At 54.2% G+C, this 133,023-nt stretch overlaps 7 protein-coding genes and 1 long non-coding RNA gene across 19 annotated transcripts; 5 read left to right on the top strand and 3 right to left on the bottom strand.

The window, feature by feature from the left end:
* The first annotated feature begins 3,291 nt into the window (after window positions 1-3,291).
* Window positions 3,292-5,808, top strand: MSRB1 (methionine sulfoxide reductase B1). The gene is made up of 4 exons (XM_053991545.1): window positions 3,292-3,379; window positions 3,758-3,900; window positions 4,009-4,123; window positions 4,651-5,808. Exons 1-4 carry the CDS (start codon window positions 3,325-3,327, stop codon window positions 4,674-4,676), a joined length of 339 nt encoding a protein of 112 aa, XP_053847520.1. The 5' UTR covers window positions 3,292-3,324; the 3' UTR covers window positions 4,677-5,808.
* An 18,304-nt stretch (window positions 5,809-24,112) lies between these two features.
* Window positions 24,113-59,846, top strand: HS3ST6 (heparan sulfate-glucosamine 3-sulfotransferase 6). Its single transcript, XM_053991541.1, has 2 exons — window positions 24,113-24,465; window positions 58,544-59,846. Exons 1-2 carry the CDS (start codon window positions 24,113-24,115, stop codon window positions 59,160-59,162), a joined length of 972 nt encoding a protein of 323 aa, XP_053847516.1. The 3' UTR covers window positions 59,163-59,846.
* A 13,080-nt stretch (window positions 59,847-72,926) lies between these two features.
* Window positions 72,927-76,568, bottom strand: LOC128815501 (uncharacterized). 3 transcript variants are annotated; one of them, XR_008439660.1, is made up of 4 exons: window positions 76,482-76,565; window positions 75,673-75,805; window positions 75,450-75,598; window positions 72,927-74,822 (listed from the first exon to the last, which is right to left on the bottom strand). It is a non-coding gene; the product is annotated as an uncharacterized LOC128815501 (long non-coding RNA). The 3 variants fall into 3 exon arrangements; XR_008439661.1 differs by having other exon boundaries at window positions 75,673-75,779; window positions 76,482-76,562; XR_008439659.1 differs by lacking the exon at window positions 75,673-75,805 and having other exon boundaries at window positions 76,482-76,568.
* Window positions 76,569-76,572: 4 nt separating this feature from the next.
* Window positions 76,573-90,341, top strand: MEIOB (meiosis specific with OB-fold). Of its 5 annotated transcripts, none has more exons than XM_053992288.1 (15): window positions 76,573-76,643; window positions 77,539-77,591; window positions 78,728-78,809; window positions 82,060-82,117; window positions 83,301-83,432; window positions 83,967-84,039; window positions 84,418-84,613; window positions 85,670-85,770; window positions 87,239-87,291; window positions 87,376-87,471; window positions 87,853-87,954; window positions 88,417-88,570; window positions 88,896-89,079; window positions 89,527-89,613; window positions 89,878-90,341. In XM_053992288.1, exons 3-15 carry the CDS (start codon window positions 78,741-78,743, stop codon window positions 89,989-89,991), a joined length of 1,419 nt encoding a protein of 472 aa, XP_053848263.1. In that variant the 5' UTR covers window positions 76,573-76,643; window positions 77,539-77,591; window positions 78,728-78,740; the 3' UTR covers window positions 89,992-90,341. The 5 variants fall into 5 exon arrangements, with proteins under 5 accessions (XP_053848263.1, XP_053848259.1, XP_053848262.1 ...); XM_053992284.1 differs by having other exon boundaries at window positions 77,539-77,616; XM_053992287.1 differs by having other exon boundaries at window positions 77,539-77,651.
* Window positions 90,342-91,704: 1,363 nt separating this feature from the next.
* FAHD1 (fumarylacetoacetate hydrolase domain containing 1) lies at window positions 91,705-93,055 on the bottom strand. Its single transcript, XM_053992290.1, has one exon. It carries the CDS (start codon window positions 92,985-92,987, stop codon window positions 92,301-92,303), a length of 687 nt encoding a protein of 228 aa, XP_053848265.1. The 5' UTR covers window positions 92,988-93,055; the 3' UTR covers window positions 91,705-92,300.
* A 45-nt stretch (window positions 93,056-93,100) lies between these two features.
* LOC128815457 (hydroxyacylglutathione hydrolase, mitochondrial) lies at window positions 93,101-102,791 on the top strand. 5 transcript variants are annotated; one of them, XM_053992211.1, is made up of 9 exons: window positions 93,101-93,179; window positions 96,290-96,471; window positions 96,849-96,913; window positions 97,674-97,791; window positions 99,463-99,571; window positions 100,397-100,500; window positions 100,912-101,013; window positions 101,255-101,334; window positions 101,700-102,791. In XM_053992211.1, the coding sequence occupies exons 2-9, from the start codon at window positions 96,367-96,369 to the stop codon at window positions 101,797-101,799; spliced, it is 783 nt and encodes a 260-aa protein (XP_053848186.1). In that variant the 5' UTR covers window positions 93,101-93,179; window positions 96,290-96,366; the 3' UTR covers window positions 101,800-102,791. The 5 variants fall into 5 exon arrangements, with proteins under 5 accessions (XP_053848186.1, XP_053848184.1, XP_053848185.1 ...); XM_053992209.1 differs by lacking the exon at window positions 93,101-93,179 and adding an exon at window positions 93,210-93,280; XM_053992210.1 differs by lacking the exon at window positions 93,101-93,179 and adding an exon at window positions 93,308-93,480.
* A 1,104-nt stretch (window positions 102,792-103,895) lies between these two features.
* On the top strand, window positions 103,896-109,778 carry LOC128815236 (hydroxyacylglutathione hydrolase-like protein). The gene is made up of 8 exons (XM_053991770.1): window positions 103,896-104,073; window positions 105,208-105,272; window positions 105,410-105,527; window positions 106,660-106,768; window positions 106,918-107,021; window positions 107,139-107,240; window positions 107,618-107,697; window positions 107,884-109,778. The coding sequence occupies exons 1-8, from the start codon at window positions 103,969-103,971 to the stop codon at window positions 108,047-108,049; spliced, it is 849 nt and encodes a 282-aa protein (XP_053847745.1). The 5' UTR covers window positions 103,896-103,968; the 3' UTR covers window positions 108,050-109,778.
* CIAO3 (cytosolic iron-sulfur assembly component 3) lies at window positions 109,740-121,841 on the bottom strand. 2 transcript variants are annotated; one of them, XM_053991768.1, is made up of 11 exons: window positions 121,735-121,841; window positions 118,495-118,590; window positions 117,298-117,441; window positions 116,959-117,091; window positions 116,228-116,362; window positions 115,841-115,959; window positions 114,429-114,558; window positions 114,123-114,195; window positions 112,701-112,835; window positions 111,546-111,703; window positions 109,740-110,792 (listed from the first exon to the last, which is right to left on the bottom strand). In XM_053991768.1, exons 1-11 carry the CDS (start codon window positions 121,798-121,800, stop codon window positions 110,554-110,556), a joined length of 1,428 nt encoding a protein of 475 aa, XP_053847743.1. In that variant the 5' UTR covers window positions 121,801-121,841; the 3' UTR covers window positions 109,740-110,553. The 2 variants fall into 2 exon arrangements, with proteins under 2 accessions (XP_053847743.1, XP_053847744.1); XM_053991769.1 differs by lacking the exon at window positions 117,298-117,441.
* Between the last annotated feature and the right edge of the window lie 11,182 nt (window positions 121,842-133,023).

Below are 133,023 nucleotides of genomic sequence, written 5' to 3'. Positions count from 1 at the left end.
GGCTTCAGAGAGCCAGCACTGAGTGTGGAGGTGCTCCAGCACTGAGCCCCTCCCAGCCTGCAGCTCGTCCCCAGGCTGTGGCCCTGCAGGATCAGGGGCAGCTTTTTGCTCTTTGCAGGATAAATCACACATGAAGGTCCTTGAAAGTGTTGTCATGGGGGCAGCTGGGTGGGCTCGGTGGGGTCACGGGGTGATGGTGGCTTTGGAGGTGCCAGCAAACAGCTCTCAGGGGTGATCCCACCTCTTCCAGGGCATCCCTGAGAAGGACTGGGGCTGAGTGGGATCACTGCTGGGGAGCAGTGCTTGGGACACCCAGCCCAGCTCGGTCACATCTGTGCAGGGCAGGGACACAAGACCCCTAATGACAGTGTCCCCCCTCGCTGTGTGTGGACACACCAAAGCCACGACCATCAGTGAGCCTCTCCCTGGATGCCAGCTCCAAAATTCCACTCCTTGCTCCCAGCTTTGGTTCAAATTCAGGGCTTGACATGACCTGACAGAGACAAGCTGTGACCCAGCTCGGGCTGGTGTCCTGGAGTGTCTTCCCCTAAAACACTCCTTCACGTGGCCAAGGCAGCAGAGGTGGCCTGGCACAGCCTGGCACGGTGGCAGCTCCCGGGCGGGCACCGCCTGCCCGGTGTTTGCTTTGGTTGTAGGATCAGGGAGTTAATTGAAATATCAACTTCATTAACTTCCCTCAGCCCTCTGTGGTTAATTAGGGTGGCAGTGGCGCTGCTGGCGGGGACGTGGCACCACAGCAGCGCTTTCCTCACCCAGCCAAAGGAGCTGGAAATCCCTCTCTAATTATCTGCACAAAACACCGTGACAGAGCCCGGCTGTGACGCTGTCCCTGGAGCATTCCTCATTATCCCGGGATCAGGGAGCCCTGGGGCGGCTTTGAGGGAATTCTGCAAGCTCAGATGTAACTTTGGCCAGTGGGCTGGGCCGTGTGGGATCCCAGCTCCATCCTCTGCTCCCAGTTCCACATCACATCGCCGCACCTCAGGGGTTTTACTGGTGGATACTGGAGTGGGGTTTGTGCTGCTGGAGGAGCAAGGAGCCAGGTGGGCTTTGGAATGCCGGAGAGCCAGCCAGCCCCAGGAGCCATTCCCAAAGCCTCTCCAGCACCCTGTGCATCCCAGGGCTGGAGCCTAGCCCTGCCTCTCTCCGGGCTCTGCTTCACTCCCGTGTCTCAGCCGTTCCCAACCTCCGCTCGTCTCCTGAGCTGCATGGCCCCTGCAGCCCACAGGGGCTCTGAGCCATGGGGAAGGATCCAGCCACTTCCCACATCCATCCCGTTGCCGCCGGCACAGCCTCACGGCAGGAATCGCAGGGAGCAGCAGTTATCCGATGGATGATGCTGCCGAGAGCTTCTGGCAGCTGCAGCTCCTTCCACCGCCTGCAAATCCACACCCCTAAGGTGTGCGGGGCCCTGGAGTCTATTTGGAGCTTTCGCTGACATCCCGCTCCTCTGATCTCGGTGGATCTTACGGGAGGCGCTTTCAAAGCAGCGCATCCCCCTCCCTCCCTCCCTCCTCCCGTGCGGTGCCGGTGCCGCGGTGCGGAGCCCCTTCCTCCCGCTGCCCGGGCTCCTGCCACGAGCCATCAACCCCCGGGGCTGCAGCGGGAGCTCAGCTCGCCCGGGATGCAGCCTGACCTAATTCAAAGCGGCAGCAGCCGGAGGGCAGCGGCACCGCCGGCCCCACGCCGGGGTCCCGCAGCCCCGGGGGGAGCTCCGGGCCGCCGGGCGCGTCCCTTGGCATTTGGGAGCGGGCACCCACCCAAGCGTGGCCGCGGCCGCAGGGCCAGAGGCCGGCTTTTGTCCGAAGGGCACCAAGATCTTTCCCTCTTGCACCAGGGAAGGTGCCGCTTCCAGCAGAGCCTAAGCCCGGGGACTCATCCGGGCGAGAGGTTTTGGATAAACTACACGAGAAGGGATTTGCGGTGCTGATCTCTGGAAGGAGAAGGAAGCTGCAGCAGCTCAGCCCCTTTGGAACCCGCCCAGGTTCACCTTCAAAGCCCTCACCTCGCCACATGCCGGGCTGTCACCTCCTCCTCCCCGGGACTCCCCGCGCCCACGACGGGCCCCGGTCAGACCCCGCATCCCCCCGGGTGACCCCGGTTCTGCGCTCCCGGGACAGGGTGGTCCCTGCTGTGCCATCCCCAGAGCCCTGAGGGACCCCCGGTCCCAACCGCCCCCAACCCTGCTGGGGAAACCGGGGCTGCCCGGCCCCGCCGCCCGCCCCGGGGCCCCGCAGCGCCGGTACCTGCGGCAGGCGGGGGGGCCCGGGGAGCCGGGAAGGGTCGGTCGGTCCCGGTGGTGGAAGAAGGACGAGCAATGCCGGGGAATCGGAGTGGTCCCAGTGCCGGGGGAGGATAACGGGGGGGGTCAGTCCCGGTGCCGGGGGCACCGGGCCTTGTGCCGGGGAAGAAGAGCCGGTGCCGGTCCCGGTGCCGGTTCCGGTGTCAGTGAGGCCGGTCGGTCCTGGTGCCGGGATCCAAGGACTGACGCCGGTGCCGGGATAGCAGTGCCGGAGCGGTGCCGGTTCCGGTGGCGGTACGGGCGGTGAAGAGCCGGTAGCGGCGGCTCCGTCGCGGTCCCGCTGCCGGTTCCAGGTGCCCAGAGCCGGGCTGGCGCCCGCCCCGCTCGCACCGGCGGTGCCGGAGCATCCGCAGCCCCGAGCCGGCTCCGCGCTCCGCCCCGCGCCCCCCCGCCCGCCCCGCCGGGGCCGCCCTCGCTCCGCCGCCGCCCCGGGGAGGCCGCGCGGGGGCTGCGGGCCGGGACGGCGGTCCCGGGGGATGAAGGGGGGGTTCGGAGCGGGGTCCCCCCCGGTACCGGGACCGCCCCGGTACCGCCGGGTCCGCAGCGGCCTCTGCGGGAGGCGGGGCGGGGCCGCTGGGGCGGGACCGGAGGAGGGACCAGGGAGGGACACGGGGGTGGCCCGGTGGATGGGCGGGACACGGGGGTGGCCCGGAGAGGGGCGGGACACGGGGGTGGCCCGGTGGATGGGCGGGACACGGGGATGGCCCGGTGGATGGGCGGGACACGGGGGTGACCCGGTGGATGGGCGGGACACGGGGGTGGCCCGGAGAGGGGCGGGACACGGGGGTGGCCCGGAGAGGGGCGGGACACGGGGGTGGCCCGGTGGATGGGCGGGACACGGGGGTGGCCCGGAGAGGGGCGGGACACGGGGGTGGCCCGGTGGATGGGCGGGACACGGGGGTGGCCCGGTGGATGGGCGTGGCGGGGGGCGCGGCCGGGCCAGCGGAACGGAACGGAACGGAACGGAACGGAACGGAACGGGCCGGGCGGCGGGCGCAGCCATGTCCTTCTGCTCCTTCCTGGGGGGAGAGGTGTTCAAGGACCACTTCCAGCCGGGTGAGGGGGGGCTCCCCGCGGGTTCCGGGGGTGCGGCCGGGAGGGGTCCCCAGCGGGGCGGGCAGGGGGTGTCACCCGGCAAGGCGGAACCCGCCGGGTGAGCGGCTGAGCGGGGTTTTAAGGGGGTTTCTTTCCGCGGAGCATCCTCCAGCCGTGGGTCCGGGCGGGGGGGGGGGGGTCCCGATGGGGACTCGGGGGTTCTATTCCTGTATGAGCCCCTTGTGGGGATCCTGCCCTGTGGGGGGGGGTAGGGGGAGTGGGGGTCCTGCCTCTCCACCCCCTGCTTGCCCTGCTTGCCCTGGGGTCCGGGTGCCGCGGCTGTGCCGTGTCCCCGCGCTGACGCGTCCCCGCGTGTCCCCTCCGCTGTCCCCTCCGCAGGTATTTACGTGTGTGCCAAGTGCGGCCATGAGCTGTTCTCCAGCCGGGCCAAGTACGAGCACTCGTCGCCGTGGCCAGCGTTCACCGAGACGCTGCGCGGGGACAGCGTGGCCAAGCGCGAGGAGCGCCCCGGGGCGTTAAAGGTGCGGATCCCCGAACCCTCGGGCTGTAACAAAAAACACCCCCGGGCTGGTTCGCCAGGAGCCCGTGCGAAGCCAGACTGCTGCCAACCCCTCCCTTTGCTTCTCCAGGTGACGTGTGGCAAGTGTGGCAACGGGCTGGGCCACGAGTTCCTCAACGATGGGCCCAAGAGGGGCCAGTCCCGCTTCTGAATATTCAGCAGCTCGCTGAAGTTCCTCCCGAAAGGTACCGGCTGTGGCTTGGCAGCTGTCCCAGCCCGGGGAGTTATTTCTGGGCACGCTGCGAGTGCTGCGCTGCTCTCAGCAGGGCGGCCCTGGCCGTGCTGATAACGCCAGGGATAAATCTGGCTCAGCCTGCTCAGCTCCAGGCTCCCCGAGCTCAGCTGGGGCTCCTGCCTGTGACCAGCACCCAGGGTCTCCTGTGACCAGCACCCAGGGTCTCCGTGCGTTTGAGGGGTGGCTGTGTTTTGGGGGGGTTTCTCTGGGGGTGCAGAGCGAGGGCAGGGAGCCTCTGTGCTGGCACTGAGGGGCTGGGGGCGTTTGCTGGCCACTCCCTGGGGAAGTTGTTGAAGAAAAGTTGTCAAGGAAAGGCCTCAGGAGGCCAAATTCCAGGCAGCAGCACGGCCATGAGCTGCTGTCCTGCTGGCCAGGCTGTGATGGTGATGATGTTCTGTAGCAAAACCCCCAAATAAAAAGGGCTGGTGGTTCTGGAGGAAGAAACACGAGCCCTGATTGCTCCTCCCCTGTTTTTAGGTCAAGCTGACCTGAAGGAGAAGTAAGTGAGCTGCTGCACCTGGCACTGCCCTGGGCTAATCCTGCCTTCACTCCTTGGGATGCACTGTCCTGCCAAGAGGACAGGAGCAGGAGCAACCCCAAGGAAGCTCCTGGTCCGAGTTTTCCCCTGATTTCCTGGTCACGGTTTCCCCTTGATTTCCCTGTCAAGGTTTTATTCCCTGATTTCCCTGCCAGGGTTCCCCTGTTTTCCCTGTAGCAGTTCCCCTCAATTTCTCTGTCACATTTCCCCCCGGTTTCCCTATCCCAATTCTCTCTTGGTTCCCCTGTCCCGGTTCTCTCCTGGTTCCCATGGTCCAGTTCCTCCCTGGGGCTGTTCCAGCTCCATCCAAGGAGCTCCTGTGCCCGTGCTGAGCTCTGGGGAGGGTTTGCTGCTGACAGTGTCCAGACCCCAGGCAGGCACTGATGCAATCCAGGGAGGCTCTGCTGGCACTTGCAGGGAGTAACACGGGATTAGCCCAGGTCAGGGCCAGGCTTAATCCCTGGAGCTATTCTGGGCTGGGATCATGGTATGAACTGCCCTATATAAACCCCAGGGTGCTGGGGCAAGGATGTTTTATGGTCCCACATGTTTTCTGGGCAGCATCCAGGTGCTTCCCCCCTCTGCCCACCTTCCACACTGCAGAGACGGTTCCACACCAGGGTCCTCAACTCTGCCCTGGCCTTACACCTGATTCAGCACTGTGCAATAAATTCCAGGGGCACTCAGGTTCCTCCTGGCTCTGCCCTGCTGGGGGGGAGGCTGAAATTGGGCCCAGGAGCTGCGCTTGGCCCCGCTCAGGCTCCGGAATCGTGGCTCCCAAGGGCTGCCACACTGATTCTCCTGAACTCAGTGCCTCATTCCTGGCCTTCCCTCCCTGGCCCAGGAGCCAAATCCCCCTCTGGAATGGATACACGAGGATCTTTAAAGAGGGAAAAGGCTGTTGCTGACCCGTGGGGTTTAGAGGGGCTGTGCTGCTGGTGCAGCTGCACTCGGGGACACCTTGGGGGCTTTTCTCTCCACGTGTTTTCCCCCAATCCCACGGATCCAAGGGCACCAGGGGAGGTTTGCCAACCCCAGCTCACTCCCTGGGGCTCACTGCAGGTCTCCATGCTGAAATAAAGCACTGATTCACTGTGTTGGAGTGTTGAACAGGCTGGAATGGCATCCCAGCGCCGTGGGCTCCTCCTCTGCTCCCTGGCTGCAGGGCTGGGGAGGCTGGGGGGGTGGGGGGTGTGTGCTTTTACCTGGAATCTCTTCCCATTTCCCCAGGTTTGCCATGGAAAGGGGGTTGCTGAGGCGTGGGAGGCCTCTGGGCATCCCCAGAGCCAAAGCTCCCCTGGGAAGGTTTCCTTTTCTCTCCACTTAGCACTTTTTCCCAAATGAAGCTGGTTGCAGCTTGTTCCGAGTGTGTTCTTGGTACTTCCTGGGCTCTCAGGATTTTCTGGGCACAGGGAGATGAGTTTCTCACCAGAACCTCCCCACACAAAGTCTGCAGGACTGGAAGCCACAACCCTCAGTCTCACACGGGATCTCCACCCCCTTGGAGCTGGATCCCAGATCCCTGGAGGCTTGAGCTGGGCTTTGCTAGGCTCCAGTTCCCTGCTCCAAGGGGGTGAAGTCCCCTCTGGAGCTCAGGAGCCAGTGCCAGCTCTCCTCCCCCTGCCCTCAGCTCGGGTCAACCCCCAGCTCTAATTATTCACCAGGTTCCAGTCTGAAGGTCCAATCTGCCTTTTCACTGATTAATCCTTGGATTTTAGGGCATTAAGGAGAAATTTTTTGGGGGAGGGCGGGGAGGCCCTGGCACAGGTGCCCAGAGCAGCTGTGGCTGCCCCTGGATCCCTGGCAGTGCCCAAGGCCAGGTTGGACAGGGCTTCCCTGGGACAGTGGAAGGTGTCCCTGCCATGGCAGGAGTGGCACTGGATCAGCTTTGAGGTCCCTCCAACCCAAACCATTCCAGGATTCTCCAGGTCAGGTGACATCCACGTGAGCCCTGGAGGGAAGGGATTTTTGGAGTGGTTTCCCTTGAGATGCTGCAATGGGAGGAAACCTTGGGAGTGCCATTGGCAAGGGGACAGCAGAGCTTCCTCCCCATGGTGGGCAGCGTGTGCCAGGGGGGATCCAGCTGGGATTGCTCCAGCCCTGCCCTGCCAGGGGGATCCAGCTGGGATTGCTCCAGCCCTGCCCGTGCCAGGGGGATCCAGCCGGGATTGCTCCAGCCGGGATTGCTCCAGCCCTGCCCTGCCAGGGGGGATCCAGCTGGGATTGCTCCAGCCCTGCCCGTGCCAGGGGGATCCAGCTGGGATTGCTCCAGCCCTGCCCGTGCCAGGGGGATCCAGCTGGGATTGCTCCAGCCCTGCCCGTGCCAGGGGGATCCAGCTGGGATTGCTCCAGCCCTGCCCGTGCCAGGGGGATCCAGCTGGGATTGCTCCAGCCCTGCCCGTGCCAGGGGGATCCAGCTGGGATTGCTCCAGCCCTGCCGTGCCAGGGGGATCCAGCTGGGATTGCTCCAGCCCTGCCCGTGCCAGGGGGATCCAGCTGGGATTGCTCCAGCCCTGCCCGTGCCAGGGGGGATCCAGCTGGGATTGCTCCAGCCCTGCCCGTGCCAGGGGGGATCCAGCTGGGATTGCTCCAGCCCTGCCCGTGCCAGGGGGATCCAGCCGGGATTGCTCCAGCCCTGCCCTGCCAGGGGGATCCAGCCAGGATTCCACGCTGCCTTGCAGTTTGTGGATGCGGGCACGGGAGGGTGCAAGTGCCTTTCCCAACCCTTCCAGGGAGGGAAGGGAAGGAGGAGGATGCTCCTGTGGGATCCCCTACACCGACAAGGAAATATCCCCGGAGGCAAACCTCCCCCCACGCTCGGGGATGGTTTAAATAGGGGTGGGGCATTTTCATGGAAATCTGAATGGAGATGGGATTTTAGTGGGGATATTAAAGACCTGAGGGCGGAGAGCTCCAGGCAGCGCCGGGTGCTGAGGATTCAGGATGCAATCCTGCAGGAGGGATCCCCTTATCCCATCCCATGGATCCCATCACACTGATCTCGTCCCATCCCATGAATCCCATCCCATCCCATTTCCCATCCCATGGATCCCATCCCATCCCACTGATCTCATCCCATCCCACGAATCCCATCCCATCCCATTTCCCATTCCATCCCATTATCCTACCCCACAGATCCCATCCCATCCCACGGATCCCATCCCACGGATCCCATCCCATCCCCCCGAGCACCCTCAGCCCTGGGCACACACGGTCCCTCCCTCTCCCCGGCACTCGGAATTCTGCTCTTCCCCCCTCACTCCACGGCCCGGACATTCCCTCTGCCATTCCCCCTCGTTTCATTATCCCACTAATGACAATTCTGCCTTAACGAGAGGATTTTGCTTAGTCGGGAGCAGCCGCCCCGGCCCGGCTTTAACGACACAAATTAAATTACGTTTCCAGGCCGACACAAACTTCCCTGATTGTTTAAGAAATCACTCATTTCCTCCCCCGTAGCCTCCAGCTGACCTCCCTTTTGAGTTTTGTCGGATTTTTTTTTTTTTTTTTCCCTCATGCCACGCACGGGACCTGCCCCTGACCCTCCTCGGGATGGCTCCAGCCGCCGGCAAAGCATCCAGAGCCCGCCGAGATTTAGATTAATTCTCTAATAAGACAACAAGCCCTATAGAAATTATGTTATCCAAGGAAAAGGCAAATGACCTGGAGGCACTCGGAAGCTCCAATTACCGCTGGTCCTTGGAGCCAGTGCCTGGCTGCTCCTGCTCCTCCTGCACCCCTGGAATTCCCAGCCGTGTTTCCAGTGGCTGCCCGGCATCACAGGGATGGCTCCTTTCACGTTTGTGTGATTTTATTTAATTTTATCCTTTGATCCACTGTTTTTCCCGCTCCAAAAGGCCAAGACCCCAAAGCAGCACTTTTGGGGGGGGGGTTACACATCCTTCTGGCCAGATTTGGGATGCTCTGGCATTCCCAGCAAAGGTTGCCTTCATCCCAAGCTCCCATCCCTTTGGTGGCCTTTGGCATCACTTTGCTTCAGAGGGATTATTTGGGTTCTTTTTGGGGGCTGTGAAAATGCAGGTGTTGTGTTAATTACAGGAAATAGAGGGATGGAAAATTTAAAATATCCTACCCCATGATGATCTCCCAGTGACACGGGGCTGGCAGGAGGAGAGGAGCCTCCCACCACCTCACCTGCTCCATGCCACACCTCACCTGTCCCCAGCACCTCCAGCTCCACCTCCGGGGCTTGGAGAAAATCCAAATTTTATTCGAATTCATTCAGCAATAACAGCTTCATCTCCCTGTCCCAAACCCCCCCTCTCAGGGGCTGCCACTGGCTGATCCCATTCCCCAGGTTTGGTTAATCCCCCTGAACCTCCCAGAGCCACAAGGTGGAGAAATTTGTTTTCGGTTTGTGGTGTGTGTTAATTAGGGAGATAATGACTGGAGACATCCAGAGCGAGTCTGAGCACGCCGGAAAAATGTTTAGCCTGAGGAAAATTTTAATCCTTTTTTTTTTTTTACCCCTTGCCTGGCTGTTGAGATGTGACTTTTTAAGGCAATTAGTGAGGGTTTAGTTGATAATCAGTCATACTTAGACACTTGCTTTGGGGTCTTATCTCCTGCTCCCAAGTGAGCATCGCCTGGAATCGCGAGGTTCATTTTTGATGTGGGAAATACCTGTCCCAGGTGGGAAATACCTGTCCCAGGCGTGTTCCTGTGCTCAGCACCGGCTGCACAGGGCAGCACACGGGAGCTTTAGGTGGGATCATAGGAAAACTTTGTCCTGGAGGAGGCTGTAAAGCCCTGGAAGTGGCTGGAGCAGTTCGGGAACGTGTGGATGTGGCCCTTGGGGATGTGGTGACCACGCTGGTGCTGCTGGTTGGACTTGATGAGCTTAAAGGTCTTTTCCAGCCTTAACAATTCCATGATTCCATGCCTGGAGAGCCGTGTCCACCACAGGCTCCCTCCTCATCCCAGCACATCCCAAGTTTTTGGGGGTGGCTTCCTTGTGGCTGTCCCAGGGTCTGCCTGGGGTGGGACTGATCCCCCCCCGTGCCATGGGACAGAGCCAGCACGGGAATGTCACAGCTCTGCTGCCCTCCCCTGCTCCAGCGTGGAGCTGGGTGACCCCAAACCACATCTCCCCCCGTGGCCCTGGGGAAGGACCCACCAGGGAAGGAGTTCCAGGCTGTGCCAGCTTCACTCCAGCCCTGTGCCAGCATCAGCCTGGCCCGAGAGCATCAGTCCAGCCCTGAGAGCACCAGTTCAGCCCTGCCAGTATAAATCCAGCCCTGCCAGCATCAATCCAGCCCTGCCAGTATGAATCCAGCCCTGCCAGCATCAATCCAGCCCTGCCAGTATAAATCCAGCCCTGTGCCAGCATCAGCCTGGCCTGAGAGCACCAGCCCAGCCCTGCCAGTACCAATCCAGCCCTGCCAGCACCAATCCAGCCCTGCCAGCACCAATCCAGCCCTGCCAGCACCAATCCAGCCCTGCCAGTATGAATCCAGCCCTGCCAGCACCAATCCAGCCCTGCCAGCACCAATCCAGCCCTGCCAGTATGAATCCAGCCCTGCCAGCACCAATCCAGCCCTGCCAGCACCAATCCAGCCCTGCCAGCACCAGTCCAGCCCTGCCAGCACCAATCCAGCCCTGCCAGTACCAGTCCAGCCCTGCCAGCACCAATCCAGCCCTGCCAGTACCAATCCAGCCCTGCCAGCACCAATCCAGCCCTGCCAGCACCAATCCAGCCCTGCCAGCACCAGTCCAGCCCTGACAGCACCAATCCAGCCCTGCCAGTACCAATCCAGCCCTGCCAGCACCAGTCCAGCCCTGACAGCACCAATCCAGCCCTGCCAGCACCAATCCAGCCCTGCCAGCACCAGTCCAGCCTTCCCAGCACTGCTCCAGCCCCACGTCAGCATCATCCCAGCCCTGTGAGCACCAGTCCAGCCCTGCCAGCAGCATCCCAGCCCTCCCAGCGCTGCTCCAGCCCTTCACCAGCATCATCCCAGCCCTGTGAGCATCCAGCCAGCCCCGCGGCCGCTCCCGTGGCCACCCCGGTGTGCCACAAACCCCGGCGGCTTGGCGGAGGGCGATGCCCGCCGGGGCTCTCTCCCCACGTGGCTGCTCTTTCAAAGGATCCCCTTGACTGTCTGCAGTAATGATTTGTTGCTTGTAAAGCCGCCGTGATTAACTACAGTTTAGCCTCCTGGTTTCATGTCTTATCATGTTTCATCTCACACAAAAGACATTTACAGTCTATTTTCAACTTCAAAGCGAATGCTTCTTGCGTGACCATTAGGGCAGGCAGATATTTGAGCAGAACCTGTATGGTATTAGTGTCTCTGGATGTTCCCTGCCGAGTGAGGATGGATGGCTGCCCCAAAAGGCAGCTTTTTCCTATTGTTTTATGCACCAGTGATTAATATTTCATGTTCCCACTGTTACAGATTTGCTGGCTGGCACTGGCCTGCCCTGACAGTGCTTTCTTCATGTCTTACATGTCCAGCTTTTGTGCTCTTGGACGTGGGGAGTGCGACTCTTGGCAGGGTCCTCCGGGCTTATTGGAGCCTCCTGCCCGAATTTTTTGAATTAAGTTTGTCTTGACGGCGTTAGGGAGGGTGCTGTGCTCTCCTTCCCCACCCACGCCTCTGTCTTGTCCCTCATGGAGCCCTTGGCTGCCCCAGATTTCGGGTGGGAGCTGTGCCCTCCCTCCCTCCTGCCCTGGCTGTGCCCCCACGGGATGGGAACAGCGGGGACAGCACTGGGGAACGGATCCTGCAGCAGCCAGAGGGTGAGGCTGAGGGTCCTGCCCTGCAGAGATGTGGGGTGTGGACTGGGCTGAGAAGCTGCTGCCATCCCTGGTGCCACCCCCGTGTGACACTGGTGTCACCCCGGGCGCTGCCACCCCAGCCTGGCACTGCCACTGCCCTGGGGCTCTGCATGCCAGCTCCAGAGGGAGCCTTTGCACCGGATCCACCACCCCTTCCACAGCACAACTCCCAAAAACCCCACCGAATTCCCAGCCAGCCTTGTCAGGGCAGATGAAAACAGCCCAGGAGCAAATTGCTCTGCTTGGGAGCCACGCTGGTGTTTTTGCCAGAAGGGTAAATTAGAATAAACCCAGGAACGGGGGCAGGCTCTGCTTATCCTCCAGCCTGGAGTTCATCGAATTCAATTAGCCTGAGCAGTAAATAGAGCCCGTTTTAATTCACATGCAGGGGTTGTTGGGGCTTGATCCTTTCATTTCAGGAGTAGGGGAGCTGTGGGAACACTGCCAAGAATTTCTGCAGGGCCCACATTTGCTCCGGGTGCTCAGAGGTCACCTCCAAGTTATGCTTGGGATGAGGTGGGAGCTTCCCAGAGCACCTGGGAGGGTACAAGGATTTTAAACTGTACCATTATTAGGTGGAAAAATAAAGGCTTGAAAGCCACCAGGAGGGAATAAGTGGTGGAGTTTATTTAAAGAGGAAAAGCTGCACTTGGGAGCGATGCTGGGGCCATGTGTCTGCAGGGCTGTGCTCATTCCTCCCAGATTATTTTAAATTTGAGCATCTTTTCTGCATCACAGTCTATCTTTGCTCCCCTCTGACGTCTTGGGATTTTATGGCCGGGGCTGCTCCTGCCAGCAGCGCCACAGCCCTGCTGGAAATCAACTTCCCTGCTTTGAACCCAATCTCGCAGCATCCCACCCAAAGCTGGGCTCCAAATTACTTAATCTCGGATTAATTTGAGCTGCTGCCTCGGGTGGGTGAAGCTCCAAGGCTCCGGCAGGGGGGTAAGGCAGGCAGGAGCTGCTGCCTCTGTCTGTCTGTCCGTCGGTCTGTCCAGGTGTGGGGCGCTGACCCCCGCAGCTCCCCTGCTGTCTGAGCTCGTTTCCCGGGAATTCCGGCTGGCAGGGGCAGGCTTGGTGGGCACAGGGGTGTCAGGGTCAGGGGTCGGGGGCTGGGGAAGCCGGGCAGAGCCCCCCCAAAGGGAGGAGGGGCGGTGCCAGGCGGGGATTAAACGGGAACAAGGAGGGGCTGGGATTTGCCAATACCCGCCGAGGGGCGAGAGCGATCAGGGCGAGACGGATCCTGTCTTCAACTGCAGCTGCTCACGTGTGCGAGTCGCCCAAATATGTGAGGCATTTGTTTAATTTCTCCGTTTGAGGCCAGCGCCGTGTCCTGATGCTTATCAAACCCGGCGCTTGGACCAAGGCTCCGGGGGGGAGCTGTGCTCTCCCGGTAATCTAAGGCATCATTTAAATCCGCAAAATTTGGCTCAGATTGAACCTCTCTGTGGGTCACTGTTGGGGCAGGGTTGTTTTCTCCCAGGGTTGTGCGGGGGCTGAGTTTGTGCAGGATGGTGGGGAACGGTGGGGGGGGGGGGGGATATTTTAGATCCCGGGGAAGCGGGAGCATCCAAAGGGAGCTGCGACCACCTGAGCTCAGCCTCGGCCAGGCTGTGAGTGCCTCCCGATGCTTCCCAGGCCGTTCGCAGCATCCTGCGGCGATAACTCGGTCCTGCCCCAGCCGCCCGGCTCTCCCCGGGGACCTGCGGCCGAGCCGCGCTGCTGCTTCCCGGGACAGCTCTGCCCGCGGCGCTGCAGCCCACGAGGAAGCCCCAGCGACTGCAAACCATAAAGCGGTCTGTAAAATTAGCGGCTAATTAGCAGCGACTGCAGGGTACGGGGCACCGGGGCCGGCTGCGCTGCCCAGCCCAGCTCCGGAGCCGCCAGCTCGGCATTGCGAAATTAGGGCAAAACAAGGGGGTTTGCTGCTACAAACGATGGGAGGAGATGGAAACACCTCCCAGCAGAGCTCTGGCAAGGCGACATCTGCCTCCGGGCGGCCACGGGGACATGCGGGCTGGAAGGGGGGCTCCAGAGCGTGGGGCACGCTCGGCTCCCCGGCCCGGGGCTGCGATTCCTCCTGCTCCACCAATCCGGGATGTCCCACACACCTCCGGCGCCGGGATCTGCCCCCGGGCAGCCCTCACCGCCACCCTGTCCCCTGCCACCAAATCTCTTGTCCCCTGCTGCGGCGCGGAGGGACGGGCTGGCACAGCCCCCAGGACAGGGAGGGGGATGGACCAGCAGATCACCAACCAAAAAAAAAAACCCTGGAACAACAAATAACCCCTGGGCACGGGCTGGGGTTTTCCCTTCCCTCTGCTCCGAGCTGGGCAGCCGCCGAGGACTGCAAAGCATTTGCTGCAGAATCTGAAGAATTTGGAGTGAAACCCCCAAAGAAATTAAGGACAGATGGGTTAGAGGGGGGGGGAAAAAGAAACCCGAATTCCTTCTGCTGCTCGGTGCCTGCCTCCAGGGCCCTGCCTCGTCCCTGCTGTGGCTGTGCTGAAGGAGGGATGGAGGGATGGATGGAGGGATGGATGGATGGATGGATGGATGGGCGGGCATCTTTCATGCCAGGCAAACACCGTGAGGACACCAGAACCGTGCTCCTGCAGCACCCAGGGCCATCCCCGCTCTGCCCAAGGCTGACCCTGGTGGCCCTGGAGGACTCGGGGTCCCTCTGGAGATCCCTGGTTCCCACCCCGCAGTGGAGCCGCTCCTCGAGCGGAGCAAAGCGAGGGACCCGTGAGGAAAATAAACTTCTGCTCTTCCAACCAACAGCTCCGGGGCCAGGCTGACCCCGGGGTGTGAGCCCCATCCCCACCCTCGTGTTTACGTGTTGCAATCGCCGGGATTAGGAGTTTTCTGCTCGGGCTGGCGCTGGCAGAGTCGCCCAACACCTGCGTGCTGACTTCAGCACCTCAAATATTTCTGATGCAATTCCTTTTATTCCCCTCCTAAAGCAAACGCGATGTGTTAATGGGTAGAAACGAAGCATAATTGCTCCTTTGTGTGAAATCAGTCGGGGAAAATCGCAGCAGTTCGGTTGCAAAACTGGAGCTGCAAACAGGTTTGGGGTGGGACCCACCTGGGCTTGGGATGGCCGGGAGAGGGAACCTCCCCGGAGTTTATGGGATGGGAAATGAGCATCTCCTCCTCTCTGGAGGGTAGAGCTGAGGGCCTGGGCTCGTTCTCAGGGCGTGTTTGATGTGTTCCCGTGTGCCAGGCCGGGGGAAACGACCTCCAGATGAAGCCACCGCTGGCAGCGCCGCGGCCAGGCGGGGACCAGGCGAGCGTTTGCGGCTCCAGATGCGAACAATGAGGCCAGCGGGTCTTGATTTCATCCGTCAAGTAATTGGGCTGGAAGTCTGTGATGGTAATGACTCCACATCAAGCGCTCAGATGTGACCCATCCCCGGCCGGGGGCGGGGGCTGCAGCCCGCGGTGGCCGTGATGAATGTCCCCCAGATGTTCTCCCCCAGATGTTGTCCCCCGGGGGAGGCCGGACCCACACGTGTGCTGTTAATAACGCCGAAGATCTGAGGTTCAGGATGACCACGGGGCGTTGCCGTGAGCCCCGGGATGGGCCCGTTGGGGGGGGGCTGGCCCCGGGTCCTGCTCCGAGCTTGGGGCTGCTCCTGGCTCTGAGGAGCCCCCTGAGACCCCACCAGGCAGCCTTGGATGCTCTGGGGAGGCAGAGGATGCTCCGAGGAGCTCCAACAGCCATGAGAGTGGAAGAGGGAGGTGACACGAGTGACAGGGATGCTCTGGGATGCACATCGGGGCAGCTCCCAAAGCCTTGTCCCAGTTCCAGCATGGCAGGCTGCGTTTCAGCCCCTGACCACCTTTGGGCTGCTGTCTCCAAAATTCTCCAGCAAATCCTGTCTGTGGCCACATGAGATCCTGAGGAAAGGCCTGGAAAACATCCTGGGCCCCCGTGGCACGCTGCTCCCGTCCCTCAGCACTGCCATGGGGACCAGCCCTGGTGCAGGAGGGAATTTGGCACAGACAAGCATCTGCCAGGGTTTCACCCCCACGGTGGGATCCGAAAACCCCATCCGAAAACATCCGAAAATGCTGTCCCAGCATTTTGGATTTCTGGGCTCTCCTGGTTTTATCTGTGCTCAGGAGCTGGCTCTGCTGGTGGCTGAGACCCAGGGTGGGGACAGCCATCTCCTGGTGCTGTGCTCCCTCCAGAGAGGGCTGTTGGCTCTTCCCTGCTCCAGGCCTTTATCCATGGAGATTCCATGAGCAGGGGCTGGAGCTGGGGCAGGTCCCAGGTGGATGGGCCAGGTGTGGGACGGGACCTACTGCTCCAGCTGCCTCCCGTGGGGAGTGCCAGGAGAAACTGTGTCACTCGGGTATTTGGATGATTTGAGGGATGCTGGTGGGTACCAGGAGGCCACGGGATGCTGCCCTGGGCTCCCGGGGGCTCTCCCGGGCTGAGGAGCCTCAGGTTCCACTGCGGGTGTTCCTGCAGGCTTCTGTGTCAGCCCAGCTCCAGACAAGCCCTGCCTCCTTCCCGCAGCCCCGGCGAGCTCTGACCTGCCCTTTTGGGAGGGGACAGCACCCGCGGGGTCACCGCAGGGCCGGTCCCGCGGGACCCAGACGCCGAGAGCCCCGGGGAAGGGGATCCGCACCCCCTGGAGCCTTCGGCCCCTGCTGGGGCTTCCGCGGGCGGTGAGGGCTGCCCGGGGGCAGATCCCGGTGCCGGAGGTGTGTGGGACATCCCGGATTGGTGGAGCAGGAGGAATTGCAGCCCCGGGCCGGGGAGCCGAGCGTGCCCCACGCTCTGGAGCCTTTCCAGCCCTTCCCTGCTGATTGCTCCGGCATGTGCATCGCAGATGATGAGAGATGAGCGGGCCCGGCCCCGCCGGCTGGGCGCGGCTCTGCGGCCGGACCCGGCCCTGCCCTGGCTGCCGAGCTCCCGTTCTGCTCCTGCCTGCCGAGGCTTTGCTCAAAAGGGGGTGTTTTTCACCCAGAACGAGGGGTGGTGGCTCCAGCAGGACCTGCTGCCTGCGGGCCCCGGTTTGGCAGCTCAGGCTGCGTCCACTGCTTGGGGAAATGAGAGTCACTGGTTTGGGTCGGGTTAAATCCCACCCAGTGCCACCCCCTGCCATGGCAGGGACACCTTCCACTGCCCCAGGCTGCTCCAAGCTCTGACCACCCTGGCCTGGGACATTTCCAGGGATGGGAGCTCAGGGAGTGGGACCATCCCTGAATTAGGGGAGGTGAAAATTCAGGATTCTGGCCTGAAGCGGGAGCCTGACTCTGCTGCTACTTCTGACATTTGTGTTTTAACACATTAAACTCTGGATTCTGCGTTGCCCACTGAGGAGGTTTGGCTGGGGCTGCAGCTGGCCAGGGTTTGATCCAGTGCTGGGTTTTGTGTCCCTCTTTGTTTCCTGTTTCCCAACCCCACCAACACCTGAAAGAAGGACACTGGGAGCCTCCTGTCTGCCTCCAGGGAGCCTTTTTAATCCCCTCCATCCATCTGGGACATTCTCCTTCAAACCTCTCTTGTGTTTCACTGTGCTCAGCTCCGTTCCAGATGTTCCAATCCTCAATCCCACACCTTTCTCTCCCTTTGGCCACTGGATATTTGCATGAACCCAAGCCAGAAGAAAGCTCCCCCCTACCTGTGCATGGAATTAGCACGGGGCATGCCAGACCTCCACGGACTCGTAAACGTGGCCATCTGCACCTGGCAACAGGATTTTTTTAATGGCAAACAAGGAAAACACCCCCTGCTCCTAAATGGGTTGAATTTTTATTCCCCTCTGGAAAAAAAAAAAAAAAAAAAAAAAAAAAAAAAAAAAAAAAAAAAAAAAAAAAAAAGAGGAAACTTGTAAATGATTTGCTTGGAAAAAGCCATTTCCCACAGAGATTGGGCACGGCCACGGGGAGCTCGTGGCTGTGACTCAGGGGAAGGAGGATGAGTCCCAGCTGCTCGCTGCTGGATTGGGAACAGCTCTGCGTGATTCCCGCCTGCTTTGGGGATGGCTTGGGACAGGATTCTCCAGCCCTGCCCTCCCAGGTGATGAGCTGGGCCTGTCTTAGGGCACAGAGCCAGTCCTGCCTCTCCTCCTGGCTTTCCCACTGCATCCCTGGGGCTGCCACCCCTCCTTTGCTGTCCTCTGTCACTTCAGGGGGTGCTGCTGCACCTTCCGGGCTCCCCAGTCCCACACCAGCACTGGCCCAGTGCCTTTGGCACAACCCCCAGCCCAGCACCAGGGAAATATACCCCAGGGACAAGGTTTTAGTCTAAAAACGTGTGATTAAACCACGCAGTGATCCTGGTGGCAGCCTGTTGTGGACGTATTTTAAACAAGAAATTAGAGAATCAGGAATCCCCCGAGAGGTTTGGGCTGGAAGGGACCTTAAAGCCCATCCAGTGCCACCCCTGCCATGGGCAGGGACACCTCCCACCATCCCAGGGTGCTCCAAGCCCCAGTGTCCAGCCTGGCCTTGGATCTCACCTGCTGTGGCCAGGAGAGGTTCCCTGGCGTTCCCCTCCTCCCTCGGGGCTGAGCTGGTGCCTCATTCCCCCACCCCAAATGACATTTTTGCTTTGGAGCTTCAGGTGAGCAGCGGGTGTGGGAACAGCAGCAGCAGGAATTCCTGCACTCCCATCCCTGCTCCAGCCCGTCTTGGGATGCTTCCAAGCTCATTAGGGAGGTGTCTGTTTGCCGTGTAATTAACCCTAAATGAGATCAGCAATGAGCACAAATGTCATTGTGGCTCCAGGAGTCGCCGAGCTCGTGGAGAGCAGGTGAGGAGCTGTCAGGACAGCCCTGGCTGGCCACTGAGGCTCCTGGAGCAGAGGGACAGGAATCACTGTGGGGATCAGAGGGGTTGGAGAGGCTGATGATGGTGAGCCCTGGCCCGGGAAAGACAGAGGGGCTCCAGTAACTCCTCAGGGACTGAACCCGCCTCATCCCTGGGGCTCTAACATCCCCCAGGGCATCAGAGCCACTCTGGAATCCCCAATCCAGCTGTGGCCTGCAGCTGGATGGGCTCCAGGCCTCACCTTTGGCTGCGTCCCTCACCCACTGCAAACGCTGATCCCATGTGTGCCATCCCCTGGCTCCTTCCAAAGGGGACTTTTCCTGCTGGAAATGCCCTTGGTGCTCCACACATCCAGCCAGGAGAAACAAATCCCTCTGATGGCACAGACCTGCGTGCCTGCTGGCTGGGTTACAGCAAATTGAACACAAAAAAATGGCACTTTTGTGCCTCCTCCCATCCCTGGAATTTTTTCATTCCCAGGATGAGGCAAAATCTGTGTCCCCACCCAGGAGGGCACCACTGAGGGAATAACTGCTCCCAGTCTGTGTGAGATGGGAAACGAGGAGGGGACTGGGCTCAGGGCAGGGCTGGGACAGTGTCAGAGTCCCAGCGATGGGGTTTGCTCTGAGCCCTGTGGCTCTGCCTGCCCCAATAAAAATTGCACATTTCATGTATGTTATTTTTTAAATTGAAGCTTAAAAAAAAAAAAAAAAACCAAAAAAACAAACCAGTGGGGTTTGGCTGCCTTATCCCCTTATTGGGATGATTTCAAATCAAAAGCAGAAATTGGGGGGAGGCTCCTTTTGTGGCTCCAGGTGGATGAGAGCCAGCCCTGGCTGCTGGAGCCTCGGGGTGCCCGGGGCTCCCGTGGTCCTGCAGGTCACTGTCCCAAACCCCATCAGGACACCAACACGCAGCTGGTGCACCCACATCCTTTTTGGGCTGCTGGAGCTCCCCCAGCCAAAACCCTCCCTCCTGGGATGCTGCTGCCTTCCCGAGCCGGGGGAATGGGTTTGTCCTGTCCACGCAGGCTCCGCGTGGCTCAGCCCCCAAATCCCAGCGGAGACGGGGCTGGGGCGGGGAGCTGAGGTGACCAAAGCCCCTTCTGGTGACAGGGACAGCAGCGTGCTGGAGTCGGGGGTGTTTCTGCTCCTCGTCCCAGCACGGGGCTGTCTGCAGCTCCCCGGAATCGCTGTAGCCACGGGCAATTTTCTGTGTTGGAGTTTTGCAAAACCATATTAAGAAAAATCTCGCCCTGGCGCTGCTGGCTCTCCTCCAGGCTGGAAATTGCATTCCCCTGCTTGAAATTCCTCCCGGAGTTTCAGATGGAGAATGTACAACTTCACTTTCCATCTTGAGCTGCTGTCACACATTTTAATAACAGGGGCTGGGCTCCACCCCAGCGGTGGCCGCGTGCCAGGATTCTGGAGCCAACCCCTTGGAGCGGCTGCGGTGCTGCTGGAGCTGGGGCTCAGCCCCCAAGCCCAGCCCAGCCCCTTGGAGCTAGGCTGGGCTTTGTGGCTCGGTTTTTAATCCTGGCTGATGAGTTTTTGGTGTCCCCTTTGCCCCAGGTGATGGGAAGGGGGTGTGGAGGGGATCAGCTCCATGTGCTGCGCTCGTGATCCCGACGAGGAGACGTGATCCATTCCTCCTCCTTGCTGCTCCTGGTTCTGTCATCAGCTCTGGCAGGGCCCTGATGGCCCCACTTGGGCTTTTCCCTCTCCATCCTGCCTTTCCCCACTGCAGGACCGGGAGGAATCCCCCTGCACCGTGACATCGATGGTGTTTTTTCCCCCCCAAAACCCCGTGGATATAAAAGCTTGGGGAAAAGCCTTTGCAGAGACCCTGGGATGGGACTACAGCGGGGTGGTGGCACTGCCAAACCTCCTGGGGACATCCCTGTGTGGATGACCCCGTGGTGGGGACAGCGGAGAGCGACCTGGCGGGGCCGTGTGGCTTTAGGGACATCCCTCGGGATGGGGTTTCCTCCCTGCCTCGCCTCTCCCCGAGCTGCCTTTTATGGGCTGCTCTTTGAACCCGAGCAGTTGCGCTGTGTTTGTGCAACACTCGCTGCAATCAGGGAAACAGCCGCCCTAATTGGATTGGGCTAATTGGCAGCCGCTTCCAATCAAGCTGTGCACGCCTTTGATAAGTTCGCTCGCCTTTATCAGCCCGGCAAACTGCCCGTGGAGGTGACCTGCTAAATGATCCCCCGTGTTTCTAAAGCATTTGCCATCCCCGCTGATCCCCCGAGCCCTTTTCTTTCTTTCTTTGTAGTAACAAACTCGGGGAAATCCCAGAAATCCCAGAGCAGCTCCCGCCTGCCTGTGGTGGTGGGCACGGGGGGCTCCGGAGGAGGTGACGGGGCTGGGGGGGACCAGCGGGGTGGCAGGGGTCTGGTTTTGGGATGGGGGGGGAGGGTGGAGCATGGAGCTCAGGTGGTGCTGTGCTGCTGTTGCTGGCTTTGGCCCCTGGTGGCACTTGTCACTTGTCCCGGGTCAGGAGCAGGGTTTATGGGAAGAGCTGATCCCACTGCTCTGCCCAGGATTTGGCCACGCTCCTCCACGGAGCATCTCCCTGCCCGTGGCCACAGCTCCCAGGGAGCTGCTGGGCCACCAGCCTGGCCCTGGGGCTGCCCAAGGACTGCTCATTCCTGCCAGGACCCAGGGAGGGAAAAACAACCCTTGTTGTGCCTCAGAGGGGACAATCGAGGGTGGTGAGGCCCTGGCACAGACACCCCTGGGTGGCCACGGGGGTGTGAGCGTGGCCACTGCCAGCCAAAGACACCAAACACGAGGAGAACATTGCAGAACTCATTTATCTCAATCAAAAAGCCCTGATTTTGCTAAAACTTGCATGTGAGCTGCTCATCCTCCATTGCCTGAGCTGCCTGTCCGGGGGGGTCTGGCCTGAGTCCAGGGACCCTCCTGCAGGGCCCCCCCCAGCCCTTCCAGACACGGGGCTGGGGTGACCTTGGGCACGTCCCAAGCCCTCGGCGCCTGGCCCTGACCGCAGACTCGTGTTTTAAGCCTTTTTCCCAAATTTTGGAGGTGAGAAAAGAAGCCTCTGACTGCACTGCGGGGAGCTGGCGGTGCCAAGAGGCCCCGTGGCACCAGCCCTGCCAGCCCCCACGCCAAGAGTGAGTGCCCTGCTCCCCCCTCCCACCCTCCTGGAGTCTCCCTGGCTGCGCTGGGACAGGAGTTTGTCAGGACGGATCTGCTCCTGCCAAACGTTTCCATTTTGACAAGTTGGCATTTTCCAAGAGCAACATTCCCCTTCCCAACCCAAACAGGGAGCTGGAGCAGCTCCTGCTTCCACTGGCTCGTGGAAAGGCAGCCCGAGCTGGCCAGTGGCACGGTGTGGGTGTGTTTGTGCTGATGGAACTGCTCTGATGATGGCACCTCCAGAAGGCTGAGCTAGAGCAGAGGCTGGGCAGAGTTAAAGGATAAAGCAGGGATTTATTAAAAGGCCTCCATGGATCCACCTTGGGCACTGCAAGAGCCTGGCCAGGGCTACACCAAGATGAGCCAAAATGGTCACAAAATGCACGAGGTCTCCTACTTTTGTAAGTTTTGGTCCGTTTGCATATTTGGGTTAATTGTCCAGTTATAGCTTTAGGTTATGAAGTTCCATCCTCCTTGTTTTTCTCTCTTTAATTCCCTGTTGTTTGCACTTTTTGGGCCTGGACAACCTTGTAATGATTGTCCTTGGTCAAGCTGGAAAAGGATTGCTCTGTGTGACTGAGCTGTGAGAACTTGCTGGCACTTCAAATGGAGTTCAGAGTTACAAACCAATGCAGCCCAGAACCCGAGGAACAGGAAAGCCAAACCAAGGCACCAACAGCACCTGCGGCCCCTCGGTGTCGCCGCTCCCGGCCGGCCCCGGAGCTGGGAGGGCTCTCGGGCTCCGCTGCGGGACAGGCGGCCCCGAGCAGCCCCGAGCGGCAGCCACGAGAGGGCACAAAGCCCTGGCCCTGCGGCCAGGCAGCCTTGTCACCGTGTCACTGTGTCACCCTGTCACCCTGCAGCCCTGTCACCGTGTCACCGTGCAGCTCTGCAGCCCTGTCACCGTGTCACCCTGCAGCCCTGTCACCGTGTCACCCTGTGACCCTGCCACCCTGCAGCCCTGCACCCACGCTGCCACCCTGCAGCCCTGTCACAGTGTCACCCTGCAGTCCTGTCACTGTCACCGTGTCACCCTGTGACCCTGCCACCCTGCAGCCCTGTCACCCTGCCACCCTGCAGCCCTGCACCCACGCTGCCACCCTGCAGCCCTGTCATAGTGTCACCCTGCAGTCCTGTCACTGTCACCGTGTCACCCTGCAGCCCTGTCACTGTATCACACCGTACCCTGCAGCTGTATCACATTGTCACCCTGCCATCCTGTCCCCGTGTCACCCTGCAGCTTTGTCACCCTGCAGCTGTACCACCCTGTCACCCCCCAGCCCTGTCCCCTTGTCACCCTGCAGCTTTGTCACCCCCAGCCCTGTCCCAATGTCACCCTGCAGCTTTGTCACCCCCCAGCCCTGTCCCACTGTCCCCCTGCATCTTTGTCACCCCCAGCCCTGTCCCAATGTCCCCCTGCAGCTTTGTCACCCCCAGCCCTGTCCCTGTGTCCCCCTGCAGCTTTGTCACCCCCAGCCCTGTCCCTGTGTCCCCCTGCAGCTTTGTCACCCCCAGCCCTGTCCCCATGTCCCTCTGCAGCTTTGTCACCCCCAGCCCTGTCCCCGTGTCCCCCTGCAGCGCTGCCATCCTACAAGTCCCCACTGGTGCCACTGTGGCCCTACAGGACCTTCACTGAGCCCAGTCCAGCTCTGCTCCACCCTCCCCATGCCAGGCCATGGATCCCCGTCCCCACCATCCTCCAGCTCTTGGAAAACCTGGGGGTTCCAATCCTAAAAAGAGTTAATTACATTAATAGGCTAATTAAGACGCCTGCCTGGGATCCTGCTCTGCTGCTGGAGTGAGACCCTTCCCAAAAAAAAAAAAAAAAAACCACCCGGGAGCCCCGGGAATGGTGAGAAGGGGAGGGAATACAGGGAAGAAGAAAAATTGATGGGAAAATGTGGTGAGGTATGGAGAAATGTGGGAAATCATGGGAAAACGCGTGAAAACACAGGGAAATGTGGGAAGCGTGTTGAAAACATGGGGAAGTCCGGGGAAGCGTGGTGAAAATATGGAAAAACATGGGAAAACGTGTGGAAATGTGGGAAAATAGGGGAAATGTGGGAAAAAAAGGGGAAATGTGGGAAAATAGGGAGAAATTTAGGAAAAAAAGGGGGAAATGTGGGGAAAAAGGGGGAAATGTGGGGAAAAGGGGGGAAATGTGGGGGAAAAAAGTGAAAACATGGAGTAACACAGGGAAATGTGGGGTAACATGGAAAACCAAGCAGGAAGGTGGGGGGGGGGGGCGGTTAAAAATGGAAAATACAGGGAAAACACGTGAGAACATGGGGAAATGTGGGCACAGGGGTCCCGTGCGCGGCAGGGCCGGGAGCGCTGCCCCGGGCAGGGGCTGCCCCGTCGGGGTGACAGCCACGCGTGGAGACGGGGGGGGGGGGGCCCTGTCCCCGCGGGGATCCCGCGTGTGCCGCGCCCCCTCCCAATCCCCTCCCTTCCCTTCCCCTCCCTCCTCTTCCTCGGGGCGTCACCGCCCCACGCGCGTGTCCTCGCCCTCCCCCGCCCCGCGGGTGGGCGTGGGGGCGGCGCGGCCGGGCCGGGGGGAGCTCGGGGAGGGGGGGGGGCGCTCCGGGGCCGGGCGGGGAGCGCCGGGGGGGCGCGGCGGCGGTGCGGGATGCGCGGCCCCCGATGGGATGTAGCGGGCGGCTGCTGGGACCCGCCGGGGGCCGCCGCCGCGCCTCGCTGCTCCTCACCATGATCCTCTTCTTCACCTACTTCTTCTCCTGCCTGCCCGGGCCCTGCGAGCCGCTGCCGCCCGCGCTGCTGCTGCCGCCGCCCGCCGCGCTGCCCGCGGGGCCGGGGGGCTCGGGGGGCGCGGGGGGCGGCAGCCGCCGCTTCCCCCAGGCCATCATCGTGGGCGTGAAGAAGGGCGGGACGCGGGCGCTGCTCGAGTTCCTGCGGGCGCACCCCGGGGTGCGGGCGGTGGGCGCCGAACCCCACTTCTTCGACAGGTGCTACGAGAAGGGGCTGCGCTGGTACAGGTAAGGCGGCGGCGGCGGGGGTGGGGGGGTGCCTGAGGGGGTCGCTAATTAGCGCAGAGCTGTGTTAATTGCTGCCCGGGCCGGGATGCGGCGGCTCCGCAACAGGCGGGTCCCGGCAGAGAAAAGGGGGTCCGGGGGAAGAGGGAGCGGGGGAGGGTGCGGGTCCCCGGCGGGACGAGCGGGGGGCGGCAGCTCCGACCCTCGCCTGGGCTGGGGAAGGGGCCGGCGGCTGCTGTTGCGGGGCTGCTGCGGTGTGGAAAGCGGTCCCCTTGTCCCCGTGTCGCCCCTGTCCCCGCGCCTCCCATCCCGCATCCCGCCCGGCCAGGGACGAAGCCGGCAGCAAAAATGTGCTCGTTTCACTCCCCAGGCGTTGCGATTTTAACCTTTAGCGCCTCATCTCCAGCCGTGCCCCCTTTTGCCCACCGGGTTCCTTTAGGAATTCTTTTATTCGTGTGGTTTCTTAAAAAAACCAGAAATGAGCGAGGACCTCGGGCTTGATCCTGGCTGGATCCTGAGCGGGCGAGGGGCGAATCCGTGGGATCCTCGGTGGGTTTGTGGCAGAGGGCAGAGCTGCAGTGATCCAAGGGGGTTTTGTTTTTTGATGGTTTCGATGGGATTGAGCCGTTCAGGCGATAAAGCATTCGGAAGAGCAGCTACTGTGCATGTGGAGTGCATTAAACTCGCGTCTCCTGGCCAGCTCCAGAGCGGCTGGGCCAAGCGGAGTCGGGAGCGATAAGTCCCTTGAAGCCGGGGATGGAATCTGCTCCGTTGTTCTGAAGGCAATCCAAATGTGTCGATGTACGAAAGCGCCGTGGTGTTCCCGGGGAAACATCTGAAAATAATAAAAGGAGTAGCTCTCCCTGTCCTTCCTGCCTCGCCATCCCCTTCTCCCCGAGCCCCGCGGGAATACCGCGTTTCTCTCGATGTTTTGGGGGGAGGCTGCAGCTTCCAAAGCCCTCCCCAAAGTAACAACCTGGGAAAAATCAGCGTGTTTAATGGAAAGAGTAATTTTAGTGGTAATTTTACCCGCAGAGTTTCAGCTCTCTGAGCCCACATCTGGGCTGTAAAGTTACGACTTAGCACACCTTCAAAACCCAGTGAGTAGCGGCGCTTATTTTTACGGCTGCATTAATATCCCCGTGATTTATGAGCTCATTCCTCCGCTCCGTTCGGGTCCGCGCTGCCCGAGGAGCAATAATGATGAGCACTAATCTTTTTGGGGTGAGGACTGCGAGGAGCTGCCTCTCGCTTGGCAGAATGGGACTTTAATGACTGCGAGCACCTCATTAAAGCGGGGAAGATCGAACGCTTTCATATCGCTCGGCGGAGCCCGGCGAGGCTCGCAGGACGGACCGCAGAGAGGAGCAGAAATAAATCTTAGTTTGGGTGGCTCTGCTGCGGGTTTTTAGTGCTGGAAGTGCTTGCAGGGAGCTTGGCCTGACACCAGTTTCGAGATGATCCCGCATGTGGTTGTGGTAAATTTGGAGAAATGGAGCGGGGAAGGTTTTCTGGGCTGGGGAGAATCCGCATCCTTCAGGGCGAGGCAAAAATCAGGAGATGTTTAACTCTGTAAAAAGTGTGGTTTTAATCACACACACACACACACAACTATTTCCCTTCGCTTCCTCTCCACTCTGCCTCTTGTTTTGTCTTCTAACAAGACCTCGCAGTACCGAGGGATTTTATCCTCGGCAAAGCCAGACAGAGCTAAGTGTTTAAAGCTGGGATGTGCTGGAGTGGAGGGAAAGAGAAGTTGGACAGAAAATGGGGTTTTTCCTATGGATATCTCAAAAGTGGTGTAAACATTTTTAAAATATTTGAACTTGCTAGGAAACCGAAATTACACCAACTGCTTCTCACGCCAACATATTTGGCCCGAAGGCACCTGTAGGTTGTTGCTTGTTTTGAGTAAATTGTGGAAAAAGAATTCCCTTGGAAATATCAGTCCAGAATTATTTTGTTCTTTCTTAATAGCTCCATCCCGTAGTGATTTCCCTGCTCTGGCAGGAGCATCTCCTCGTGGGTGATGAGTAGTTTGTTTTAAGTTACTGACTGAAATAATTTATTCTTACTGGATTGTTTTATTTAATTTAAATTTGAAATGGCCCAAAGCCCCCACTTTTTTTTTTTTTTTTTTTTTTTTGGGAGTAGTAGTGAAAGGAAAATGTTCTGCAAAAGCATCTCCTACAGAATTCCTTGAGTTACTACAGCTTTAGCTAATTCTAAGAAGATTAAACACCTTTTTGAGGCTGCAGCATAAATGATTTAATGGCTGATCCAAGCATGATGGGATGTTTTCTCCTCAAGCAAAACACAATTTTAATCTTTTTGGCACTCAGTGCTGCTTGAAGGAAACCTGAATAAAAAGAAGAGGCGATGCTGGCGTGTCTGCTGCCAGTTTGGGGTGTGGGGGTCCCCTTTGGGAGCCTGGGACTGTCTGTGTCTGATATTTGGGAATGTAGGTGAGGACAAATGGAAAAAGCTGAACTGAATCCGAGCAGTTTGGGGTGATATTCAGAAATCCACTGCAAAACTTGGAGTATCTGTGAAGGAAGGTGTGGGGCCAGGTCCTGCCTTTGCCTGTGGGGATGGAGGAAAACAACTTTTGTGGGGTGAAGGGGTTTGAGGGCTGGAACCCCCTCGGTGTGAGGGGAGCAGGTTTGGGGTCACAGGGGATGTCTGGGACGTGTTCACCCCTTGTATGGTGGGGCTGGGGCTCTCCAGTGTCACTGCTCTGCTCCACTGGGGACGTTCTGGGGGCGTAGCAGAATCCTTGCATGGGATTGTTCCCTTTTGGGATGCCAGAGCTGCTTTGGTTCCCACGCAGAGGTCCCGGCTGCGTTTGGCACAGCCTCGGGGCTTCTGGGGGGAACGGGGCAGGAGAGAAGGGGAGCAGCAGCTCTGGGGAGCGTGGCAGTGCTGGGAGAGGGGCCTGGGTCGCATGAAAGGGAGTTCAGGGGAATTCAGCTCTGAGGGAGTCGTGTGGAAAGCTCTGAGCCCCACACAGCTCACCCAAAGAGGTCTCCTCGTCCCCATCTGCCAAAACTTGGTGGCAACACCGGCTCGGTGTCCATGGGCTTTTCCCCTGTCTCTGGCTTCCCTGTGTGATCTGGGATCCCTGTCCCTCTCCTCCATCCTGTTTTCCTGCTTTTCCCAAGAGCCAAAGGAGGGTTTTAGGCAGGAATGGTGCCGGGCCAAGGCTGCCTCCACCCCACAAGCCCTGGCAGTGTGCTCACCGGATTTGTAGGAATTGTAAAGAATCCCCTATTTTCATACCGTTTGCACCAGAAGCATTAAAAAGTACTATGGGATGTCTAGTGATTGTCCCTCTGCAGCCAGAGGGACTCGAGGAGCTGCAATCCCCACCGAGCATCCTCTGGCCCTGCAGAGCCAGCCCAGAGCTCCGAGACTCTCGGAGGCCAAATTTAACTTTTTCATCCTCTTTTTCCCGTCCCATCCAACACGAAAGCTGGCATGAGGGGGGAGGAACTCCCCGTGGGGTTCCTCATCCCTCTGTGCTCCTGCTGGAGTGTCCCAGCTCGGGAGAACCTCCGGGAAGGTGGAGGGGGAGCAGAGAGCCGCTCCCTGGCATGTGGGGTTTGCCCCCTCCCCTTCCCCGATCCCATTCACAGGAGCTAATAACGCTCTTGAAAGGCATCCAGGATTTCTTGAGCCAGACTTTGTTATCTCGGAACCTCGCAACCCCGACGCCTTTGAGCGACAGGGGAAGGACGCGGCTGCGGCGCTGCTCTTTTGACTTTTGCCGGGAGTGTTATTGGCAGCTGAAAAGTAGCGCTAAGTAGGTGCCTTGAGGGGTTTTTGTGTGTGTTGTGATTGTACAGACAGATCAAGACACTCTATAGCGCGAGCTGCTGAATGAAATCGGCTCCTCCGGAGTCGCCAGGCTGCGTTTTGGCACCGCTCTCGTGGCCCCTTCCAGGGCGAGCTCTCCTCAGGAAGCGCAAAGGTGGGGAGAGACAAAGGAACCCGGCCGGAGCGGGACGGCGATGCCCGGAGCTGCTCCGGGACGTTATCTTTATTCATTGGCACCGCTAATCTCTCCTCCTGATGGGCTCGATTTCAGCGCTGCAGCCTCAGAGCGGCCCTTGTTTTCCCGGGGCATTCGCAGACACTCAGCCCTGCAGCTTCTCGCCTTTATTACTTTGCAATCTTTTCTCTTTTTTTTTTTTTTTTTTCCGCTTCCATTCACAAGTGAGACTTTTCTGTCTCGGCTTCCCGGATCCTCACCCCCGTGTTTGAGAAATGAAACCTCGAGTACAAAGAAAACATGCGGGAAACCTGAGAAAAAGCTGATTTTAACTAAGAATAAGATACATGAAAGCTTTTACTTAAGGTGTAGTGTTTTGGATTGGCTTTTATGCACGGTTTTAGCGCCAGCCCTACTCTTAGGACCACGCTTAAGCGCTGGGTCTCCCCGACGATGTGCCCCTGTTTCCTGCTCCCCATCACACGCCCAGCACTGCCCGCTCTTGGGATGCAATCCATAATTCGTGCAAAGTTTGGGTTTCTGCAAACTGCTTTCACGTGGGATTAAAAATAGCTTTTACTGCCACGATGAGGAATTAACATTCGAAACCATTTAAAGGGCTCCCAGCTGCGATTGCTGCGGGTGGGGAGAGAGAGGGGCTGTGCCTGTCCTGTTTTGGGGGGTCGGCGATGGGGTGAGGAGCACAGCTCAACCCTCCTGCCCCCATTTTCGTGCTGTTATTGCCTTATTTCCACGCGGCCGGGTTTTCTTCCCCATCCCATCAAGTGCTTCTTGCTGACCCAAGCAGGTTTGGGAGCCTGAATTTGAGCCTGGCTCAGCCTCCAGGCGAAATGAAGTCGGGCTGTTCCTTGTGCTGTCGCTCAGATCGTGTCAGGCTCGAGCGATTGGAGCTGCGTGTTAATGTTGGCTGGGATTTTGGGGATAAAAGCTGCGACTTGCAGGGTGGAAGGTGCTCTTCCCGGCTCAGGAATGCTTTCCCTGTCTCCGGCTCTGTTAAATAAATGGGGGGATTACACCCGGGCTGGGCGCAGGGGGTGTGCAGGAGTAACCTGAGTTCCTAAAGGGTTTCAGATCTGCCAGGATTTCTATCCCAGGCTGCTTAAATACGCCCAGAAATCACAGAGCTTTAAAAAAAAAAATAATATTATGGGAATTAATACCTTTGGAAAAGGCTTATTTATTCCTGTCCTTTCTCTTGTGCTCTCCGTTGTAACCTCAAGGGGTAGGAATTGAAATATTGAAACATGGCTTTTTTTTTTTTTTTTTTGGTCCATGTAACTCAAGAGAAGTTTTGAAAATATGTCAAATATTGCCCAAAAAATTCACCAAGAGCCGGGAAAGCCTCAAGGCTTCTGGTAGTGGAATTATTGAAAGCCTGGAGAAATAATCACTGCAGTGTAAAGGAAAGTTTGGGAGTTTCTCCTTAAAGGTATTAGGTGGATTTTTTTCCCCTGGATTTTTGCTAGATAGTGACAGAAGGTGGAAAAGGCCGGTGGATTTAGAGGGTGCTTTCATGCAAGGAGAGACAATTACTTAAGAGAGTTCAAAGCTTATTTATAAAACAGTAATTACCTTCCCCTGGGAGGGAGACGGGCAGCTCTGGCGGCGGGGAGGGGGTTACAGCACTTAATTGGCAAAGATGCTTAAAAGCTTCCTCCTGACCTTTTCAAAAACTTTCTGCTGCAACAGGCTCGGGCAGAGATTGAAAACCTGCCCGAGGAAAGGCCAGGCTTAATACCGAGACTTAGCTCTAAATGGCTTTTCAAAGGGCTGTGGAAATCCTCCTGCTTAGGGAGCTGGGAGGGAGGGAGGGAGGGATGAGGGATGGATGGATGGATGGATGGATGGATGGATGGATGGATGGATGGATGGATGGATGAGGGATGGATGGATGGATGAGGGATGGATGGATGGATGATGGATGGATGGATGGATGAGGGATGGATGGATGGATGGATGGATGGATGGATGGATGGATGGATGGATGGAGAGACAAATGGGGGATGGATGGAGGGATGGACGGATGGATGGGGGATGGATGGATAAAAGATTGCTGGATGGATGGATGGATGAGGGATGGAGGGATAGATGGATGGATGAGGGATGGATGGATGGATGGATGGATGGATGGATGGATGGATGGATGGATGGATAAAGGATGGATAAAAGATTGCTGGATGGATGGATGATGGAGGGATGGATGATGGATGGATGGGGGATAGATGGATGGATAAAGGATGGATAAAAGATGGATGGATGGATGGATGGATGGATGGATGGATGGATGGATGGATGGATCAATGCTGGACGGATGGACGGACAGATGGATGGATGCTCCTTGTCTTCAGGACAGGGCTCTGGGAACAGGGTGGGACCTGAGCCTGGCAGCTCCCTCCCCACATCCCGGCTCTTGGGATGGCCAAAATATTAAAGTGAGGAGCACAAGGATGTTCTGAGAGGCTTCTGTGGGACTTGGTTGGAAGTCTGGCCTGAGGGGTGAAGGCAGCAAGGGCTGGTCCATGCTGGGCACGTCAGGGCAGTGGTTTAAGATGAGTCTTTGCTCTCCTGTGGGAATTCATGGAATCATGGAATGGTTTGTGCTGGAAGGCACCTCAAAGATCCTCTCATCCCACCCCTGCCATGGCAGGGACACCTCCCACTATCCCAGCCTGGCCTTGGCACTGCCAGGGATCCAGGGGCAGCCACAGCTGCTCTGGGCACCCTGTGCCAGGGCCTGCCCAAATTCACCCCATGCGAAGAGCAGCCCAGGCCCCCCAATCCCACCATGACAAACTCATGGTGGTTGCAGCCCTGAGCTTTCCCCGAGGCAGGGTTGAGATCTCGGCTCAGGTTTTACACACTCACCTTTTGTGGTGACACTTCTGGGTGGAAAATTCACAGCAGCTCCTTGGATTTCCCCTCCTTCTCCCTCTGTTCAGAGACAGCTCGGAGATCACAGGAATCCTCAGAATTACTCATGCATCCCTGAAGTGAGTCACTCTGAGCTGAAGACTCGTTTGAGATGCAAATGTGGATGTGGCAGGCAGGGCACTGGGACGGGGAGGGGGCACAGGGGCAGCTGTGCCCCCTGAGTGGGGTCCTGCAGGTCACCCCAGGGCTCGGGGTCAGTGTCCAGCTCCCTGTGATTCCAGGGCTCCTGGAGAGCAGGGATGAGGCAGGGTTTGCACGGCTGAGATGGTCCAGAGCCACGGACCAAAGAGAGCATCCCTGTTCTGCCACGGGCTGTGGTGGCAAGGACTGCCCTGACCTGGAGTGCTGGTCCCAGGCTGAAATGTGGGAGGGAATGGCTGAAATTCAGAAAAAAATCACTATTTGGGCTGTTAAAGCCCCAGCACGGAATGTTTTAGGCAGCCTGGGATAACAGCAGCACTTTGGGAGTGGGATGAGCTGCTGGGCTCCTCCTGGGAGTGATTTTGGTGTGTTCCACCAAGGAAATCTCGTGACAGGCAGGGACAAGAGGGGAATAAACTCCTCTCTCCCAGCCAGCAGCTCACAGCGAGGGTGGCAGGAGCCTCCCACGCCCCCGGGGCTGCTCTGCATCTTAACACACAACATTGATCAGGAGCAGGAGAGAATTACATTAATATAGTCACTTGTCACTGAGGTCTTATTAGGAATCTCCACTCATTAGTGTGGAGAGAACAAGGCTGTGACCTTGTTAACGTCCTTGGGCAGGGAAAGGCTGATTGACCATTTTGCTACTGATTTATCACTCGGCCCCGTGGCCGTGGGCACACCTGGAGGGCTTTCTGTAGCTGGAGTGAAGAATTGGCATCCCCTTCCCTGCCCTGCCCACGCCCTGCAGGCTGATTCAGCCGGGAATTCGCAGCCGCGTTATGCAAATAAAAATAAAATAAATAAATGACAGGACGCGGCGGTGATTGATGGGAAGGGCCAAGGCAAGTGACAGATCCCGTCCCCGGGGGCCACATCCCGGCTCTGCTCGGCGGGGGCTGCCGGGGCCTCCTGCCTTGTGCAACTTCCCAGCTGCTCCTGAGCCGCGGCGTCCCAAAGACATCCCAAACCCATCCCAAAGCCACCCCAAAGCTGTCCCAAAGCCATCCCAAACTCCGGGGCTGGGGGAGCCGCCCCCCGCCCCCCTCTGCTCGCCACAGCAGCCCCCGGGCCAGGGCAGGACGGAGCCGCTGGGGGTGCAGGAGGACTTGGCTCAGCCCTGGGGGCACTTTTGGGCATGGCAGGAAGGACATGGAGGGGCTGGAGCCCCAGGAGGGGCTGAGGGAGCTGGGAAGGGGCTCAGCCTGGAGAAAAGGGGGATCAGGGGGGACCTTGTGGCTCTGCACAGCTCCTGACAGGAGGGGACAGACGGGGGGGTCGGGCTCTGCTCCAGGGAACAGGGACAGGAGGAGAGGGAACGGCCTCAGGCTGGGCCAGGGGAGCTCAGGGTGGATATTTGGGAGAATTTCCTCCTGCAGGGGCTGCCCAGCCCTGGCACGGCTGCCCAGGGCAGGGGTGGAATCCCCATCACTGGAGGGAATTAAAATCCCTGTGGATGTGGCACTTGGGGATGTGGATTGTTGGGCTGGATGATCTTAGAGGGCTTTTCCAACCATGATTCCACAACTCCGTAATTCCTTCTGGGGGTCAAATCAAGCCCCCATCAGGGCAGGATCCCAAAATGCCTCTGCCATCTCCACAGCCCTACATCAGATTATTTCATCGGATTTTATTTTCCCCCTCTCTGGAGGCTTCGGTAGGTGCTGCTTGTGCCCGAGTATCTCCCGGTCTCCACCTGCCCCACCCCGCCTGTGCCCCGAGCTCCCCGGTAATTCCAAGTGACAAATCCCCTCCTCCAGGGCCACCCTGCCAGGGAGGAAATGTCGATGAAGTGGAAGCGAAAGAAATCCTCCAATTACCGGCAGCGCGGAGGGGCTCGATCGGAGCCATCGATCGGCCGCTCGTCAGCGCCATCGCTCATCGCCCGTCCCCGCAGCCGGGGCGGGGGGACACTGATGTCCCGGGGGGACACTGATGTCCCCGCGGTCCCCAGCCCTCTCCAGGGCTGTCCCCGCTTTTCCTGCGAGCGCCAGCCCGGCGGCACGGGGGGTTTATTCTTCCCCGAGAGCCATCGGCCGCTTCCTCCGCTTCCCAAAGTCATCTTCCGAAGCCACACAAGCCTGAGAAAAATTTCGAGGGGCCGCTGCCAAGTACTTTCAGCCGAGAATTTCGGTTTTGTTGAGGGAAGGCATCGTCTGTCTGCATGAAAAGGCGGTTTTTGGGGGGAGGGCCGGGCGGAACGTCCCCCCGCGGTGTCAGAGCCCCGAGCGTGACAAACCCGCATCCGCCCGGGCCGCCGGAGCCGCTCCCGCACAAAGGAGCCGGCGGGCAGGGCTGGGCTGCTGCCAGCGGGACAAGGGACAGAGGCGTCCCCGAGGGCCCGTCCTGGTGCGTGGGGTGGGACACGAGGGGCTGGGAGCACCCCAGGAAGGGCTGGGAGCCCCCCAGGAAGGGCTGGGTAGGACTGGCGCTGGAGCTCTGCAGACTGAGAGTTTTCTGTGCTGGCAGACTCTGACTCCCAGGAGAACACTGCACTTGTCCTGGGGCCGTGGAGAAAGCTCCCAAAATTGATGGATAACACTGGGATTACAAGTGTGTAGTCGATTAGAAGTGTGTCGTGTCAGAGAGTCAAAAAGAGAAGTGTAAAGTTTTAGAATATAGCAATATATAGAGAGCTAAGATAAAACCTTTAAGACAATAACCAATCCTTCTTCTTCCCAGGTTTGAGTGGTATTTTGGGTTAGGGTCAGGGATTTCAGCTGCTGTGCTCAGGCACCATCCTGCCCTGGCCTTCCAGGATTTTTGGGATCCTGGCTGCCTCTGGTGTTTGGAGCTGGTGCGAGGCAGGAGGTTTGCAGAGAGTTTGGGGAGCTCAGAGCTCAGTTTGGGTGGTGTGGGATGGATGGAAGCACGCTGGGTTCTCGTTCTGTCGCTGTTCCAGGCTGCTGTCACCCCTGGCAGGTGGCTCCAGGTCACTCGTGTCCCCCAGGGCTGTGCCTGTGCCCCTCTGGGTGTTTGGGTCACATCCCTCACTTTGTCCCAGTCGGTGATGAAGGTGTCCCCAGCCCCCCCAAACCCCCGGGCTGGTTTAGGGACACCAGGGACAATCACCCCAACCTCCCCCAGCCCCTGGGGCGTGATGGCAGCAGGGACATTGCTGTGCTGAGCTCAGAGTCACAGAATATCCCAAACTGGGACGGCCCCATTGATCCAACTCATCCCTGGTGACGAGTCCAGCCCAGAGGGGAGCAGAGGTGGCCTCAGAGCCCCCAGCCCTGGGCAGGGGATGGGGCTGGGACCCCCAGCAGGTCACCCTCGTTAGCCTGAGTGTGACATGCCGGCTAATTACCCTCTGTGCCATCAGAAGGGACGTGTGGGGTTGGTGTCACTCTGCCACCGCGTTTGATCCCCGTCTCGTTACAAGGCAGATAATGAGGCACAGCCTTGTTCAGTGCTGCTCTTGGTGTGAATATGAAAAATTCATATTTGGCTGCTTTGAGGAGCTTCAGGAAGCGTGTGAGGGTGTCCTGCATCCACGGGGCTGAGCAGGGATCACACCCAGGCCTCGGTCATGCTAGAGGCTCATAAAACTTGAATTACTGAACAGACACTGGGAAGGGGAGATTCCTTTCAGCATTAATCACTCTGGTGGTGCAGGACCTCTTCTAAACATCTTTTTCTGGGCGAAATGCCTTTAAATAAAGGCTCACAGGTCCAGTGAGCACCTAACTCCAGCTGTGTCCAGCTGTGTGAGCCTCATGTCAGCACCACAACCAAACAAGTTGCTGCAAGTGTCAACACACACCTGGTTGTTGGGGGTTTCTGGTTTCATGACACCGAGGGCTGATGACTTCCACGCTCAGCTCTGTGTGTGTGATGTACCCAGCTCTGACCCCAAAAGCAGCCCCAAAGCCCCACTGCTGCTGGGTGAGCTTGGGGCCGAGTTGATGGATACAGAGAGGGGGTGAGCAGTGTTCTTTGGAAAGAAATCTGGCTGTGAGACCCCCCTGGGCTCTGCTGGGAAGCTCTCAGGGACAGATCTCACTCTTTGCATGCAGCTGAACAGAAATGAAAGCACGATCTGGGTGGAGGAGAGGGTGGGAACTCCTCTGATTTTATTCAGAATCCCCAGGGATTTGATGACTTTTGAGTCATGGAGCCTTGGCACAGGGGGAGTTTCAGTTCTTGCTCGAAGCCAGCATGTCCTGAAGACAAGAGAACTGCCCCAGGAAGAGGAGAACCACAGTCCATGTGAACATGCACAGCTGCGCCTGAACACAATCCCAGTTTGAGCTGGAAGTGGGCTGGAGGTGGTTCATGATCTTCTCACCTGCAGCAAAACCTCAGCAGCAGAGGTTAGGAAACCTTTTGGAGAGGTAAACATCTCCCAAAACACCTCCCAGGCCATAAAAACCCCCAAACCACCTCCCAGGCCATGAAAACCCCAAAGCATGCTGGCACCAGTGAGGAGTGGTGGCTCCCTGTGCTTTGAGGACCTCAGCGGATCAGACAAAGGCAGGGGGGAGCAGCAGGAGGTGGAAGGTGCTGGGGGGGTGCCCCCACAGCCAGGCAGGTTTGTCCTGTGCCAGCTGGGTCACCTCAGCCCAGGGTGACCAGAATGAGGCCCCACATGTGCTGTCAGCTCCCCCAGTCACCGCGCAGGACAGAGGAGAGCAACTTTAAAAGAACAAGGAGAACTGCTGCCACTTCAAAACTCGGCTCGGAATTGATGCCAGGCCTCCAGCAGACTGATGCTCCTTTCTTCTCCCGTTAATTAATTCCTTTGCCTGCAGTGAATTTCCATCTTTTATTTGTGTGGCAATCAAAGGCTGCGAGCAGCGAGGCTCACATTAGGAACAGACCCATCCAACCTTTTTTTAATCTTCCTGTATCAGCTCCTGGCCCTCTCCTCGTGCTGCCACGCTGCAGCTGAAGCACAGATGCCAAGAGATGGCTTTGCTGGAGGAGGAAGGGGCACGCAGACCCCCGGGGTTTGCTCCCAGCAGGTCTCCTTTGCTGCAGAGAGGAGGAGGAATAGGGCTGAGCTCTGCTCAGAGACACAAATGGGCAATTACGGGGGTCACCTGAGAAGTGCCTGGTGATTTACAGCCTCGTTAAAAGGTGATGCTAAAAGCTGGGAAGATTTGTAGCATCTGCATGGAAACCCCGGCCCTGACCCTCACACCCCAGATAGCGAGAGATTAAATATCCAAGGAGGCTTTGAGGGAGAGCCCTGCACATCTGGTAATGCTTGGGCTGACACCGAAGGCCCTGGGCCGGGTGTAAGGAAATGGAATTCCCTCCTTGCCCTGCTGAGGCTCCTCCTGCGGTGGCCACAGCCTCGTGGGACAGGAAGGTGCAGCCAAAGTGGAGGTGAAGGTGGAGATGGGCTTTGCTGGGAAGGGAAATTGTGGGAGCCCAGCACATCCCTCTGGCTGCCCTGGCTGGCTCCACACCCTGGCAGGGGGCTCAGAGACCTTGGCACGGAGTCAAAAACACCTGTGGTTCGATTTTAGTGGGGAAAAAAATGCCAACTTTGTGTGAGGAATTACAAGCCACAGGGGTTTGAGTGGTGTGGGGACAAAAAGTGGAATTTTAGGGTTTTAAAAGAAGGGGTTCAGGGGACAAGATGGAGGGATTTGGGCGTGTCCTGACCTCCTTCTCCTTGCCCTCCATGTCCTGCTGTGCTGGTGACACTTTTCTGTTGGTTTCAGGCACAGACACACTGTCCAACACCAATGACAGACATTGGCACGTTATTGTAACCATGGCACATGGAGTTTTGGGTATAAAATGTGAACACTGCCCAAGGGGAGGGAGTCTGCCCCAGACTGACCTGCTGGACAGACCCAGCTCCTTGAGAAAGCATGTTCTAGATAAGAGAAAATAACCTTGAGAAGCCGACCCTACGCATTCCGACTTCTTTGGCTGCTCGGGCTGGGAGAGGAAATCATCTCCAGCAGGGAGAGAGCCAGGGCTGGGATCTTCCTGCTTGGGGGAAGCTCAGCCTGATCCCAAAGAGCAGCTCTGAAGGAGCTTCATGGCTCGTGGGTCAGTTCCCGTGGCCAGCGTGGGGGTGACAGCTTGGGACAGACTGGGGATCCTCCTCTAGCCCTTGGCAGGCTGCAGAGGTGCAGGTGGTGGGAGCCTTTGCTGCTGGAGCAGTGCAACGTTCCCATTTCTCCTGCTCCATCCCGGTATTTGCAGTTCTGGCTTCTGGTCCCCCTTTGGATGTTCTGCTTGTTAGAGGGAAGAAATCCCAAATCCTGGCTGGGAGCGAGAGGTGGAGGAGTGGGCTGATGGGAGAAGGTGATTTGAGATCCCACACCTTGACTGGGACAGCCTGGAGGTCTTATCCCACGTTCTGTCTCGTGTGTTATCTCATGTTATCCCATGTTTTATCCCATGCTATCCCACATGTTATCCCATGCTTTATCCCATGCTTTAATCCATGCTTTATCCCATGTTTTATCCCATGCTTTAATCCATGCTTTATCCCATGTTCTATCCCATGTGTTATCCCATGCTATCCCATGTTTTATCCCATGTGTTATCCCATGCTAGCCCACATGTTATCCATGTGTTATCCCATGTTTTATCCCATGCTATGCCATGCGTTATCCCATGCTTTATCCCATGCTTTATCCCATGTTTTATCCCATGCTATCCCACATGTTATCCATGTGTTATCCCATGTTTTATCCCATGCTATCCCATGTTTTATCCCATGTGTTATCCCATGTTTTATCCCATGCTATCCCATGTGTTATCCCATGTGCCAGTGCCCAGCAGAGCCTGGGTGGTGTCAGGCTGGAGAGCAGTGTGGGATCTGAGGGAAAACCTCTTTTTGGGGGCTCTGCTCAGGCAGGAGCTCTCCCCTCCCAGCCCCTCCTGGCAGGATCCACCAGGATCCTCCTGGCTTGGGGTTCCAGCTCGGGATTACACCTCACCCTGCCGTGTTTTGGGCAAACAGGGATTTTCAGGGAGAAATCCGTGGGTGGGAGCAGCTCTGAGGGCCAGGTTGGCTCGAAAAATCAAAACCCCACAATTCCCATAAAGATTTGTAGGGGCGGTATGTTTATTACAGCGCTGGGCACATGTGAGGGATCATTCCCCTTCAAAGGACATGTGAACCCCTGAGGACTCCCGATCCTTTTTTTATTGCTCCTTACTAATTTACATATGCATAGAATTTCACAATAGGCTCATGCATATTCATTCTGCTGATTTCACGTTACACCTACAGCTAGTTACACTTGTACCCAGATTTTTGTCAGAAAGTACAGAAAGAACTCCTGGGTCACTCTGCCCTGTCTGTTTCAAGGTCCGAGGAGTCTTTTTTATCTCTCATCTCCTCAGCTGGGGCAGCTTTACTAGTGCTGCAGAGTTACCAAACTAAACAGCATCTTTTACTCATACTAGCAAGCTCAAAGTGGCACATTTCACCTAAACCCAAATGGGTTTCTACCCTGTTAGATTTTCACTCTGTCTGACTGGGAAGGAGCAGGGATGGAGGGTGCACGTGTTTGCAGGGAGCAGGGCAGAGCTGGCAGGGCTGGGGATGAAAGCAGCACTGATGGAGCCAGTGGAGAAATGCAGGCCAGAAAAGCAGGGACAGAGGGGGGAATAATTGTAAATACAGGTGAACCTGGTGGGAAGAAATGCTGATGTCTGACTCCAGCTCAGAAGGCTGAATGATTTCCTTATTAGCCCTGAATGATTTCTTTATTAAGCTGAATGATTTCTTTATAGACCTGTACTATAATACGTTAATATACTATATAAAGGAGACACTAAAAGTACAAACCTACTTTTCTAACTCCCATATCTAACTACTAACAACTCGTGTCCCTCTCTGAGAGCCCAGCCACAGGTGGGTTGGATTGGGTTGGATTGGATTGGATTGGGTTGGGTTGGATTGGATTGGGTTGGGTTGGATTGGATTGGATTGGATTGGATTGGATTGGATTGGATTGGGTTGGATTGGGTTGGATTGGGTTGGGTTGGATTGGGTTGGATTGGGTTGGATTGGGTTGGATTGGATTGGATTGGGTTGGATTGGATTGGATTGGATTGGATTGGATTGGATTGGGTTGGATTGGGTTGGATTGGATTGGATTGGGTTGGGTTGGATTGGGTTGGATTGGATTGGGTTGGGTTGGGTTGGATTGGGTTGGGTTGGATTGGCCATCAGGCTCAAACAATCCTCACCAGAATCCAACCAAGCAATCACCCCAGGTAAACAATTCCCCAAACACATTCCACATGGGAAAAACAAGGAGCAGAAATAGAAATTGTTTTCTCTTTCTTCTCTCTGTGCTCCTCGATGAAAAAATCCTGAGAGGGAGAAGAATGTGCTTGCCACGGGGAATCATCCCCAAAGTCTTTGCTCTCTGCAGCAAGATGAGGGCACTTGCAATCCCTTCCTCTCCATCTGCCTCCCGTGGTGGCTTTGGGCAGGGCTCCGAAGGCTGTTGGTGACCTCCGGGGATTTGGGGAATTGTTCTCCGGGGTGTAAACGCTGAGCAGCAAACAGAGAGCAGGGCGAGGTTTGTAAGGATGGTTCTCGTTCTCCCAAATCCCCTCCGGCCCAGGGAAGGGGGGATTTGGGAGTGGCCCCACCCCGTGTGTGTTACAGGGTCTGACCAGGAGCTCACATGGGTCCTGGTCATGGAATCAGGGAATTCCAGACTGGATTGGTTGGAAGGGACCTTAAAGCTCATCCAGCTCCAATCCCAACGCCTTCCACTGTCCCAGGCTGCTCCAAGCCCTGGCCTTGGACATCCCAGGGATCCAGGGGCAGCCACAGCTTCTCTGGGAGACGCATCCCAGCCCCTCCCCACCCTCACAGCCAGGAATTCCTTCCCAAGATCCCACCCAAATCTCCCCTTTCCCAGTTTGAAGCCATTCCCTGGGTGCTGTCCCTCCATCCCTTGTCCCCAGTCCCTCTCCAGCTCTCTTGGAGCCCCTTCAGGCCCTGGAAGGGCTCTGAGCTCTCCCTGGAGCCTTCTCCTCTCCAGGCTGAAAAAGGAGATTTGTGCTTCAGAGGAAATTTTAAAATTGCATTTTTTAGGTGATCTTTATGTAAAAAAGCCCAACCAAAAGTACCTGTGAGGGCGAAGGCATGGTAGAAGCAGAAAGTGCAGCTCAATCAAGCTGGAAATCCTAAATAATCCATAAATAACCCAGGCTGCAGGTTTGGAAGTTGCTTGCTTTCCTTGTTTGAGGAAAAGGAGAAAAAAAATTAAACCTGTGCCTGAAGCCTGTTGCAAGGAAATGAATTGCAAATAAGGAAAACAAATTTGAGTTAATTCCTCTTTCCCGAGCATGGCTTCATTCAGTGTTCTGGGAGTCAGGGGATTTAGGGATCTGGAGATAGCGTCAGTGTTTTTGGGTTACAAGTACAAACTGTAGCAGCTTTTAAGGCTTCAGAAACTGTTTTTGATTAGGATCTTTTCTTTTGACAACTTTTTTTTTTTTTCTTTTCAGGAAAAAAAAAAAAAAAAAGGAGGGAGGAGGAGGAAAGGGCTTTTTGTAACACACTGGGGTTAGAGATGAGGGAAAATCTGTTTGAAATATGCAGGGACCTGAAAGCAAATCTTGAGTGAATAATAAGTTTAACTGACCTTAAAATATCCCATTGCCATGAGGGATTTGAGAGTAATACTTCAAATGGATTTTTGATGAGGCTCTGCAGGCTGTGGGGAATTGAATATTTTTACCCAACGCGTTTTCTGATCTAAAATTTTCACAATAACTGGGGGGAAAAAAACTATTTGGGAATGCCTAAAGAAGGGTTGGGGTTGTGTTGTTTTACTCTAAAGCTGCTGCTGCTGTGCAGGGAAAAGCCAATTTGCTGCAAGGTCACTTTTCAGAGCTACTTTAATTCCCCAATATTTAAATTGAATCCTGGAGCAGGATTCCTGCTGGCTGCCTGGCATTCCATGGGGGGATCCACGGGAGGATTATCCCGGTGCCCACTGGCACAGGGTGTGTGCCAAGCCTGAGTGACAAGGCTCAGGCTGGGCCAGGGGAGGTTTAGGTGGGATTTTAGGAAAAATTCCGTCCTGGAAATGCTGCCCAGGGCAGGGGTGGGGTCACCACCCCTGCAGGGAGGTAAAGCCCTGCGGATGTGGCACTTGGGGACACGGGGCAGTGGCCTTGGCAGTGCTGGGGAAGGGCTGGAGTGATCTGGGGCTTTTCCCCCCTCAGCTGTGATTCCAGTGAATGCCCTGCACCAGCCCCTCCGATCCCAAGGCTTTCCTGGAGCATTTTCAGGGAGGAATTTGGAGCCACTTTACACCCGAGTGCAGCTCCCAGCTTCCCTCCCTTCCCCTGGGATGGGGCAGCAGAGCCCAGAGCCGGGAGGGTCAGGGGACAATCCCTGCAGTGCCACGTCCCCATCCCCGGGGGTGAGCAGGGGACACTGGCAGGAGACGTCCCACGCCTGGGGGGCTGTCACCAGCGCGGGGAGGATTTGGGAAAGGCTCCAGAACATCCCACCCTGCGGGGCTCCAGCAGCAAACAAGCCCCCAGTGTCCTGCCTGTCCCGGTGGCGCCGTGGCAGGAACGCCTCCTGGCCCCCTGCCGCCCCCAGAGCTCCACACAGCCCCGCATTTTCCCTCCCTGGCATTCAAAAAGGGGGGAAAAAAAGGAAAATTGTGGCCCTGCAGCAGCTGCCGGGCCCTGGGCTTGGGAAGATCCCTGCCCCTCACGTCCCAGGGACACAGAGCACACCAGGGTCCTGCTTGGGCACTGCCTGGGCTTCCTGTGGGGTGGGCAATCCCACAGAAGTGTGGGATCATTGCCTTGCTCCTATTCTATGCTCCATGGAATCATGGAAAGGTTTGGGGTGGAAGGGACCTCAAAGCCCACCCAGTGCCACCCCTGCCATGGCAGGGACACTTCCCACTGTGCCAGGCTGCTCCAAGCCCTGTCCAGCCTGGCCTGGGGCACTGCCAGGGATGCAGGGGCAGCCCCAGGACCTGCTGCTCTGCTGGCTGCTGCCTGGGGATGTTTTTGGGCTGGGTGTTACCAGACCCAAAGTGTGCTGCTGTTCCTGAAGCCATGGCTGTGCTGTCCGAGCCTTTCCTCACCTGAGGCTGCTCCCGAGCTGCTGCAGCCTTGCTCCTTCCACTCCTTTAAATCCCTTGGAATCACTGAGGTTGGAAAAGCCCCCTGAGATCAGAGTGCAACCATTGCCCAGCACTGCCACAGCACCTGATGCCTTGGGAAGGCTGAGCTAGAGCAGAGGCTAGAGAGTTAAAGAATAAAGCAGGGATTTATGAAAAGGATCTCCTCCATGGATCCACCTTGGGCAGCACAAGAGATGCACCCAAGATGAACCAAAATGGTCCCAAAATGGACTCAAGGTCTCTCACTGGGATCAGCTCTGCTCCATTTGCACCTTGCAGTTCATTGTCCCATTCCAGCTTTAGCCCCTGCAGTCCCATCCTTGTTTTTCTCTCTCCAGCCCACGCTGTTTGTGCTCCTGGGCTGAGGTTTGGATCATTTGTCCTTGGTGCCCAGCTGGAGCAGGAATTGTTTTGTCTCCCTGCTCTGTGCACAGAGCTCAGCATCCCCTGACATGAAGCCCAGACCCACCCACTAAAGCAGCACAGAAACTGAAAATACAAAAGCTAAAACCTTCTAAAAAAGGCATCACACCCATGCCCCCAAGTGCCACATCCACAGAACTTTTCACTCCCTGCAGGGATGGGGATCCACCCCTGCCCTGGGCAGCATTTCCATGAAGGAATTGTCCTGGCTCCCTGATTCCTCAGGCTCTGCTGCCCACAGGAACTGCCCAGGGATGTTCCCATCCTTCATCCCCCTGCTCATCCCTCAGCTCCAGAGCCTCCCACACTCAGTTAAGGGTGGAGGTGCTGTGGGAGCTGGGAGATGGGTTCAGCCTCCTGGAATTGCTGGAATTTTGGTTCACCAAACCACTCCCAGTGCTGTAGAAGTAGGGAAGTGAGTGTCCATGGTCCTGTGCTGGGCTCAGGGGGAGTGAGGAGCTCTTGGGAATATGGATTTGGGTAATCCTGGGTTGTTTTCCTCACTGAGAACATGGATTCTTGATCCCAGGGTATTTTCCTCGCTGGGAATATGGATTTCCTGATCCCAGGGTATTTTTTTCATTGGGAACATGGCTTTGTCTGCTCTCAGGGTGTTTTCCTCATTGGGAACATGGATTTGTCTGCTCTCAGGGTGTTTTCCTCACTGGCAACATGGATTTCCTGATCCCAGGGTGTTTTCCTCATTGGGAACATGGATTTGCCCAATCCTGGGGTGTTTTCCTCATTGGGAACATGGATTTCCTGATCCCAGGGTGTTTTCCTCATTGGGAACATGGATTTCCTGATCCCAGGGTGTTTTCCTCATTGGGAACATGGATTTCCTGATCCTAGGGTGTTTTCCTCATTGGGAACATGGATTTGCCCAATCCTGGGGTGTTTTCCTCATTGGGAACATGGATTTCCTGATCCCAGGGTGTTTTCCTCATTGGGAACATGGATTTGCCCAATCCCAGGGTGTTTTCCTCATTGGGAACATGGATTTCCTGATCCCAGGGTGTTCTCCTCACTGGGAAGAGCTCACACCTGAGGCTGGGATGTGCTGGGACACTTCCTCATTGTGTTCCCTATGGAAAAGGCAGAGTGGGGAGAAACCAGCAGAGTCCCTGGAGACTGGCACTTCCCTGGGGTGTGGGGCAGGATTTGGGATGGATCCTCCTGCTTGGGAACAGGCTCTGCCCGGGGCTGGGGACAGGGACACCCCAAAGGGGCTTTTTGGGAAGGGCACTGAGGTGTGTCCAACTCCTCCAGAGCAGATTTAGGTGCAGAGGGTGGATTTGTGTTCCCTCCACAAGGATTCCTGCACAGACACCTGGTGCTGAGTGGGAACTGGGGAGCCTGAACTGGTGGGACTGGTGTGGACTGGTGTGGCTGGGGCTGCTGGCTCTGGGCTGTCTGGAGCTGCCTCCTCCTGAGCCGTGGCAGTGCTCAGGGTCCTGGCCACCACTCAGCTGCAGCTTTCCATGGAAATGTGCAAAAATTCCTATTTTTGATCCTTGTCCTCCCTCAAATCCGTCTGGAATGGGCCGGTGGGATCTGACAGGGCAGACAGCTGGACAGACAGACAGACAGAGCGTGTGATTGCTCCAGCCACACTTCCTTAGGAAACCAGGCTAAAAATAAGCAAAATCCAGTTCTCTCCCACAAATAGCTCCAGTTGCCACAAGCTGAAGCTTTTCCAGTGAAAAGAAGTGTTTTTGTTAGAGAATTCCCAGTTAGAGAATTCCTCCTGCTGGAGGGAGGGAGGGAGCACTGCCAGGACAGATGGAGCCCCCATCTCCATCACCTGGGGCTCACCCAGAGCTCCGGGAGCTGCAGAAAATTCAGGATATCCTGGAATTCCAGAGTGGTTTGGGTTGGAGGGACCTTAAAGCCCATCCAGAGCCATCCCTGCCAAGGGCAGGGACACCTTCCACTGTTGTAGGTTCTCCAAGCCCTGTCCAACCTCTCCTGGGACATTCCTGAGCCTTCCCAACATCTCCACAGCCCCTTTAGCCATGGCTGGAGGAACAGCTTTTCTTTTTTTTTTTCTTTTTTTTGCAGCAAAGTTCATAATCCACCCCAGCTCCCCCCTCAGTGGGGGATTTCCTTCACCTGGGGACCAGCTGAGCAGGGGGAGGGGGCTCCCAGCAGCACCCCCACATTCCCAACCTCCCAAGTGGTCCAGGCTTGGCTGGATTTGTGGGGCTTGTCCCTTACCTGTGCAGGCAGCAGCTGTGGGGTCAGGGTGAGGGGCTGCAGGGGAGCCCTGCACACACTGGGAGGGGCTGAGCAGGTTAAGGAGACCAGAACTGTTTGCTCCGTGCTGGGGCTCCTCTCCCAATTCCCTTTTGCTGGATGGGATGGCACAGAGAAGTTTGGGAATGGTGGCTCCCACCCCTGCCATGCTGTGGGTGAAGCTCCTCGCCAGGAAATGAGGCTTTTTCTGATAGTTAAAAAAAAAAAAAAAAAAAGCTAAATTTGTTTCCCATCTTCCCTCAGGCTGGATTACAAATTTGACACAGATGGGGAATCTTTGTTGTTTCTGTGGAAAACTGGATGCATTTTCTTTTCCATCCCAACGAGAGCAGCGTGACAGCATCAGACCCGAGACAAACACCACAAAAACCAGTCCTGGGCTTTGGAGCAGGGGGGACACATGAGCTCCTCCAGCCTGGAGCCATCCTGAGCTGTGGGATGTGGCTGTGGAGAGGCAGAACCTGCTCTGGGGGGGGGCACAGCAGCCGAGGGTGGAGCTGGTGGCACTCAGGGGGTTTGGGGTGACACTTCCCCTGTGAGCCCCCGAAGGCGAGGAGGAGGCTCTGAGCTGTGGGGTGCAGGGGTTTGGCTGAGGGATGCTGGGGAGGGGGACAAGGGCGTGGTTTGTTCTCACCTGGGAGCTTTTGGGGGGACCCAAAGCCTCCCTCCTTTGAGATTCACTTGTGGCTCCTTGCCTTGCTCAGCCTGGAAAGGGCCATGAGGTGAGGGCTGGGCACTCCTGGCTCTGTCCCTGTGTCCCTGCAGGTGAATGCAGGGCTCAGGGGGGCTGTCACCTGCAGATGGATTAACCTGGGGCCAGGCTGGGGTTCTGCAGAGCTGCGGCATTGGGACACGAAATAACTCACAGAAGTAGGCTGAATGTAAAAGGAAAGAAAAAGAACTTTAAACAGCAAACTTTATTTTTTGACTCAATAGTAAAAGTGGCAGTGGATTGGAGGGTGAAACTGCCACCTCTCCAACCACACTGGTCAAACCAACAGCCCATCAATTCTCTCTGCTCATAAAGAAGAATATAAAACAATCATTATTGACATGAACAGTGTGTGAGAAAATCCAGTTGAAGTATGTAAATATCAGAAGGCATAGGAACTTTTAGAAGAACTTTAAAACTCTCAAAAGAACAGGGCGACACAGAGCTGGTGCCCCTTCCAGGCCATCGGGGTCATGCCAGGGCCAGGCAGCAGCAGCCCCTCTGTCCCCTGTGAAAGGCATCACAGAACCCCGGGAAAATGGGAATTTCTGGGTGCCCCATGCCCGGCCACCAGGGCTCTGCCACTGCTGCCTCAGCACATTCCAGCCCTGAGTGCCCACGTGCAGCTGTGGCATCGCTGTGCTGTGCCCACCCTCCTCCTGTCCTGCCCTGTCCCACACCTGAGTGCCCAGCGGGGTCTGTGGGGCATCTGCTCCCTCCTCTCGGGGTCTGGGTGTTGAGGTGACCCCGAGAGTGTAAAAATCCTCATTTCCCAACCCAGGCAGCCAAAGGAGTCGGAATGTGCAGGGTCGGCTTCTCCAGGTTGTTTATTTCCCTTATCTGTCCCATTCTCTCTCTGCCCTGCTGAGCTCTGTCCAGCAGCTCGTCCATGGTGTTCACATTTTATACCCAAACCTCCGTGTGCCGTGGTTACAATAACGTGCCAATATCTGTCATTGGTGTTGGACAGTGTGTCTGTGCCTTAAACCAACAGAAAAGTGTCACCAGCACAGCGAGACATGGAGGGCAAGGAGAAGGAGAAGAAGGTCAGGACACACCCAAATCTCTCCATCTTGTACCCCTGAACCCCATTCTAAAAAACTCCCAAAATTCCACTTTTTCACCCTGTGTTAATTCAACTACCATGGTTACAATAACGTGCCAATATCTGTCACTGATGTTGGACAGTGTGTCTGTGCCTTAAACCAACAGAAAAGTGTCACCAGCACAGCGAGACATGGAGGGCAAGGAGAAGGAGAAGGAGGTCAGGACATGCCCAAATCTCTCCATCTTGTCCCTGGAACCCCATTCTAAAAAACCCCAAAATTCCACTTTTCCACCCTGTGTTAATCCAACTACCACACCACTCAAACCCTTGTGGCTTGTGATTCCTCACACAAAGTTGGCAGCTTTTTCCCACTAAAATGGAAGCCACAGGTGTTTTTGACTCTGTGCCAAGGTCCCCGAGCCCCTGCCAGGGTGTGGAGCCAGCCAGGGCAGCCAGAGGGATGTCCTGGGTTCCGACACCTGCCCTGGACCCCGCAGCCCCCCAGGGTGGCTGTGCCCAGCCAGGAGCGGGGTGCAGATGGTGCCACTCGTGTGCCAGCCCTGGAACCCGGCCCAGGTGCCCACGGGGGTTGGTTCTGAGCTTCCCCTCCCTCGGGCCAAACCCCACAGCCCCGGCAGGCTTTGGGATCTTCCTGGAGCTGCTGAGGGCCACACGGAGCTGCCACCTGGGGAGGGCACTGCTGGCTCTGTCCCCTCTCCTGTCCCCCAGGGCACCTCCTGCTCACACCCCATTGCAGGGGGTCCCCAACCAGGGTTTGGTGCTGGGGTCACAGGTGTCCCCAAACAGGGTTTGGTGATGGGGTCACAGGTGTCCCCAAACAGGGTTTGGTGCTGGGGGACAGAGGAGTGTCCCCAAACAGGGTTTGGTGCTGGGGGTCACAGGTGTCCCCAAACAGGGTTTGGTGCTGGGGGACAGAGGAGTGTCCCCAAACAGGGTTTGGTGCTGGGGTCACAGGTGTCCCCAAACAGGGTTTGGTGCTGGGGGACAGAGGAGTGTCCCCAAACAGGGTTTGGTGCTGGGGTCACAGGTGTCCCCAAACAGGGTTTGGTGCTGGGGGACACGGGGTGTCCCCAGCTAGGGGGTGGAGGGAGGGGACCAGGGCAGAGCGAGGCTCTGGCTCAGTCTGGGGGCTGGGCTGGGCAGTGAGGGGGATCCCTTCACGGGGGATTGAGGTGCAGAGTCACTGCTGATCTCGGTGCTCCCAAATTCCTTTGTGGATCTGGCCAAGTGGGTTGGAAAGTGTGCCTGGAGCCGGTGCTGCTGGATGCCCAGGGCTGCAGGGCCAGCCCTGGCTGCAGCTCCCCGGGCAGGACTTCGGATGTGTGCTGAGGTGGAAATGAGGCCGGTCTGGAAGCGCTTCAGAGCAGCTGCTGCTTGGTTTGGAGCTGAAGTTTCACTCAGGATTTCAAGCAGCGCTTGGTGCTTGCTCAGCAGGGCAGAGCCAGGCTGGGAAAGTGTTTCTGCAGTGGCTTCCATGAGATGTAGTCATGGATCAGCCCGTGGAGATGGGAGAGGTGCTGCTCTGAGGGCAGGGGCTCACCCCTCACATCTCTGATTTCCGAGCATCAGATCCAACCATGATGAATTCCATCCCAACATCTGAGCCTCGGTGATGCCAGCGGGACCTGGTGGCCCTGGCACGTGGCATCGGAGCCCAGAAGGCACCAAGTGCTGCTTTTTGTCCTTTGGCAAGAGGAGAAACTGGATAAATGACTTGGAACCGTTGGAATGGGTCCTGTTAGGAATCATGGGGTTGGGGGGGATCTTTTCTATTCCCTGAAAGTTGTTGGGGAGTCCCTTCCTCCTTCCCCTGGCTGTGCAGGAGGGAGGGGACAGCCAGGGGACAGCCAGCTCTGCCCACGGTGGCCTTGGAGCCATCTGGAGAGCCCGGCTGCCCCCGCCAGGGTCCGGGCTTGCGCGGCCGCCCCATACTGAGATCAAATAACCACAAATAGCCTGAAATTATTCATGGCTCTGGGGACTTGTCTGATGCCTCGTCAGCAGCTGCTGATCAAATCAGGGCAGCTGTCAATTGGCCGGCAGCGGGAGGGGCGGCCTCTGGCAGACATGTGTGGATAATTCCTCCTCCTCCTCCTCCTCTTCCTCTCCTTCCTTCCTTCCTCCCCGCCGCGCTCCCGCTGCTCCCGCACCTGCGGGCCCGGGACGGGCAAGGATTCTGGGGGTGCCCCTCGCTGCACCCCGGGATTGGGACAAGGAGGGACCCCCGGAGCCACCACCACAGAGGGGGACATGGGGCCTGCCACCTGCGCTGTGCCCTGGTTAATTAGGCTGGGCTAATTAGCTGGGAGCTGTGGCTCGGAGCAGTGGCCGTGGGCTGGGAGTGCCTCCGGCCAGTCCCCCGGGGTGTGGCAGTGACGGGATGGATGCACTGGGAATGGTGGTGACAGGACAAGGACAAACGGCTCCAGAGGGACAGGCTGGGATGGAGGGAGGGAGGGAGGGAGGGATGGATGGATGGATGGATGGATGGGGGATGGATAAAGGATGGATGGATGGATGGATGAGGGATGGATGGATGGATGGATGGATGGATGGATGGATGGATGGATGAATGGATGAGGGATGGATGGATGATGGATGGATGGATGGATGGATGGATGGATGGATGGATGGGGGATGGATAAAGGATGGATGGATGGATGGGGGATGGATGGATGGATGGATGGATGGATGGATGGATGGATGGATGGATGGATGTGGGTGGATGGATGGATGGGAGGGATTTTGGGAATAAATCCCTCCCTGGAGGGTGGGCCGGCCCTGGCACAGTGTGCCCAGAGAAGCTGTGGCTGCCCCTGGATCCCTGGCAGTGTCCCAGGCCAGGCTGAAGGAACCTGAGAGAGTGGAAAGGGTCCCTCCCTTCCTTTTCCTTCTGCTCAGCCAAGCATCAGGAAGTGGAAGAATTCCTATTTCCTATTTCTGTGTAACTGCAAACCAGGAAACCCCAATGATTTTTGTGACCTTTTTATGCCTTCCCTGTGCTCTCCTCCATCAAGGTGGGAAACCAGGCAGGACCAGCCTGTTGCTGTGAGGGGATAATTTAGTGAGAGCTAATGAGTGTAATTCTTAAATCCGTAATTGAAACCAAGATCTTTAGGCAGAGTGGTCTTGGGGTTTTTTTCTGGTTTGTTTTTTTTTTTTTTTTTTTTTTTTTTAAGAAACCTTGGCATAGTCAGGGTTCAGGGTTAGTGAGGTCCCCTTCCCTCCCCAGCAGCTCCAAGGGCAATTTTTCCTTATTTATTGGCGCTCCCAAGGACCCCAGTCACCAGGGGGATAAAATCTGTCACCAGTGTCTGTGCTGCAGGTTCAGAGGAGGGTAATTTGTGTTTCCCGCTGCTCAGACAGCAGGTCAGGTCATAAAGCACCCGATCCACGATCCACGGGGAGGGCAGAGGCTCTTTAAAGGCTGCCTGTGCTGAAAGGTGCAATAATCCGCCGGATTACTTGCCGGGGGAGCTGCAGGGAAATTTACTGCCTTGCAAAGGGATTATCCCAGCGCTGCTGCCAGCGGGTTTCTTCCCTTTCTTTCCTAAGAGGAAGGAAGCTTTTCATTGGATTCCTGCTGCTCGAGCCCGCGGGAGCTGCTCCCCGCAGCCACCGCAGCTCTCGGGGCTCGGAAGGGAGGAATCCATCCCGGCCGTGCCGGGTTTTATCCCGATCTCCCCGCCCAGGTGGGAGAGGGAAACTGGAGCCTGAGCTGCGATTCGGGTGGAGTTTGCAGTGCCTTCACTGCACAGAACTGAGCTGCTGGAGGGGTCGAGTTTGCTGCAGAGGGATAAAACAGGAGGGGGAATAACCAGGATGAGGGATAAAGAGGAAAAGGGATAACCAGGATGAGGAACAACCAGGAGGAGGGATAACAAGGAGAAGGGATAACCAGGATGAGGAATAACCAGGAGGAGGGATAAAGAGGAAAAGGGATAACCAGGATGAGGAACAACCAGGAGGGGGAATAACCAGGAGGAGGGATAACCAGGAGAAGGGATAACCAGGATGAGGAATAACCAGGAGGAGGGATAACCAGGAGAAGGAATAACCAGGAGGAGGGATAACCAGGATGAGAAACAACCAGGAGAAGAAATAAAGAGGAGAAGGGATAACGAGGAGAAGGGATAAAGGGGGGAAGGGATAAAAAGGAGAAGGGATGACCAGGAGGAGGAATAAAGAGAAGAAGGGATGACCAGGATGAGAAGGGATGACCAGGATGAGGGATGACCAGGATGAGAAGGGATAACCAGGAGCAGGGATAAATCCTCTCCAGTGCAGCTCCAGCTGCAGGAACAGCCTTTGCTTTCCTCTGAGGACTCCAACCCCGAGCATCCCCTCCTGCAAACAGGGAGCAAACCCAAGAGCTCCATCCCCCATCCCGAGCAGAGAATGGAGCTGGAGCAGCTTCCCAGGCTGGAGCTCAGGGCCACTCCTGAGCTCCCGAGTCCTTCAGCAGAGCCCCCCGGGGCCGGGGCTCGGCGGGGGCGTTGGTTTTGTTTGATTTCCTTCCCCTGGAAGGCAGGAGCCGGGGGGGGGGGGGGGGGGGGGCTGGGGCAGCCAAGCCCTTTAATTGTGTGCAATGAAGGCTGACAGTGCCGAGGCACAGCCCTTAAAAGGGGTACTGAACCTTTAATTCCTGAATAAATCATCTCCAGTCTGTTGCTCCTTCATCTGCAAGCTGTTTGAGCGGGGCACACGGGCACTGCTGGGAAGGGTCATTTGGAGATCAGAGCCCTGGGCTGGCCCGGGTCACAGGCAGGACACCTGCCACAGCCTGTCCCCTCCGGGAATCAGAGGGACACCGGGGAGCCGCCCAGGAGAGCAGATTCCTGATTGCTGCCACGCTGAGGGGCTTCATTCCAGAGGGATGGAGAGCAGCCCTGGACACAGCCCCAGCCCAGGGTCACACCTGGGACGTGCCAGCCCCCAGCCCCCCTCTTCTGAGGGGTTTTTGGGCATTCAGTGCCCCACCAGGCTGGGCACCTTCCAGCCCCCATTTTCTGAGGGGTTTTTGGGCATTCAGTGCCCCATCACGGCTGGGCACCTTCCAGCCCCCATTTTCTGAGGGGTTTTTGGGCATTCAGTGCCCCACCAGGCTGGGCACCTTCCAGCCCCCTTGTTCTGAGGGGTTTTTGGGCATTCAGTGCCCCACCAGGCTGGGCACCTTCCAGCCCCCGTTTTCTCAGGGGTTTTTGGGAATTCATGGAGCTGTTCTGTTTCCCACCTGTTTTCACCCAGGCACAGTGGCTTCAGCTGCATTTTCACTCGCAGTTATTCAAACCCCACCAGGGAGGAGTCCCTGGGGGCTTTTTTTGGGCTCCATCAGGGAGGAGGAGCCCCTGGGGGCTCTTTTTGGACCCCATCAGGGACAGACCCAGCGGTGCTGGCTGTGAGGGGTTCCTGCCAGTGTCACTGGGGAGTTCAGGTGGCATTTTTGGGGTGACCCCATATCTTGTAGCTGCTGCACAGTGGAGAAGGGTGAGAAGGGGTCATCCCAAACCCCATTAAGAGACCAAAGAGCCTCTTCTCCAGTGCGGGGAAAGAGCTGTGCCCTGATTGAGGCTGATTCCTGCTCTCCATAATCCACCTGTCACCCTAACGACCCGGCTGGAATAACCATGCAAGGAAAACGCCCTCCAGGGCCTGGAGCTGCCCAGAATTGCAGCCTCTGACCTTCCACATGGGCAGGAAACGCGATGGAAATTCTGGGTTTTGGGAACTGAAGTGAGGGTTGGGGGGACACGGCCTTTTCCACACCTTCCTCCCGGGAATCCTGGGATCCCAGGGGGTTTGGGAGACTTTTCTGCGTGGGAAAAGCAGCCGTGTTCGGCAGCCCTGGTTCTTGTGGGGGTTAATAACCGGGTGTCGGGTGACTGCTGAGAGCAGCCGCCCATTAGAGATGCAAATGTTGGCTCCGGCTTCCTTCTCCCCTTGCCTTCGCTGCACATCTCCAGATCTGGGTGCCACGTCCAGCCCGAACCTCCCAGAGCCCCCCGCAGACCCCAGGGCAGCCTCCCCCCCCTGCTCTGCAGCCCCTCGGGGAGGGCTGGGGGGCTCAGACCCTCCGGGGAGCAGCCGTGGCACAACCCACCACCCTTTTCTCCTCCTCTGGGACTCTTTATCCACCTGAACCCAGCCCAGGGACTCCGTGGGGTGGCACTGGGAGAGCTCTGGGGTCCTTTGTGTGGAGCAGAGACCCCCCAGCCGTGGTCCTCTGCGGGGTGAGGGGGGAATTTGGAGCTTCTGGGGGGCAGAAGGAGCCCCTGGGGATGCTCCAGCTGGGAGCACGACCCGCCAAACCCCCTCGCTGATTTCGTGTATCAAACGGTAATTAGGAGCAAAGGGCAGAGGGGTGCAAAGGAGCATTAATAAATTATCTGCCTGCTTGTTAATTGACGTGTCTCAGTCAGCCCGTGGTGGAGCCCAGGGCTTGGCTCCCCTTCCAGGCGCATCACAGCCTTGTTACTGCCCTCATTAGCATATTCAGGTCTCCCTGCTTAAAGCCAATTAGCTCCCGGCCAGGCCTGATTGGGAAGCCGCGGCCTCATTTGCACATTTTTGAATTGGTGAAAGAATCAAAAATAATGGAGGTGGCTCGGGGATGGGGAGCGCTGGGGGGGCTCTGCCGGCTGGGGGGCACTGCCAGGACCTGCTGGGGAAGGCGAGGGGGAGCGGCTCGGTAATTAGGATAAAAAGGAACGAGGGCTAATTTGGTCCCGGGCGGCTTGGGGAGCTCATCCCTCCCGGTTCTTCCCTTCCCAGTTCATCCCTCCTAGCTCATCCCGTCCCAGTTCTTCCCTCCTGGTTCATCACTTCCCAGTTAATCCTTCCCAGTTCACCCCTTCCTAGCTCATCCATTCCCAGTTCACCCGTCCCAGTTCATCCCTTTCCCATTTCCCTCTCCCAGCTCTTCCCTCTCCCAGCTCATCCCCTTCCCAGTTCATCCTTTCCCAGTTCAGCCTCCCCAGTTCTTCCCTCTCCCAGTTCTATCCTTTCCCAGTTCACCCCCTCATAGTTCATCCCTCTCCCAGCTCATCCCCTCCCAGTTCATCCTTTCCCATTTCATCCTCTCCAGTTCTTCCCTCTCCCAATTCTTCCCTCTCCCAGTTCATCCTTTCCCATTTCAGCCTCTCCAGTTCTTCCCTCTCCCAGTTCATCCTTTCCCATTTCAGCCTCTCCAGTTCTTCCCTCTCCCAGTTCATCCTTTCCCAGTTCAGCCTCTCCAGTTCTTCCCTCTCCCAGTTCATCCTTTCCCAGTTCACCCCTCCCCATTTCAGCCTCTCCAGTTCTTCCCTCTCCCAATTCTTCCCTCTCCCAGTTCATCCTTTCCCATTTCAGCCTCTCCAGTTCTTCCCTCTCCCAGTTCATCCTTTCCCAGTTCAGCCTCTCCAGTTCTTCCCTCTCCCAATTCTTCCCTCTCCCAGTTCATCCTTTCCCAGTTCACCCCTCCCAGTTCACCCCTCCCCAGTTCAGCCTCTCCAGTTCTTCCCTCTCCCAATTCTTCCCTCTCCCAGTTCATCCTTTCCCATTTCAGCCTCTCCAGTTCTTCCCTCTCCCAGTTCACCCCCTCATATCATAGTTCATCCTTCTCCCAGTTCATCTTTTCCCAGTTCACCCCTCCCAGTTCACCCCTCGTGCCCTGCGCGGATCCTGCGGGAAGGAGAGGTCATGGAGAGAGGCCCGGGATGGGGCCAGCAGTGCTGCCCTCCCGTTTTTGGGGAGCAGGGCTCTGCCAGGTCCCGCAGCAGCGGCAAGCGTGGATTTGGGGCTGGGTGTCCCTGGCTGCCGCCTCGCACCCTTTCCCCAGCGGAGGTGCTGCTGTTTGAGCTGCCCGAAGGAAAAGGTCGCTATCTGCCACTTCCCAGCGCGGGTCCCAGCCTGACAACCGGAGAGTGGGGCCACAAAGGCAGCCTTGTCCCGGCCGCGATAAGCCCGGGCCACGATTCATATGCAGATCCGGCCGGTACCGGGTGTCTGCCGCCGCGGGATAAATCTGTCCCGAGCCCGGACCCCCCCCCCTCCGCCTTCCAAACTATTTTACATTTACACAAAAACGGTTCTGTCCCCTCCCGCTGCCTGTCACCCTGCCCGCGGGGGGTGTCCCCTGTCCCCTGCCCGTCACCGCTGAGCTGCGCTGGGTTTGTCCCCGGCGTCCCCTGCCCCATCCCGGTGCCTGCAAGGAGCCACTTTGCCCTGCAGACAGCTCTCAGCCGTGTCCCCCCTCTGGCAGAAACCTCTGCCTTTCACCCCTTTTTGGCCGGCCTTTTTTTGTCAGGGCTCATTTTTTTAAAAATAGTGATGGAGGGGGGATTTTTTTCCCCCCTTTTTTCCTCGTTTTGGTGATAACATAGAACCTGCAAGCCTTGACCCTGTGTCACCCACCCCCCTGGCCCTGTGTCACCCACCCCTGAGCCCACAGCACCCATCATTCCCACGTGTGGCTGATCTGGGGATTTGGGCTCTCCCAGCTCAGGCTGGAGCTGGATCCCTGTGGAAGTCTCTGCCTGGCATTGCCAGGGGATGAGCTGCAGGCAGAGCCTGTCCTGCTCTCCTGCTTTGGGCCGGGATAGAGTTAATTTTCCTCCTGGAGCTGCCCTGGGTGATAACTCAGGGATGCTTTGGGCTGGAGACTTATTTATCTCCTCAGAGTGCATCCCCTGATCTCTCAGCTCGGTGCTGGGAGGAGTTCTGCTCCAAAACTCATCAGGAATCGTGAACCAATTAACTCTGGAAAGTTATGTTGGCCCAGTTTTTGAAGTCTGCTTTGATTCCCTGCCTGCTGTGGCTGTTAATCACTATTTAATGCAGCTTTCTGCATTTTTATCATCATTTTATCTGCTGTAATTTATTGTGTGTTACCTCAACCGAGGAAGCATTTTCATGTGTTGAATGTCTCCGTGTAGGAAGCCTCTGCTCTGATGCCTCTCAAGTGCCAGTTGTTTTATTAATTCAAAACAAACATTTATCAGCTTAACAGAGAGGCAAAAGGGTTTTATCCCTCCTGCTGGGCACACAGTCTCCTCTGGAAATCCCAGTTCCTTCCAAGGCTCCCCCACTGCCGTGTCCTGTACCTGCAGGCACTGCTTGGCATTCCCACGCTGCTCTCTTAGGGTCAAGAAGAATTAACTGTAAATTTAATTAAACTTCCTAATGTTTGGGCTAAAGTGGAGCATAACAAAGCCGGCTCTGCTCTTTGCCGGTTTAAGCCAGAGCTGGAGGGAGCTGGGTGTCATCAATAATTAACCGGGCTAATTTAGGGGAAGTATTAGGGCGTTAATGAAAATGTGAAATGTTTAATTATTGCGCGAGGAGCCGGGAGTGCTTGGGCTGCTGAGGAAGAGGAGGTGTTGCACAATTAATTGCTGTTCCCAAGGGGATCCCGGGATGTCCCCGGGACGGGGCAGTTCAGCGACTGAAGGTCCCACCACGGGAGCCGCTGGGAGGCCCCTCCCAACCCGGGCTTTCATTAAAACTTCTGTTAATTACGCTGTGATTAAGCTGTGGATGGTGCGGATGGCCCTGGGGGGCTCAGCCTGGCCTCGATGTCCCCCTGCAGGAGGAAGGGAGGGGTAAGAGGGGTTTTCCAGGGCCGGGCTGTGCTTTAGCCTGGACTCTCCGGGTCCCCCACGCCCCGAGTTTGCTGTGGGTAATAAACAATTAATAATAATTGGGTAATAAACAATTTATTGCCCGCTGAGGAGCGGGACTGGCTCGGGTTTGCTGCGAGGGTTGGGGTTGGGTGAGGATGAGGAGGGAGCCGTTCGGAAATCCCAGGGAACCACGGCAGGGATGCCTCAGGAAGCTGCCAGGAGAGGCTGCTGAAGCAGCCTGGAAAGCCCTGCGGCATTTTCTGAACGGAATTAAAGTTCAGGATGCTTGGCTGGCCGGGAAGCCCCAGCAGGAGGCTGGGTGGAGCCGTGCTGTGCTCCCAGTGAATCCCCATCCCCTGGGATTTCCTTGGCTCTGGACCAGCCCAGGGATGGGTCTAATCCCTGCTCGGGAAGGTGCTTCTTCTGGTAAGTGCAGTTATTTGGGGGAAAAGCGCTGGAAAGGATGGGAAAAGCAGCCGTGGCTGCCCTGGGATTCACGGCTCCTTGAAGGGCATCCCGCTGGTGCCAAACAGAGGGGCTGTGCTGCCAGGTGAGGGCACCAGGGACAGGAAGCGGCTCTAAAAACGCTGGCACTGTGCAAAAATTAAAATAAAAGCGGGGGGGGTGAAAGCCACAAACGGCTTCTGCCTCTTGTATGGGGGAGGGAGCTGTGGGGACCCAGCGTCGCTCGCAAATGCTTTTAATAAAGTGTTCTTTCCTGAGGCCGGGGGAAAAATCCCAGAAACCTCAAGCTTTTCCCGTGACATAAGGAGCAGATGCTGCTGGGCAGAGCCGTGAGTGGCCCAGCACAGCCCTGTCCCTGTCCCCAGCCGCCGAGGGGACCTGGCAGGCACAGCCCGAGCAGTGGGATGCAATTCCGGGATGCAATTCCCGGAGAATCCGCGGCTGCCCCTGGCACTGTCCCAGGCCGGGACGGGCTTGGAGCAGCCTGGGACAGTGGAAGGTGTCCCTGCCCCGGCAGGGGTGGCACTGGGTGAGCGGTGAGGTCCCTTCCCAAACATTCCAGGGTGTTGTGATTCTCCTCGGAGGTGGAAGGGGAGGGCAGCGGGGCAGGTGCCTGTGCTGGTGGCAGGCAGGACCCGATCTGTCACACGGGGTGACGTGGCTGGGTAATTTCTGCGGCAATTAATGCCTCATTAAAGTGCACGAGGGAACAATCAGAGCAGCGAATTTTACCCGGCACAATGGCTGGGCCCTCAGGGTTTTTCTGCCTTTCTTTTGAAAAGGAAACAGTCTTTTTTTTTGGCTTTAACTGCTCGCTGTCTGGAGGCAGAGGAGGAGGGAGCCTTGGTGGGCATCTCCATTCCCAGCTGGTGCTTGGGCATCACCCCCAGTGATGATGGGATTTTCCTCTGCAATCCCACGGGGCGAGCTGAAACCTCCAGGACGTGAAATCTGACTGGAGGCAGGGATGAACGCCAGCCCCGTCCCAAAATGTTTGTGTTGAGATGCCCATCACCCACTGCAGCTGGGGGCAGGGGGGATTTCCAGGGCTGGGAAGGAATTCCAAGGAGGAGCAGCAGCCCTGTGGATGCTGCTGGTGGGGCAGGGTGACAGGGAGCTCCTTCCCAGACTCCGGAGGGGACAAAGGGAATGCTGAGGTGGGCAGAGAGCCTGGAGCTCGGGGGCTCCTGGGAAGGGCTTTGAAGATGAGGAGGTGACCGAGGCGTGTGACAAGGTGGGGCAGGAGGGAAAGGAGAGATGTGGCTGTGGCTGGGAAGCCCTTGAACATTTGTGGCCGGGTTTTGGGTCCTGTTCCCACCCCTTGTGACATCAGGTGGGAGCAGCTGAGCCCTGACCGTGTCCCTCTCTCCTCAGGAGCCTGATGCCACGGACCCTGGAGGGACAGATCACCATGGAGAAGACCCCCAGCTACTTTGTCACCAAGGAGGCCCCGCGGCGCATCCACAACATGTCCCGGGACACGAAGCTGATCGTGGTGGTGCGCAACCCCGTCACCCGCGCCATCTCGGACTACACACAGACCCTCTCCAAAAACCCCTCCATCCCCAGCTTCCAGGCCCTGGCCTTCAAAAACCTCAGCACGGGACTGATCGACACGAGCTGGAGCGCGGTCAGGATCGGCATCTACGCCAAGCACCTGGACAACTGGCTGCAGTACTTCCCCCTCTCCAAATTCCTCTTCGTCAGCGGGGAGAGGCTGGTCAGCGACCCTGCCGGGGAGATGGGCCGTGTCCAGGACTTCCTGGGGCTCCAGAGGGTGGTGACAGACAGACATTTCTATTTTAACGAGACCAAGGGCTTTCCCTGCCTGAAGAAGCCGGAGGGGGGGAGCAAACCCCGCTGCCTGGGGAAATCCAAGGGGCGGCCGCACCCCAAAATCGACGGGCAGGTGGTGCAGCGCCTGCGGGAGTTCTACAGACCCTTCAACATGAAGTTTTACCAGATGACAGGGCAGGATTTTGGGTGGGACTGAGCCCATCTCCAGGGCACGCTGCCGGGCTGGCACCTGGGCTGCCAGGCCCTGGGATGCCCGTGGTCATCATTGTCCAGGGATGCCCATGGTCATTGTGGTCAAGGGATCCTCATGGTCATCATGGTCAAGGGATGCTCGTGGTCAGTGTGGTCAAGGGATCCTCATGGTCACTGTGGTCAAGGGATCCTCATGGTCATCATGGTCAAGGGATGCCCGTGGTCATCATTGTCCAGGGATGCCCATGGTCATTGTGGTCAAGGGATCCTCATGGTCATTGTGGTCAAGGGATGCCCGTGGTCATCATTGTCCAGGGATGCCCGTGGTCATTGTGGTCAAGGGATCCTCATGGTCATTGTGGTCAAGGGATGCCCGTGGTCATCATTGTCCAGGGATGCCCGTGGTCATTGTGGTCAAGGGATCCTCATGGTCATCATGGTCAAGGGATGCCCGTGGTCATTGTGGTCAAGGGATCCTCATGGTCAGTGTGGTCCAGAGATGCCCATGGTCATCGTGGCCCAGGGATGCCCGTGACCACCCCACCAGCACCCTCCTCCCTTTGTTCTAATTTATATCGGACCTTTTCTGGCAAGAAACGGACTTTTCTGGAGTAGAGAGAAATATTTAATAAAAGCACAGATGAGCCCTCTCCCCTCCCTGAGCAGATTAAATATTCTTCCATATAAACCTTGCTGATCTCCATGAACTGGGAGCGCTCTGGGCGGGAGGGTGGGTTTGTGTGCCCGGGGATCATGGATCCACCACCCTGAATGAGACCTTTGGAAACCTCTGGGACACGCAGCCAGAGGGGTTTTGCTGGACCAGGTTCTGGGGGTGACACAGTCCCTGGTGGGCAGGGGAGGGCTGGGCAGCAAACCCCAGTCCTGGGAGATGTTTTGGAGGTGGAAAAGAGTCCGTAGGAATTTCCCAGCTGAGCAAAACAACGAACAGCAGCAGTCCTGAATAAATGCCAGGTCCTGGCTTAGGGAGAGGGAGCTGTGGGTCACCTTCCCATGTTCCTTGAGTGGCCCAGGAAAATTCCAGCTTCTCCACAATTTACCCATCTCTGCCCTTTCAGTTCAATAATCTCAATAGTTTTTCAAATCTGCAGCCATCGAGGGTCATCACGGGAGGCTGCAGAAATTACTTTAATCTCTACCAACTAGTTTTCCCTTAATTAAAGATGGGGAAAACATTTAATTAACCTCTAAGATCTTATTAGTGACTTGTATTTGTCTCTTTAATGAGCTAATTATGAGTTTTGGAGGGCCCTGAGGCCCTGCATTGTTTGCAAATCTGCTTTGGCTGTGGTTTCTTCCACCATGCAGCACATCCCAAACCTGCATCCCAGAGCTGCCCGTGCTGCTCAGGTGCCTCCTCTCCTCGCTGCTGCTGCTGCCTGGGCACGATCAGCGAAGCAGGTACCACTTCTGGGATGTGCAATGAGCCTCATCCTTTCTCCTCCCAGCTCCGGGGTGGTCTCACACCCACCCCTGGTGTTTCATCCCGCACAGCTCTCCCTGTCCCGGGTCCTGGCACCTCCCTTGTGTCCCTGGAGGTGACGATCGTCTCCTGTCCCATGCTCCGGGCTGCAGGTGAGGTTGGGCACGTTCCTCTTCGTTCCCAGGACAAGTGACACGTGCAGGGACAGGCTTAAGGTGACGCTGGAGGGAAAAGCAAGCAGCTGCCAGTTTCTGTGTGGAGAGGGGCCATCGAGGTGACAGCCCCCAGGGGCTTTGTGCCCGGCATAAATCGGGATATTGCCAAGGCAGAGGGAGAGGAGATGAAACCAGGACTGGTTGAAATCCCAAAGTCCTCAGGGTGGTGCAGCTGTTCTGGGGTGGGCTCAGCACCCCATGCCCAGTGCGGGGTCCCCTGGCTGTGTCCCCCCAGGCCTGTGACCCCTGGCCATCACCCAAGAGAGGTGGGATGGACTCAGCACCCCCTGCCCTGGCTGTGTCCCCCCAGGCTGTGAGCCCCGGCCACCACCCAGCAGAGGTGGTGTCAGGAACAGGACATCACTCCCGGCACTAGAAGTGATTTCAGCATTTATTATAACAAAAAGAAAGGGCTAAAGCAAAGGGCCCACGGGCTGAGCAGGAGCGTTGCCCTCGAGGATGCTGCGGTGCCAGCAACGTCCCCGACGTTCCAGGCGGAGCAGCACGGGTTCAGTGGGTCACATGCCCCTTTTTATGCTGTTTTTTGTCCCTTTGGATCCGTTTCTGTTTGGATCCTTCATTTGCATGAAGGTTTAAGGTGCTTGATTGGCCCATGACAGTTCTGTCCAGGCTGGCTCGTGTCGCTGGGGGGTGGTGCACTTTACCTAGGTGTAATACAGAATCACAGGATTACAGAATAATGAGGATGGAAGAGACCTCCAAGATCATCCAGTCCAACCTGTGCCCTAACACCTCAACTAGACTATAGCACCAAGTGCCACGTCCAGTCTTTTTTTAAACACATCCAGAGATGGTGATTCCACCACCTCCCTGGGAAGACAATTCTAGAACTTTATTATTCTTTTGGTGAAGAATTTTTTCCTAATATCCATCCTGTGCCTTCCCTGACGTAGCTGGAGGCTGTGTCCTCTTGTTCTGTCCGTGCTGCCCGGTGGAAGAGACCGACCCCACCTGTCTGCACCTCCCTTCAGGGAGTTGTGGAGAGCAATGAGGTCACCTCTGAGCCTCCTCTTCTCCAGGCTGAACAACCCCAGCTCCTCCAAACGTTCCTCACAGGGATTGTGTTCCCAGCCCCTCTCCAGCCTCGTTGCCTCCTCTGGATGCGCTCGAGCATCCCAACGTCCTTCCCAACCTGAGGGGCCAGAGCTGGGCACGGCACTCGAGGTGTGCCCTCAGCAGTGCTGAGTACAGGGGGACAATGACCTCCCTGCTCCTGCTGGCCACACCATTCCTCATCCAGGCCAGGAGCCGTTGGCCTTTTTGGCCACCAGGGCACGCTGCTGGCTCACGTCCAGCCGGCTGTGGACCAGCACCCCCAGTACGTAGAGAACCGTATTTGTGACAGCCACCCCTTTAAACCCCTTTGGCCATAACCAAACTAACAGCACACGCTTAACAACTCTCAACTATTTTACAACAGTTTCTAACCTACTTTTAACAGTGGGATGGACTCAGCACCCCCTGCCCCGGCTGTGTCCCCCCAGGCTGTGACCCCCGGCCGCCGCCCCGCCGGGGGTGGGATGTCGGAGCGGCTGGAGCCCCTTGTCAGCCTCGCTGGCAGCTCCGCATGATGGACTGCGCTCTGCTTGTTTAGGTTTTGTTTCAAGCCACGACATTCGACCAAATTATTCTCCGCGAAGGGCTTTAAAGTTTCCCAAGTGCCTGTGAAAGCCTGGAAACGCTGATAGTGATCCTATTTCTCAGCTGAGTGACTGCATTCAGCCCCAGCCATATTGATATGCAAAACGTTAAGGGTCCCGGCTCTAAAGATGGTTTCTGTCTGCCCTGTGAAAGGGAACCATACTTTTTTAAAGCCCGGCCCTTTCTAAAGCCGCACAATACCATATAGACTATGCCATTTAAAGCATCTGAAGCGACCCAAAATGTATTGAAAGCTCGCTTTGCAGACTCATTAAGACTACTCAATGCGCTCTGGCAAATACCGTGCCAGGGCTGACCGCACGGATTAAGACTTTTGAAGTGTTACACAAACCCCCTGCTTAAACTAATTGCTGCCCCGCAGCTCACGAGGTCAAGTATTTGTATTCATTGCCTCCGAGAGGAGCCACTTATGGCTCTGTCCAGGTGAAGTCTGCACTTCATTAGATCAAGACAATAAAAGCAGCTTTGGTAGGAAGGGGATGAAATCTCCCGGCTCCTGCTCTGAGCCAAGCACAGGCTTAAGTCCACCTCGGCGGAGTTTGTGGTGCTTTCAAGAGCTCCAGTGGAGCGATGTGCTTCCCAAAAAAAAGTGTTTCACTGGGGACGGTGGCGGCAGCCCTGTCCCGCTTGTGCTGTCGTGGAGGGTTCGGCTTGAGCAGAGATTCCTTGGAATTCCGAGTGCTCACTGAGCACTTCTCCACTGGGACGTTTCATTCTCCAGGGTCATGGAATCCTGGAATGGTTTGGGTTGGAGGGACCCTAAAGCCCACCCTGTGCCACCCCTGCCATGGCAGGGACACCTTCCACTGTCCCAGGGTGCTCCAAGCCTTGTCCAACCTGGCCTTGGACATTGCAGGGATCCAGGGGCAGCCACAGCTTCTCCGGGAGGAATTGCTCTGAAACTCCCACAGAGGCTCAGGGACAGGTGTCACTGCTGGATCTCCCTGCCCAAAACCTCTGGGAATAAAAGTTATAATGAGAAGATGCTGAGCTGTGCTGGTGTTTTCTGGGACAGAGGGAGCTGGGGCAGTTGCTTGCTCAGGGGATGATGGCAAAAACCCCGTGCTCGTGGAGCTGCAAAAACGTCCCTGGAGCACCAGGTTAATTGGGGAAGTGCCAGAACAAGAGGATGATGAAGATCCAGCTTTGCAGCCAAGTATGAAATGAAGTTTTCATCCCTGTCTCAGTAAACCAAAGTTTCCATTTCTAAACCCAATTTTGTTTTGAAAATCCAGCTATCCAAAGTTTTGTGGTTCCTGTGCTCTGGGCCTCCCTCTCCATTCCACTCCATGAGCCAGGAAGAGCAGGGCTGGAAGAGCATTCCAAAAGTTTTTATTTACTCCTTTTTCTGTTATACCAGATTTAGGAGGACAGAAGGGAAAGAACAAAAATAGGGAAGAAAGAAAAAAAAAAAAAAAAAGCTCCAAAAGCAAGAAGTTAAAACTTCCCTGCTTTTGCGTGGGTCTGGAGATGAGGAGAGCAGCAGGGCTGATTTTCAGGCCCACATTTCATCTTGTAACAGGGAAACTCCTGCTCTCCCCTGGAAATGCCCATCAATTCCCATTCCCACACCTGGCCCACACCACATTGCCCAGGTGAGGCTGGTGCTGCCAGGTACCTGTGGGCTATAAAAGCTGGGAGGGGGCCCTGGGGCCTCCCTGCAGGATTTCCCCTGGCTCTGCAGGGTGCAGAGGCTGTCCTGGCTCAGGGAGCAGGAGCTGGCACTGCCTGGTAAATGGGGGGTGCTGCCAGGGGTGTTGGGCATCCTTCCTGCTGCTTTTGGGGGCTGCAGCAGCGTGGCTGTGTGCAGCCATCACGTGCAAATGCCACATTTCTGCTCTGATTTGAGAGAGCAAGGCATTGCCTCGCTTAGTGAATTTCTATCACTCGAGAGAACAAATTGATGCCTTTCTGGCAGGATTCCCCCCAGGCCCTAACTGTGAACCCTCATGGCTGTGGGGTGGATGGGGCACTGCCACCACTGCTCCTCTCCCAGGGAATGGGCACACATGGAATGGGCAGGAGGAGGGGCACGGCTGGAGCCTTTGGGGCTGGCTCATGGTGATGCCACAGGAGAGAACAGAGCTGAAAGGGCTGATCCAGCCCCATTTTTTCCCCAGTTTATGTGGCTGGGAGTGCTGGTGCAGATCACTAAGCTAGTGAGGGGAAGGGTCAGGCTGGCACAGCCAGCTCTGTGCCAGCACTGCCATCCAGGCTGGCAGCCACGCCTGGAAATCAACAGTGAGGGAATTTCCCCCTTTTACTCTGAGTTTAAACTTCCATCTGATGGCTGATTGCTGAAGACCCCCCCTGGCAGCTGCAGCACGCTGCTGGCAGATGCCAGAGGGAAGGAAAGTGTGAGGGATGGAGGGCAGCGGGAGAGAGGCCGGGAAACTGGGAAACACTCCTGGTGGGGATGGGAAAGGGGCCTGTGCAACAGTCAGCCTTTAATTAAGGGTCTTTAAAGAGTTTTCCCAGCTGGTTAACATTGCCTTGCCATACTGGAGTGGTTTAGAAGCAATGCTCCTTTGGAGTGATTCCCTTCCTGTCAGCCCTGTGTGTGTGTGAGGAGTCCTGGTCCCTCACCCCTCTGGAAAAATGGCACAGAGAAAAATGAGTCCATGCCTGGCTGGAGAGGACAAGGAGAGCCCTCCACCCTCCCAGGGAGAAGCTCTGTTTTCTCTGCTGCTTGCTACACCCAAATGTCTTTAAAGCAGCTCAGCAGCTGGAGGGGGGTGTGTGCCAGTGGCACCACCTGGGGCTGGAGGGCACAGCGTGTGCCACCCAGCACGGGGCACAGCGTGTGCCACCCAGCACAGGGCACAGCGTGTGCCACCCAGCACCCAAAGGCTGGTTTGGGAATGCCTGAGCCAGCCCTGGGGTGGACACTGGTGACAGGAGCCAGCCCTGAGGGCAAAGCTCCACCTGAAGTGCAGGAGCCCTGTGGGGTGCTGGGGGTGCCATGGGGCACCCAGACCTCCCTGGAGCTGCTGCCTCTGTCCTGCTTCTCCTGCTGCAATGAAGCTGCAGAAAGGAGCTCTGGAGTGACAGCACTGCCCTCCTGCCAGCTGGGGCCCGGCTTTGCCGTGCACATCAACCTGCTGAAACTTCTCGGGGACTTATTCCATCCCTTTGGGCTTTGTCTGCTCATCCCAATCCTCCCAGAGCCTTTCCTTCCTGCAGCCCACACTGGAACTGCCCTGTACAAAATCCTCTTGGGGGCAAGAGCAGAGCTGCCCATGGGCTGTGAGAGTGGGCTGGGGACTCTGGGGTCCTGTCCCTGTTTCAGCAGGAGGTTTGTGGGTGCCTGAAACTCCTGCTGAGGTTCCAGCCTCCAGCTGCATTTGCAGAGCAGGTGGTGATGCAAAGCCAGCTCCAAGTGTGCTGAGAGTGATTTGCTCCCCCTTTTCCAGAAAAGCATCCCCTGGCCACTGGAGCAGGGAGCATCCCTGCAGTTTGCTCTCCTGCTCCCTTCATCCAAGCTGGGGCTGAGGGATGCACAGCTGAGCACCCTCCTCCTCCTCTCCTCATCCTCTGCGTGTCCCTGCCTCACCACAGCATTCCTAGCTTGAGGTTCCCCACTCTGTCAGCTCCAAGGACATGGATATTGCTGGGGCTCCCTCTGCTCCCACAGCCTGCTTTTATCTCTGGAAAAAAAAAATCCTAATAAAAGCCAAAAGGCAACTTTAATAGTGTAATATTAGAGAGGGCTGGGAGGGAAAGGCTCCTGCCTGGGGCCATGGCACAGCTGGGGTCCCAAGCACGGATCCACGCTTCCATTTAGGGATGCATGGTGAAAATGGGGGGAAAACCAAATTAAATCAATGTTTGCTAGGCTTGGCTGTGCTCAGGCAGGGGAGGACAGGGAGGGGGAGCCAAGGCTGAGCCTCCTGTTACCTTTAGGACAGGTATTGGGGTTATTCTGAGGGAAGCCCAGCTGTGAACCTGCCTGTGGAAGGTGAGATCCTGGAGCAGCCTGCCCAGGGATGGGCATCCCTCAGCAAGGGGCACAAGCAGGCAGCAAAGTCCAGGCACAGGCTGAAGTAACCAGTGGAAAACATTCCAAGTCCGGAGAGGCTTCGCAATAATTTCCACATTCCGTAATTTTTCTCAGGAGGGGAAGAGAGGCAAGCCTGGAATAATTACCCACACAAGCAGCCATTGAAGCGTTCTGTGCTGTGAGTACTGATCACTTACTGTACTTAACAAGACAATTTTGGCTCTCGGCGCATAAAAGCAAGCAGTGATTAAAGCTCTTGTTTGCAAGATCCATGAGCCAAAGCACAAAAGTCTGTTGCTAGATCCAAATGTGGACTTGGCAAGCGGCTCCTGCGCGGGGAGTGAGCCAAGGTGGAGTGGCTGTGCTGGGATCCGTGGGGCTGGGGAGTGCTGCAGTGCTGCTCCCCCATCCTGCCAGCTCCAGCTGTGTGGGGTGACTTGTGCTCCCAGCCCCGGGGCTGAGCTGGGATGTGCTGCAGGGACTGGAACCCTTTGGAGCAGGTGCTGAGCTGGACATGGGGTCCGTGGGTGTCTGCTGCTGTCTCCCTGTGGAGCAAGAGAAGGTAAAAGGCCCTGGTGTGTGCAGGCAGTGCTGCAAAGTGAGGGGCTTGGCTGGAGCAGAGCCTCTGGCACCTCATGCTGCCCGGATTTGGGAATCCCAGCCTGGGGATTCTGGGTTTCCAGGGTGTCTCAGACTCTCAGCTAAACTGAAGGAGCTGTTCCCTGCTGAGAAGCCCTTGGGATATCAGGATTGCCCACGGGTAAAAGTGATGAAAGTGTCCTTTGTGCCGTGCTAGGCACCACCCTGCTGGAAAATGCTGCTCTGAGATGAACTGGGACCAGCAGGGCCAGAGCTCCCAGCAGCACTGGGGGGGTGTTACTGCAGCATCTGTCAGGATCCCTGGTCAGGAGCCTTCTCCCAGCCTGGCTTTGTGGCTGACACGTGAGTTTGATGCCCTCTGGGCAGTGATATTTTGGCAGCAAAGCCCAGAGGAGCTGGCTGCGAGTTCCAGTCAGTCCCACAGGTACCCTGTGGTGCTGAGCTCTCCCCTAAACCCAGGCACTGGTGCCTTGCAGGGATGGGCAGCCCTGGGACACCCAGGGCAGGGTTTGCTGCAGCACAGCCCTGTCTGAGGGGCTTTATTTTACCCTGAGGGTATTCATACTGCCGATGTCAGTGGTGCAATGCCTGGTGTGAGTGTCCCAGGATGGAATCCGAGTGTTGATGTCCCTTCATGGCTCTGCACTGGGCTGCTGGGAGAGCTGGTGCTGGTGGGATGAGCTCTGCCTGCGGTGCTGCAGCACTGCTGGGGGCACAGGGAGCTGGGAATGAGCTGGAGCCAGGATAGGTTGGCATAAATCAGTTTAGTTCAGAGCAGCTGTGTGATTGAGATCAGGTCAAGATCTGGTTCAGATCTTCCTCTGTGCTTGTTAAGCTCCTGTCCATGAGGACAGTGTGGGTTCACCTCGGAGGGAAGATAAATGAGTCCCAGTGTAGCAGCACTAAATCTGTTTGGCCTTGTGCTGGGCTTTCCAGGACAGGGAAAAGCATCCAGGGAAATCCTTGGGACGGCTGAGCTCTGTATGGAAGCAGCATGTAGAGTCCCCTCTGGCCTTTCCCCTGGAAAAAAAGCCAGAATTCAGATGCTGAATAAATTCCACAGGCATTACCTATGCTAAATGAGCAAGTGCTTACACAGAGATGTTACTGCTGCCTTCTCCCCAAGCATCAACCCAAGTCAGGTCCTTGCAGAGAGCTTTATTTCAAGCAGTGACCTCCTGGCTGTCCTGGAGCACTGAGGCTGCTGTGGAGGTCCAGCTCCTGGTGTGGCTGTGTCCCTTGGGTGCCTCTGCTCCAGCTTGGATGCAGGTGAGCAGTTGCTTTCTGTTAAAATCCTCCTGGCAGGAACTGGGAGCATGCCATGGTGGGCAAAGGTGTCCTGAGGGATGTCCCTGCAGCACTGGCCATCCTGCCAGCCCAGGGCACAGCTGCCACCAGGACCCACCCGGGAGATGCACTTGGCTTTCTTGGCTTCATTTGAGATGGAAAAGAGCATTTCTGGGGCAGATCTGGCAGCACTGGAAGGGCCCTGGCAGATGGGCAGCCTTCATCCATGGCCCTGCTCTCTTGGATGAGTTGTGCTTGTTGGAATTATTTACTGCATTGGTCGATAAACACTCTGGGCACTGGGCTGTATTTCATGAACACCACACTCTCCATGTGCCTGCTGTTATATTTCAAGAGCATAAATAACAGTGGGGCAGCAGCAGAAATTAAAACCAAACACACAGAAGGATTTACACCCAGAATTTTTCAACACAGAAAGGAAGGAAAAAAACACCCCTGGGCTGTGCCCCTCACTTAAACCTTGCTCCCGCCTTTCCTGGGGTGCCTGTGCCTCTGGCTTTGCTCCTGCCTCCAGCTGAGGGGATTTTGGCTGTTTCTGGGAAGCCACCTGCTTTGCCCACATCCCCTCGTGTGCGGGGACACGGTCCCAGGCTGGCTGGTGCCACGTGCCGTTCGAGAGCCCCCCTTGGCACATCCCGCCTGCCATCGCGGTGCCACCCCGGTGTTTGTTTTCCTAGCGAGGAGGAGAACATCCAGCAGCATGTGCTGCAGTCTCCAGGTTGTTTGTTTTCCTTTAAAATGCAATAGAGAGCTAATTAGATGAAAACAAACCCTCCTGAAGAGCGGGGTTACTCGGAGCAGGCAGCCAGGGCTCTGTTGCCTCCCCTCTGGTAGCGTTTAAGCGTTTCCCCCGCATGGGTGACGCAGCCGTTCCTCATAAATCAGCGGAGGTAGGAGCACATTTGCTCCCCTGGCTTTGAAGAGGCGTCAGATCTCCGAACAGAGGCTTCTTGCTGGGTGATCCTCTAGGGCTGGTTCTCATTTCCTTGTAGGAGGTGGGTCTGGAGCCCATTTTGTGCATTTGGGAAGGCTGGCAGGGGGGGAAGGGGGAGGCAAACGAATGACTTTGCTTCGTTGACAAAAAAAAATTTAAAAAAGCTCAACACCATGAGCACTGTGCTCCATTAACGTCCCACTGACACAATTATTCACCAGGAAAACGCAGATATTGATTTGGCAGGAACTGCACGTGCCATGGCAGGGCTGAGGCTGAAGGGATCCATAAACTGAAAGTGGGCTCCCTGCTAGCCTGGGGTTGAGTGTGAGCCTGCCTGGGCTAAGGCCACACCACTTGAGGTACCGCTGTGGCTTTCACCCCTCTGCTGTCACTGCTGGCTTTGCCGTGTGCCCAGAGCCATCGGGGGGTGGCACTGAGGGCTGTGCTGCTCTTGGTCCTTGGGAATCAGCCTTTGGGGGAGCCACGTCCCAGGGCATGGGGATGAATGGGGGTACTGGGAAGGGCAGCTCCCATGGCCAAGGAATGGCATCTTGTGCATTTTAATAGATGAAAAGCTGCCAAGGTGAGGCGTCGAATGCCCCAAAAATTGAGGCTTCCTGTTCAGTTCTGCCCAGTTTTTATGCCTTGAAGAGAAGGTGTTGATGTACACCAGTGGCACAAGGCATCCATTGCTGTGCCAGCCATCCTCATATCCCTCCCAAATCTCTCCTGTGCCTCTGTTATCTGGGAAGGGCTCAGAGACGTCTCCCTGAAGAAACTTCAGCTCTTGCTTTAAAATGAGGCATTTTCACCACCTCTGTGGCAGCCTCTGGGTGTGCCTGGGCTCTGAGGAGCTGGACACCCTCTGGATGTGGCCTGGCAGGCACTTCCACCTGGGAATGACCCGGCTGCTGCCCCGGGGGAGCGTGGCTGGCTGCAGCCAGAACCTCTGCGCTCATCCCGGCAGCAAGAAACTGCCGGCAAGAATTTTCAGGAATTCATCTGGCAGGTTTGGAAAGGTAAGGGCAATGCGAAGGTGGAGCTGGAACATTTCTGCTGCGCTTGGGCCCTTTGCAGCGAGAGGAGCTGGCAGCAGGAGAGCTGCTGAGTGAGGAGCCGGCGCTGCCATATGGAGCTGCTCGCTCACGGAAAGCTCAGCCGGGGCCGGGGCTTGGCAGCCCCGCCGCACAGAGCCCTGGGTGGGAATAAATGTTACTCCTCGGTGTTACTCGGGGTTGCAGGATCCCGCTGCAGGCAGAAAGAGCTGAGATTTGGCCCCGCTTCAGCAGGGCTGAGCTGGGGGAGCAGCGCTCGAGTGACTCCCCAGCAGAAATCTTGTGCTGAAACTCGCTCTCTGCTGGGTGTGAGCTTTCATCTGGCTTGGCTTTTGTGCCTTGGATCACCCTTGGCCTTCCCAGTGGAGGCGGCCTCCTGTGCTCCATCGAGTCTGTCTGAGGCAGGAGGTTTGTAGAGGGGATTTGGGATCTGCTGAGGAAGGTGGCAATGGGGAGGCTGAAACAGGCTGGCAGGGCTGTGTGTTATTTCTGGTGATAAGAGCAGGGAAGGGGGAGGAAGTAACTCACTGGAATTGGAATACTGGGCATTTCAGAATGGTAAAGTAAAAAAAGCCCAACCAAAACTGATTTTAAGCAGAAAAAGTCTGTGGGAGTTTGTAGTCTCAAGGTCCTACAGAATCTGAGCATGGGAGATGAGATGAGGAAAGCACATGGTGCAGGGCTGAAGTCACTCTGCTGCTGTGAGATGGGAGATGCATTGGAAGGCAATCAGACCTGAAGTCTGCAAGTCCCAAACCCACCCCCTGCATCCCAGCCCTTCCCTGCTGCCTCTTTCAAACCATGGGTTTGTGGCTGCCCCTGGATCCCTGGCAGTGTCCCAGGCCAGGCTGGACAGGGCTTGGAGCAGCCTGGGATAGTGGAAGGTGACCCTGCCCATGGCAGGAAGGCTGGGACTTTGTGAGCTTTAAGATCCCTTCCAACCCAACCCATTCCAGGATTTACCCATGAGATGGGATCCTGACCTGTTCAGGGTTTTCACCTGCATGGCACTGGCTGCTCCTCTGCTCCTGCCCTGATCCCTAATCGAGCTCGAGCTGCAGTGGAGCTCCATCAGGGACACATTTGGCCTCCAGCCTCCTCACACAAGGCCAGTTCCCCCTTTCCTCCCACAAACAGGGAGTTCAGTGCATCAGGGAGCCCCTGACCCAGGACAGCGACCATAGAGGAGAGCTCCAGAAAGGAAACGCTAATGGAGAGCGAGACAAGAGCAAATCCAAAAGAACAGAGGAAACCCTTGTTAGATCAGGGCCGAGCCAGTGGGTCTGGAGGTAGTTAGAGCTGCACAGAGCACAGCAGTCTGTAATATTTTATTCCAGGGATATATATTTCCGGGACAAGTTGTTAGATTGACCTCTAGTGTTCATTTTCTTAAGGGAGAGCTCTGTGATCCAGTCCTGGTTTGATCAAGTCTCGTACCTTTGCACTTTGAACAGGCTTTGAGGGGAGGTTTTGTTTTTCTAATGGATAAACCCTCCAAATGTCAGCGTGGGTCTGCAGGAGTTTTCTAACGAGCTGCCTGACAGGCAGCCAGGAGGGCTGTGGAAATGTTGACACACGATTCCCTCGGAAGGGCTGGATGCAGTCCTGGCTCTCGGAGGCGGTGGGAGCCCTGCCACCACCAGGCCGGGGCCAAACGCTCAGCCAGGAGATCAAAGGTGGATTTGTGCTGGAAAGTTTAGCTTGGATGGGCCCTTTGGATTTCTCTGGTGTTCCCTTCACTGGATTCTGTGGTGAGGGGAAAAATTTGATTTATTCTAAGATCCCAGTTTTCTTTTACGGCCACCCCCATATGTCCTTGGGAATTATATCCTAAGGTTTCCTCCTTGTGAACTGCAGGGATCAAGTTTTAGGTTTGGTTGGAAACTGGAGCAACTGGAGGTTGGAAGGGTTTTTCCCAGTATTGTCACTGGGAGATGCTCATCCCGTGTGTCCTAATTGGTACTGCTCAGTCTCATGTGTCTCCAGCTGAAATCCAGATATAATTTGGGTTTGATTTCATGGATTTGAATGGCTGGAAGTGTCTGAATAGCAGCCAACAATGCTAAATATCTTCTTTTCTTCCCCCCTCAACGCATTCTTCCTCTGTGTCAGGGAGCTGTCACTACAACTATTTTTAATTGTTGTGTGTTTTAATTCATGATGTTTTGTTGGAAAATATTCATCACTTGTTTGCTCAGAGAGGGAGGAGGAAATTCTGGTCTTGGGGAAAGTGATGAAAATCCAAGTCATTTCACTGAGCTCACATTATTTTGGAATTATGTGCAGGAAAAGTTATTCTCTAATAGCCTGAAGGCTCTTAAAAGAAGAATTTTGAATTTCTATAGTCTCAGTCAAGTTCAACAGCAGACTGAGGGCTTTAAATCTTGGGCAATCAAAGCCTGAGCTTCAAAATAGGGAGAAAATTGAAGAAAAAAAGCCTTGTGTCAGTGCTTTCAAGCAGTGAGTTCCTATATGGGCATCTTATTCTGCCTTTTTGGTAGGGAAACTACACAGGTTAGTTCTGGAATAAGTTTATTTGCTAATTATACACTGAAAATAAGCTGACTGCTTAGTGATGATCCAGAAGGTCTCAGATGTCAGCTGTGGTGTTTCTATCGGGCTGTCACTCTGCCCTGGCACCTGAGGGGAGCTGATTTTGGTGCAGGGCCTGGTGCTGAGGGCTGCTGTTCCTCCCCGGGATGTGCCACATCCTTTCCGTGACATTCCTGCTCCACCACTGCCACAGAAGGGATTAATTAGTGTTGGAATAATGAGGAGCTGGGCTCGCTGATGAGCAGACATCACGAGCCTGGGAGGGACAGGAGCGATGCAGTGCCAGGCTCCAGCCCTGACAGTGCCACTCCCTCCCTGCCTGCGGGCACAGCAGCTACATGGCCCACAGAGATTTACACCTGAAAAAAAAGCTTTTTTTTTTTTTTTTTTTTTTGACTTTGCCAGAAATGGAGCTTTTCTTGGCATTCCCAGCAGAGCCCCTGGCATGTGGTTCTGTTTGCTCATGCCTATATTGGGGTCTGAGCTCCCTGCAGGCTCCTGCTGCTGCCACGTGCATGCACCAGCCTCAGGTCTTGGCACCTTCCCTGGCCCCAGGAAGGCAGAATTAGCCCAGATGAGGTGGGAACCAGCCATGGGTCGTGTAAATTTTACAACAAGGCTCTGGGTTGTTGTGTTTTTCCATGCTGCGGGTGGTGGTGCTGCTGCTCCCACTGAAACAGCACTGGGATGGTTCCAGCGCTGGGGACCAGGATGGGGGAGAACCAGGCTGGGGTGAGAGCTGAACAAAGACTCGGAGAAATTTAGATTAAATATCCCTAAACACACACTGAGCACCTGTTGGCTGCATCAGCACCTGCATTGCTGCTGCTGAAGATGTCCATAATTACTCCATCAGCACTCCCGAGGCTCTGCCAGTTCAGGTATCAGCCAAAACCACTGAGCACCTTTAATAATTTGCTGCTTTTAATGCATTCAGTCAGGCCAATTACATAAAATTACATGTCTCCCCTCTCCATTTTACCAGTTCTTTTGGTCCTAAGGATGTATAAATATTCAACGAGCCCTCTCAGTAAATGCTGTGGGCAGCAGAAAATGCACAGAGCAAATATTTTTATATTGCTCTGGTTTTGGAAATGATTTCTGAAATGTCCCTGCTAGTGCTGGACTTTCTTCCCCTGAAAGCAAAGTGTACCCATGGTCACGTAACAAATTGCTAAAGTGAATTATGAAATGGCATTTGCACTCCTTGGCCATGCCAATGAGTGTAATTTAAATAAATCTATTCATGAAGGCCTAATTAGCAGGGACTGGGCAATTTGCAGCCGAGGACGGGAAGGCTCTGCCAGTCACAGGCGGGATCGGCAGAGTGCTGAGTGCCGCTGAAGTGCTGGAGAGTTAAAATCACTTGGAGCTTTCAGGGATCAAGCACTAGATCAGAAAAACACTGAATTAACACTGTTGCTCTCCCTCGGGGGCTGGTGCTGGAGAGGGGAGCTGGTTCTGTGTGGCACATGGATTTTAGGAAACCTCCTCTGGCCTTTCTCTGGCCTCTGTTTTCCCAGCTGTCAAAGGGAGATAACGATGCTGATTTCTTTTTGAGACCACTTTAAGGTCAGCTGAGGAGGAAAGGTTGAGTAAAGCGGGACACAAGTTGAATAACATTTGTTTTTGCAGATGCTCTCCAGTGTTTGTATTGAAAATTCCTGACTGGGAGAATCAGCTGGCTTTGTAAATCAGCGGGATAAAGGCAGGTTAGACATTTGCTGGTTATAAGCACCAAAAAAAGGTGTTATTTGTTTGCAGTAACCACAGAAGTCCCTGGCTGTCCCTGAGGTGCTGTGTGAACAGCAGAATTCTCCGTGTCACCTGAGACAGGTACACCCATCAAACGAGTCCTTGGCTCAGTATCTGCAAGGCAGAAATTCAGCATCTAATCAGACATCTCCGAGGGAAAGAACCCGGCCTCACTTTGTCCCCTGCCTTTGTGCATCCTGTCACGATGGCCCTGATAACGTCTCCCCAGCAGGAGCTATCCTGGGAAAGTAAAAAGCAGCTTTTTTTTTTTTTGTTTTTTGTTTCCCCCAAATGTACATTGAAAATAGGAGTGGAAGCAGCCCACAAAGCAAACCCTCCCGGTGATTACGGGGAGCCGAGGAGAGGCACAACAGCACCCTTGTTCTGGTGGCTTTGAAACGCAACAAAGGCCTGGAGGGGACATGGCAGGGTCGGGTTTCACCTGCCCTTTGTGCCTGTGGCAGAAAAGCAGCTCCACCTGGACAAAACCCACTGCAAGTGGGGACCTACCCACGCTCAGGATGCCAGTGGGTTCTGCAAGGCTCCACTGCAGCAGGCGTCCCACCAAAACCTTGCTGAGATACTGGACCAGCTCAGCTCCTGCGAGCCCCTGGGCTGTGCTGCTGATTTGTCACCTTCTGCAGCAGTGGACACCCCCCAGGTCTCATTTCAGGGATTTTTTTTTTTTTTTTTTTCCCCTGTTTTGCATTGCAGCCGTGGCTGTAAGAATGAGACTTGTACCTTTGCCAGTGTCCAGGTTCTCGTTCCCGTTCCATGAGGATCTCATCACCAGGCTCATTACCCTCTGCTTGTTCATTAGCTTGAGATAATGAAAACAACAGAACTGACAGAAAAAAAATGCCATGTTCCGTTCAGTGGAGACATCAAACCTACAAAACAAAATTACATCCATGGATCATACTGTATAAAAGGTGAACTAAAAAGAAAAAAAAAAAAAAACCACCCAGGCTGTCAGTTCCCTGGCATCCTGTTTGTCAGCAGCATGGGATAATTATTGTGGATTTTTTGTGACACAATAAATATGAGAGCACAGGTGGGATCCATTTTCAGCTGTTTAATTGAAGAAATGAAAGATCCTGTAATACAGAGTCAACACACAGAATTTGTCAGGCTATGCTGAAAACTTCCAATAGGCGAGACCTTGGAGTTATAAAATTACTCATCAGGAGTAAAGTTTTTTATGATGCAGGAGTGAAGGGTATTGATTTTATAAAATATAATTTTATATTCAATATAAATGGAGAAAACGGCTCAAGCCAGCTTTCTGCAGAGCCTGAAAGTATAGGACTATTGGGTGCGAATCAATACAAATAATATCTTTAAACCAGAAATTTTGATTAATTTATAAAATACCGGCTGCAACTTTTTTTCCAACATAAAAAAAAAAAAGGAAGTAGGGAATAAAACATAGCCAACATAAAAGAAAAAAAAAAAAAAAAAAGGAAGGAGGGAATGGTTTCTCCAGAGATTTCTGTGACTTGCTTTGTCTTGCTGGTGTGTTTGTATTTGTCGAATGAACCTGACTTTAAATTCCTGAGCTGGTAAGTCACAGAATCACAGGATTCTTTGGGTTGGGAGGGACCTTAAAAACCATCGAGTTCCATGGGCAGGGACCCTTCCATTAGCCCAGGCTGCTCCAGCCTGGCCTTGGGCACTGCAGGGATCCAGGGGCAGCCACAGCTGCTCTGGGCACCTGTGCCAGGGCCTGCCCACCCTCCCAGGGAGCAATTCCAGCCCAAAATCCCATCTAACCCTGTTGTCAGCTCCTCGAACCGGGGATTCCAGGCCTGCAGGAGATCCCGCGGAACGAGCTGGGATGGGAGAACATCTCCCCTCAGCCCTGAGGGAGGAGGGGGCGCGGGGCCTTTTCCCGCCACTGCGCCGGCGCCATCTTGTCTCCTTCACGAACTGAGGGTCTGTGAGGGGCACCTGAGGGGCTGAAGGGTCCATGAGGGGAACCTGAGGGGCTGAAGGGTCCAGGAGGGGAACCTGAGGGGCTGAAGGGTCCAGGAGGGGGCTGAAGAGTCCAGGAGGATGCTGAAGGGTCTGTGAGGGGCACCTGAGGGGCTGAAGAGTCCATGAGGGGAACCTGAGGGGCTGAAGGGTCAGTGAGGGGCTGAAGGGTTCATGAGGGGAACCTGAGGGGCTGAAGGGTTCATGAGGGGAACCTGAGGGGCTGAAGGGTCAGTGAGGGGCTGAAGAGTCCATGAGGGGAACCTGAGGGGCTGAAGGGTCAGTGAGGGGCTGAAGGGTTCATGAGGGGAACCTGAGGGGCTGAAGGGTTCATGAGGGGAACCTGAGGGGCTGAAGGGTCAGTGAGGGGCTGAAGAGTCCATGAGGGGAACCTAAGGGGCTGAAGAGTCCAGGAGGATGCTGAAGGGTCAGTGAGGGGCACCTGAGGGGTTGAAAGGTCCAGGAGGAGGTTGAAGGGTCAGTGAAGGGCACCTGAGGGACTGAAGAGTCCAGGAGGAGGTGAAGGTTCAGTGAAAGGCACCTGAGGGAGCTGAAGGGTCCATGAGGAAAACCTGAGGGGTTGAAAGGTCCAGGAGGAGGTTGAAGGGTCAGTGAGGGGCACCTGAGGGGTCTAAAGGGTCAGTGAGGGGCTGAAGGGTCCAGGAGGAGGTTGAAGGGTCAGTGAGGGGCACTTGAGGGAAATGGTGGGTGTGTGAGGAAGGCTGAGGGGTCCACGATGGGTTGAGGAGCACCTGAGGAGGTTGAGGGGTCCCTGAGTGGGGCAGCTCTGCTCCAGCTCTCAGAACCCAGAGCATTTAAAATCCTAAATGACCATTTTAATCTTCCTCTGATACAGGTGCTCTGATGCTGGCTGCTTTGACACGGCCCAGCTGGTGTGAGGTACAGCAGGTAACAATATTTAACAGCTTCTGAGGTGAGAATATTACCCTGTCTTGGAGGGATGCTAAGGTAATTTTCCTACAGGAGGAAACAAATTCTTCCATCTAATGGGATGGGAACAGGTTTGAGGGCCCCTTTGTTCATTGGTTTCTGTAAGGCAAATTTGGGCTGTCTCTGTGTGAGAGTGTAATTTGAAATGCTCTTTTAGAGAAATCACTTGGTTCTCAGAGAACTGCTTATTTTTCTTTAAAATGTACGATTATTTGTTCTCTAGTTCAACAGATCTTTATCCTAATATCTGATGAAATGGTTAACAGTTCTCACACGAGGTTCCAGGTATAAAGACTGTGAAAGCCATTCAGGATTTTGTTCTAAAGATTGAACAGGCATCCTCTGAAAAATGTCTCCTATTAAAGGTTATTAAGATTTGGACAATGCCATGGTTCCTTTTACAAGAGAAAATAGAATCTGACAACCATTTATTAAGTATCTAAATCTCTCTGAGGAACCCATGAGATAACAAAAGGCATTCAGAAGGTCTAAAAAAGCACCCATGGCCCCCCTTCAGCATCTCTAGAGAGAACCTGGGTGCTCTCAGGGCTGGGCAGTAAATGCCATGTTGGCAGCCTGAAAAGAATTGGTTTTCACAAATTTTATTTTAATAAATTCCCAACTTTTCTATTTTGAAGAAGGAATAAACTCACATTTTAAAGTAGTTTAATCTTTAGTCCAAAACCTCAATTAAAGGTGCTTTGCAACCCAACGCTTCTCTTTCCTCACATATAAATTGCCTTTTAAATATGAGCTGCCTCATTAAATTCAGTTGGACTTCCCAGAGAGAAGGAGGGTAAATATTTTTCAGAGCCTGGTGCTAATGGAGTCATTTAATGATGAATAATAAATAAAAATTACAGGCCTTTATTTGAGACGCTTAGGTAGAGCTGTCACAGTAAAATTCATAACTTCCATCACCAAATCCAAACAATAAAGAATTGTCTACTTCAGATGGCTTGAAATGCCTCTTATTGAAAACAGATGCTATTAGGTCAAAACATTTATGTTAAAAAATAACTTGTTATTCTCACTGTGAATGGTCTTAAGTGATTTGTTTGGATTTTTACAAAATCTAAGTCAGTTTCCTCCAGTTTCAGGTAAAGAATGGCTCATTCTCGTTCAGCACGGGACTTCGTTGCACTTTCAGATCTGCATCCAAACCTCGCTCGTCCTGTAAGTCTCACAGCCATGGTCCTTTTGTTCCCAGATGAAATTGTATCTGACTGTCTTATGTTACTGCAAAATTATGTAATTGATGTGTATTTAGGCACTGATAGCATTAGTGCAATTGTTGGGTAGAAAGGACCTTCCCTTCTTTGTGTGCAAAGCAGCAAAATGAAAATTGATGCTGTTGTTGTCCGCAGCCTGTGGGTACCACAGGCACAGATATTGACTGGACAATTCCATGTATCAGAGGCCCCTTTGTAGCACTTTAAATGGATGCTGAATTAGTGAAGACATTATTCAAGACATTACAGAGTCAGCATTATGCAGCCACAGTCATCTGTGACCTCAGCAGTCTCTCACGGCACGCTAGGGAGGCAGGGTGAAAATCTCACAGTTCCATGGCAGGGTTGGTTCTGTTTCTTTGGGATGAAAAACGGGTTTGCATAGGATCACAGATTGGTTTGTGTTGGAAAGGAGCTTAAAGCCCATCCAGTGCCACCCCTGCCATGGGCAGGGACACCTTCCACTGTCCCAGGCTGCTCCAAGCCCTGTCCAGCCTGGCTTTGGACACTGCCAGGGATCCAGGGGCAGCCACAGCTTCTCTGGGAATCTGTGCCAGGGCCTGCCCACCCTGCCAGGGAAGGATTTCTCCCCAATATCCTAAGCCCACTCTCTCTCATTGTCCCTTGTCCTGTCACTCCATCCCTTGTAAAGTCTCTCTCCATGTTTCTTGTCAGCTCCTTCAGCCCCTGGAAGGCCACAATTAGGTGACCCCAAAGCTTCTCTTTTCCAGGCTGAGCAATCCCAATTCTTTCAGCCTTTCCAATCATCCTGGAGCCTCTTCTGGACTCACCCCAACAGCTCCACGTCCTCCCTGTGCTGGGACCCCAGGGCTGGAGGCAGCTCTGCAGGTGGGGTCTCACCTGTGCAGAGGCAGAATCCCCCTTCCCCTGCCCCAGGGAAGTCCTGGTGTTCCTGAAAAGAGTGAAAACATGGAGTTTTCCCATTCCCACCGCTTTTTATTGGGGATGGCACAATTTATTTTCTCATTTACTTTAAACAAATGAAAGAGGAATCACAGAAAAGGGATGATGTAAGAGAAGTTTTCTATCCCCTTAGAGCCATACTGATCCAAACTGATCTTCAGCAATGCTAATCTAACCTGTCATTCACAGTTCCTCCCAAATATTGATCCACTAACCCAGGTAAAAGCTTTTATTTTACAAATAAAAGCTTTTATTTTACAAATAAACCTTGAGTATTGCAGTTAGCAGCACATGGCAATGAAAGTATTTTTATAAAATAATAATTTATGATAGAATGATCAGTGTGTGTTGTGTTAGGACGTTAAAGCAGCTGAACACGTAGTCTGAAGTATCAAAATGGCACGGTTTATGAGTTTGCTGTTTATTTTAAAAAGTGAAAGAGATTGAAGTGTAAACACTTGCAGCGTGTTCACGAGTTGGTTGAGCAGCCTCAAGCAGTGCTCTGCCAAAACAGGCACCGTGGGGGGGTGTTCCCCTCCTCTTTTGGGGAAATGAGTGCTTGGGCAGTTGCACAATGAGCTGATCAAGGAAATGATCTCTGGAAGTTTTTCTCCCTTCCTCAGTCCAAAACAATTTCCAGCCAGATCAATTCCTTCTGCCAGCTCCCTGTGCAAGCTCAGTGTTGGAGACACAGAGGTGAACACATTTACAGCAGGACCAGGGCAGATTTCTTTGTGAAATTGGATATTTACACCAGAAATTAGGCACAATCAGCCTAATTTCTGCAGGCACTCGTCCTAAATGTCAGTTCTTTTGACATTTGGTGGTGAGATACAGGGAATGTTGCCCTCTGATTTAATAGATTTAAAAAAAAAAAAAAAAAAATCCTAATCAGACTCACTGCATGCAGTGGACATAAAGCATTCAGTGTGGAAGTGCTGTACACATGTGGCCTCTTCCTGAGTGTGTCCATCCGTGCAGGATAAGGCAGATCCCGTGCTCCCTCTAGTGCTCCCAAGGAAATCGGAGAGCTGATTTTTGAGCACGTGTCAATATCGTTGCAGTGAAGTCAAGCAGGTCACGCTGCTTTGTGAATATGTACAAAATGAATCCTGGCTGGGTTATTGAAATGTAGTCCTGCCCTTCCCAGCTGGCTCTGGAATTCTGCTGGAATGGGACACTCACAGAAGGGCTCTGTGAAGGAGCTGTGGCTGCCACATCCCTGGGAGGGTCCCAGGCCAGGCTGGACAGGGCTTGGAGCCCCCTGGGATTCTGGAAGGTGTCCCTGCCCATGGCAGGGGGTGGCACTGGATGGGCTTTAAGGTCCCTCCAAGCCAAACCAGTCCAGGATTCTGTGAAGTGGAATTGATGAGGGATGCTTCATGTTTTGAAGGATCCTGGCAGTATTGCACTGTCAGTCTGTTCTTCCAGCCCTTGTCTCACTCTGACTTTCCTTGCTGACCTTTTAAATCCCAAACAAGCACTTCAAAACTCTTCTCTGACACCAAGGACCACCTAAAAAACAACAACAACCCACCACACAGCTGTTATGTTGTATTATAGATAGATGGGTAATATATCTATAGCTACATGTGTGTGTTTGCTCCCAGTAGTTGTGTTTGACAATTGAGAACAGGATGTTTTTACATAATAGACACAGGTTTAGCAAAGCAGAATAAGATTGGTTTTGGTCTGAATCAACAGAAAAGCTCCTTGCCTCAGCTCCCTTGGAGTCAGTTGAAAGACAGCAAGAGAGAGGCACCTGTAGAAATTTAGATTGCTTGGCCGAGGCCAGGACAAGCTCCTGTGGCTGCACACGTGTGGCTCGTGGTGCTGACAGCCAGGAAAACCTTGGACACTTCACTGTAAAATAAATCCTGTCCAGACTTTCCATGGAACATTTGAGGAGATCTGAGACCTGTGCAGAGAGCATGAAACAACAACATTGCTGCCTACCTGAGGAGTGATTGCTGTAGAACAGCCAAAGTTGGGAAGGTTTGGGGTGAACTTTTGTCCTCCCATTTTCTTCACAAACAGAAACAGATGGATTTATTTTAATATTTTTATTAGTCACAATTTTTTTCCTAAAGTAAACTTGTGTGTTTATGTTTTACTCTTTAGCTCATACAGTACTGTTGAATAAATAGATTAAAATGATTGCCAGCCAGAAATATGTTTATTATCATCATCAGAGTATAATTCCATGAAATCTAATTCATCATCTACATCTGGGTTTAATACTTGTACTCTATAATCTTTTTATTTTTCAGAATGTAATCGGGGTGGTTATTGGGAAAACAGATGTCAGAAGCTTTCCAGACCGAAAAAGTACAGTCCCTTTAAACTCTTTTTGCTTCATTTTCTTCAGCAGTGTAATTTGGCAGAGATGACTGAAATCAAGATTGAAATGATAAACAGATTTCTCAGTGTAAAATGGATAGAATAAAAATGCACTCCTAAAAATCGTGTCTGTTTGAGAATCAAGATGAAAGAGCAGCATTGGTTTGGCTAAACCATATCAATTAGAAATTGGAAAAACTCTGTCATGGAAGTGTTTCATGCTCTGAAGATGGAACCAATATGAACCCACTCTTCCTTAAATACTGCTGGAATGAGCTGGTGCCTTCATATTTGTTCTCTCTTAAAACAGAAATGTTGAGGACACGTCTTGTGGAGTGACACAAGTAATTTCTGGCCTGAGTAGCAACAGCTTCGTCTGGGACAAAATGGGAATTGTATGTTATTAATAATGTTAATTGGAAATTGAAATAACAAATTTGCAGTCAGGGTTGGTGCAGACACTGTCAGGAGCACCTCCAGTCCTGGAGAGCCATTCCAGCTCCAGGAGAAGGGCTCAGTTTTTCTGCTGCCACTGGCTCCTGCTGAGCTGCTGGAGGGGTGAGATTTTAGGGGAAAGTCATCGTTGTCACCTGAAACTGGTGGCACCCTAGTGCAGAGTCTGCAGACAGGGTGTTGGTGTGTGTGCTCCATGGACTCTGGGGGATCACTCGAGTTTTCCTTGCTAATTTACTAATCCATTGCATCATGGAAAGCTTTGTTAGTTAGCTGTATGAGACAGGGCAGGGACGCAGACACCAACATCCTGCATTTTCCATAGCACTGGAAACACTCTGCTTTATTCCATTCAACGCCCTGGCAGTGACCCTGCAGCCTGTGCATCAGTCAGCCCCGCTCCTACAGGACAGGGCTGCGTGTACAAAGGAGCCCCGCTTGTGTGTTTGCCAGCCCTGGCTGTCACCTCGCACAGCTCCTGCGCCTCTCCCTGTTTGATCTGGAAGTTTACACGTGCGGGGTGCACAGGTACAACTCCAGCAGGAATCGCAGCCCATTCCCAAACACCACTGTGTTCCTGCACCACCTGCTGGCCTCTAGTGGGAGAAAATTCCCGTCAAAATCCAGGAAAAGCCCCAGACAGTAGTTTTTATACACATATTCTAGTTAGAAATCAAGTTGTGCTGAGGAATTGCTGCAGCCCTGTTTATTTTTGCAGACATTGGCACTGAGAGATACACCTTCAATTTTACCATTCGTGACTCCCCAACTTACTTCATTAACGTCCAGTCCTGGGGCAGAGAAGAATACATCAGATCCCTCTCAGAAAGCTTCAGGGTTGGTGACTGTGGTGAGTTTGTTTATTTTATTTATTCCTACCACGTTTCTGTTTGCATGGAAATCAGGCTTGTGCTGGTGAGTTTTGCTCTGAGGACTCACAAACAGCCTAATTGGAAACAAATTGTGCAGTTCTGTTCAATATAAAGAGGAAAGGAACAAGATTCCAAGGATTTCAATTCAAGCCCAGTAAATATGTCAACAAAAGAAACCCAGTGAGTGCAGCAACTCAGAGCTGGCCTGCAGATAATCAATGTCAAATCTCACATTATATTGAGGTCTTAAACATGATGGAAAATAAGCTGTAAAGCAGTTTGGTGATTGTCTTCCCTCAGTTATAGATATGGCTATGATTGCTGATAAAACCACAGCAAAATTCCTGTATTTATTTACAGGATGTGCTTTTATCTTTTCAAGTTCATAGAAAGATTTTGCTACCTGTGGTTGTTTGGGTAAAACTTCTGAGCTTACAGAGTGTACACTCAAAAATATCTATAATTGTACCTGTAATTAATTTCTAACATTACTTATCAATGCTTTATTTTAGTTACAATCGAAAATCCTTTAATTCAGTCAAAGGAAGCAGAAAGAGAAGAAAAATTCAACCCTGTAACTCCTAGGTAAATTTAAAGCATGGAGTGGTAGTTCTTTCTAGAAATATCAAAGTTAAGACTTGCTTCAATTTCCAGCCACATGAAATTGGTAGAAATATTTGGTGTTTTCTTGCATAGCTATACCTTCCTCCTGTGCTCAACAATGTCTGGTCAAATCTCAAAGGAGAATATATTTAATAAACAGAAGGTCATAAAGCAATAATGCTCTTTGTTATTAAACAGAGTAAATTCCATTATTTGAGTAAAATCTACAAGAATTTTTTGTACCTTTAGGAAAAACTATAATGGAATAAAGTTGCCTTTTCATATTAATTGAATGAACATTTTACACTGTTGATACCTCAGTGAGTGCTGTGCTGATCCATGGGATTTGTTCTGTTCTAGTGGCTACAAATTATTGCTCAGTGAAAACCACTCTGTGGTTAAAACCTCTTCCTGCTACGACACAGACACCAGGCTCCTGGCTCTGCTGCACCTGCCTGTCAAGGACCCTCAGGATTATTATTCCCTGGGGGACATCGTGGCAAATGGACAAAGCCTCCATGGGAGAGTCCTCAACGTGCTGGCAGCTGTGATGGCAGTGAGTGAGGAGCATTTCTGTGTTTGCCACGAGTAACTTCATTGGAAATCTGTGTAAATTTGGATTTTGGGCTGTGATGGCAGTGAGTGAGGAGCATTTCTGTGCTCTACCATGAGTAACTTCACTGGAAATCCGTGTAAATGTGGATTTTGGGCTGTGATAGCAGTGAGTGAGGAGCATTTCTGTGCTCTACCACGAGTAACTTCACTGGAAATCCGTGTAAATGTGGATTTTGGGCTGTGATGGCAGTGACTGAGGAGCATTTCTGTGCTCTACCATGAGTAACTTCATTGGAAATCCGTGTAAATGTGGATTTTGGGCTGTGATGACAGTGAGTGAGGAGCATTTCTGTGCTCTACCATGAGTAACTTCATTGGAAATCTGTGTAAATGTGGATTTTGGGCTGTGATGGCAGTGACTGAGGAGCATTTCTGTGTTTGCCACGAGTAACTTCATTGGAAATCCGTGTAAATGTGGATTTTGGGCTGTGATGACAGTGAGTGAGGAGCATTTCTGTGCTCTACCACGAGTAACTTCATTGGAAATCCGTGTAAATGTGGATTTTGGGCTGTGATGGCAGTGACTGAGGAGCATTTCTGTGCTCTACCACGAGTAACTTCATTGGAAATCTGTGTAAATGTGGATTTTGGGCTGTGATGGCAGTGAGTGAGGAGCATTTCTGTGCTCTGCCATGAGTAACTTCATTGTAAATCTGTGTAAATGTGGATTTTGGGCTGTGATGGCAGTGAGTGAGGAGCATTTCTGTGCTCTACCATGAGTAACTTCATTGTAAATCTGTGTAAATGTGGATTTTGAGCCTCACAGTGGCCAGGACTCCACTTGTTCAGCTTGGCAGCTGAGTGACAATGACCACACACACCCTTTGATGAGATTTTTATCAACAAAATGAAGGGAAAATTAAGTGACCCCATTTTTTGTAGTCTACAGTCTTTCTTCTCTTTTCTAACCTTTTTATTTTCTTTATTTATTTATTCTTTATTTATTCTTCTAAACACTGAATAGAGGACAAATGACTACTTCTTTCTCTTATTAAAGGTTGGGGAGCCAAAGTATTTTATGACTTCAGACAAAAGGAAAGGCCAGAGGTGTGAAGTAAAGCTGTATGATGAAACAGAGAGGTCTTTCCCAATAGTATGGTAAAATGTTCTTTAATTCACTAAAAAAATAATGCAAACACGGGTAAAGAAATCAGCTTAACACACACTAATTAACCATAAACCTGTCTTTTAATTTAAATATATTGATATTTAGGAGGCAACTGAGGCAGCAATGTACACTGAAAAGACTTAAGAAAGAGATTCATTAGAGTGGCCTTATAGATCTTGTGGAGTTTTATGGCTTGCTGACAGCCTGCTGGCTCATGGATGGCAAAATGAAGCTCAGTTCCAAATAATTCCATTTTTTTTTTTTAATGTGGACATTTGAGCTAATTCAGGAAATGACTTTTAAAACCAGCTGCAAAGGCTGTTGTGTCTCTTCCACAAGCAGGGGGCCAGGAAAATGAAGAGCATGATCCATTTTTAAAGCCAAGCAGGACTGCCAGAGGAGTGGAAATAGGTTGAAATAGTTTTAAAATATTTAAAATAATGCAGGAACATTTTGATACGACCTTGGCTGTATTTTCAAACTCTGTCCTGTTTACAAACACAACTTCCACCCAGCCCATCCCTGCTCTAAACAGTGCCTTGTTCACAGAGGAACCTTTGCATTTTGCCCAGAGTTTGTTCCATAAACCTGTGGCTTTTCCAAGTGCAGGGGCACGTGGGGTATGGGTATTCCCTTGCCCTGGGGTTGCTGTTTGGTGGTTAAAAAGTGACTTCAGTGACCTTTGTTCCCTCAGGGGAAGTAGGCAGCCAGCCCTGCACTGTGGGCTGGGAACTGTGGTAGCACCAGGGATGTTTATCATGGGATGTTTAACATAATTCATGCCCACAAAGCCAAAAGAAGCATCTCTGGGGTGAACCCTTCCAGCCCAGGGTTCATTTGGAGCAGCTCCTCCATCAGCTGCCTCAGTGCTGAGACTTGGGCACTGTCAGGGGATTGCAGAGCCCAGCAGTGAAGAGGTGGCTGGGCAATATCAGATGAAAAAGAAATATCTTAAATCTTTTTCCAAGGATTAAGGAGAAAACCCACCAGAACAAATCTGTGCTTTGGCTGTGCTCTTACCAGCTGAATGAGATTTTATCAAGAGACTATGAAATTACCATTTTTGAGGGATGTTTCTGACCTCACTCCAGTCTCATCATCCCCAGCCACAAAGATCCCAGTGTTGGAAGTGGCTGAACATCTGGCCTGGGGATCTGAGCAATCAGCCTGGCCCAGCACAAACAGCTCCTTTAACTGACATTTGCTTCAGCTAGAAATGACTTGGATAAAAGCTGAAATATAGCATTTCCCCAGGCATATTCTGCATTTAAACCCATCTTTATTTTATCCTGTTTGGAATAAAGCAGGCACATGGAATTTCAGTGCCACGTGTGTCACAAAGGAGTCGTGTCCCCTTTGGCCAATTTTATTACAACTATGTTATTTAGTAGTTTAGTACTAAACACTTTGAGTGCTGCTTCAAAAATGTTTTGATGCATCCACTTTTGTTTCATTTAGCTGGGATAATGAATCCATCCAGCTGGCACAGAGTTGGATTCCCCAAGAAACAGGTAAAACAGTCTGGTTCATGGTTTTATTGAAGTTCTTATTGTGGCATTTATTCTCCAGTAACATGGGGGTGTTTTTCTGCACAGTTATATTTGCATCAGATGTGAGAATCAATTTTGACAAATTTAGGAACTGCATGACTGCAACTGTGATATCCAAAACCATCATTACAACCAACCCAGGTAAGAGCTGCTCAAGTATTTCTTTACTTTTAGTAATTATTCTAGGCTAGAATGCATTAATTAATCTATTGGAACTGTGATTTCTTCTGCCTGCTTCTCACAAAGCTCCCTGCTCTTTGTCTGCTATGTGATGACCAGTGCCTTTGGCATGTTATTTGGCATTTTATTTGGCATTTTATTTTGTATTTTATTTTGTATTTTATTTGCAATCTTCATATGTTTATTCCATACAGGACTAACAGTTAAAATAAAAAAATAGAAAAGCAAATCTTGGCTAATTCCGATGTGTTTGTGCTACCAGAATAAAAACTTGTGAAATATAAAAATGCTGTGATTTTTACATGCAGTATATACTGATAACTTTTAAAAATGCACCTTCAGAAACAGCAGAAGCAAATGTTCTCTTCAGCTTCATCAAAGAGAGTGCCCAGGCAGGAGCTCTGCCCAGCCCTGTGAAGGAGCTGCCAAATGAAAGCATTAACTGTAAGCACTGGATTTCATTTACCTGCACAGTGTCATGTCACAGTGCAGCTGAAAGAATTCCTGCTCTGTGTGTTCACAGAAACGAAACTCAGGTCCAGCCTGGCTGCGTGGGTAGAGTTTGGGTGGTTTCTTGGGGCTGTCCTTTATTTTATCTTTATGTATCTTCAGCTGACTGTGCCAGCTGCAGCCTGTCTGCTGTGTTCTTTCTGTCTGGAGCCAGTTTGGAGAAGTGATGGGGAAAGCTTTTGTCAAAAACTCCTTTTGGAGGTTAAAAAGATTAAATAATAGATATATTCCAGATCTGAGTCCCTTTTCTTTTACCTTTTTTTTTTTTTTTTTTTTTGGAGGGGGGCTTTGCTGCTGCTTTAAATCTCCTTTTTATCGCCTTAAGATCCACTTTTGCCATTGCTCTTAGAATAATTTCTGGCTCGGACACACTTAACTTGTCTTGTAAACTTGTAGTGGAGGCTGTAGTGGATGTCTACACAGTGGAACAGCTGAAAGAAAAAGCTCTCCAGAGTGATGGGAAGCTGGAGCCTCTCCATGGAATTATTTATGGCTACATTTCCACCCTGGACATCGACGAGAACGTGTCCAGAGTCCTGCGCAACAGATGGTGAGCAACTGCCAGCTTGGAATGTGTACTAAAAACTGCTTGTCCCTCTTCCCCCGGCCCAAATGAGATGGAGCAATATTTTAGTCCTGTCCCAGAGAAGAAATAAAACTCCTCTGGAGGATGCCATGTGGGTTTCTGCTGTGGGGTTTTGTTGAGGGCTCTTTGTGGTCCTAGAGTGAAAAAGGTCACTTTGTCTCAGACAGACTCAAGAGTTTAGGAGATGAATTTTTTTTAAAGACAAAGTCTCTTGGGACATCTCAGTCTAGAAAAGTGTTTCAGGAAGAATAAACTGCATATCTGCATGAATTCTCTCCTTGTGTTGCAGCTCAATCTGCCGGTTCATCGTGAATGAAGTGTCAAACACCTGCACCTTCTGCAGCGACGTCCCTCCAGAGGCCAGGTCCACCTTTGCCAGCTTTGACATCCTGGTGGATGTGACAGACCACACAGGCACCCTGCACTCCTGCTACCTGTCTGACTGTGTCGCTGAGGAAACCCTGGGCTGCACAGTAAGGGGGCCTTGGGCTGTTCCTACTGAGCTCAGCTGTGGAGCCTGATGGGAATTACAAATATTGGTAAATGTTCTCTGTGTGTGTGTGAGAGAGTTACACAAATGGCATGCATGGATGGATGGATGCACACACAGGGCTGTTTGATAAGGCTAAAGCTGGAAGTCAGCAGGAATGCCAACAGGAATTGTGTTCAGGGTAAGAGTGAACTCAGTTCAGAACACTGCTTTTCTGAGAACGTGGCTGGAAATCCCTAACTCTGATTTTCAAACACCCTGCAGTTTATCTGGTTAATGGGACTGTCTTGGTACACATCTCATACCAAGCACTACACTAAAATAGAAAAATACAGCTTAGAAATGTATAAAAAATATATATAAGATGTTCTTTTCATCATCATTCTGTTGTGGAGATGTTTTAACTACTTGAAGTGTTCTGTGGTGTCAGGTCCATGAATTCCTCATGCTGGAAGAAGACCAGAAGACTGCACTGAAATGGCAACTCCTCTTGGAACGAAGCAAGATTTACTTCAAAGTCAGTATTTAATGTTTCATTCAAAACAGTAGCTGTTTTTCACTTTTAAACCTGTCCTTTTGGGCAAAACTCCCCTTACTCTCCCATCTCCCTATTTCCAGGACAAAATGAAAGTGTTTGACTTCAGCAGTAACAGGCATATGGCATAAATGTGTACTCACACAGGAAACAATGCAAATAAATCTGTCAAACATGCTGTGTAACAGCTGAAAATAATCTCTGTCAAGGTGCTGTGATAACAAAGATCCTTAATTATTTTTCCAGGTTACATCATCACCCAATTGGAGAACTGGATTAAAAGTGAATCTTCTTTCCTGCAAACTGGCAGATCCCATAGAGGCGAGTCAGAGCTTGTTGGGAAGAGACTGGAATTATTAATAAATGCTAGGAAAGGCTTCCTTCACTCTGTTGTTAGAGATGGAATTCTGCTGTAGTTGGGTTTTGCCAAGTCTGTTCTGATGGTAAAGGAGGAGTGCACGTTACAATACCTCTAAGTGGGCTTCTGAGTTCATATTTTTGGGTGATTGTACTTTAAAAATTGTACTTGGGCCTCAGCTTAAATGTTAATTCAACCCCTTTCAAGGGGGCTGGAAGATTTCCTCACTCAGCTGAGATCTTTGAAAAAATCAGAAATAACAAATGGGTTAAAAGAGATCTGTTGAACTTCTGTGGTTTTAACTGCTTTGCTGTTTTGTGTTAAAGAAATAAAGACCCCCCCCTTAAAACACTGCCTGGGTTTGTGGTGCACCTTGCTGAGGCCAAACGTGGAGCTGTGGGCAAGAGCAGGGCTGATTCTTTTTGGGCAGACTAAGTCTAATTAGAGCAGAGTAATCAATTAGCAGTGACCTCTGACAAGCAAAAATCAAGCTGAGGCTGCAAGCAGGACTCCTTTCACCAAAGCTGGATTTAAAGGTATGTATATTGTGGCTTCCTTCATGTATTTTCCCCCTGTTTTTAAGATATTACATGTCCATTTATATTTATTTATTTATTTATTTATTTATTTTTATTTATATTTATATATGTCCATAGCTACCCCTCCTGTTGGTGTATTTGTCACATCCTCACTCCTGAGCACATTGGGACTCAGCCTGTTTCCAACAGAGGGAGATCCCCCAGCCCTGCTCTGGCAAAGGGTTTTAGGCCAGGACACCCCAGGGAACTCTGATCCCCCTGGTGCCCTCCCTACCCCTTAAAGCTCCCCTGTGGGCACAGAGAAAACCCCCACAGAAACAGGAAATCCTGACAAGCAATCCCAGATTGCATCCCTGACTCATGGGTGGCAATAAAGACCCCAAAAATGCTGCCAGCGTTGGGTCACAGCATCCCTCTTGTAGCAATAAATGGTTCAACATTTCCCAGCCACAGCAATTCCCATTCTGCAGGGAATGTTTCCAATAACTTCATCCCAACTCTGTCAATGGCCAGGGCTGGAGACCAAACTGCAAATGATGCCCTGCTGCTGTTGCCAGAGATGGGAATGTTTGACAGGCAGGAGGAGATGCAAACAGTACAGACATTAATTCCATCCTTCCTCTTCCAGAGCTGTTCACCCTAGTATCTATTTTAATTCTGAAGAAATTCTAAAGAAATTCTTCAATTTCTTCTCCCAGTGTGGTGTGCAGCACTCTGGACTGTGCTGCTCTCACAGAGCTGCTTCTCTTTGGGAAGCAGGAATTTTCTCTGTAAAACTCCCCACTTTTAAAAACAAAGCTTTTCCTAGCAGTTATTAAGATCTGGCTCTGATACGTGGAAGCGTTTAGCTTTGGTGCTTTGCATTTATGTTAAATAAAAATCCATCTGTTTTTGTTAGAAATGAGCCAGTTCTGTGCAACCTTTGAAAATCTAAGTTTTGATGTTTGCATGGGGAGGATTTTTTAAATTATATTTTACAACTCGCTCTGTTGAATTGCTGTCATGCAAACCGGTGGGGGAGTGCTGCATCAGCTGGAGTTGGGAACTGGGGAAAGTTACCCAGTGTGGCTTTCAGCAGCTGGAAATACTTACAACTCCAACTGCTGCACTGCCCTGGGTAACAGCAACTGCTGCAGTTAGGGTTTTACTAAAAATACATAGAAATCAGTCAGAAGAAAAGTTTGGTGGTGATCTTTACCCATATGGTTCTTTATTCTTGATCTTTTTGCATTATTTTACTTTTAGGACACATTTAAAGCTCAGTTTAGGAAAAAACAATCTGCCAAACATCTGGCACACTTCCTGCTGCCTTCGCCCCCTGGAGTGGGAGGAAAAGGCATCCTCCTTTAATTTGTATGTTTGAAAACAGCAGGGAGAAATCACAAAACTAATCCAAAAAATCAAACATCTTTCTCTTGTAGAGGAAACTCTTTGTGAAGCTGCAACTCTTGATTTAGGGCTGCACATCTACACATAAACCTTTGATTTTCCACAGCATGGCTGAGCCCTAGCTCCTATATCATCTTTTGAATTGTTTTGATCAGTAATTTTTATTTTAAGGCAGTACACTGGCAAAACCCACAGCATCAGCAGAAGAGAAGCACACACAGAAGGACAGCCAGGCCCATTCCCCTCTCCAATGTCTCCGCTGCCAGTTCCCAGGTATGGTTTTGGAATTAAATTTTAGATTCTGGAGCTTCTGGGCTCCACCTGCTCCAGGCTGGGCTGCACTGCAGGTGTGCTGAAGCTCCATGGAGATGGGGCTGTGGCAGTCACACACCTCTTGTGCTCCTGGGTTCCGTGCCCTGTGCCACCTTGAACCTGACGGACACCACGTCCCTGATCCCCGCCTCGATCTCATCGTTGGCCTCCACGGCCCCGACTCCTTTGGGAGACCCCGTGAGAATCAAGTCCCCTTCTTCCAAGGTGAATATGTGGCTGATGTAGCTGATCAGGTAAGGGATGGAGAAGATCATGGAGGAGGTGTCCCCCTCCTGCCTCAGCTTCCCGTTCACCTTCAGCCAGATCTGCAGCTTGTGCGGGTCTGGGATCTTCTCCTTGGGCACGAAGTCACTGACGGGGCAGGACGAGCCGAAGCCTTTGGCCAAGGTCCAGGGCAGCCCTTTCTTTTTGCACTCCTCCTGCGTGTCGCGGGCCGTCATGTCCAGGCACAGGGCGTAGCCCGCCACGTGCTCCATGGCCGCGTCCTGCGGCACGGCCCGCGCCCTCCGGCCGATGACCACCCCCAGCTCCACCTCGTGGTGCAGGTTCCGGCAGTAGTAGGGCCGCAGGATCGGGGACCCCTCCCGCACGTAGGCCGAGGAGGGCTTGAGGAAGAAGAGCGGCTCGGCGGGCAGGGCGCTGCCCATCTCCTTGGCGTGCTCCGCGTAGTTGCGCCCCACGCACACGATGTTCCTGCCCCACTCCCAGAAGCGGGACAGCGGTTTGGAGGTGGCCATGGCCGCCCTTGCTGCGTCCTTGCCGGGCCCCGCACGGCGCCGCCGCCGCTTCTCCCCGCTCCTCCTCCGCGGGCTGAGCGGGCGGGCCGAGGGCCGGGCCCGGGCGGGCGCAGCGCCGCCCCCGCGCACGCCGGGCCGGGCCGGGCCGGGCCGTGCCGGCGCTGCCGCCGCCTCCTGGGGCGGACAGCCAAGGTAACCGGGCCGGGCGGGGTGCACGATGCTCCGCGGGGGCTGGCGGGGGCTCGGCACCGCCCTGGCAGCCGGGGCCGTCCTCGGGGCCGTTCTCCGAGCCGGTACGTGCGGCGGGTGTGCCCCGGTAGGGCCGTGCGGGGCCGTGCGGGGCTCTCGGGCCGTGCCTCGCGGCTCCGGGCGTGCCCGGCCTTTGGGCTGACTCACGGCCCGGCCCGGCCGGGACCTGAGCCCTGCTCGGCTGCAGGCGGGGCCGTGCCGTGCCGAGCCCATCGCGGAGGCCCCGCGGAGCCCCGGAGCGCCGGTCAGTGCTCGGGGAGGAGGACGGGGGCCGGGCTGGGTTGGGCGGGTGGCAGCTTGTACCGGTGATGGAACCAACCCCGGACTGTCCGAGCTTTGCGTTTGCATTTCGGGCCTAAATCCTCAAAGCCTGTCCTGGGCTCTCTGGGAAGTCTCCCCAGGTGGTTTTGCATCACTGGGGGGTTGAGACGTGGCTGTGATGGGCCAGAATCGCCGGGGTGCTGTGCCAGAGCCGGCGCTGTGCCGCTGCAGTGTGGCAGTGTCACACCGAGCCCTGGCAGCTCCCGGCACCGCAGGGTGGCCGCTGCACCTTCCACCCTGCCGGGACTGGAGCTGCCCTGGGGTCGGAACCATTCCTTGGAGCCACAAACTCGCTGGGAATCCCAAAAACCCCTGCAGAGAGTGAAGAGTGAACGTGGTTCTTGTGGGGCGTGCAGTGACAGCCCTGCTTGAGACAGGAATTTTCCACTCTTTTATGTAATAAGGAGACTAACCCCAAACGCTCTGGAGGAAGTGCACGAATCCGCCGGGTTCTGAGGGAGCCTGCCTGCTGTCAGTGCCCAGCTGACATTAACACTTCCAGCTGCAGAGCCTTTCCCCTCGGCCATTCCAGCTGTGCCCATGAACCATTCCACAGGCCTGGGTGGAATTCAATTTTAGCCTTTCCCCTCGGCCACTCCAGCTTTGCCCATGAACCACTCCACAGGCCCGGGTGGAATTCAATTTTAGCCTTTCCCCTCGGCCACTCCAGCTGTGCTCACGAACCACTCCACAAGCCCCGGTGGGTGATTCAGAGCCTGCTGGTGGCTGCTCCAGGCGTGCAGTCAGGAGGGACGTGGGACAAAGCTGAGCGAGAATCACTGGGCATTAATGACTTCTGGGGCAGAGCTGTGTGGGTGACACGATCTGAGCGTCGCCAGGGAGCTCCCCTGGGCTGGACAGGTCCGAGCAGTGCGTGAGGAGCTCCCTGCGCCGCTCCTGAGCTGCAGATGGCAGCTCACAGCACGTCAGTTTCGTTCTTGGTGGATGTTTTCTCATTCCTTTGTTGAAACTATGTGTTTGGAAGCATTTCCTTATGTGGTGCAGCTTGTTTGTTTGTTTGGTAAGAATTGCAAATTACACACGCAGAGAGACTGTGGGATCGGGGCCAAGGTTAGAGACGGTTCATAGGGAAGAAGCGTCTGAAGTATGTGAATATTTCCTTTGAGTTGAAGTTAAGGTTGGATTGTTTCCTTTTGTTTGGTTGTATTTTTTCCTAGTTGGTGTCTGGCCTGCAAACAAGCACCCAGTATAGATAACTCTTGTGACTGACAGCATCCAAAAGTTCTCCCTGTTGGCGAGCAGTTGTTTTTTGGGCATTTTTATTCCCCATCAAAGAATAGTAAGGGCTTTTTTTATGTTCTTTGTTTGAAAGGAGTCTTCTCCGGTGAAGCACTGCAGGTAGGATGCTTCTCCCAATACTGTAAATCCCCAGTGCATGCCTGTTGCATTGTGCTTTGTTTTTGGTTTTTGTTTTGTTTTGGTTTGGTTTTTTTTGGTTTTTTTTTGTTTGTTTGTTTTTTGGTTTTTTTTTTTTTGTTTGTTTGGTTTTTTATTTTGATTTTGTCTTTTGGGGCTTGGTTTTTTTTGTTTTTTTGGTTTTTTTTGAGCACTATGTTTAATTTCACTGCTTCCCCCTTCCCTCATGAGCAGGGATGGTGGAGGTGGAAGGGGAAGAAGCTCTGGGCAGGGTGATTGTGCCAGAAGGCCCTGACAGCTCCCTGTGCCCGGGCTGGGCTGGCAGCAGCAGCAGATCTGCAGGACTGTGGGGCTCCTGCAGAGCTGCTCTTATCAGGGGTGGGCAGGCTGGGGACAGTGGCACGGGGTGAGCACCAGCACGGGGACCCCTCCCTGTGGCACGGAGGGAGGTGGCCAAGCAGGAAAGTCAGGAGCCTTTGGGAGAGTCAGTGGTGCAGAATAAAATGGGTCTGAGCCAGCACAGGCACCTCTGGGTTGTGCAAACACCTCGTGGGTGCCCAGACAGCAGTTCCTGACCTGCAGGGACTGGCACCTCTTTCCCTGCAAGTGTTTGAGCTCAGCTCTGAACTGCAGGGATGCCAGGCCTCGTTGTCTTTGCTTCCCTTCCTTCAGTTTGTGTGGTAGCACCTCTCAGGGTTGGTTCTTTCTTTAAGAGCCTGTGCACCGAGCAGTGGAGCCCAGGTTATTTGCATCTGGAATTTGCTGCTTGGATCTGATTAAACATTGAACCCAAAGCAAACACGGAAGCTCTGGTGTTGCATCAGGGCAGGCATGAGCAAGAGCCCTGTGTTACCTGGCCAGGTGAGGGAGCCTTCCTCCCTTGGAGAGCCTGTTTTTACTCCATGAGCAGTGCAGGATGACATTTCCCCCAGAAATACAAACCAGATATTTCTGTTGGAGCAGTGTGTGTATTTCTGTATTTCTCCTTTATTTTTTTTTTTTTTCCCGCCTTCCTTTTTGTTTTTTGGCTCTAACATGCCTTTTGTGCCTTTTTTTGCAAAGTCACTGTCCCGGCCTGACCTTTGGCCGGCTCCATTCTGCTTTCCTGCCCCTTGAAATCTCCTCTCTGATCCGAGTGCAGAGTTGTCCCTGCATGGAAAGCAGTGTCCTGTCCTTCTCAGGGCAGCTGTGGAGCACCCAGAGCCTCGAGGGCACCAGGTTTTGTCCCGTGGTGGCCTCACTCCTCGTGTCTAAAGGAGGCAGGTCAGGCTGTGCTGTGAGCTGGGGCACCTGCCATGCCCTGTCCCACCTGTCCCCCTCCCAGGGCTGAGCTTTGGCTGTTTTTGGGTGCCCAGGTCCAGCACAGCTGCGAGCTAAATTCCTGCACAGCGAGCACGAGCTGAGGGAGCCCAAGACAGTGAGCCAGGCCGACATGAAGGTGGAAATCCTGCCAGCCCTCACTGACAACTACATGTACCTCCTCATCGACCAGGACACCAGGGAGGCTGCCATCGTGGACCCTGTGCAGCCCCAGAAGGTAACGCTCCCCTGGCTCTGGGGTGGCCTTCCAGGGTGTCCTTCCAGGAGGGAACGAGCCCCACGCTGCCTCAGGGGTGGGGGAAAGGCTGGGAGGGGCTGCCTGTGCACAGGGACAGCCAGGGCTCACCCTGTAATTCTGCTGTGTCCCTCACTCCCCCCAGGAATTACTGACCTGGTTTGGGATTTTGGCCTTAATTTGATGTAGGGCAGAAAAGGGAAATGGGTCAGAGCTCTTGTGTTGCCCTCCACCTCCAGCCTGGGTGGGATGAGCTCCCTGCAGAGCTGCTGTGGCTCTCACTCCTCGTGTCCAAGTGCCACCAGGGGTGCTGCCAGCTCGTCCCGTGGTCTAACTCTCCTCCCGTGTTCCTCCTGCAGGTTTTGGATGCAGTCAAAAAGCACGGCGTGAAGCTGACCACTGTCCTGACCACCCACCACCACTGGTAACCACCCTGTCCTGGTCCCTCACTCACACAGAGCCAGGAGCTGCTGCTCTCCTGGATCCAGGTGATCCCTGAGCAGCAGAAGGATCAGAGCTCATTCCTTTGGCCTTGCTCTGACCAGAGGCCTTGTGCAGAGCTGTGTGTCAGTGCCTTTCACCTTTAAAATCCTGATTTTTCCAGGGAGCCAGTGCAGGGACTGGGTGTGGGAGGGAGCACGTTGGTGCTGAGGTGCCAGGACCTGAGGCCTCCTGCAGTCAGCTTGGTGGGAGGATCACACAGGTGCAGATCAGCTCTGCCAGGCGTGTAAAACGAACGTCTTGCTGTAGTAACCTGCCTGTGGGTCAGAGTGGAGCCACCTCTGTGGCTGGAGAGTGAAACAGCCAGCCCTGAGCTGGACAAACCAGCAGCACAGCAGGGCTCTGGGGTGTCTGTGTGCTTGCTCCCTGGTGTTCTGTGGGATGCTGGGTTGCACATTTTCCACTCACCCCATTCCCTCCCTGCCCCAGTTACTGGAGAGGTGACTGGGAGCCCCTAAGGCTGCTGTTTCCCAGCTGGGGATGGATTTGTCGGGGATTGATTCCCCCTCTGACTGCCTTAATTACTGGAGAAGCCATCTCCACTCCTGCTGTCATGGCCTGTCCTTGGCTGTGAGGAGTGATAGATCCTGGGAGAGGGCTGGGTCAGGAACGATCACCTGGAGCTGACCACTGACCAATAAATCTGTGTTCATCCCTCCCCAAATCCCTTTTTCCCCTTCCAGGGACCACGCTGGAGGCAACGAGAAGCTGGTGAAGATGGAGCCGGGGCTGCGCGTGTACGGGGGGGACAGCAGGGTGGGGGCCCTGACCCAGAGGGTGTCCCACCTGACAGCTCTCAAGGTAAAGGGGGGGACTGCAGGGACAGGGCACCCCCCCTTGGTGGCACAGCCTGTTCCCAGCTGAGCTGGGCAGTTCTGGTCCCTCTGAACACCCCTGGCGTGTGGTGGGTGCAGCTTTCCCCCTTTTCCTGGTGACTGCCACCCCTCTGCCTCGTGTGAGGACAGCACCGAGGGACGTGGGACATGCTGGGTGTCCCTGTGCAGCTGGGGGCAGAGCAGGTGTGGGACAGGGCAGGGGCAGTGTGACAGGGACAGTGTGACAGGGCAGGGACTGTGTGACAGGGGCAGTGTGACAGGGCAGGGATGGTGTGACAGGGACAGTGTGACAGGGACAGTGTGACAGGGGCAGTGTGACAGGGACAGTGTGATGGGCTGTGTGACAGGACAGGGACTGTGACAGGGACAGTGTGACAGGGCAGGGACAGTGTGACAGGGGCTGTGTGACAGGGACAGTGTGACAGGGCAGGGACAGTGTGACAGGGACAGTGTGACAGGGCAGGGATGGTGTGACGGGGCAGTGTGACAGGACAGGGACAGTGTGACAGGGACAGTGTGACAGGGCAGGGGCTGTGTGACAGGACAGTGACAATGTGACAAGGGCTGTGTGACAGGACAGTGTGACAGGGGCTGTATGACAGGACAGTGACAATGTGACAGGGCAGGGATTGTGTGACAGGGGCTGTGTGACAGGACAGTGACAATGTGACAGGGCAGGGATTGTGTGACAGGGGTTGTGTGACAGGACAGTGTGACAGGGGCTGTGTGACAGGACAGTGACAATGTGACAGGGCAGGGATTGTGTGACAGGGGCTGTGTGACAGGACAGTGACAATGTGACAAGGGCTGTGTGACAGGGGCTGTGTGACAGGACAGGGGCTGTATGACAGGACAGTGACAATGTGACAGGGCAGGGATTGTGTGACAGGGGCTGTGTGACAGGACAGTGACAATGTGACAGGGCAGGGATTGTGTGACAGGGGCTGTGTGACAGGACAGTGACAATGTGACAAGGGCTGTGTGACAGGGGCTGTGTGACAGGACAGGGGCTGTGTGACAGGACAGTGTGACAGGGGCTGTGTGACAGGACAGTGACAATGTGACAGGGCAGGGATTGTGCTCTGCCTGGAGCACTGAACAGATCCAGGCGTTCCTGTGGGATGGCAGCTGGCGTGTGGGTGAGGAGGGCAGTGCCAGCTGCCTGCGTGGCTGTCCCTGGCTGCTTGCAGGAGAGCTGGCAGGTGCCAGCACTGCTGGGAGAGGTGCAGGCAGGCGTGAAGGGCACTGCTGGCCCCGGGTGCACCCTGGGAGGGGCAGCAGCACTGGAGGGTGGGCAGATGAGGCTGTGATTAATCCTTGCCTTTTCCTCAGTGCCATCCCCTTCTCCCCTTCAGCTCCATTTCTCTTTGGAGCTTTTTTCACGCTCCATCAGCTTTGTTTAGGATTCTCTGTTGGCTCTTGCTGCCAACCAGGCTTGGAGTCCCTGTGCATGGAAATGAAAGGATCTGGCAGTTCCCTTTGTCAGGACACCTGCTTGGAGCTCTCTCCCAGGAGCAGAGCTGGTGCTTCCTGGCCAGACTGGGGCAGATTTAGGACCCTTAGAGCACTAAGAGTAGCAGTTCTTTCCTAACCGTGCAATTGCAGCTTCAGCTGTAGTGTTCTGCCTTCTTCCCAGGTGGGATCTCTAAGTGTGAAATGCCTCAGTACGCCGTGTCACACCTCGGGACACATCTGTTATTATGTGACTAAGCCAAATAGCTCCGAGCCACCTGCAGTTTTTACAGGTGAGGAGTTGGGAGGTCCCCTTGCAAAAATAGAAGCTCCCCCTCTGCCTGGGTGCCTCTGGCTCTGGATGTGCTTCCCTCCCTTCCTGCCAGGGCAGCTGCTTAACATCCACGTCTTGCTCCCCTTTCCAAGCAGGAGTTGTAGGTGGAGCTGGGGAAGCCCCTCTGGATTTGTCAGCCAGGGCTGCACACCCTGCAGGCAACATCAAGAGCGAGCCCTGGATGAGTCCTACATCCAGCCTTTTTTTTTTTTCCTGGATAAAAGAGCTGTTGGTTTCCTGTCTCAGGCCAAACTGGCTGATCCCAGACCCTGTTGCTTTTCCATGTATCTGTGCTCGCATCTGACAGCAGAGAGAGGAGAGAATAGAGGAGTCAGAGGGGGCTGGTGCTCCACTGCTGGTGGCCAGGGCCTGGATCCTGGTTTGGGGAGAAGGATTCCCCTTCCCTGGGGCTGTGCTTCATCCCAGAGCTCACAGAAGCTCCTGCATGGAAGAGAAGGAGGCTCAAACAAGAATTTTAGGGAGCACTGGGGAGAAAATAGAGGCGACTCATCTTTGTTCATTTTCACAGCAAAGAACAAGTGTTCCTTGTCCCCTGTAGGAGGGACAGCAGGGGACAGGGGCTGCCCTGAGGTTGGAGGTGCTGGCAGGAGGTGCCTGGGGAGATTTCCTGCCTCAGCAGCCACGTTTGCCACCAGGGTTGACGTGGCACAGCCTGGCTGTCCCCGTGCTCCTGCTGCTGTGCTGGGGCAGCAGTGGCAGGGCTGAGCCCTCAGGCTGGCTGTGGGCAGGCTGCTGTGGGCCTGATGGCACGTCACCCCTGCAGGTGACACCCTGTTCGTGGCTGGCTGTGGGAAGTTCTTCGAGGGCACCCCGGACGAGATGTACAAGGCTCTGATTGAGATTTTGGGCAGCCTGGACCCCAGAACGGTACAAACCTCTCCTTTTGTGTGAGTGAGCCAGCCCAAACCAGCACAGTGTGGAGAAACACCCTGGGAGTGCTGCTGCTCAGAGAGGCTCTCTGGTGTGTGCAAGGACTGAATGCCTACAGGAATTCTGGATAGCTGCAGTGCTCTGGAAAGGATTTGCCTGTCCCAAATGTGTTTGTGCTTTGTGGGGGAAGGAGCAGGGGCTGGTTATTAAAGGCTGCTGAGCTGGGACATGGGGCTCTCTCATCTGTTCAACTGGCAGCTTGTCCTGCCTGCTGAGTCCTGGCACTTGTGCCTGTCTCCAGCGTGGGGTCTTGGGTTGGGTGTGTTGTTCCTGCTGTGCTGGTGGCACCTGGCACTCCCCCTTGGTGCCTTTGGAGTCCCCAGTGTCACTGTCCCTTCCTCTTCCCAGAGGGTTTACTGTGGCCACGAGTACACCATCAACAACCTCAAGTTTGCTCGGCACGTGGAGCCCGGTAACCCCAGCATCCAGGAGAAGCTGGCCTGGGCCAAGGTGAGCTGCTTTCCTTCCCCTGCACACAGAGCCCTGCTGAGGAGGTGGAGGAGAGGAGACCACGCTGGGGAGGAGCAGAGGGAGTGAAGAGCCAGGAGCTGCAGGGTGCTGCGTTGCAGGGGAGCGGGGTTTGGCTGTGCCCAGTTTGCTGTCTGGGGGAGGAGTTCCCTGCCGTGTTCTGTGCAGGACACTCCTGTTGCCCAGCACTGCTGCTGGAGCAGCTCTGTGTCCCTCCTTGCAGGCCCAGTACGACAGTGGGGAGCCCACCATCCCCTCCACCATCGCCGAGGAGTTCACCTACAACCCCTTCATGAGAGTGAGGTAGGGAGGCCCTGCTGCTGGGGGGCTGTGGGCAGGAGGGGCTGTCCCAGTGCCTCCCACAGTCCTGTCTGGATGCTTCCAAGGCTCTCACTGGCTGTCCTGGCAGAAGGATCCTGGATTTGGGGGTTGTGCTGAGCGTCGTTCCCTGACTCGGGAGACAGAGCAGGCTTTGTTGTGTGCTGTTCCTTCACCCAGCAGATGGAGGCTGCCGGGGCACAAAAGTGCCATTTCCTCCTGAGCCTTCAAGCCAGGCCTGAGAGCTGTGCCAAAGCCCAGTCTCTGATGCTGAAGTGCAGCCTTGAGCCCTGACCCTGGTGCCTCCACAGCTGGGATTCCATCCTGACCCTGCTCTTCCCTCCTGGCAGGGAGAAGTCAGTCCAGGACCACGCCGGGGAGAGCGACCCTGTGCGGGCCATGGGGGCCATCAGGAAAGAGAAGGACAACTTCAGAGTGCCCAAGGACTGAGCCCTGCCTGCATCACTTTAATCATCACTTTAATGTCACTTCAAGTGTCACTTAGACCATTCAGATGTTTTAGGAGTCAAATCTTCTGTCGTGGTTGAGACAAGTTTTACTTAGTTTTTTTTGTTTTAATTAATGGAAAAAAAAAAGCACTTTGCCCTTGTTGAGATGTTCTACAGCATATTTATATTATGATGAAGAATATTTATCCTCCTCTTGCTGTCTCTCAAGCTGTCACGTGTCACCTGCAGATCATTGTGCAAGTGTTGGTGTGCGACTCGAGGCTGGGCAGGATCAAACCTGGACGTTTAGGAAGAAGCTGTCATTTCTCTGCTGTGCTTGCAGAAGGTGGGACTGAGATGTCTTTGTGAAGCAGAGACCAGACACAGGAGCTGAAGATTTCAGTGTTTCCTCCATGCTGCTACTCCAGCATTCTGGGCATCCTCCTGGCCCCACTAAAACCAGTTCCAGGGACAGACCTGCTGCACCAGTGCTGCTTCAGGGTGTCACCTGGGAGCTCCCTGGGCTGCTCTGGCTCTGGGACTGGCTCTGGGGCCATCCAGCTGCTCTCTTGTCCCTGGCATTGCTGTGCTTGCACCCTTTGAGTCCCGAGGCTGTTGCATGAACCTGTGCCCTGTGTGTGACCTGTGCCAGCCCACAAACCAGCCAGGGGTTTGGCTGGTGGCTCAGAACTCACCTGGTGAGTGACTGTCCCCCTGAGCTGTGGTGACACCCCTGCAGCAGGCCAGGGGCCTGGGAGTGACAGGCAGCTGAGCAGTTGTTACCTGTCCCCAGGTGAGCAGGGATGTGGGGTGGCACCAGGTCTCCATTTGCTTTAAAATGCTGAATTTTACGTAGTTCAGAGGGAAAAGCGGTGCCTAAAGCTGTGGTGTCTCCTGGAACGCTGTGCTGCCACGCCAGAGTGGGACTGTCCTGATGAGTGTGACTGCCCTGAGGGCTGGGCAGAGGGGAAATAAAGAACGGCTGGAAGCAGAGGTTGTTAACTCACAGATTTATTAATTTCTTGGGTTTGGACTAGAGATTGAAGTCAACCAACTGGGGAGTGCCATTCTCCCTAATCCTGGGGTGAGTGGGTGGCATTGTGGGGACCCCAGGGGCTTTAGTGGCAGCTGTGTTTTTGTGAAAGGGGAACAGAGAAGGTTCAGCCCTGGATTTGCTGCCTGTGAGTGCCAGTCCCTCCTCACAAGTGGCATTTGGGCCCCTCAGGACAAGAGGGACATGGAAGGGCTGGAGCATATCCAGGGAAGGGATCAGAGCTGGGGAAGGGTCTGGAGCCCCAGGAGGGGCTGAGGGAGCTGGGAAGGGGCTCAGTCTGGAGAAAAGGGGGATCAGGGGGGACCTTGTGGCTCTGCACAGCTCCTGCCAGGAGGGGACAGCCGGGGGGGTCGGGCTGTGCTCCAGGGAACAGGGACAGGAGGAGAGGGAGTGGCCTCAGGCTGGGCCAGGGGAGCTCAGGGTGGATATTTGGGAGAATTTCCTCCTGCAGGGGCTGCCCAGCCCTGGCACAGCTGCCCAGGGCAGGGGTGGAGTCCCCATCCCTGAGGGGATTTAACAGCCCTGTGGATGTGGCACCTGGGGACACGGGACAGCGGTGGCTTTGGTTTTTGGGGAATGGTTGGAATCTGTCTCAGAGGACTTTTCCAGCCTCAACAATTCCGTGTGGGGGCCATGGTCAGCCCAGCCCTGGTGTCCGGCTGGGGAAGCTCAGCTCTGCTCCTGCCCCCTGTGCCTTTGGGGTACCTGCACTCGGGGTGGGACCCTCACCCTGGAGCAGAGACCCTGCGGACCCCCCCGCAGGAATTCCAGTGCCCGGCACCACCCTGCACCTTGTGCCACCAGTGCCACCAGTGCCACCAGTGCCAGCACCCCCCATCCCTCCCCGTGTCCCCCGCTGGCCCTGGGGGCAGGAGCTGATTTTGGGGACAGGGCTGGGGGTTCCCCTCCCTTCCTCCAGCCCGGGGTGGGGGGTCTCAGGATGCGCCGCGGGTGGCACAGGGGCTGTCCCCTGTCCCCGGAGCCGCAGTGGCCGCGCCGTGCGGGCTCTGCCCGCCCCACGCTGCGTGACCCGCCCCGCACACGGCAGGGACCGCCCCGGGGGTGGCGCTGGGGACACGCCGGGGTCCCGCAGCCCCTCCGCGTGTCCCCGGGGCCATGAAGGTGAAGGTGATCTCCGTGCTGGAGGACAACTACATGTACCTGGTGATCGAGGAGAGCACCCGCCGCGCCGTGGCCGTGGACGCCGCGGTCCCCAAGAGGGTGAGCGTGTCCCCGGGCCGGGGGGTGGCGGTGGCCCCGCGGCGCTCCTGGGGCACCCCCCGGGCAGGACAGAGCCCTCCATCGCCGCGGGGTGAGCGGTGGGACCCCCCCCTTGCCCTGCCCCGGGCTCTGCGGGGTCCCTGCGCCGCTCCCTGCCCGTGCCGCGCCCCGCACAGCCCGCAGCGAAGCGGGGTAACCCCAGAGGGAGCTCCGGAGCGGCGATCCCTGCCCGGCCCCGTTCTCCGGGACCCCCGTGCCGCTGTGCCCGGTGTCCCCTGTGCCACCCCTATGCCCGGTGTCCCCGGTGCCACCCCTCAGCGCAGTGCCCGGTGTCCCCTGTCCCACCCCTCAGCACAGTGCCCGGTGTCCCCGTGCCAGCCCTCAGCGCCGCTGTGCCCGGTGTCCCCTGTGCCACCCCTATGCCCGGTGTCCCGGTGCCAGCCCTCAGCGCCGCTGTGCCCCATGTCCCCGGTGCCACCCCTCAGCGCAGTGCCCGGTGTCCCCTGTGCCAGCCCTCAGCGCCTCTGTGCCCGGTGCCAGCCCTCAGTCCTGTGCCCGGTGTCCCCTGTGCCACCCCTCAGCCCTATGCCCGGTGTCCCCTGTGCCAGCCCTCAGCGCCTCTGTGCCCGGTGCCAGCCCTCAGCGCCTCTGTGCCCGGTGCCAGCCCTCAGCGGTGTCCCCGGTGCCAGCCCTCGGCGCTGTCGCGGTTTTTCGGCGTTTGCTGCTGACTCGGGCATTTCCTGCCGCTCGGAGCCGCGCTTCGCTCCTGGCCCGCAGTGCTCGCTTGGCATCCGGAGCCTCCCGGCAGCCGTGCCGGGGCTGGCAGTGCCCTGTGGCCCTCGCCGCGGCCGGGCTGGCTGGCGCCGTGCCTTCCCTAAGAAAGCACCGGCCAAAAACGTCCCGGTGGCCCCAAAAACGTCCCGGTGGCCCCAAAAACGTCCCGGTGGCCGTGGGACCAGCGCGCTCCCGTCCCGCTGCTGCGCTCAGGGTCGCGCCTCTGTGCCACCCCTCAGCCTGGGGCACCTCAGGGCGCGCTTTTGGGGGGCTCCCCTGCCTGCTGGCACAGGGGACAGGTCACGGCACGGGGGTGTGTCACCTCCCCTGCCCTCTCAGCGCTGCTCTGGTCCCTTTCAGCTGCTGGAGATCATCAGGAAGGAGGACGTGGAGCTCAGGGCCATCCTCACCACCCACCACCACTGGTAGGTGAGGCCGGCTGGGGGTGGCCGTGTTCCCAATCCCAATCCGAATCCCAATCCCAATCCCATCCCAATCCCAATCCCAGTCCCAATCCCAATCCCAATCCCAGTCCCAATCCCAATCCCTGCTCTGCCCTCAGGGACCACGCCAGGGGCAATGAGGAGCTGGCGCAGCTCCTGCCGGGCCTGCAGGTGTTCGGGGCTGACGAGCGCATCGGGGCCCTCACGCACAGGGTCAGCCAAGGCCAGGAGCTCGCGGTGCGTGTGGGGGACACCGGGGACACCGGGGACACCGGGGACACCGGAGCCCTCACACGGCTCCTCCTGCTGCCTGGGCTGGGGCTGTGGTCCCCACTGGGGTGGCCAGCGGGGAGCAGAATGGGGTGGTCATACTGTGCCAAATGGCACTGTGGCCTCCAGTGGGGTGGCCAGTGGGGAGTGCAGTGGGGTGGTCACACTGTCCCCAGTGGGGTGGCCAGTGGAGAGCAGAGTGGAGTGGTCACACTGACCCCAGAGGTGGTCAGTGGAGAGTGCAGTGGTCACACTGTCCCTAGTGGGGTGGCCAGTGGGGTGGTCACACTGTCCCCAGTGGGGTGGTCACACTGTCCCCAGTGAGGTGGTCACACTGTCCCCAGTGGGGTGGTCACATTGTCCCCAGTGAGGTGGTCACATTGTCGCCAGTGGGGTGGTCACACTGTCCCCAGTGGGGTGGTCACATTGTCCCCAGTGGCATGGTCAGTGGAGAGTGCAGTGGTCACACTGTCCCCAGTGGCATGGCCAGTGGGGTGGTCACACTGCCCTGTGGGGTGGTCACACTGTGCCCTGTGGGGTGGTCAGTGGGGTGGTCACATTGTCCCCAGTGGGGTGGTCACACTGTCCCCAGTGGGGTGGTCACACTGTGCCCAGTGGGGTGGTCAGTGGGGTGGTCACACTGTCCCCAGTGGGGTGGTCACACTGTCCCCAGTGGGGTGGTCACACTGCCCTGTGGGGTGGTCACACTGTGCCCTGTGGGGTGGTCAGTGGGGTGGTCACACTGTCCCCAGTGGGGTGGTCACACTGTCCCCAGTGGGGTGGTCACACTGTGCCCAGTGGTCCCCAGTGGGGTTGGTGCTGCTGGGCCGTGCTCATCTCTTGGTGTCCTGGGGTGGCCCCAGGGATTCAAGGCTGGGATGGAGGAGGAGCCTCATCCCAATCCCAGCCTGTTTGGGGTTGTGCTGGAGGCTCCCACCCTCTCCTGGGGCCGGGTCCCAAATGCCATCGGGGCAGACACAGCTGCACCCACCCGAAGCCCCATCAGATCTGTGACCTGCTGGGCCCCAGGCAGGCGTGGGGAGGTCTGGGGGGGTCTGTTTGTCCCCCTCAGTGGAAGCCTGACCCTCTGTCCCCCCAGTTCGGGTCCATCAGGGTGAGGTGTCTCTTCACCCCGTGCCACACCTCGGGCCACATGTGCTACTTCATGTGGGAGGACGATTCCCCGGATGCTCCAGCCCTTTTCTCAGGTACCCCCCCCCGCCCAGGTGGGCCCCGTGGCTTTTGGGGACACACTCCCTGTGTGCTGCCTGCCCCCCCCGCTCAGCGCTGCTGGGGTGACCCTGGCACCCCCATCCCCGGCCCTGGGGTCCCTCGGTGCCCACCCCCTGTCCCACAGGTGACACCCTGTTCGTGGGGGGCTGCGGGCAGTTCTTCGAGGGCACGGCGGAGCAGATGCACACCAACCTCACCCAGATCCTGGGGGCTCTGCCCAAGGACACGGTGAGTGCCCTCCCCTCCCAGCCCGGGGGGGCTCCTGGGGCCGGGAGGGGGCTCGGGGCAGGATCCCGGGCTGGGATCTGCCCTGGGAGCGGCTCTGACGCCGCGTGCCTCCTGCAGAAGGTTTTCTGTGGCCACGAATGCACCGTCAGAAACCTCAAGTTCGCCTTGAAGGTGGAGCCAGAGAATGAAATGGTGAAGGAGAAGCTGGCGTGGGCCAAAGTAAGTGGCTGTGCCCCCTGTGCCAGGGCGGGGCCCGGGCTGTGGGATGGCACTGTCGAGCCAGGGATGGGCAAAATGACTCGCACGATTTCAGAAGGCAAAATGAGCGTTTGTTCAAAAGCACCTCTCTCTTTTATAGAGAACATGGTGAACGTTAATTCCATTGGTCTTAGAGTAAAAACATCTCACCTGATTGGTGCACTGCACTTAGGTCAGTGTGGTAGAACATGTCTATAAATATGAACAGAAAGCAAGATAATAGATTATTTACATTCCTCTCGGGCTTTTTCCAGGCTTAGCCTGGCAGAAATCTTTCTCTTTGTCTCTCTGACTGAACTGAGAATATCCACATTTGGCCACCTCTGTTCCCCTGGCAGCAGCGGGATGACGAGGACCTGCCCACGGTGCCCTCCACGCTGCAGGAGGAGTTCCTGTACAACCCCTTCCTGCGGGTCACGTAAGCACTGCTGGGCTCCTGCCCCAAACCCTCTCCTCTTCCCCTCCAGCATCGCCCCCGTTCCCAAAAACCTGCTGGGAAATCCCAGGGGAGGCTGCCCGGACAGGGGGTCGCCGCAGAGCCACCGTGCCAGCACAGGCTGGGACCCTCCTGTCCCCAGGGCACAGCAGGGCTGTCCCCTTGCAGGGAGGAGGCCGTGCAGAGGTTCACGGGCAGGACGGACCCCGTGGAGGTGCTGAGGGCGCTGCGCTCCCAGAGGGACAACTTCAAGAAGCCCAAGGAGAGGCCCAACCCCCAGGCCATGCTGGCCTTCGACTGGGGGCTCTTCGGGCCCTTCCTGGACAAGAAGTGACACCCCCGTGGTGCCAGGGCTCCCTCCTGGCTGTGCCCAGCTCGGCTTGGCTCCCAGCTGGGGCTGGGTTTTGTCTTTTAGCTGCTTGTGTGAGGCTGCTCTGCTCCGCTCCGCTCCCCTCTGGCTCCTGGGATTCCCTGTGGAGCTCCTGGGTCCCTTTGGAGAGCCCAGGCTGTGGGACCCCCCCCTTGGTGCTGGGATGCTGGCAGAGGGTCAGGACGTGGCTCGGGGCAGGGCACAGTGCCAGTTTTGGGGTCAGTGGGGGAAGTGCCGTGGCAGGGAGCCAGGGAAGGGCAGGAATGCTCAGGGATTGTGGTGCTGTGCCCCACGGAGCACCAGGCTCCCCTGCCAGGCCCTGCATCCCAGTCCCAGGGCTTGTGATGGTGGCTTTGGGACTCCCGGGAGCCCCCCTGGCCCTGCCTGTCCTGCTCCAGCCCCCCTGGGCCCCTCTGGCCCAGTGTCCTGGGTGATGGACACTTGGATCCCCCCCACGGGAAACTGGGAAGTGACTGGTGGCACTGGTGGCACTGGTGGCACCAGTACCCACCCGACTCCAGCTCTGTGCTGACAAATCCCTCCTCACAGCAGGGCTTGGGTGGGTTCCCCCCTCTTTTTTCCCTCTTTTCCAGTAGGTCCCACAGGGATTTGTGGCCCAGTCACTGCCCTGGGGAGCCCTTGGGGTGTCCAGGTGGGGCCAGGGATTGCCCCAGGAGGGATTTCCCAAGCTGGGACAGATTTTAGGCAGCCAAGAACAAAGTGCTGCCAGACATCCCTTTTTGCTTTTTCCAAGATAAAACACTCGGTGCCAACTCCATGGACACTGCTGGGGCTCCCAGGCCTCCCCAGCCTTCACTTTGTGCAAAATCAGGGCTGTGCTTTATTTATTTTTGAGTCTGAGAAAGGAGCAGAGTTTTATTTGCAGGTGTGGGGAGGCACTTCACACCAGTCAAGTCATTCTCTGGTTGTTTTTTTGTTTTTTTTTTTGTGGAGAAAATGAGGGTTTGATGGCAGCTCCCAGCACTGGGACAGAGTTGATTTCAGGGATTTTCATGTGTGGACTGTGAAATTCTTTGTTGACACTGGAGTCTGGTTTGGGGCTTTTTCCTGTGCTACAAACCAAGGTTTTCTTTTTTCCTTTTATTAAATCAGAGTTTGGATTTACTTTGCATGGAAGGGGAAGGATTTATCCAGCTGCAAAAGCTCCCTTGGTACCACGGCCTGAATTCCTCAGTTTCCATGGAATGCTGGAGTTGTGGTTGTCCCCTCTGGAGTTTTATTTATCCTGGGAGCAGGGATGCCCCTGTGTGTCTGAACCAGCCCCACACCTCAGAGCTGGGACAAACTCCAGCTGTTCTGGTGCCAGAACAGGGACCCCAGGGTGGCTCCAGTGACCTCTGTGTGTGTTGGTGGCCTGGGAACTGGGGAAGTGATCAAGTGTAGAGCCCTGATGATTTCATTTCCAGCTCATTCAGCTTCACTGGTTGTGCATTTCTGGGCTGATGTGCCTGTGCTCTGCACTGAGTCCAGCCTGGAGCCGCTCCCTGGCCGTGTCCTGGTTTAGCCCCAGTCCCTGCATGGAAAAGGGAATTCACTGGAAGCACCAATTTGCTCCTCAGGAAGGAGGGGAGGGGGCAGCAGGGGGAGGTTGATGCCTTAGAACACTGTGAGGTCATTAATAATCAGCAACAGCTGAAAAATGGGAAGCTTTTAATTAAAAACATGAAAATCACCACTTGCTCTGTGGATTCATTGGAACAAAGTGCAGAGGAGGCTTTGGTTCCTGGCAGCCCCAAGGCCAGGAATTATTTTGTGGCAATTTTGGGGTGTTATCCAGCAGTAAGTGCCTGTTTTGTCTGGATTTAGGGATGTTATCTCTCAGTAAGTGGCTGCTGAGGGTGGGTAAGTGTGACAATTCTGTGACTCCCTGCTGAGGGTTTAGGAAGAAAACACAGAGAATAATTGCCCTTGGTATAAATTATTATAATTTAAGGAAAAGGAATCACAGGGCTTTGTGCAGCATTCCCTCCAGTCCCTTTGCAGCCCCAGGGATGATCCCAGGCTTTGGATCCCCTCTCTGAGGGCACAGACCCTGTGGGCAGTGAGAGGGGAGAACTCCAGGCCTCATGAGACCATTTCTAATGAAATGAGGCTGCTCCAGCAGAGGCAGGCACAGAACTGAGTGCTGTGACAATCCAGCAAGGCCTGGGGGAGGAATTCTGGGGTGTGGCACAAAGCTCAGCCTGGAGCTGAGCTCTGAATCCTTGAGCTCCTCAGTTCTGGCAGGACTGGGGCTGGTGGAGCAGTGCAGGGGCTGTCCCATCAGCCTGGGACGTGTTTCTGCCTCTCCTGACGTGTCCCTGCCAGACTTTGGGTTTATTCCCATCACTTCACCCTCCAGCTGGAGGAATGAGCAGTGCCAGGCACATTCCCAGGGGCAGGAATTGCTCAGATTCCTTGCAGGATGAGTTCAGAAGGCACTGAGGGTCTCCTGGGCTGGGCAGCCCTCACCACTTGATGCTGAGGGCAGAGCTGGCTCTCTCCACGGCGTGGTACTGTGTGTGCAGCACCTGCAGAGCCCTCTCTGAGCCCCAGCCCCCCAGCCAGTGCTCGTAGAGCTCCCTCACAGCCTGGTTTTCCTCTGGAATCTCAGCCCTCAGGGATTCATACAACCTCTCCACCTGCTGCAGCTCCTCCTTGCTGGATTCCCCCTCCAGTTTGATCTGCCCTCCTCCATTCAGACAGCCTGAGGGAGAAAAAAAAAAAAAGGGATGAAGAACTTCAGTTGGGAAAACATCCTCAGAAACTCCAGTCCATTTATCCTGCTCCTGCAAACAGCTGCAGGAATGAAAACACCTCAGGGCTGGAGGTTCACTCCCAGTTATCTGCCAGCAGCAGGGCCACAGGGCAGGGAGATGCTGGGCTGGCTCCAGCTCTTATCTCCTGCCCCCAGAACGGAGCCAGAGCCCAGCCCAGGTGAGCCCAGCCTTGGAGGCTCAGCTGCAGGAAAGGGAGAAGTGCCTGGGATGTGTTCTGGGAGCTGCCAGAGCTGTGTGCATCCTTGGCAAGGAGCAGCTCCCTCAGCAGGCTCAGGCTGCCCCTGCTCCCAAGGGAGCCAGCAGGCAGGAAGAGGAAAATGGAACCAGGATTTTAATGAAGTGACTTCCTCCAGGCACAGCAGCATTTTCTCTAAGTGTGATGGTCAGGTTTGGGCAATTTCAGGGGGAAAATCCCTGAATTTTCAGGAGGAAAATTACCCTCAGGCACCAGAGCTCAGGAAATCCTCCTTAAAAACAATTAATTAATGATGCAAATGTCCTATGATGGAATTCAGCTGCAATTCTTTAAATCCTGAGGAATTACTGGCTCAGAGGTAGGAAAATCCCCACACAGCTGTGATGGTGTGGCAGTCACAGCCCAAGGGGGTGAGAAATCTCCCATTTCTCCTGCCTGGAATGCCCTGGAGCTGCCCCCAGGCTGGATTTGAGAGCAGCCTCACCTGAGGGACAGGCCATGACCTCCACGTAGTGATAGGGGCACTTCCCTCGCTTCAGCTTCTGCACCAGGTTCTGGATGTTCCTGAATCCATAGGCCAGAGCAAACTGGAGCAGGACCTCTCCATCCCTCTCCAGGGTCACCTCCTGGAAGTCCTTGTTCCTGAGGGGGCAGAGCACAGAATTCAGTTTCTGTTTTTAAACTTCAAAGGGCCCTGTGCAAAACCCAAACTCTTTGTGGGTCTCACTGAAGAGCTGTCCTAGTTCTGTGCCTTCCAAGGAAAACAGGAAGGAATTCCTTCCAGAACCTTCCAGGATTGCTGGAGCCACCTGAGCAGAGTTTGTGAAGGATATCTGTGCTGGATAAAGCCTGAAAAGCTCAGCACAGGGAGCCTTTCCCTGACAGACCTGCCTTCCTTCAGCCAGCATCAATGGAGCCCCTGAGGGGATTTTTGACTTCTGCTGGATCATCAAACATGGCAACAAACCCTGACTGAGGATTCCAGATTTCTCAGGTTAGTGGGAATACCTGGTCCTGATAAAAAAAAAGTAAGTAATTTGATTGTTAGCAAGATTTTGAGACTGTTTTTTCTGCTTCTTAAACCAGAGAATCCTAAACACAAAAACTGCTCATTAGGGATATAATTAATTCCAAAGGATACATTAAATTAGAACTGGGAAGCCAGAAGGAATCTCAGGTGGATGAGCCTCAATGCCCAAACTCAGGTGATTTATTTTCTGTTTCACTCCAGTTAAACAGAGCCCCAAAGCCCTCCCACAAGGTTTTTTGGGATCAATAACCAGTGACAAATCTCCCTGATCCAAGGTGAGGAATCCCAGCTCCACGAGAGCTCTGCCTTCTCAATTACCCTAAAATTTTATCATTATTCTAAAAGTTATCAGTGGGAGAATCCACCAGGCTAAATTCCAGGGTGTGGCTGGGGAAGGGGCTGGAATTCTCCCTGGAATTCTCCCTGCCTGCAGGGAATTGGCTGATTTATTGCTGAGCAGCTGGGGGAGAGAGCAGCCGATTCTCAGCCTGGGAGTGAAGTTGAACATTGCAAAAAAAACCCCACAAAACCCCAATAATTTCAACCCCTCGACAAAGAGAGAATTCCTGGCAAACCCCTGAGTTTCCTGTGGGATTTCAAGCTTCTTACTTGAGAGGTTTGTAGTGGATGGAGGCGGCGTGGATCCCGAAGAGCTCGCGGGCCGCGTGTCTGAAGATGTGCTCCAGGTACCCCCCCGAGCCCCCGCCGCCGTGAGAGCTCAGCTCCTCTGCAGCCCTGCCCAGCCTGGGGGGCACAGCAGCAAAGCTTTAGGGCTTTGGGGGGGTCACACAAAGCTCCAGAGGCTGCCCCAGGACAATGGCAGCAGCCAAACTGCAGCTCCCTCTGAGCCCCGGCTTTGCCCGTTCTCCTGGGGAGCGGTGACGGCTCCAGGGACTGCTGGCACACCTGGCACAGCATGTGCCAGGGCATGTGGGTGGCCCTGCAGCCCTGCAAGTGTCCCAGGCCAGGCTGGACGGGGCTTGGAGCAGCCTGGGACAGTGCAAGGTGTTGGGGTTGGATGATTTTCAAGTCCTTCCCACCCAAAGCATTCCATGATTCTCTAATTAATCCTCAGGAATTGATGAATAGTTCAGGGCGGTGCTGCTGGTGATCCCTGGAGCTCTGGGATGTTCCCCGTGCCCTGAAGCACAGGCAGCTCTGGGTGCTCAGTGCAGAGCCAGCCCTGCTGTCACCTCAGACCCCAAAATGTGCTCCCACCTCACCCCACGTGTGCAGCTGGGCCTGGAGCAGAGGCTCCTCCTCAGTTCAACAGCCCCAGTCCCATCTGACACGTCCTAAATGGCATTTTTCACCAAGAGCCTTCTGCAGATTACCTGGGTGACCTAAATATTTGTGATTTCTGCTTTAATTCTGGGGTCTCTGCAGTGGCTCTGGTTAAGGAGGAGCATTCTGCTTCAGGACATTTTTAGCACTGGGACAGATTCTTGTCCTTCCCAAAGCCTGCTGCAGCAGCTTTTTGTGGGATGAAAGGAGCTGGAGTGATTGTCCAGTGGAAATGTACATATTCTGTACATTAAATATTTTAACTCCCAATTGTTCTGGTTCAAGTGGCACAAGAAACCAAACCAAGGGCAAACACGCTTGTGTAAAACAACTGGGAAAGGGGAATTCTGAACTCTCTGAATGCTGGAGGAGAGGGAAAATCTGAACTTCCTAAATCCTGGAGGAAAAGGAACAGGGAAAAGGGAATTCTGAACTCACTAATTCTTGGAGGAAAGAGAACAGGGAAAGGGAAATTCTGAGCTCCTTAAATCCTGGAGTAAAGAGAATTCTGAACTCCCTAAATCCTGGAGGAAAGGGAACAGGGAAAGGGAAATTCTGAGCTCCTTAAATCCTGGAGTAAAGAGAATTTGAACTCTCTAAATCCTGGAGGAAAGGGAAATTCTGAGCTCCTTAAATCCTGGAGTAAAGAGAATTCTGAACTCCCTAAATCTTAGAGGAAATGGAACAGGGAAATTCTGAACTCCCTGGAGGAAAAGGAACATGACTGAAATGGGATTTTACTCTTACATGGTGTCCAGAGGAGCAGGATCTACATCTGACAGGGACACTCCTTCTTGCTCCAGCAGCTTCAGCACTTCTCCTAGGGCAGAACCAGGCACAAAGAGTTCTTATTTTTGGGATACAGGGAAACAAACCCCACAGAGCAGTCCTTAAATTGCACCTGCATTTTACCAGGGCATGATTTGCACTATTGTAAATACAGATGTATATAAATGTAAATATAGATCAATATCCAACCTCTGTCAAAGCCAGGGAACACTGCAAGGCTCCCAGAATTTGCTGGAACTGGGAATCTCCTGTGGCTCTGCTTACCTGTGGTGATGACACAATCCACATCCCTGGTCTGGTATTCCTGGTTGAAAAAGTCTGGCCTGGAGGCCTCCAGCTTTTTGTCATAGCAGGGCATGACAGTGACGTGGTAGATCCTGTCAGGGGGCAGGTGCTGCAAGGGAGACAAGGCTGGGGCAGCCAAAATCCCCCTGTGCTCAGGGAGTGCATCCCAGGGGCAAAGGAGAGTGGGGGAAATAATGCCACTGTGCCCCCACTATGACTGAGTATTTGTGCATTTAAATATTGATGAGTAAATGAAATTACTTCTCTCCTAGGAGCCAATTTCAGCTGCAGTCAGGGTCAGCAGTTATGGACCTTCACAGGTTTCATGGAATCCTGGAATGGGTTGGGTTGGGAGGGACCTTAAAGCCCATCCAGCCCAACCCCAACACCTCCCACTGCCCCAGGCTGCTCCAAGCTGGCCTTGGGCACTGCCAGGGATCCAGGGGCAGCCAGAGCTGCTCTGGGAATTCCATCCCAGCCCCTTCTCACCCTCCCAGGGAGGAATTCCTTCCCAATACCCATCCAACCCTGCCCTCTGGCAGTGGGCAGCCATTCCCTGTGTCCTGGCACTCCAGGCCTTTGGGAATAATCTCTTTCCATCTTTCCTCAGGTTCCCTTCAGCTCCTGGAAGTTTCCCTCACTCCGGTGCAATGATCCAAGGTCAGCAGAGAAGCCAAACCCTAATTAAGGCATTAGGGAATAAAATTCCTCCCTGCTCCCAAAGCTCAGCCCCTCAGGACATGATCTGGAGTCCCACAGAAACCTTGGGATCATCCAAGCAATAAACACAGCCTGAGCCAACAGGTCACTGACCCTGGGCCCCTGTTTCAGTCTCTTGTGCCAAATATTCCCAGAAACTGCCAAATTTTGTCCCAAATCTGCAGCTGCCTCACAGCCAGTAACCCCCACAAGAAACCCCAGTGGGTGCTGCAGCCCCTTCCTGGCTCAGTCCAGGCTGGCTGTGGGGATTTCCAGCTCCCACCTGGAAAGATTCCAGAGGTTACAGGCTAAGGACAGAAGCAGAACATCAAGCTGGGAATGAGGGATCATTTTTGGAGAGCCATGATCTAAGCACCCACTGTGGCCTTGGCCTGGGTCACTTATTTGAAATTGTTCACCAATTTTAAACAAACAGAAGCACAAAGACACTGAAAATAAGGTTTCTCAGCTTTCCCAAATAATTCAGAGGCTTTAAGTTAATTAGCCCATGCTCATTGTTCTACCCTAATTACTACTCATTAGCCAAGCCAGAAGTGAGGAAGATTTCTGCCTTCTGCAAGGCAATATTGACCCTTAAATGTGTGTTACACATAGCAAATTTATAAAAAAATCAGCCTGAAGTGTTGAATTGGAGGAGTTTTGCAGCAAGAAGAGCATTTTTAGAGCTTTACCTGCTGCTCTGCAAAGTAGCCCTTGACCAGGGAGCCCATGACCTGCTGGGGGGATTTGGTGGTGCTGATGTGGGGGATGATGAAGCTGCCGTGGGTTTTCTCTGCGTAGCAGATCCACCCTGGAAGGAACATCATCACCAAATCCAATTAAAAAATAAGAAGCAGACCTTCACTCTGCCCATTCTCCCCAAACCCCAGGTTTAATAACCATTTTCAGCCTCAATTCAGCCCAAAAAGCAAAGCCTAGACTGATTTGAAGGTGTCTCATCACTGCTTTAGCACCAAAATCTGTGCTGTGAGGAGAATAATCCTGCAGGTAAGAACAAACATTTGCAGCTTTCTGAGCAGCTGCTGGCTTTTGGATGGCAGCTGGAACTGGAGCCATACCTGGGCAGGCAGAGGCCAGCATGGGCAGGGCCTTTTTGTCCTCTGCTTGTTTGTGGAAGCGTCTCACAAACTCCTGCTGGCTCTCCAGGAGGCTGAAGTTCCTGGAGAAAGTCGTGTCAAACACGTGGTGCACACCTGGGCAGCAACAGCAGCTGGGTGAGAACCCTCAGGATGCAGCAAAACACAGCAAAAAATCCTCCCACTTCAACCAGAGGCAAACTGAGGCACAGGCACTGAGCCCTGCAGTTGGCAGGGAACATTTTTCAGGAGGGGAAGAGGAGGAAAAGTGACAGGAGAGGTGGAAATGTAGAACGTAAAAGTTCTTTTCAGTGGTTCTTTAGAGGTTTTCTAGACTGGTGGAATGCTTTGGGTTGGAAAGGACCTCAAAACTCAGCCAGTTCCATGGGCAGGGACATCTCCCACTATGCCAGGGTGAGGCAGCCAGGCCTTGGACACTGCCAGGGATCCAGGGGCAGCCACAGCTTCTCTGGGAATCTGTGCCTGCCCACCCTCCCAGCCAGGAATTCCTCCCCAGCATCCCCCCCTGAGAGTTTAAACCCTTTCCCTTGTCCTGTTACCATCTGCCCTTATAAAAAATCCCTCACCCTCCTTTCTCCAAGCTCTCCTCAAGCTCATTGTGGGACTGAGGTTTTGCACAGCCTGGAATCCCCGTGGGGGTTAAATCCCTTTAACTTGTGCTCAGCCCAGAGAGCAGAAAACCCCACACTTGCCCAAACCCTTGAGGAAGGTGGTCAGCTTCTGGGCTGTCTCCAGCAGCCCCAGTTTGCACCTTGCAGCCAGGGAGGCTCTGGACTGGGGGGAGACAGAAACCACCACCAGCTTCTGCTCGTGGGCAGCAGCAGCCTGGGGAAAAAAAAAAAAAAAAAACCCAAACAATCCCAAAGTGTGGCACAGGCAGAGCTGGCAGCAGCACAAGAGCTCACCCCCAGGCAGGAATTTACACCAAACTCTTTCAAAATGAGAATAAACCAGCAGGAAGAGCCTGGGATGGTTCAGGAATTCCCTTCTCCTGTGGATTTGGCATCCCTGCAGGGATGAGTGGTTCCCACCTTGTTGAGGGCCAGCACCTTGCAGAGCTCCCCGTGGCTCTGCTGGCTGACCAGGACACTCTCAGCTGAGGTGATGCAGCCACTGCAGGCCAGGCAATCATTCAGGGTGATTTTGGCCTTCTCCAGCTTTTGTGCTTCCCCATCCTACAAAAAACAAACCCAAAAAAAAAAAAAAAAAAAAAAACCCAGAGCAGGGCTGAGTTCTGACCCCAGAATTTAAGGAGCAGTTTCCCCACTTTGTTACAAATAATAATGATGTCGCTCTTTTCTGCTGTTGGTTTATCATTTAAAAAAAAATCTTTATTTTTAATGAGGACAAAGGCACCTGAAGCTGGCTGCTTTTAATGGGATTATTTGGCACAGCAAGGGGGATTTGCTGGGGGATTTCAGACACTGGAAGGGAATATTTTCCCTTCTATCTGCCCTGAATAATTTGATTTTCCCAAGAGATTCTCCTCTGATCACCACTCCTCAGTAGAGGCAGGAATAGCCCAGGAAATGAGGCACTATTAACATTTCAAACTAAGGAACCAGACTCCTTTGGAAGTGCTGTGTCCTCCTTTCTTTAAATCAAAATCTGCCTGAATTCCAAGCTCCATTCCTAGAGGAATTCCCAGCCTGGTTAACTGAGCAATGCCAACTTTTGTTGGTGAAAACAGGAAAAACTCAGCCTGAATTCTGGAAGCTTCTGAATTCTTCAAGCTTTGAAAGAAATAATTTGAATTTCTTTTTTAATCCATCAGAATTTATTAAAAATATCTCGATTAAATCTCTGAGTGAGCACAAGGACATTGTCACAAAAACCTGGAATTGTCAATCCTTAAATGTTGATAAAATAAATAAACTTTTCATCTTATCTGCTCTCTTATGAGAACAATCACCAATTAATAGCAGGGTTTCAGAGCATAAAAAAATGGAATAAATTGGAATTACTGATTATGACTGCTTAGAAAAGAATTTATCAATTAAAATGCTGATAAATTACAGTTTAATACAATCTCAGTTTATCTGCTCTTCTATTAATAATCAGTAACTAATGCCAATGCTTCAGAGTGTAAAAGTGGCACAAAATTGGAATTATTAATTATAAATTAAAAAACAATGCTGACAGCGTCTCTTTTTGGCATTAAATGGATGTAATGAATTAGAATACACTCATTTTTCTGTTTTTTTACACTGAACAAAGACCCCACGTACCTGATTGACCTGGAAATAGCTTCCATCAGCTTCGATTCTGATCCTGGCTGCTGCTTTTCCAGCCTTTTTGTCCACTTTGACAGGCTTGATGCACTCCTGAAAGAGCAGCAGAGCTGGGAAGTGAGGAGCTGAGCAAGGAAGAGGGGGCTCAATAAAAAAGAAATATTGGGGATTGAATAAAAAATAACAATAGGGGATTAAAAAAAATAAATATAGGGGGTTGAATAAAAAATAACAATAGGGGATTAAATAAAAAAAATATAGGGGATTTAATAAAAAATAAATATTGGGGATTGAATAAAAAATAGGGGGTTCAATAAAAATAAATATTGGGGATTGAAAAAAATAAATATAGCGGATCAATAAAAAATAAATATTGGGGATTTAATAAAAAAATAACAATAGGGGATTAAATAAAAAAAATAGGAGGTTCAATAAAAAATAAATATTGGGGATTAAAAAAAAATATAGGGGATCAATAAAAATAAATATAGGGGATTGAATAAAAAAGAAATATAGGGGATTAAATAGAAATAAATATTGAGGAATAAATAAAATAAATATTGGGGATTAAATAAAAATAAATACTGGGGATTAAATAAAAAATAAATATAGGTGATCAATAAAAAAGAAATATTGGGGATTGAATAAAAAAGAAATATTGGGGATTGAATAAAAATAAGTATAGGGGGTTGAATAAAAAAGAAATATTGGGGATTAAATAAAAAATAAATATTGGGGAATAAATAAAAAAAAATATTGGGGATTGAATAAAAAAGAAATATAGGGGATTAAATATAAATAAATATAGGGGATCAATAAAAAAGAAATATTGGGGATTGAATAAAAAATATTGGGGATTGAATAAAAATAAGTATAGGGGGTTGAATAAAAAAGAAATATTGGGGATTAAATAAAAAATAAACATTGGGGAATAAATAAAAAAAAATATTGGGGATTGAATAAAAAAGAAATATAGGGGATTAAATATAAATAAATATTGGGGATTGAATAAAAATAAATATAGGGGATTAAATAAAAAATAAATATAGGGGATTAAATAGAAATGAACCCCCCTTTGCAGGACTCAGAGCCCTGCAGGAGCCTCTCACTCAGCTCCTTCACCCCAAACCAGAGCAGAGCTGCTTACCCAGGTGAGGGATTCCCTCCCAAACCCACACCCCACACGGGGAATTCACCATTCAGGGCTTTGCTAGCTCCCTTTCCATGAGCTCAGCTGGGCTCAGCCCTTCTGTATTTGCTCTTCTCAGCAAATACAGACTAGAAACCTGGATATAAACCTGGAGATGAATCTGGATATGAGTCTAGATACCAATCTGGGTATAAACCTGGATATAAACCTGGAGATGAATCTGGATATGAGTCTAGATACCAATCTGGGTATAAACCTGGATATAAACCTGGAGATGAATCTGGATATGAGTCTAGATACCAATCTGGGTATAAACCTGGGTATAAACCTGGGTATGAATCCTGGGTTTAAACCTGGATATGAATCCTGAATCCTGGGTATGAATCCTGGGTATGAATCTGGATATGAATCTGGATATGAATCTAGATACCAATCTGGGTATAAACCCAGATATAAACCTGGGTATGAATCCTGGGTTTAAACCTGGATATGAATCCTGAATCCTGGGTATGAATCCTGGGTATGAATCTGGATACCAATCTGGATATAAACCTGGATATAGTCCTGAGTATGAATCCTGGATATAAACGTGGATATCAATCTGGGTATGAATCCTGAAACCTGGGTATAAATCCTGGATATCAATCTGGATATGAATCCTGGATGTAAACCTGGATATAAATCCTGGGTATGAATCCTGGGTATAAACCTGGATATGAATCCTGGGTATGAATCCTGGATATAAACATGGATATGCATCTGAATATGAGTCTAGATACCAATCTGGATATAAACCTGGATATAATCCTGGGTATGAATCCTGGATATAAACCTGGATATCAATCTGGATATGAATCCTGAATCCTGGGTATGAATCCTGGGTATGAATCTAGATACCAATCTGGATATAAACCTGGATATAAACCTGGGTATGAATCCTGGATATAAACCCGGGTATGAATCCTGGGTTTAAACCTGGATATGAATCCTGAATCCTGGGTATGAATCTGGATATCAATCTGGATATAAATCCTGGGTATGAATCCTGGATATAAACCTGGGTATGAATCTGGATATGAATCTTGGATATAAACCTGGATATGAATCCTGGGTATGAATCCTGGATATCAATCTGGACATAAATCTGTATATGAATCCTGGATATAAACCTGGATATAAATCTGGATATGAATCTAGATACGAATCCTGGATATCAATCTGGCTATAAAGCCAGGCCTGACGTTTTGCAGTTCTGCAGTGCCTGAAGATCCCTCCTCGCTCCAGCCACGGAGCCCTGCCCAGGCTGCAGCTGCTCCTGGGAGCCCCAGCTCAACCCCACAGGGCAGCTGCAGGCTCTGGGGTGTGCCCCAGTGACCCCACTGTGTCCCAGTGACCCCACAGTGTCCCCACAGTGACCCTGCAGTGTCCCAGTGACCCTGCAGTGTCCCACAGTGTCCCCACAGTGTCCCAGTGACCCCGCAGTGTCCCACAGTGTCCCCACTGTGTCCCAGTGACCCCACAGTGTCCCACAGTGACCCACAGTGATCAACCCCACAGGGCAGCTGCAGGCTCTGGGGTGTGACCCAGTGACCCCACTGTGTCCCTGCAATGTCCCACAGTGTCCCCACAGTGACCCTGCAGTGTCCCACAGTGTCACTGCAGTGTCCCACAGTGTCCCAGTGACCCCACAATGTCCCACAATGTCCCCAGAGTGACCCCACAGCGTCCCACAGTGACACTGCCCTGACCCCAAAGTGTCCCAGTGACCCCAGAGTGACCCCACAGTGTCCTCACAGTGACACCGCAGTGTCCCACAGTGACCCCACAGTGTCCCCACTGTATCCCTACAGTGTCCCAGTGACCCTGCGGCAGGATCAGCCCAATCCCCGCCTTTCCCCCTTTTCCCCAGCCCGGCACAGCGGGGAGCTCTGCCGTGAGGGGACAGCGACAGGGCCACGGCTGAGGGCGGCACCGCCGCCTCCCCTCAGGGCCCCTCCGCAGCGCCCGCCCCGCGACTCCCCGTGAGCCCCGCGACTCCCCGTGAGCCCCGCGGCTCCCCGGCGCTGTCACCGCCGCGGCGGCCCCACCTGCGAGGGGGCGATGAAATCGTCCAGCTCCGTCAGCTGCAGCACCCCGCTGAAGCGCGCCGCCATGGCTGCCGCCAAGCGAGCGTCGTACAACGGGACTACAGCACCGCCGCCAAGCGAGGCGCCGCACGTCGTAAAACGGGACTACAGCACCGCCGCCAAGCGAGGCGCAGCGCTGTCGTACAACCGGACTACAGCACCGCCGCCAAGCGAGGCGCCGCGCTGTCGTACAACCGGGCTGCCACGCCGCCGCAAAGCGAAGAGCAGCACTGTCGTAAAAGTGCCCGCCGCAATTACAGTCGGATATTTTTAATTTTTGCTCCGTGGATTTCACCTTTTTGGAATAAACTGGTTCTGTATAAGGCCTTTTGGCGTTCTAGGCGAATGGAAATGCGTCAGCGCCTGGAAAATTTGGTGTAACTCCTCTTCTTTCACGCGCCGGGGGTGCTGTGAATCTCCTGCCTTTGATTTAATCCCAAAATTAAATCCCAGCAAATGTTCCGGGCTCTGCGGAAACAGAAGCAAAACCACTGGTGGGAATGAGGTGGAAAATGAGGCGGATTCGCCCCTGTGAGCTGAGGCAAATCCCCGCAGCTGCTCGGGGCTCAGACAGCTCAGCTCTGCTGGTCCCGGCCCTGCTGGTCCCGGCCCTGCTGGTCCCGGCTCTGCTGGTCCCGGCTCTGCTGGTCCCGGCCCTGCTGGTCCTGGCCCTGCTGGGCTCTGCTGATCCCGGTTCTGCTGGTCCCGGCTCTGCTGGTCCCGGCCCTGCTGGTCCTGGCCCTGCTGGGCTCTGCTGATCCCGGTTCTGCTGGTTCCGGCCCTGCTGAGCTCAGCTCTGCTGGTCCCGGCCCTGCTGGGCTCTGCTGGTCCCGGCCCTGCTGGGCTCTGCTGGTCCCGGCCCTGCTGGTCCCGGCCCTGCTGGTCCCGGCTCTGCTGGTCCCGGCTCTGCTGGTCCCGGCTCTGCTGGTCCCGGCCCTGCTGGGCTCTGCTGGTCCCGGCCCTGCTGGTCCCGGCCCTGCTGGTCCCGGCCCTGCTGGTCCCGGTTCTGCTGGGTTCTGCTGGTCCCGGCTCTGCTGGTCCCGGCTCTGCTGGTCCCGGCTCTGCTGGTCCCGGCCCTGCTGGTCCCGGCCCTGCTGGTCCCGGCTCTGCTGGTCCCGGCCCTGCTGGTCCCGGCCCTGCTGGGTTCTGCTGGTCCCGGCTCTGCTGGTCCCGGCTCTGCTGGTCCCGGCCCTGCTGGTCCCGGCCCTGCTGGTCCCGGCCCTGCTGGGTTCTGCTGGTCCCGGCTCTGCTGGTCCCGGCTCTGCTGGTCCCGGCCCTGCTGGTCCCGGCCCTGCTGGGCTCTGCTGGTCCTGACCCTGCTGGTCCTGACCCTGCTGGGCTCTGCTGGTCCCGGCCCTGCTGGGTTCTGCTGGTCCCGGCTCTGCTGGTCCCGGCCCTGCTGGTCCTGACCCTGCTGGTCCCGGCCCTGCTGGGCTCTGCTGGTCCCGGCTCTGCTGGTCCCGACCCTGCTGGTCCTGACCCTGCTGGTCCCGGCCCTGCTGGGCTCTGCTGGTCCTGACCCTGCTGGTCCCGGCCCTGCTGGGCTCTGCTGGTCCCGGCTCTGCTGGTCCCGGCCCTGCTGGTCCCGGCCCTGCTGATCCCGGCCCTGCCGGTCCCGGCTCTGCTGGTCCCGGCCCTGCTGGTCCCGGCAGGAGCTGCAGCGATTTGGGGACCCCAGAACCCGTCCCTGCCTGGGCTGGGAGCGGGGGACAGAGCCCAGCTGGGCTGGGGGTCCTGGGGGCGCTGGGAACCTGGGCTGGGATGGGAGGGGGTGGGATGGGATGGGATCCATGGGGTGGGATCCATGAGAATCCATGGGATGGGATCCATTGGAAGGGATCCATGGGGTGGAGTGGAATAGGATGGAGTGGGATCTATGGGATGGAATAGGATGGGATGGGATCCATGGGGTGGGATGGAATAGGATGGAGTGGGATCCATGGGGATCCATGGGGTGGGATCCATGGGATGGAGTAGGATGGGAAGGGATCCATGGGGAGGGATGGGATCCATGGGGTGGGATCTGTAGAATCCATGGAATGGAATGAAATAGGATGGGGTGGGATCCATGGGGAGGGATCCATGGGATGAGGTAGGATGGGATCCATGGGGTGGAGTGGAATAGGATGGAGTGGGATCCATGGGACGGGAAGGGATCTATAGGATGGGATCCATGGAATGGAATAGAATCAATGGGATGGGATGGAATCCATTGGAAGGCATCCATGGGATGGGATGGAATCAATGGGATGAGATCCATGGGATCGAATGGGATAGGATGGGATCCATGGGATGGAACAAGATCCATGGGATGGGATGGAATAGGATGGGATCCATGGGATGGGATCCATGGGATGGAACAAGATCCATGGGATGGAATGGGATGGGATCCATGGGATGGAACAAGATCCATGGGATGGAATGGGATGGGATCCATGGGATGGAACAAGATCCATGGGATGGAACAAGATCCATGGGATGGGATGGAATAGGATGGGATCCATGGGATGGGATCCATGGGATGGAACAAGATCCATGGGATGGGATGGAATAGGATGGGATCCATGGGATGGGATCCATGGAACAAGATCCATGGGATGGCTCCTGAGCAGCCGTGGTCAGCCCTGAGCCTCCTCCCGCTCTCCCTAAACCCTGAAGTGACCCTAAATCCTGCCCCACCTCTCCCTGCTGGCCCTGCTGTGCCAGGAGCGTCCCCGGAGTGTCCCCAAGGCCAGCCCCGAGCAGGAGGGGCTGGGGCACTGCTGGGCACTTTTCTGGGCACTGCTGGCTCCCCAGAGCCGGGCACAGCTCACGTCCCAGCAATCCCTTTCCCCTTTTTTTGCCTCTCAGTTTTTAGTCTGTTTGCCCTGCAGCGCTTGGAGCGTCACCTGTGCGTGGTCTGTGGCTTGTGCAATGCAAATATTGCAGGGGGCAGAGGGAGGGAGGGAGGGAGGGGGGAAGCCAAGGAAAAATCTCTTGTGCAAACCTGCAGGGAGGAGCAGAGGGATGGCCGGGCTTGGATTCCAGCTCCAAACGGATGTTTGGTGCTGCTTGGCCTCTGGGTGCTGCCCCTGGCACAGGAGGGGCTGTGGGACGGCTCCCAGGGCTGGGGTTAGATAAATCAGGGCTGGGGTTAGATCAATCAAGGCTGGGGTCTTTGTGGGATTGCTCTGCAGCTCCCAGAGCAGGGGATAAATCAGGGCTGGGGTTAGGGAGGTTGGGGTGTTTGCATTTTTGCTCTGCAGCTCGCAGAGCAGGGGATAAATCAGGGTTGAGGTTAGAGGGGTTGGGGTGTTTGGTGGTAGGAGAAGATTCCTGACGCCCCTGGCTTCCCTCTCTCCTTCTTTGCTGCTTAAAATCCCCCCTCGGAGGCAGCTGAGGATGGGATCACGGAATCACTGAGGTTTAAAAGGACTTTTAGAAACCCAGGTGTTCCCCCAGGACTGCCAGGGCCACCCCTAAAGCCTGCCTGTCCCCAAGGCCACCCCTAAAGCCTGTCTGTCCCCAGGATCACCCCTAAAGCCTGTCTGTCCCCTAGGCCACCCCTAAAGCCTGTCTGTCCCCAGGATCACCCCTAAAGCCTGTCTGTCCCCTAGGCCACCCCTAAAGCCTGTCTGTCCCCAGGATCACCCCTAAAGCCTGTCTGTCCCCTAGGCCACCCCTAAAGCCTGTCTGTCCCCAGGATCACCCCTAAAGCCTGTCTGTCCCCTAGGCCACCCCTAAAGCCTGTCTGTCCCCAAGGCCACCCCTAAAGCCTGCCTGTCCCCAGGATCACCCCTAAAACCTGTCTGTCCCCAAGGCCACCCCTAAAGCCTGTCTGTCCCCAAGGCCACCCCTAAAGTCTGTCCCCAAGGCCACCCCTAAAGTCTGTCTGTCCCCAAGGCCACCCCTAAAGCCTGTCTGTCCCCAGGATCACCCCTAAAGCCTGTCTGTCCCCAAGGCCACCCCTAAAGTCTGTCCCCAGGGCCAGCTCTGGAATCCCTGCAGGGCTGTGCCTCCCTGCAGCTGTGCCAGGGCTGCTCACCCCTCTGGGTGAGGAAATTCTTTATTAATCCCCAAATTAAACTTCCCCTGGTGCAACTTGAGGCCATTTCCTGCTGTCCTGTCCCCGGTTCCCCGGGACAGACGGACGTGCATGAGCTGTGAAACCCAAACCCTCCGTGCCTGACCCCTCTGGCATTTCTAGGCGTGGGCTCTGCAGCACCTTGGGAGCCAAAATTTGTTTCTGTTCCCGAATTCCCCGCTGGGAGCTGCAGCCCTGAGCAAACAGAGTGACACAAGCTCCTTGGTGAAGCAAATCAAATATTGTCCTGTTTGTAGGAATCTCCCTGCTGGTGACATTTAACGAGGCTGGGTCACCCCCGAGGCCACGGGGCTGTGTGGAAACCCAGGGATATTTCTCTGTTCTGGGGTGTCCTGACCCCCAGGGGGGCACTGACTCTGACCCTCGTCCATGGAGAAAACTTCCAAAGCCTCAAGGTGAACCAGAAACCACAAAAGTGTGGAATAGATTGTGGAGAGTGTTGTAGTGTGTCACATGGTGAGAGATTTAGGTTTGGGGATTTTTAGGATATTTTTTAGGGTGTTATAGCCTCAAGGTAAACCAAAGACCACAAAAGTGTGGAATAGATTGTGGAGACTGTTGTAGTGTGTCACATGGTGAGAGATTTAGGTTTGGGGATTTTTAGGGTGTTATATTTTTTAGGGTGTTATAGCCTCAAGGTAAATTAAAGACCACACAAGTGTGAAATTGATTGTGGAGAGTAGTGTAGTGTGTCACATGGTGAGAGATTTAGGTTTGGGGATTTTTAGGGTGTTATAGATTTTTAGGGTGTTATAGATTTTTAGGATGTTATATTTTTTAGGGTGTTATAGCCTCAAGGTAAACCAGAAACCACACAAGTGTGAAATGGATTGTGGAGAGTGTTGTAGTGTGTCACACGGGTGAGAAATTTAGGTTTTGGGATTTTTAGGACGTTATAGATGGGTTCAAGATGGAGGGTACAGGGTGTTTCGAGTTCCTTTCTTCTTTCTTCTTCTTCCTCTTTCTTCTTGGGTTTGGGTGGTATCTTGTAATTGGGTAGAAAAATCCACATTGCGGCTCTTTAGGGGTCAGTCATTGGGTTAGAAAGGAAAATAATTTAGGTGTCACTTTTTAATTAGGCAGCTTATTTTTTGATGAGACTCCAAAGCCCTTGCAGCACGAGGTCGTTGCCATTTTTGTGCTGCTTTTCCTGCACACAGAGTCTGGTGCAGACAGCGCTGAAGTTTTGATGAGATAACAATAAACAGAGGCTGCAGACCAAAAAAACCCAATGTGCCTCCTGTTCCTGGCACAGAACTGCTCCAGGAGGGTCTCCCTGGAGCCCCCAGGGAGGTTCCCAGCTCGGGGCCTGTGGCAAGCACATTTCTCTCTCTCTCAGGATTTTTTATTGAGGTGCACAGAGAGAAATGAAAGAGGAAACAATTTCTATTTCTGCTCCTCGTTTCTCTCTTGTGGAATGTGTTTGGAGAATTGCTTACCCTGAGTGAGTGCTTGGTTGGATCGTGGTGGATTGTTTGGGCCTGACAGCCAATCTGGGCTCTGGAGAACAGGATCACGAGTTGTGAGTTAGTTAGATATGATAGTTAGAGAAAGTAGCATGCAGTATTTAGTATCCTCTTTTATATAGCATATTAATGTCTTATAACATAATTATAATAAAGCAATCATTCATCCTTCTGAAATGGAGTTAGACATCATCATTCTTCCCATTGGGTTCGCCGACATCTACAACAGTCCTGAGGGGTTTTGGGGGGATTTCAAGGGGTCTCAGAGGGGTTTTGGGGGTGTCTGGGGAGGGTCTCAGGGGGTTTTGGGGAGGTCTCAGGGGGTCCTGTGTGTCAAGCACATTTCTCCCTCTCTCAGGATTTTTTATTGAGGTGCACAGAGAGAAATGAAAGAGGAAACAATTTCTATTTCTGCTCCTCGTTTTTCTCTTGTGGAATGTGTTTGGAGAATTGCTTACCCTGAGTGAGTGCTTGGTTGGATCATGGTGGATTGTTTGGGCCTGAGAGCCAATCTGGGCTCTGGAGAACAGGGTCACGAGTTGTAAGTTAATTAGATATGATAATTAGAGAAAGTAGCATGCAGTATTTAGTATCCTCTTTTATATAGCATATTAATGTATTCTAACATAATTATAATAAAGCAATCATTCAGCCTTCTGAAATGGAGTTAGACATCATCATTCTTCCCATTGGGTTCGCCGACATCTACAACAGTCCTGAGGGGTTTTGGGGGGATTTCAAGGGGTCTCAGAGGGGTTTTGGGGGGTCTGGGGGCGTCCTGAGGGGTTTTTGGGGCTCTGGGGGGTCTCAGAGTGGTTTTGGGGGTGTCTGGGGAGGGTCTCAGGGGGTTTTGGGGAGGTCTCAGGGGGTCCTGTGTGGCAAGCACATTTCTCTCTCTCTCAGGATTTTTTATTGAGGTGCACAGAGAGAAATGAAAGAGAAAACAATTTCTATTTCTGCTCCTCGTTTTTCTCTTGTGGAATGTGTTTGGAGAATTGCTTACCCTGAGTGAGTGCTTGGTTGGATCATGGTGGATTGTTTGGGCCTGACAGCCAATCTGGGCTCTGGAGAACAGGGTCACAAGTTGTGAGTTAGTTAGATATGATAATTAGAGAAAGTAGCCTGCAATATTTAGTATCCTCTTTTATATAGCATATTAATGTCTTATAACATAATTATAATAAAGCAATCATTCAGCCTTCTGAAATGGAGTTAGACATCATCATTCTTCCCGTTAAGTTCACCTCATCTACAGCAGGGCCCCACAAGCTCACGGGGTTTGTGCTTTTTCTCCATTTTTTACAAAGTTTGCGCTTTGCTCACTGCCCAGGAAAGGCAAGCAAAGTGATTATTGGAGCAGGCAGCTGCAGCTTTCTCTTGTCTCTCCTCCTTTCTTTCTTGGTTTCTCTGTTAATGGCCTCGGTGGGAATTCTTCCTGCGTGGATGCTCTGATCCAGCTTCCCTCTGGCTCGCTGCAAAACCTCTCCCACCCCTGGAGCAGCCCTGGGGACACCCCTGGCCCATCCCTGCTGGGGCTCTCTCCCTCCCACGAGGGAAAACCCAGGGTGAGGTGCTGGAATCTGAAATGCAGGGAGCTCTCAGAACAAGCAAGCGATGGTTGTGGAAAAGCAGCACCCACGTTGTGAGGAGATGGCATTCACAACTCCCAAAAATCACATCTACACTAAAATCTACAAAAAAAAATAAAATCCACACCATAAGTAAAAGATGAAACAAAGCTAAAGAATTCCCAGGACATATTAAAAAAAAAAAAACAACTCAAATATCTATCTATATAATAGAAATAATAGATATATAATTATTATATATAATTATATTTATATTTAATCGATATAATTATATATATTTATATAATATATAGAAAAGATATTTATAGATATAATAATTCTATATAATTCTATACCATATAGATATAATTATATATATTATATATATAACATATTTTTATAATAACATATCTTTATATACTATAAATAATAATATATATAATAATGTATTTCTAGATATAAATGTTATATGTAATAATTATATATAATATATTTACAGATAATCTATAAAATATTATACACAAATAACAGAAATAATATAGAAATAATCTATATTTTATATTATAATATAATACAAATATATATTATAAATATATATTAATACAATATATTACATTAATATTATATTAATAAATATATATAATAATATATATTATATAAATTATAATATCATTCTAATATATATTTTATATATAATATAATTGCTGTGCTTTTATGGCACTTTGCTGGATTTTCTCCCTTTTCTCCCTTTATTCTGCTTGTAAAAAGCCGAAAGACTGAGCCTTGTTTCTCAGGCCGGCACAAAGCGGCTTTGTCGCGGCTGCGGGCGGGGCCGCTGGGACTGGCGAGGATTTCTTGTCCCTGTCACACCTGGCTGAGCTCAGGCACGGCTCTGCCCAGCCCGCGGCCACCTGCCAGCGCTCGGCTCCTTTTGGGGTGTCCCACCCATCCTGGGGTGTCCCACCCTTCTCCTCCCCGCCCTGCTGCACAACTGGGAGCAGGTTTTGGGAGAAAAAGCGTCTTGGAGGCAGGGCTGGTGTGTCATGGGGTGGGCTAAAGGGGATTTTTTATCCCAGGTGAGCCCCAAAATCCACCTCACAGAGCTGTGCAGGGCTGGTGTGTGACAGTGGTGCTAAAGGGGATTTTTTATCCCAGGTGAGCCCCAAAATCCGCCTCACAGAGCTGTGCAGGGCTGGTGTCTCATGGGTTTTTTATCCCAGGTGAGCCCCCAAAATCCTCCTCACAGAGCCCTGCAGGGCTGGTGTCTCATGGGTTTTTTATCCCAGGTGAGCCCCCAAAATCCTCCTCACAGAGCTGTGCAGGGCTGGTGTCTCATGGGTTTTTTATCCCAGGTGAGCCCCAAAATTCTCCGCACAGAACCCTGCAGGGCTGTGTTTCATGGGGTGGGCTAAAGGGGATTTTTTATTCCAGGTGAGCCCCAAAATCCTCCTCACAGATCTGTGCAGGGCTGGTGTGTCATGGGGTTTTTTTAATTCAGGTGAGCCCCAAAATCCTCCTCACAGAGCCCTGCAGGGCTGGTGTCTCATGGGGTTTTTTATCCCAGGTGAGCCCCAAAATCCCCCTCACAGAGCCCTGCAGGGCTGGTGTGTCATGGGGTGAGCTAAAGGGGATTTTTTATCCCAGGTGAGCCCCAAAATCCGCCTCACAGAGCTGTGCATCGTGGGGTTTTTTATCCCAGGTGAGCCCCAAAATCCTCCTCACAGATCTGTGCAGGGCAGGTGTGTGACAGTGGTGCAAAGGGGTTTTTTTAATTCAGGTGAGATCCCAAAATTCTCCTCACGGAGCTGTGCAGGGCTGGTGTGTCATGGGGTGGGCTAAAGGGGACTTTTTATTCCAGGTGAGATCCTAAATCCCCCTCACAGGACTGGTGTCTCATGGGGTTTTTTATCCCAGGTGAGCCCCAAAATTCTCCTCACAGAGCTGTGCAGGGCTTTGTGTCACAGTGGTGCAAAGGGGATTTTTTAATTCAGGTGAGCCCCAAAATCCTCCTCACAGACCCCTGCAGGGCTGTGTCTCATGGGGTGAGCTAAAGGGGATTTTTTATCCCAGGTGAGCCCCAAAATCCTCCTCACAGATCTGTGCAGGGCTGGTGTGTGACAGTGGTGCTAAAGGGGATTTTTAATTCAGGTGAGCCCCAAAATTCTCCCCACAGAGCCCTGCAGGGCTGTGTCTCATGGGATTTTTTATTCCAGGTGAGCCCCAAAATTCTCCCCACAGAGCCCTGCAGGGCTGTGTCTCATGGGATTTTTTATTCCAGGTGAGCCCCCAAAATCCCCCTCACAGAGCCCTGCAGGGCTGTGTGTCATGGGGTGAGCTAAAGGGGATTTTTTATCCCAGGTGAGCCCCAAAATCCGCCTCACAGAGCTGTGCAGGGCTGGTGTCTCATGGGGTTTTTTATCCCAGGTGAGCCCCCAAAATCCTCCTCACAGAGCCCTGCAGGGCTGTGTTTCATGGGGTGGGCTAAAGGGGATTTTTTATTCCAGGTGAGCCCCAAAATCCCCCTCACAGAGCTGTGCAGGGCTGGTGTGTGACAGTGGTGCTAAAGGGGACTTTTTATTCCAGGTGAGATCCTAAATCCCCCTCACAGGACTGGTGTCTCATGGGGTTTTTTATCCCAGGTGAGCCCCAAAATTCTCCTCACAGAGCTGTGCAGGGCTTTGTGTCACAGTGGTGCAAAGGGGATTTTTTAATTCAGGTGAGCCCCAAAATCCTCCTCACAGACCCCTGCAGGGCTGTGTCTCATGGGGTGAGCTAAAGGGGATTTTTTATCCCAGGTGAGCCCCAAAATCCTCCTCACAGAGCTGTGCAGGGCTGGTGTGTGACAGTGGTGCTAAAGGGGACTTTTTATTCCAGGTGAGATCCTAAATCCCCCTCACAGGACTGGTGTCTCATGGGGTTTTTTATTCCAGGTGAGCCCCCAAAATTCTCCTCACAGAGCTGTGCAGGGCTGTGTTTCATGGGGTGAGCTAAAGGGGATTTTTTATTCCAGGTGAGCCCCAAAATTCTCCTCACAGAGCCCTGCAGGGCTGGTGTGTCACAGTGGTACTAAAGGGTATTTTTTATCCCAGGTGAGCCCCAAAATCTCCTTCCCAGAGCCCTGCAGGGCTGGTGTCTCATGGGATTTTTTATTCCAGGTGAGCCCCAAAATCCCCCTCACAGATCTGTGCATGGCTGGTGTCTCATGGGATTTTTTATCCCAGGTGAGCCCCAAAATCCCCCTCACAGATCTGTGCATGGCTGGTGTCTCATGGGATTTTTTATCCCAGGTGAGCCCCAAAATCCTCCTCACAGATCTGTGCAGGGCTGGTGTGTGACAGTGGTGCTAAAGGGGATTTTTAATTCAGGTGAGCCCCAAAATTCTCCCCACAGAGCCCTGCAGGGCTGTGTCTCATGGGATTTTTTATTCCAGGTGAGCCCCAAAATCCCCCTCACAGAGCCCTGCAGGGCTGTGTTTCATGGGGTGAGCTAAAGGGGATTTTTTATTCCAGGTGAGCCCCAAAATTCTCCTCACAGAGCTGTGCAGGGCTGGTGTGTCATGGGGTTTTTTTAATTCAGGTGAGCCCCAAAATCCTCCTCACAGAGCCCTGCAGGGCTGGTGTGTGACAGTGGTGCTAAAGGGGATTTTTTATCCCAGGTGAGCCCAAAATCCTCCTCACAGAGCCCTGCAGGGCTGTGTCTCATGGGATTTTTTATCCCAGGTGAGCCCCAAATCCCCCTTACAGAGCCCTGCAGGGCTGTGTCTCATGGGGTGAGCTAAAGGGGATTTTTTATTCCAGGTGAGCCCCAAAATCCCCCTCACAGATCTGTGCATGGCTGGTGTCTCATGGGATTTTTTATCCCAGGTGAGCCCCAAAATCCCCCTCACAGATCTGTGCATGGCTGGTGTCTCATGGGATTTTTTATCCCAGGTGAGCCCCAAAATCCTCCTCACAGATCTGTGCAGGGCTGGTGTGTGACAGTGGTGCTAAAGGGGATTTTTAATTCAGGTGAGCCCCAAAATTCTCCCCACAGAGCCCTGCAGGGCTGTGTCTCATGGGATTTTTTATTCCAGGTGAGCCCCAAAATCCCCCTCACAGAGCCCTGCAGGGCTGTGTTTCATGGGGTGAGCTAA

Source organism: Vidua macroura, chromosome 16 (assembly GCF_024509145.1).
Source record: "Vidua macroura isolate BioBank_ID:100142 chromosome 16, ASM2450914v1, whole genome shotgun sequence".
In the NCBI taxonomy this organism is placed as follows: domain Eukaryota; kingdom Metazoa; phylum Chordata; class Aves; order Passeriformes; family Viduidae; genus Vidua; species Vidua macroura.
The sequence above is the reverse complement of the archived record's forward strand: the minus strand, read 5'-3'. Positions and strand labels throughout refer to the sequence as shown.

Bases quoted from the DNA above. Each gene is read 5' to 3' on its own strand.
- MEIOB (XM_053992288.1), top strand. From the start codon at position 78,741: ATGGCTCATTCTCGTTCAGCACGGGACTTCGTTGCACTTTCAGATCTG. The intron at 87,292-87,375 runs GTAAAACAGTCT...TTTTCTGCACAG, and splicing joins TTGGATTCCCCAAGAAACAG to TTATATTTGCATCAGATGTG. The intron at 87,472-87,852 runs GTAAGAGCTGCT...ATGCACCTTCAG, and splicing joins CATCATTACAACCAACCCAG to AAACAGCAGAAGCAAATGTT.
- LOC128815236 (XM_053991770.1), top strand. From the start codon at position 103,969: ATGAAGGTGAAGGTGATCTCCGTGCTGGAGGACAACTACATGTACCTG. The intron at 104,074-105,207 runs GTGAGCGTGTCC...GGTCCCTTTCAG, and splicing joins ACGCCGCGGTCCCCAAGAGG to CTGCTGGAGATCATCAGGAA. The intron at 105,528-106,659 runs GTGCGTGTGGGG...CTGTCCCCCCAG, and splicing joins GCCAAGGCCAGGAGCTCGCG to TTCGGGTCCATCAGGGTGAG.
- CIAO3 (XM_053991768.1), bottom strand. From the start codon at position 121,800: ATGGCGGCGCGCTTCAGCGGGGTGCTGCAGCTGACGGAGCTGGACGAT. The intron at 114,559-115,840 runs GTAAAGCTCTAA...TCTCCCTTGCAG, and splicing joins GCTACTTTGCAGAGCAGCAG to CACCTGCCCCCTGACAGGAT. The intron at 112,836-114,122 runs GTAAGAGTAAAA...TGTGCCCCCCAG, and splicing joins CCTGCTCCTCTGGACACCAT to GCTGGGCAGGGCTGCAGAGG.
- HS3ST6 (XM_053991541.1), top strand. From the start codon at position 24,113: ATGGGATGTAGCGGGCGGCTGCTGGGACCCGCCGGGGGCCGCCGCCGC. The intron at 24,466-58,543 runs GTAAGGCGGCGG...CTCTCTCCTCAG, and splicing joins AAGGGGCTGCGCTGGTACAG to GAGCCTGATGCCACGGACCC.
- FAHD1 (XM_053992290.1), bottom strand. From the start codon at position 92,987: ATGGCCACCTCCAAACCGCTGTCCCGCTTCTGGGAGTGGGGCAGGAAC.
- LOC128815457 (XM_053992211.1), top strand. From the start codon at position 96,367: ATGAAGGTGGAAATCCTGCCAGCCCTCACTGACAACTACATGTACCTC. The intron at 101,014-101,254 runs GTGAGCTGCTTT...CCCTCCTTGCAG, and splicing joins AGAAGCTGGCCTGGGCCAAG to GCCCAGTACGACAGTGGGGA. The intron at 101,335-101,699 runs GTAGGGAGGCCC...CCCTCCTGGCAG, and splicing joins AACCCCTTCATGAGAGTGAG to GGAGAAGTCAGTCCAGGACC.